Source organism: Salmo salar, chromosome 10 (assembly GCF_965601325.2).
Source record: "Salmo salar chromosome 10, fSalSal1, whole genome shotgun sequence".
Taxonomy (NCBI): domain Eukaryota; kingdom Metazoa; phylum Chordata; class Actinopteri; order Salmoniformes; family Salmonidae; genus Salmo; species Salmo salar.
The window spans coordinates 14,937,810-15,046,982 of NC_138300.1; the positions used below are offsets into that span (position 1 = coordinate 14,937,810).

Consider the following 109,173-nt stretch of genomic DNA (forward strand, 5'->3'; position numbering starts at 1 on the left):
CCATGGGAGAGGATTAATCAAGTAGACCGGTTAACCCAACTCCGAAACAAGTATCCTACAGTACAAACACTTTCTAATTGCTAAGTTGAACAATCTTGGAAACTTCTTCCCGGGCACCTTTTTTCCTGTTTTTATCTGCCTTATTGGCACTTGCAGAACATAAGAAGCACTCAGTGAAGCATTTCACAAAACCCAGGAAGCTCTACTCCAAACAAGGGTGTTTATTTTCATGCATTTTTCCTCTCTGATTGTTGTCAGATGCCTTTGTGTTCCAGGTTGTTAAAACTGCAGAGGGGAAAGCATGCAGCAAAATAAATCATATTTAAGATATTTAATAATATTATTGTCAATGTATATATGATATACGGTATGATCCATAAACGTCTTTTAACTTCAACTGCAGGAAATGATTGACCTAATGGCTCTATCTGAACCGTCGGCTGTGACATCACACATCAGCAGTGCCAGTAAAGATTCCTCGCATTCATTTCCCAAACATTGTGGCATTTAGGAGCGAGTGAAAAAGCAGCTGCCTGGACCCAAGCTCTTCAGTGCGACAGGCCTGATGCGTTTGGGACTTGGCTGGAGTCTCTTCTGAGCGAGGATGCGGAGTGAGGACAGTAATGGGGACCTGCTGCACGTGTGCTCCAGCGATTAGTAACACACACACACACACACACACACACACACACACACACACACACACACACACGGGCCTCACTTCCTTGTCCAGGCATCTGCTTCAGTGCACTACAAAATGGGTCAATTTGCCAGAGGACGCCAGAGGAAAACCATTCCATAATGAATCCATTGTGTTCCCAGAGCAACACATTTTTAAATCCCCCTGGAATCAACAGAGTTGAATCCAGCACACCATCTACAGTATATGTCTCTATTTAAAACGCAGAAGAAAATATATGTAAAACAACACTCACACAAAACATTGCCAACTCACATGTACCACCTACGTTCCAAGGGCAGAATTCTTACTCGGGATACACACAGAACTTCAACTAAAGTGCAAAACAACAATGCATCTCAAGTCCCCCAAACAGTCAGGCCAAACCTGTTGTCCACTTCTCACAAATATGAATCTGTGTAAATCAAATCAAGCCAATTATTCCTATCAGACCCACTGAAAGACAAGGACAAGAGAATCAGAGTATGAATAATGGATGTCACAAAAGAGTATGTGAGACAGCAAAACGCATAAGGTTAATAAATTCAGGTAGTGTGTCCAGTACACAACCTCCAGACCTGACACCTTACATTACAACCACCTGGTACTATATACATTTGTGTGTGTGTGTGTGTGTGTGTCCAAACACACAGAATACTGAGTCTACAACCGGCCACAGAGCCCAGAGGGCTGGCAGATACGGGCTACAATCGAGGGAGGGGGAAGTAAAGGAAAGGAAGGGCCATGAGTACCATCTGCCTCTCCAATGCTGACAGAGCCAAGACGTGCGGTCAATGGCTCTCCTAAACGGGAGATTTAAATGTGCTTGCTTACTGCCATGTGCTTTCAGAGGTTAGCGATGTCCAATGATATTGTGGGATCTGCTGTTTTACATGTCGACTTAGAATCTAGTTGTGCCTTTGTGTGCAAAGACGACAAGGGAAATGATTAGTGTCAAGGCCAATGATTGCACACAAATACTTTCATTTAAGTTGTGGCATTTCAATCTTTCCAGCATTTGCAATATGCTACTTTTTAATGGAATGGTTAATTAGTAACAAAAAAAAATGTTACAACATGGACAAGGAATCTTTCAAATGTCACAAAAACATCCAATAAAGTAGAAGCTTAGCAAGCAAACACAAACTTGACAAACTTGAGTGACCCCCCCCCCCAACAACAGATTAATGACTGGCTAGCGTGCACGACCTCTCCCTGGTTTTATTTTCCTCTGAAAACAATCGCCTGGTGCCCTTGAAGGCTATTTATACCCTGGGACCTTTAGCCATGTCTTAATGGATCATCAGGGTGGACTCATCAATTTTGGAGGGTGAAAGTTGATGGTCAAGTTGGCAGAAATATACAACTTTGGAGGAATTCCGTTTATTTCTAGATTTGTTTTTGCCTTAGTGACAAATATAAACAGGAGCCCTGTTCTCCCCTGAGGGCCCCGCAGACACTTGGAATTGTGGCCAAATGACGTCGAGGCATGACAAATGCCAAAGCGCTACATCTTCCCCAGAACAAGATATTGTGCAGTTGTGCCATTTAAAGTCGACAGGCACTACATGCTAGGCGGGGCTGTTACCCTGAGACGTGCCCGCTGCGTTGATGTCCATCTTGGCACATCATTCTGAATCAGAAAGAGTGGCGATGCGTGGCAGCCAAAGCTGTCATCCTGATGTCCTATGTCAGCCAGCAGCAACCCACGCTCTGCTCCTCTGACCTTCACTCATCCCATGGCTTGCTGGCGGCCCATGCCACCTTGTCCCCGCCCGGCTGCCCAGCAGTGAGCCCACAATCCAATCAAAACCTACTTTTAGAACATTCCATCGCCTACACACAGATGATTATGCACTGTTAAAGAGTACACATTTGATGAATAGTTTTCGAAATGATTTAAAGATTTTACAATCTAACCAATTTGACCTTACAGTGGTGGGACTTTTGCACTGGTACAAACCCTGGGAAGCGTAGGCCTATCCACAAGAGAAGGAAGATTGCTACACAATTGCAAACACTTCATTAAATTTGCATCCCAATATAAATTGGCCCACTCAGGAAGTGAAGAGGTATGACCGTCTAAGAGTTAGCCTAGAATTTAGATTTTCACACAAACCTTAGGTTATACTATCATAAAGGCCCGCACAGACTGTACAATTACGGCAGGCTTACACCACGACTTCGCAGTCCCAGACCAAATGTCCATGTTGTGGGCTAATTATTATGTCTAGGTCTGCCGATTAAGAATCACTATGTTCGGTCATATTTTTTGAAACTGCTAATTATTGTTCCCAAAACAAAGTTCAGTGCAGGCAGAACAGTGGTACTCAACTGGTTTTGCCTTGGGACCCAAATTGAACCAGGTTGTCTCAAAGAAGAATCGCCAAAATACAATCTGGAAAACTATTTTTAACGCTATATTGATAGTAAATGTAGCAATTATATGACAAGGGAACAACATTCCCACCTGTCATTGTCAATAATTATGGTCCCGTGTGGCTCAGTTGGTAGAGCATGGTGTTTGCAACGCCAGGGTTGTGGGTTCGATTCCCACGGGGGACCAGTATGGGGAAAAAAGAAATATGAAATGTATGCATTCACTACTGTAAGTCGCTCTGGATAAGAGCGTCTGCTAAATGACTAAAAATGTAAATGTCACCTGTATTCTTGATGAAGGTTAATAAACTCACTGGTTTGAGACTACCAAAATAGTGCTGCTAATAGCTTCATATTGAAAATACTGTGATTGAAGAAAACATTTACAAAGATTAAATACTGTCGTTACCAATATCTAGTGTTTATAACAGTATCATGCTGTCGTTACCCATATCTAGTGGTGTTTATACAGTATCATACTGTCGTTACCCATATCTAGTGGTGTTTATACAGTATCATACTGTCGTTACCCAAATCTAGTGGTGTTTATTACAGTATCATACTGTCGTTACCCATATCTAGTGATGTTTATAACAGTATCATGCTGTCGTTACCCATATCTAGTGGTGTTTATCACAGTATCATGCTGTCGTTACCCATATCTAGTGTTGTTTATACAGTATCATACTGTCGTTACCCATATCTAGTGTTGTTTATAACAGTATCATGCTGTCGTTACCCATATCTAGTGTTTATACAGTATCATACTGTTGTTACCCATATCTAGTGGTGTTTATACAGTATCATACTGTCGTTACCCATATCTAGTGGTGTTTATACAGTATCATACTGTCGTTACCCATATCTAGTGGTGTTTATACAGTATCATACTGTTGTTACCCATATCTAGTGGTGTTTATAATAGTATCATACTGTTGTTACCCATATCTAGTGGTGTTTATAACAGTATCATACTGTTGTTACCCATATCTAGTGGTGTTTATACAGTATCATACTGTCGTTACCCATATCTAGTGGTGTTTATACAGTATCATGCTGTCGTTACCCAAATCTAGTGGTGTTTATACAGTATCATACTGTCGTTACCCATATCTAGTGGTGTTTATACAGTATTTTTTATTTTTTTTTAAGTTAGTCCATTATCATTTCAACACACTTTATCTACCTGGTTTAAGCAGTTTAAGTTCAGACTGGAGTATCTTCATGTAATTTTATTTTCCCACAATATTTTTGCTGTTGTTGTAATTTTACTCAGACACCCGTTGTGTTAGGACACACACACGAACGCCGACAACGTTTCACTACCTTGTTTGTGGTAATATGCCAACCATAATGCAAAATATTGCTGATTACAATGCTGATTGTCACCAAAAACGGTATTAATTCACTTAGTCTCCCCCACCTGATGTTTCTCCCAGTTAAGATAATCTTTGCTCGAGACTGGAAAGTACTTTGTGCGTGAATGACGAGACGGCACACAGTATAAGAAAAGATTCCTTCTTCCATGCAAATGTTGCTGATTAGTATTCAGTTCAATAAGATAAGTCCCAAATGGAGGGTAAACAGATTGTTTTTCATCTGTAGCCTCCTGAAATCAGCCAAAACAAGCTGATTAATAACTCAATGCATGCACACACTCCTACTGAATATGCGTTGACCTGTATTGTGAATAGGCGTAGGCTACATCTTGATTTACCCAGTATATCAATAGAGATATACCGTTCAAATAAATAATTCCCATAATGTTTCTATGTAGTTAGATTGGCAAAAATGATTGTATAATTGATTCATTAATGCATACATTCAAAAATCAGACATTTCTAATGTAATGATATTGAACTCAAAAGATCTGTCTGGATTAAGTGCCATTCTGTGACTTTAGCTAATATGGAATTTTTTGCTGCGGTACCTTTTTGGTATCAAGTATCGTGATACTAAACCTGGTATCGAAGTCAAAATTCTGGTATCGTGACAACACTAGCAGCACCAGCGGTGAACAGACCTCCTTTCTAATCTTTGGGATTTTAGACAGAATCACACCCAAAGATAGAGCATTGTGGAACATTCTATAGGCTTCTGACAGCGTTCACATGCTCGTTGGATGTGGAGACTACCAATAAGGAGGTCGTAAGTCTGATATGATTGTGTTAAAGTGATTTGAAGTCAGAACAATTCTTTAACCGTTAACATTTTAGCTAGCTAGCTAATGTTGCTAATATTAAAGTTAGCTAGCAAGGTTAATATTGACAATATGGTCTAACTAGCTCCATTATCCATTTTGATAAGTTTGTAAATGTCAAAAAAAAGGATTTGTCGTCATCTTTTGGTTGAAAAGGGGTGATTCCTCATGAAACAAGAACAAAAACATTTTGGGAGATTTTCCTGAAAAACATCCATAGAAGGGTCATTTGGAGGAAGGATTGTTGACATACACTACCGGTTAAAAGTTTTAGAACATCTACTCATTCAAGTTTTTTTTTTACTGTTTTCTACATTGTAGAATAACAGTGAAGACATCAAAACTATGAACACATATGGAATCATGATGTAAACAAAAAAGTGTTAAACAAAATCAAAATATATTTTCTATTTCAGATTCTTCAAATAGCCACCCTTTGCCATGACAGCTTTGCACACTCTTGGTATTCTCTAAACCAGCTTCACCTGGAATGCTTTTCCAGCAGTCTTCAAGGAGTTCCCACATATGCTGAGCACTTGTTGGCTGCTTTTTCTTCACTCTGTGGTCCAACATCCCAAACCATCTCAATTTGGTTGAGGTCGGGGGGTTGTGGAGGCCACGTCATCTGATGCAGCACTCTATCCCTCTCCTTCTTTGTCAAATAGCCCTTACACAGCCTGGAGGTGTGTTGGGTCATTGTCTTGTTGAAAAACAAATGATAGTCCCACTAAGAGCAAACCAGATGTGATGGCGTATCGCTGCAGAATGCTGTGGTAGCCATGCTGGTTAAGTGTGCCTTGAATTCTAAATAAATCACTGACTGTCACCAGCAAAGCACCCCCACACCATAACACCTCATCCATGCTTTACGGTGGGAAATACACATGCGGAGAACATCCGTTCACCCACACTGCGTCTCACAAAGACACAGCGGTTGGAGCCAAAAATTCCAATTTGGACACATCAGACCAAAGGACAAATTTCCAACGGTCTAATGTCCATTGCTCGTGTTTCTTGGCCCAAGCAAGTCTCTTCTTTTTAGTGTCCTTTAGTAGTGGTTTCTTTGAAGCAATTCGATTATGAAGGCCTGATTCACACAGTCTCCTCTGAACAGTTGATGTTGAGATGTGTCTGCTACTTGAACTCTGTGAAGCATTTATTTGGGCTGCAATTTCTGAGGCTGGTAACTCTAATGAACTTATCCACTACAGCAGAGGTAACTGTGGGCCTTCCATTCCTGTGGCGGTCCTCGTGAGAGCTAGTTTCATCATAACTCTTGATGGTTTCTGAGACACTTGAAGAAACTTTCAAAGTTCTTGACATTTTCCGTATTGACTGACATTCATGTCTTAAAGTGATGGACTGTCTTTTCTCTTTGCTTATTTGAGCTGTCCTTGCCATAATATGGACTTGGTTTTTTACCAAATAGGTCTATCTTCTGTATAACACCCCTAGCTTGTCACAACACAACTGATTGGCTCAAACACATTAAATTCCACAAATGAACTTTAAAGAAAGCACACCTGTTAATTGAAATGCATTCCAGGTGACTACCTCATGAAGCTGGCTGAGAGAATGCCAAGAGTGTGCAAAGCTGTCATCAAGGCAAAGTGTGGCTATTTGAAGAACCTCAAATATAAAATATATATTGATTTGCTTAACACTTTTTTGGTTACTACATGATTCCATATGTGTTATTTCATAGTTTTGATGTCTTCACTATTATTTTACAATGTAGAAAATAGTAAAAACAAAGAAAAACCCTTGGATGAGTAGGTGTGTACAAACTTTTGACCAGTAGAGTATGTATCTAAAAGCAAAACTGAGAAATAATTAATTGAAGTTCCCATTCTGGAACTTTGATATGCCGTGGTCACCAACCAATCGTCAATCTCCAAGGCATTCCTAGTCGATCGCCAAATATTTCTTTAAAAAACCCAAAGCCTTGCATAATATATTGGGCCTATATCCTACTGCACAAACCTCCTTGCTACAGTACTGTTTTTAGTAGGTTAATGTTGCATAGGCTTATGTTTTTTTTAAGTCATGTTAAAAAAAAAATCTTAGCACTAGGTCTCAGCTTGCATTTTGACTCAAAGTGATCTTGACTCAGAAAAGGTTGGTTGGTGACCACTGCCTTAGAGTATATTATCTTTAACAATATATTGAAGATAAGCCAAATCAAAATGTTAATATTTTTCTATATTCATACATTTATGTAAGACAATTGTTATTGAAATCAAAATACTCATATTACAGAGCAAGCGGAAAAGCTTCATATTACACCAATATTTGCTTTGTAATTCATTATTTAATTATTTCTTAATTATGCGTTAAGATAAATGTCAAATGTATGCCCACATTCCTTCAAAAGGATAAAATGTTAAAAAATATAAAATGTTGTAGTTTTGTGAGGAATCACCCAAAGGAGAAAACACAGCCGTGTAACGTCACAAGTCAGCAATTCATTAGTCGGATTCCGTATCTTCTGTTGCAGTCAGTGGTGGTCCGTCATTCATAGGATGTTTTGAGCCCCACATCTTATTGCAACAACAACCAAAAAATTGTGCTTTTTTTTGGCATTAATACCTATTACATATCCGTTTGCAAACAATGTAATATATATATATATATATATATATATATATATATATATATATAATTGAGTTAATAAAGCCGTATACAAACATAGTCTCTTTTTTGTTTTCTTGAGTAAGGCAGCTCCAAAATGCAGGTGTTTCAGCCTAGCTCAGTGCTTTCTGTGGTGGTGGGGCGGACCAGCAGAAAATACAGAGCGTTGCGCCGGGATTGGCTCAGTGTTCTGTTACTCATGAGGACACCCCGTCACCGCCAAGTCTAAAGGTACAGCTCGAAAATTCAAGTCCCTTGGGTGCTGCCATATAGTTACATTAGAAGTGCCCATACAAGAATGCTCAAGGTCATTGGCCACAGATAAAATTACATCAAATCACGTTATATCTACAGTAGCTTTTACTTTCAAAATCTTAGCTAGCAGTCATCATCATGAATGAAGTCGACAATCTACTTGCAAATCCTTTTTAATCCTGCCATATGAAGAGAAATAATGAAGAGAACATATAGATAAAACGTATCGGTGCTCATCGGCCATTGGACATAAACATTACACAACATGTTGGAAATCGCAAATTCAACAATGAGTGGTTTGGTAGAAATCAGTGGCTAACTGCAAGCATTGCAAAGCAATCATTAGCCCGCTATTCAGTGGAGTGGCTGTGTGGTCCAAAGTCTAAGATTAAGGGTCTCTTTTTCTAGTTTAAAATGATAAACATTCAACATTGGCCATGCTGTCAATGAAGCAACTCGGAACTGCAAAATCTGACTTTAGTGAGTTCAAGACAACTGGGAACTCTGGGAAAAACGAGCTACGACTGGGAAAATACGTGTTGAACTTTTATCCAACTCAAACTTGTAAAATCGGGAACTCTGGCCTCTTTTTAGAGCTACGACCTGAAGATCACTGAAGTCATCATGATTCAACCAGTTCCCAGTTGTCTTGAATGCACCATAAATCCAGAGAATGCTGGACTTTGATGACAGAATTCGACCACGAAGGACTGCCGTGCCACCATCCTGTTCAAGTGAGCACAGCACAACAAGGTGAGTCCAAAAATGTCTTGTATGCTGCTGCATAAATGATGTAATATGCCAGGGAGATATGTATACTGTAGCTAACAAAGTAATACTAAGTGTGTATTGTGTAGTAAGCTGTTAGTGGCCCATGTGCCTCACCCTAATAATTTGGTCTATTTTCTCCACTTAATTTCGCCTACTGTTCTGACTTGGTGGTGCACATGTAGCCTATAACCTGTTTTTGAGAAATGTAATCATTTATTATTTTAAGAGCTTTCATTGTCTGCTTATATGCCCCCTTTATTTATCCTACGGTTCTGACTTGGTATACAGGGAGAACACTAAGAACGGCCCATGTTCTGAATTATGTCGCTGTACATTTCAAAAGTGCTGAACATATAGTTATATTGACTACGTCCGTCCTACCTCACTCAATGTCTTAATCAAAATTACGGATTGCCTCTTATGCGCTTGTTGTCCCCTTAAGCCATAGTTTGTACATCTCAATTGTCAGTAGAAACCACATTTGTTTAAGCAAGTCAGCCATATCATCTATGTTTTTTAAGGCAGTAAATGAGGCTGAATTAACTGTTTTGCTGCCAGACAAGGCTCCGCTGATAGCCAGGTGTAGCAGTGGTAAGGTGTTGGGACTGCTGTTGGGACTCTGCTGTTGGGACAGCTTTATGTAGGCCCTAACAGTTTGTGGCCACCGTTTGTCACCGTTATAGTTCAATTAATGTATTGGTTAGTGTTGTGGAGTGGCTTTGATGGCATGCATTCAACAAATTGCATTTTTTTGCCCCACCAAGATTTACATGCTAAAAATCGGCACTGATCTGTTACAAGTTTTGCAACAAACGTTTACGCTAGGAAACAAACAGATGCAAACAGTAAACGGAACAAAACGGGCAAGGACCTGGGTTCTATTCATTACATCTTGAAACAGAAACAGTTTACCGTTTAAAAACCAAACAGAAGCAAACAGAATTAAATGGAGAGTGAGAAACCTGCCTGAATTTGCAACAGAAACATTTTGCAAAAGAATCGGCGTAGCCTAATGAATACACCCCTGAATTTCTGAAAAAATTCTGCAAAACGTTTTCCGTTTGGAGTAAACGTTTTCCCAGACTAATAAATACACCCCAGGTAACAACATTTTCTCTTAGTTTCCAACTCGGAATTACTGGTGTTTTCAAGACAACTGGGATGAGTTCAAATTTACTACAGCTTCCTAATAGTTGATTCAGGTACGTTCCATGTGGAAAACTCTTGAGCTCATCTTTCTACGAGTTTCCAATTTGGAATTCCCGAGTTGACTTGAACGCGGCACAAGACTTGGAGGGTTGCTCAAGTCAAATTTCCCAGTTAGACGTCCAAACTTCCGACAGCATTTGAACGCCCATTACAAGGCGCCGGGTTTCTATCAATAGCAATGTTTTTTTTCTCACCCAAACTGCCCTCAACACAAGTTTAACCTATACAAATTATATTAAACTTGTGAATTGAATTGTAGCCTCCATAAATTATATTCAGAAAAAAATACGTTTTTACAGCTTTTATAGTAAGTGCCAAAGCAAACTGTAGACCTACACATGCGCTTGATATTTGAAACGCATGAATGTCGCCTAATTAAGAGTTTTACAATATAGTTAAACAAGTCTTTACCAAATGTGTCTATTGATTGGGATGAAGACAATGAGAAAATGCGATTTCAATGACTTTACCGATTTAAAAAATGCTGGGCTAGTCCCACCTGTTGGTCTACCTTGTTTGTAGCCTAGGCGTTGTCTTCGTCATCGAAGCTCATCACATTTCGCTCGCCCATTACTAACTGTTTAATATAGGCTAATCTAAAACGTTTACAATTGGTGTGTTATTTCAATGAAAATATTGGCAAAATAGCTATACAGTCGAATGTTTTAGGCCACGTACAACTACGGCGAGAAACAGAAGCTACACAGGTGGGGGGGGGGGGGGGGAAATCAGATGAACATCTAAATGTAATTAACATGATAAAATACAATTACTATAAAAATATTAGGCTATTTCTTATTTACCTTGGTAATACTGATTGGATTTAACTCGCATGTATTTCTAAAAAAAAATATTGTATAAAAATCCCTTTAATCTGAAATACATCATTATCATTCAGTATGCTGGCATCTTCTTGTGTCCATCACAATATAACTGAATTGAGCACAGGGACGGGAAGTAGGGCAAGGCGTAGGTTACTATTGGTCATAATGAAAATAATAGGACAACTTTATATCTCCTTTAATGAAGAAGGCCAATAATTATTACATCTATGCCTTTTTTTGGAGGGGGGGTGGGTGGGTTGAGGGTTGCTTATTACATTTCCCCCTTCTCACATAATGGCCCCATTGTTGTGACTGCAGATTAGTGACTGAAACTGAACTTCACAAAATACCTGCACTCCCTTGAGTCAGTGACATGAAAGCTTGCATTTATTCCTCCTACCTTTGAAATCCTCTCTCAAGGCTGCTTCAATGGTTAGTCTGACCAGGTGGCTTTCATTTACATTTAGAGGTATGGCTTATGTTCAGCAGACCAAATTAGCCTGTCCGTCTTTGTGACAATACAGTGAAATCGTCTTTTGTTACCGGACCAGTCATTGATTGTTGAAATAACTTTATTTCGTTTTTTTATTTTAAATATACATTAGAGATTGCGTTGCTTTACTAAGGTGGGTTTGTGTATTTGGTATTCAGACAATGTATAGGTGTTGAAAGGTAAGCAAGAAAACAACGTGGTGACCATAAATCACTACTTGAGAATCATTCCCCCCTTAGAACAGGGACATCCAGAATTCCACTATACTGAGTTGATGAATGGAGACATTAACTGAAAATCCCCACTAGGAGCACAACATGATATAAGGTTTTGGCTGTGGGCCTTGCCAGCGAGATTAAGTGCTGAAAGAAAAATGGGCTGTAAGTGAGGAAAAAGAGAGACTTGAGGGAGGGAGTAGTAGGACAGGGACACAAAGGACAATGTGGGGGATTGAAGGTGATCTCTCTATTTCTCGCTCATGCAAGCCCAAAATGAAGCCAAGAATTAAGCTACATAAACAGGTAATACCGGTTACTGTAAGTAATAAAGTAGTGGAGATGGGTCCTTACTTTGAAGGCCCCTCCACATAATTACTTGACATGAGAAATGCGTATTGGAGGAAGTGTGTGGCTCCACCTTGACATTTGTACATCGTTTGCATGTTTTTCAAGCGTCCCATCCCGGTGTCTCGTCTTTGGCCATGACACTGACATCTCAGTAACCCTTAGGTTGGTCTATGAGAGTGAAGTGCCAGTGCGGGTCCCTTTCCTAGGCGCAGACTCTGCATTGTTGGGAAGGGCCCGTAATTAAGCATTTCACTGATAGTCCACACCTGTTATTTACAAAGCATGTGACAAATAAAATGTTATTTGATGATTTTGATTTGACGCACACTCTAAATTATCCAGCACCCCATGGTCCGCCTGAGCAGCTCCCCTGGCCCGACCCCCAGCGCCTGGCTATCAGAAGGAAACAATGCTGCTGTGCTCCTTTCCTGTTACTGCTGTTTAGCATAATTAATTTGATCTGCCTATAGTAAGGCTCAGCGCTCCCATGCCTCCTGCCATTGCGAATCACATCGGCGTGCTAACCACTTTAGCTAGGGACTTCACGCTGCACTGGCTGGACACTGCGGCCAACCACTGTGTGCTGGAGGTAAACATAACCCAAAGATGCACTCTGATAGAAACAGGTTCTGTGCTCTGAATTGGGGTTAATGTCTTTATCCAGGCTGGTATCATTGTAATTTAGATGATCACAGAATATTCTAAGCATTGCTACGATAACATTCTACAGTAATTAGAATTCTGATCATGGGTTTATCAGTATTTTTAGCTTCAGGGTTAAGTAATTAATGAACTAATAGTGTTATCATTTTAAGAGTAAAATGTCCTATCGAATTCTTGTATGTAAGTCACAGACCTTTCTCAATAAGCAAATTACATTTTAATTTGCAGTACAATTGCATTTTGACTAATACTGAACAAAATGTTGAGGTGATTCCAGATGATTGTGGGAGATAATTTCCTCTTTAGTGTTGATGTGTATCCCCAGCCAAGCCTCATCCTCCTAACAGTGTGTTCTCCCCTTCTGAGAAGTTCCGGTTTTGGAAGGGCTTGGTTATCATATCAAAATATGAAACACCAAACAGGAAAAGTATTTTTATGCTGTGTCTTTTCTATGCGTACAATTGGAGGGACATCACTTTTTTTCATTTAGGAAACACAGAACCATGGAAACATATGTTCACCAAACCCAGCAGATGTCCTTCTCCAGGCTCCGACTTACGCCCAGTAGAGGCATGCAAGCTTCAGCAACTTCTTTGTGTTGGCCGACCATCGCCGTGGTCTCTCTTGGGCTAACATCTCTTTTTAGCTCTACCTTTTTATTGATGTCCATATTGTTTTCTTAGTTTGGAGTGGTGATTTTCACACACACAGACTCATATATATATATATATATATATATATATATACACTAGTGTGCGTGAACACGTAAACACTCAGGCACAACTCCCTCAATAGCATAAATATTCTCTGTGGAGAGTGTAGCGTGATATGGAAACGGCACAGCATTGTAGCTCTCAATGTAAATAACCAAGACAGTGTGAGTTTGGAGAAGAGCGGGCCAAAAAGAAGAAACAGAAGATGTCTCGTGGAAGTGTTGCCATCTGCAGCCTGCCTTGTGTGTTGGCAGCGTGGTCCATACCATTCCCTTTCCAGTGAGTGGAGATTAACAGACAAGCCGAGCAGTCTGGCAGTCACGCTGGCCTTGCCGGAGCCGGAGAAAGCGATGTCCCTCGAGAGGGAATTACAGAGCTCTCTGCATGCCCTGATACTGCGACTGTTACACAAAACACCTTTTCACATCCAAAACCCAGAGGATGGAATAGTCCTAATATCGCCTGGTAAGGGCCACCATTGTCCCATTTTTAGAAATGTTCGTAAAGCTTGTTCTGGCAACTCTTTCTCCTCTTTCTGCCTGATTCCGCTTCTTAATCCGATCCGCCAACATATTGTACCTCTGCATTTCATTTTTCCATTCCCTGCCGTTCATTGTCATTTTTGTCATTCACATATTTCTTCAATGTCACTGTTTTTACCCCAATGTGAATGCCAATAAGACAAATAGGAAGAGTATATGGATGAGTCAATGAGAAGAGATGAAGCCCAGACACAACAGGGTGAGGCGAAACTAGTGTGCACTGTGAATGTTCTCGTGCTGGTTGTTGGCTATATACTGTACAGTTCAGGGTCAGTGGCCTGAAAGAACCCTTGGCTCGGTCCAGGAGGCCTGGAGAGTTGCCCTAGAGCCTGGCTGACTTCTCCTGGAGGGCCCCGAGGTCTGAGGGCAGGAGGCTGGGTGGGAGGGTCGAGGGTGGTAGGTGCTGGACCAGGCCAGGGTGGGAGGATCAGAGCCAGGGTCTAATGAGGGCCAGTGCCAGCCCAAGTCCTGAAATCTGATCCTTAAGATCCTCTCTCGCCAGCCATGTTTCTGTTTACCCCATATAAACAGTGCCAGAATGCCAAATGTTAATGTGAGGGGTTGATGTCATGCCAGTGTTACAGTGGTCAGGGCAGTGCAGTGAGGATGTGTTTTCTTGGTGTGGTTGGCATACAACATTATTTGTCTATTCCAGAAGGACACACAAGGGACTGAATTGGAGTCAAGTTGCAGTAACGCCAGAGAGCAACACTGGTCTACAGCTCCTTCTCATATCAAAGAAAGAACATAGTTCAAAATGTGCAGTTGTATAATTTCTTTGGTCAATGTACTTTATTTCTTTAATACACATAATACAGCAAGTACATACAGAAATACACAAGCTAAAGTGATTGTAGATTATCATATTAAGATGTAGCTATATTAAAAACACTATCACAGAGGGTAGTTCACCCATTGACCATGTACAGTACAGCCATTGTGGCTCAAGGCTGTTCGTTGGTATGCTGTATAGACACGGCTGTTTTCATGAGAGCTGGAACCGAGCCACGAGCAGTTGTATTCAAAATGGTCCGAGCCCCTGCCTGCCCTCCAGACCGTGCTCTGTAGCTCTACGGTTAACACCCCATCCACGTCCATTCCAGGTCATGCATGTTTAAAATGTATATTAATACAGTTGGGAGTAAAACCAGGAAGGGCCTATTCAGCAGGGCACAACGTTGTGGAACATTCAGATAGTAATATATAATGTAGAACAAACATGCCTCTCTGACATGAAGAATAAGGGCTCTGTGCTTTGGTTTGCACCTCCTGCTTGGTGGGGACTCCAATATGGCCTCCTCCATGCTTAGCTGTGCTAGCTAACTGCTGCGAGAATAGGCTGTACAGGGGCTGTCCCGGCCTCTGCGACGGCAGCGCTGATTACCAGAGATTAATGGATCTGGGGACTTCCACTGTGTCACTGGAGGACACACAGTCATTAGTAAGTCCGTTTAATTACACTCATTAGCCCAAGCTTGTCCTCTCTAAGCAGTCCATATCATATCCACGCCTCTCCTTCTGTGACAACGCCTTCAAAATGAGTGGTACGTTGAGAACAAGGAAATTCAAATAATAAACTCAGTGTTACACGTCAGATATCCAACCGAAAAACATAACTCCTGATTGTTCTCGTATCCAAACCATGTAATGTGGCGTTGCAGTGCTATAAAGGCATAAATGAGGAGGGGCTTTACCGAAGGAGGAACTCTTTTTGTTCTCGGTGGCCCCCCCCTGTTGCTGGGAGGGTGTGCGCGTATGTAGACAGACAGATGCTGGGTAATAAGTGTTTAAACAAGATAATTAACGAGCGCTGTCAAGTGGAACTGCAGTAGTTTGCTCTATTAGCCTCAGCTTTGGACTGAAGCTGTCCCTCTGGTTCTACCATAGGTTTCTACAGGCCTTGGCGCTCACATTAGCATGGATCAGCACTATCAGAACTAAACTCCCCATAGCTCTCTGTAAATGGGATACATTACTGTGTTAGTGGGGTCAGCCATTTAGCTGGCCTTGAACAGTTACAGTACATTGATTGCGCACAGATATCTTCATGTCACTTGTCCAGATATATCATTGTATAACATCGATTATACTTTTTTTTTAGTTAGCTTAAAAAAAAAATCTGCGCTAAAATAACCAAAAAATTTTTTAAGTCCCCTTGGCTCTGATTTTTTTTTAAGCTACCTCAAAAAAAAAGAAGGTATAATTTATATGATACAATGATATATCTGGACAAGTGACATGAAGATATCTGTACGCAATCAATGTACTGTAACTGTTCAGGCCAGCTAAAAGGCCGACCACACTAAATCTTAGAAATTGTTGCATGATGCGTTTATATTTTTGTTTAGTGTGTGTGTGTGTGTGTGTGTGTGTGTGTGTGTGTGTGTGTGTGTGTGTGTGTGTGTGTGTGTGTGTGTGTGTGTGTGTGTGTATGTATATATGTATATATATATATTCTGAACAAAAATAAACGCATCATGCAACAATTTCTAAGATTTTACTGAGTTAGAGTTCATGTAAGAAAATCAGTCAATTGAAAGAAATGTATTATGTCCTAATCTATGGATTTCGCATGACTGGGAATACAGATATGCATCTGTTGGTCACAGATACCTATAAAAACCAAAGGTAGGGGCCGTGGATCAGAAAACCAGGCAGTATTTGGTGTGACCACCATTTGCCTCATTCAGCAAGACACATCTCCTTCGCATAGAGTTCATCAGTTGTCCTACTCCTCTTCAATGGCTGTGAGAAGTTGCGAGACACAGGCGGGAACTGGAACACGCTGTCCAGTTCTCGCCACGCTCAATGGGGAACATGTCTGGTGAATATGCAGGCCATGGAAGAACTGGGACATTTTCAGCTTCCAGGAATTGTGTACAGATCCTTGCGACATGGGGCTGTGCATTATTATGCTGAAACATGAGGTGATGGCTAAGGATGAATGGCACAACAATGGGCCTCAGGATCTCGTCATGGTATCTCGATAAAATGCAATTGTGTTCATTGTCCGTAGCAGATGCCTGCCCATACTATAACCCCACCGCCACCATGGGGCACTCTGTTCACAACATTGACATCAGCAAACTGCTCGCCCACACAACGCCATACATATGGTCCGCAGTTGTGAGGCCGGGTTGGACGTACTGCTAAATTCTCTAAAACAACATTTGAGGTGGCTTATGGTAGAGAAATTAACATTCAATTCTCTGGCAAGGTCTCTGGTGGAGATTCCTGCAGTCATCAGCATGCCAATTCCATGCTCCCTCAACTTGAGACATCTGTGGCATTGTGTTATGTGACAAAACTGCACATTTTAGAGTGGACATTTATTGTCCCCAGCACAAGGTGCACCTCTGTAATGATCATGATATTTAATCAGTTTCTTGATATGCCACACCTGTCAGGTGGATGGATTATCTTGGCAAAGGATAAATGCTCACTAACAGGGATGTAAACAAATTTATGCACAAACTTTGAGAGAAATAAGCTTTTCGTGTGAATGGAAAATAGCTGGGATCTTTTACTTCAGCTCATGAAACATGGGACCAACACTTGAAATGTTGCATTTTATATTTTTCTTCAGTGTGTGTGTGTGTGTGTGTGTGTGTGTGTGTGTGTGTGTGTGTGTGTGTACAGTGCATTTGGAAAGTATTCAGACCACTTTACTTTTTCCACATTTTGTTACATTACAGCCTTATTCTACACACAATACCCCATAATGACAAAGCGAAAACATTGATTGGATATGATTTGGAAAGGCACACACCTGTCTATGTAAGGTCCCACAGTTGACAGTGCACATCAGAGCAAAAACCAAGCCTTGAGGTTGAAGGAATTGTCCTTAGAGCTCCGAGACAGGATTATGTCAAGGCACAGATCTGGGGAAGGGTACCAAGAAAATTCTGCAGCATTGAAGGTCCCCAAGAACACAGTGGCCTCCAGCATTCTTAAATGGAAGAAGCTTGGAACCACCAAGACTCTTCCTAGAGCTGGCCGCCTGCCAAAACTGAGCAATCGGGGAAGAAGGGCTTTGGTCAAGGAGGTGGCCAAGAACCCGATGGTCACTCTGACAGAGCTCTAGAGTTCCTCTGTGGAGATGGCAGAACCTTCCAGAAGGACAACCATCTCTGCCGCACTCCACCAATCAGGCATTTATGGTAGAGTGGCCAGACGGAAGCCACTCCTCAGTAAAAGGCACGACAGCCTGCATGGAGTTTGCCAAAAAGCACCTAAAGACTCTCAGACCATGGGAAACAAGATTCTCTGGTCTGATGAAACCAAGATTGAACTCTTTGGCTTGAATGCCAAGCGTCACGTCTGGAGGAAACCTGGCACTATCCCTACGATGAAGCATGGTGGTGGCAGCATCATGCTGTGGGGATGTTTTTCAGCAGCAGGGACTGGGAGACAAGTCAGGATCGAGGGAAGATAAACAGAGCAAAGCACAGAGAGAACCTTGATGAAACCTGCTCCAGAGCGCTCAGGATCTCAGACTGGGGCGAAGGTTCACCTTCCAACAGGACAACGACCCTAAGCACACTGCCAAGACAACGCAGGAGTGGCTTCAGAACAAGTCTCTGAATGTCCTTGAGTGGCCCAGCCAGAGCCTGGACTTGAACCCGATCGAACATCTCTGGAGAGACCTGAAAATAGTTGTGCAGAGACCTTCCCCATCCAACCTGCCAAAGCTTGAGAGGATCTGCAGAGAAGAATGTGGAAACCCCCCAAATACAGGTGTGCCAAGCTTGTAGCGTCATACCCAAGAAGACTTGAGGCTGTAATCGCTGCCAAAGGCGCTTCAACAAATTACTGCGTAAAGAGTCTGAATACTTATGCAAATGTCATATTTTTGCTAAAATACATTTGCAAAAAAATTCTAAAAACGTGATTTTGCTTTGTTATTATGTGGTATTGTGTGCAGATTGATGAGAAAAACAAAACCATTTAATCCATTTGAGAATAACGCTGTAACGTAACAACATTTTGAAAAAGTCAAGGGGTCTGAATACTTTCTGAATGCATTGTGTATATGTATGTACAGTATATATAATATACACATCTCCTGTTAGGGCCTATAAATATTTCAGAATATATTGTCAATTTGTTTTGTATTATGTTTTCCCATCATATCTCAAATAGAGTAATTTGGTTTCTTATTCTTTGAGTTATTACTATAGATGAATTGCTTATTCCAATTGCTTATTTGTGGTTTTAAGCCACTCTCTCTTCAAGTGCTGTTATTCTCAGAATTCTGAAAAGGTACTTATCAGATTGGAGGACATGAGGGGTTCTACCCAGGAGTATGTTTTCTGGATGTAGAGAAAGTGAGCGTTAAAACTTATCATCCAATACTTTGTATACTTCGGTCCAGAAATGATTGATAACTGGGCAGGAATATTTTACGGGTGTATGGTTAGCCCTGCTCTCCCCACATTTATGCTAGTAACTTGGTGTGATGTCACGGTTAAACTTTGATTGTATTATAGGAGTTCAATCTTGACAGAATTTTCTAAGAGTATTCCCTCCAGAGTAGACTTGGTTGTCTTGGACATGTTTCTAGATATGTCCTCTGTACTTATTACTATTTGCAGCTCATCTTCCCAATTGGTTACTGCTATACTATTTTCATCTTTTGTTTCGCCTTCATATGTGGCCCAGCACCTTGTTGGCATTTACCTTGTTATATGACTTTGCTACATATCTTATCAAAGGATGTATGTCATTAAGCGTTTTATTAGGTCCCACTGCTTTAGTAAGAATTTCTTACTTGTGAGTAATTGTAAAACTGAGCATTCTGGAGGTTGTATTTTTTGATAGATTCTCACGTCTATCTCCTTGTCTGTGAACATCTGATGATACCCGGTCAGTCCTTTGTCAGCCCATCATTTAAATGTATAACCAATCGTACTTGGTTTACAGTCACCGTCTATTCCGATTTCTTGCAGGTAGATCAGGTCTGTTTGGATGCCTTTTCATTTTTGGGATCTTTGTCCAGACCTTTTGTAGTGTTGTTTATACAGGTATTTTCAGTCTTTTTAGTGTGTGTATCTAGTGTCTTCATAAATATACACTACTGGTCAAAAGTTTTAGAACACCTACTCATTCCAGGGTTTTTCTTTATTTTTACTATTTTCTACCTTGTAGAATAATAGTGAAGACATAAAAACTATGAAATAACACATGGAATCATGTAGTAACCTAAAAAGTGTTAAACAAATGAAAATATATTTTATATTTGACATTCTTCAAATAGCCACCCTTTGCCACGTCTCTTTCACCTGAGGCGAGGAGTGCGCAGGTGTTCGCAATGGACTTTCGGACCTTGGCCGCCGGCGCGGGATGGAATGACAGAGCCCTTATCGATCACTATCGCTGCAGTTTGCGCGAGGATGTACGTTGGGAGTTGGCCTGCAGGGACACCACCCTCACCTTTGACCAGCTGGTGGACCTGTCCATTCGGCTGGATAACCTGCTGGCTACCCGCGAATGTCCAGAGCGGGATCTGTTGGTTCCATCCCCCAGCACCACCGCTCCGATATGGAGCTGGGAGGTGCTGCACTCAGGGAAACCGCAGGAGGTTCCTTCACGTGCACCATCTGTAGCCGCAGAGGTCACACTGCCGGTCGGTGTCGGGTTGGTTACTCTGGGGGTCGAGGCAGCAGGCAGGGCACTCTGGCGTCACCCCAGGTGAGCCGGCACCCTTCTCACCCAGAGCCCTCTGTTGCACACCTGTTTTTGTATGGTACTTTTCCTGAGTTTTCCCCGCATTCCCAGCATAAGGCGTTCGTCAATTCAGGCGTGGCTGGGAATTTCATAGACAGATCATTCGCCCATAGTCATTCCCAGTTCACGCCTTAGACCGTCGACCATTAGGGTCAGGGTTGATTTGGGAGGCCACTGCTCCTCTGGGCATGGTGACGGAGGGGGGTCACAAGGAGAGAATCAGTCTCTTCCTTATTGACTCTCCTGCGTTTTCCGTGGTGCTAGGCCTACCCTGGTTAGCCTGTCATGACCCCACTGTTTCATGGCAACGGAGGGCTCTCACGGGGTGGTCGCAAGAGTGCTCGGGGAGGTGTTTAGGGGTTTCCGTTGGTGCTACTATGGTGGAAAGTCCAGACCAGGTCTCCATCGTGGGCATTCCCCCCGAATATTTCCGATTTGGCTCTCGCCTTCTCCAAAAAGAAGGCGACTCAATTACCACCCCCATCGTCGGGGGGATTGTGCGATAAATCTCCTGGTAGATGCCGCACTTCCCAGTAGTCACGTGTATCCCCTCTCACAGGTGGAGACGGCGGCTATGGAAACATGTGTCTCCGAATCCCTGTGTCAGGGGTTCATTCGGTGCTCTACTTCACCCACCTCCTCGAGTTTCTTTTTTGTGAAGAAGAAGGAGGGAGGTCTGCGCCCATGTATTGACTATCGAGGCCTTAACCAGATCACTGTGAAGTACAGTTACCCGCTACCTCTCATAGCCACAGCGATTGAGTCAATGCACGGGGCGCGCTTCTTCACCAAACTAGATCTCAGGAGCGCTTACAACCTGGTGCGTATCCAGGAGGGAGACGAGTGGAAGACGGCGTTCAGTACTACCTCAGGGCATTATGGGTACCTCGTCATGACGTGCGGGTTGATGAATGCTCCATCAGTCTTCCAAGCCTTTGTAGATGAGATTTTCAGGGACCTGCACGGGCAGGGTGTAGTGGTGTATATTGATGACATTCTGATATACTCCGCTGCACGCACCGAGCATGAGTCCCTGGTGCGCAGGGTGCTTGGTCAACTGTTGGAGCATGACCTGTACGTCAAGGCTGAGAAATGCCTGTCTTCCAGCAGTCCATCTCCTTCCTAGGGTACCGCATTTCCACCTCGGGAGGAGATGGAGAGTGACCGCATTTCAGCCGAGCGTAATTGGCCGACTCCCACCATGGTAAAGGAGGTGCAGCAGTTTCTAGGGTTTGCCAATTATTATCGGAGGTTTATCCGGGGTTTTGGTCAGGTAGCGGCTCCCATTACCTCACTGCTGAAGGGGGGCCCGGTACGTTTGCAGTGGTCGGCTGAGGCGGACAGGGCTTTTGGTCACCTGAGGGCTCTGTTTACCTCGGCTGGCTCATCGGGATCCCTCTTTGGCGTTCACAGTGGAGGTGGACGCGTCTGAGGCTGGGATAGGAGCCGTGCTCGCTCAGCGCTCGGGTACGCCACCGAAGCTCCACCCCTGTGCCTTCTTCTCGAGGAAGCTCCGCCGGTGGAGCGAAACTATGATGTGGGGGACCGGGAGCTGTTGGCTGTCGTCAAGGCTTTGAAGGTGTGGAGACATTGGCTTGAGGGGGCTAAACACCCTTTTCTCATCTGGACTGACCACCGCAATCTGGAGTGCATCTGGGCAGCGAGGAGACTGAACCCTCGCCAGGCAAGGTGGGCAATGTTTTCACCCTTTCTTACAGACCAGGTTCCCAGAACGTGAAGGCAGACGCACTGTCCCGGCTGTATGACACAGAGGAGCTGCCCATGGATCCCACCCCCATACTCCCGACCTCCTGCCTGGTGGCGCCGGTAGTGTGGGAGCTGGACGTGGACATTGAGTAGGCGTTGCGTGCAGAGCCCGCTCCCCCCCAGTGTCCCACTGGGCGTCTGTACGTTCCGTCTACCGTCCGTGACCGGTTGATCTATTGGGCCCACACGTCACCCTCCTCTGGTCATCCAGGCATCGGTCGGACGGTGCGCTGTCTGAATGGGAAGTACTGGTGGCCCACTTTGGCTAATGACGTGAGGGTTTATGTTTCCTCCTGCTCGGTGTGCGCCCAGTGTAAGGCTCCTAGGCACCTGCCCAGAGGTAAGCTACACCCCTTACCCATTCCACAACGGCCTTGGTCGCACCAGTCGGTCGATTTCCTTACCGATCTTCCTCCCTCACAGGGTAACACCACGATCCTGGTCGTTGTGGACCATTTTTCCAAGTCCAGCCGTCTCCTCCTTCTGCCCGGTCTCCCTACGGCCCTACAGACTGCGGAGGCCTTGTTTACACACGTCTTCCGGCACTACGGGGTGCCTGAGGATATAGTGTCTGATCGGGGTCCCCAGTTCACTTCGAGGGTCTGGAGGATGTTCATAGAACGTCTGCGGGTCTCGATCAGCCTTACCTTGGGTTTTCACCCCAAGAGTAACTGGCAGGTGGAGAGAGTTAACCAGGATATGGGTACGTTTCTGAGGTCTTATTGCCAGGACTGGCCGGTGGAGTGGGCGGCGTTCGTTCGCTGGGCAGAGATGGCCCAGAACTCGCTCCACCAATCCTCCACTAACCTCTCCCCCTTCCAGTGCGTACTGGGGTACCAGCCATTTCTGGCACCTTGGCATCAGAGTCAGATCGAGGCTCCTGTGGTGGACGACTGGTTCAGGCGCGCGGAGGAGACATGAAACATGTTCACCTTCAGTGGGCCGTGTTGCGCCAGAAAGCCAGTGCAGACCGTCACCGCAGTGAGGCCCCGGTGTTCGCACTGGGGGACCGGGTCTGGCTCTCGACCCTCCACCTGCCCCTCCACCTACCCTGCCGGAAGCTGGGTCCGCGGTTTGTGGGGCCATTTAAAGTCCTGAGGAGATTTAACAAGGTTAGTTACAGGTTACAGCTTCCCCCCGATTACTGTATTAACCCCTCGTTCCATGTGTCTCTCCTCAGGCCGGTGGTGGCTGGCCGGCTCCAGGAGTCTGAGGTACGGGAGGTTCCTCCAACCCCTCTGGATATCGAGGGGCCCCGGCGTATTCCGTTCGCTCCATACTGGATTTGAGGCGTCGGGCGGGGGGCCTTCAGTACCTCGTGGAGTGGGAGGGGTACGGGCCGGAGGTGAGATGCTGGGTTCCGGTGGGGGACGTGTTGGACCCTTCACTCCTGCGGGCGTTCCACCGTTGCCGTCCGGATCGCCCTGCCCCTCGCCCTCCAGGTTGTCCCCGAGGCCGGTGTCGGAGCGCTGCTAGAGCCGTGCGTCAAGGGGGGGTACTGTCACGACTCCCGCCGAAGTCGGTCCCTCTCCTTGTTCGGGCGGTGTTCGGCGGTCGACGTCACCGGTCTTCTAGCCATCGCCGCTCCACCTTTCATTTTCCATTTGTTTTGTCTTGTTTTCCCGCACACCTGGTTCACATTCCCTCACCAGACTGAATGTATATTACCCTCTGTTTCCCCCATGTCTGTGTGTGGAATTGTTTGTTGTTACGTGTATGTGCACATCAGACTGGTTTGCACCGGGTTATGTCAACCCATATTTGTTTAGTGTTCTTAGTGCCGTGTGTTTTGTTCGCCATAATAAAGGGCTCCATTTGCTATCCAATTCTGCTCTCCTGCGCCTGACTTCCCTGCAGCCAGTTACGCATACGTTACAGTATTTCAGTTTATTTTGATCCCATTTAAGTTTAAACTTAGTTTGATGTCTTGAGATATTGGTTGACCTATCGTCATTGCTTCTGATTTCCCTGTATTTAGTCTTTATCCAGACATGACACTGTTGTTTTATTTCATCCATAGTGGCGGGAACTGACAGGCATGTTTCTTAAGTAGGGAATCACATCGTCTGCGTACATTGCTAATTTCTGTCCTTCCTGATCAATCTGCAGACCTTTTTATTTTCCGATTCTTTTCTTATATCTTTGGCAAACGGTTCCATACTTAAAATTAAGATTAAGGGTGGTGGAGGATCTCCCTGTCTTTTCTTCCTTAGGAGGTCAAACAAGCATGAAAATGTACCATTTACCTTTATTCTGGCATTTGGTGTTTTGTACGTAATTTGGGTTATTGAAAATGTATTTCACAGCGGTTTAGATGGTAGAATGTCACATAAACTGAAATTAGGCGAACTATTTGAATTTGAGGAAATGGCAGAGCGATTTTTGCATATTGCACCTTTAATTCCTGGTATGTTGGCCCTTAAGAGCCAAGCGGACTTACACACTTAGTGGGGTGTTTTACGATTGACTTTAGTAAGGATGTAGTGGCTATGTTCTTTTACCTCACTTCCATACACTAAGCACAGAATATTTGTTATATTATTTATTTAATCTTTTTACCTTTATTTAACTAGGCAAGTCAGTTCAGAACAAATTCTTATTTACAATTTACAAACCCTCCCCTAACCCGGACGACGCTGGGCCAATTGTGTGCCGCCCTATGGGACTCCCGATCACGGCCGGTTGTGATACAGCCCGGGATCGAACCAGGGTCTTTAGTGATGCCTCTAGCATTGAGATGCAGTGCCTTAGATCGCTGCACCGCTCGGGATCCCCAAAATAGAATAGAACCAGAGAGGTCTGAGTTCTCCTTATTTGGTAGTGTGTGTCTGGTCATATTGCTTCTGTGTGCACATAAACACAAACCCAGGACTCCTGCACACAGTGAGCAACGGTGCACCTGCACAGGAGAGAATTCCACTTCAGATTTGCTCAGCAAGGTTGTCTTTTCAGCAAATTCTGGAAGAGAATGACTCTCAAGTTGTAACTTCCTAAAACCCTGTGAAGTCCCTGTCAAAAACAGATACATATTTTTCCTCCACATTTGGATTTTTTCACAGAAACGTTCAGAGATGGATGGCTTGAGGATTAGTGATGCAGAAGTATTTAAGCTGGTACAGTGAAGAGGCATGGGCCCCAATCTTGTGTCCTTGACCACTCTTCCCTGCTGGGCTAGACTTGGACCAAAACCCTTGCTTTGGTCATGCTTCCAGAGGGGCTTCATTTGATTGACAGATCCACGTTGGACACCAGCTCTAAAAAAGGACCCACCCCTAACAGAGCTTGAGCCATAATTCTGTGTTGGACACACACACTGCGAGTGTGTGGGTAATATTGGCAATAGTATACCTCACGTCCCGAAATTGATTCAGTGGCAGCAATATAGTATGAATTATTAAAGGAATAATAATGATGAGGGTGAATTTTCATTCCTTCCTCCCGGCAATTCATAGAACAAGGCTCTCATTTGGAAAGATAACTCTCACTTGCCTGTCTCCTAGTTTAAAAAGGACACAAGAATTCAGGAATTGTGGTAGCATTTATTTTCCTTCCATCACCCTATAGGACCAGTGGGTTACTTTGTCCCAGTAAAATACTTAAAACACCCCATGGGGCTTAAAATACTTTAACTGTTAGAAATAACTTGGGTCAGCTACTTTTAAGTAGCAAGCATGCCTTTACTCTTAACTTCAACCCACTTAATGGGTGCCTTATTACACCATAATATGTCCCATTAGTCAATGAGGGGATGGGATCATTGACTGCTGCGCATGGATGAGTCTTCACCACATGCCCTGTTTATTCTTCCCCTTTCTCTTTTCTCTGGTTGGTTTCACCTCTTTCACCCAAATGCATGCAGGTCAGGTCAGACTGCTCGTAATTCCAACATGACAACAAAAAATAACGCAACACCAAACATATGGACGGAACACTGGGGGCTTCAGGCAACGAAGAGGAAGAACCTTGAGCCAGTTGAGCTGAAAAAGGAGGTGAGGGGATGGGGGGCTGGGGGGTCTCTCCCGTGTCCCATCTCCCTCCCTCGGTGGCTCACCCTGGAGCTGTGTGGCTCACAGACAGTGCAAGGGGGGCTGGGATGGGGTGCAAGGGGGGTTCGGGTAAGGGGGGGAGGTAGTGTCTGCCAACAGCAGGTGTTGGTCCATCCTTGGGGGAGCAGGCAGCAGGCTGGGTACTGATGTGTGGCAGAGAGAGGGGACCTGGCAATCTGGTGCACAGGGGAAGCATGGTGGAGCGTCTGGACAGAGAGAAAGAAAGACAGATTGACAGAAAAGATAGACAGGTAGACAGATTAGGGGATTGAATATAATGTGTCTACTTAAGGCTCTGATTAATGGCTCTTGGTGTGTGCGTGAGCGTCTGTCTTATCAGACGTTTATCAGACCTTTTAAATTATTGATGTCCTTGGCTCAAGTAATTAAAAATGGCTGATATTTCATATTACAAAAATTAACACTTACATATGATGTCTGGGAGTCAATACCAGTACACTATACTATTATTGCATACATCTAATATGTGCACATTATATCTACAGCCTAATATACTTTCTCATTGGTTTATGCAATGATTGATATGTCTGCAATGAAAAGATGCCAATTTTGACATATAGTAGATTACAAGTAGATTATCCATAACAATCATTGTGGGTATCATATTATACGGGCACTGGTGTGAATTGGAGCACGGGTGAGATGGGTGACCCCAACTTTAGTGGGGGGTGTAGGAAGGGGGTTGCGGTGAAAGGGGACACCTCTGCGCATCATGTCAAACCCAGATGACATGGCAGGAGCTCTGAACGCCACTCAAGACGTGCGCCACGTCTTTGGCTGTGGAGTTGTTGTGACTGTTGGTCTCTCAGAAAAACATGTGCTTTGTGTGGAAGTGCCATATGACAGGGGGGAACCTGCCCAGCTTGTGTCAGCTAAGCTCCTTGCCCGTGTGTGTGTGTGTGTGTGTGTGTGTGTGTGTGTGTGTGTGTGTGTGTGTGTGTGTGTGTGTGTGTGTGGTGGTGGGGGGGGGGGGGGGGGTTGCTGGATGGGGGGCATATGCCCCCATAAAACCCCCTTCCTGTTCCATTTTTTAAATGGTGACGTGACAACAACAAACAAAATGGCTTTGAGTGAGTGTGGCCAGACAGGCTGGCAGTGGCGAGCAGTTGGCAGGGAGCTCCCTCTGTGTGAGTGTGTGCGTGTGCGTGTGTGAGTGCCCATTCACGCTCATTCATGTGTGTGCATCTCTAGCTGAGAGGGGCTGTGTTTGTGCAGTGAGATCTAGTCTCTGTCCTCCCCTGCTCACAGCCAGGTCTTCAACTGCAGCCAACAGCTCTGGATCCTCCTCAGCCTCCAATCCCCCATCCAGGCCTCGTCCGGCTCCCGCTGCATCTCAGACCCTCCTGGGCTCCCTCTGCATCTCACTGCCAGATACTGGACACTGTTTTGTGTGTGTGTGTTTGCTGTGCTTGAATGTATGCGCTCGTGTGATTTCAATATCCATATGCAGCTGCCACAAAAATACGCCCAATTATGAAATAAATAAATAAAGGTGTTTGGTCCTTTTTAAGATAACCTGCCTATTCAACTGACAAACTAACCTGCATCTTTGGCAACATCTGTGCCCAATCTCCCTGTTAGGTTCCATGTATGTATAATAGATGTGTTAGTCTTGCTAAATGCTCAGTATGTCGAGTAGTGACTCGAGCCTCAGGTGAGCACAGCAGCAGTCAGGAACAATTACCTTCGCTCTCTTCACTTCCTCCTCCCAACCTCGCAGCCACACCAGAGAGAAGAAGAAGAATAGCGAAGGCTGATGGGTAATGGTTCTGATGTTATGGATCTATTGTGGTACGTATACAGTAGAATGGCATTAGGGCTATATTTGTGGATATAGTTTTTGTGTTTTGAATAACAGCATACTGTTGTGAATATAATGAATGTTTAGATTTAACAAATATTACAACCATTTTTTATGTTTTAACTGTAAATATATTTTTTTTGATGTTTAATATTAAATTACAAAATCCATCCCATGTTTAAATCAAAAATAATGTATATATCTGAATGTAAAATGTTTCATGATTTGTTAATTGAAACCTTTTTTTAGAGTAGTCGAAATAAGCAGGAATCCTGAACAACAGTTTCGCAGTTCTGTAACCTCATCAATGGGGTACATATCAAATACATAGAGTGTAGGGTAGTTTACTATATCCTATAATGTCATAATATATGATAAAATATCATGGTTGAATCTAATGAACCCTTTTGGCATCTCATTAAACAAGATGATATGCTGGTGGGCCAAATGATTGTGTCGGATGGCAGTTCAACATTATTAAACTATTTGGAGCGTTCAAATTCTATGTCCTCGGGGATGTCGTGACCTAAATTAACTTTGGTGATGTGAGGTGGGGCAAAAAAGCACAATCAAATAAATGTAATAATTGTGATGATAAATTCTCTGCCTCTGAGTTGGAGGGTTAAAATGTATGTGGACTTATTTAATCAAATCTAAATTACAAATGCTGCGGCGACATCTCTTCTCATACATTTTAAAGTACTTACTTGGGAACAAATAATATTTTCTGTTAAATTAAGTAAGGGTCAGGGGCTTGGAATTTATACATACATATATCAAAGCTTTCTCATACTGCAGATTTCTCCACAGGAATCTGCATATGCTATTTTCATTTGTTCACGTTTGTTGAAGCTGGGAAAAATGTGCTGCTGCTGCCTTCTATATCCTCACCAGTAGGGGGAAACCAACAGTTCATTGCCAGTCTTGAAGGTATGCCGGCATGCCATCAGTATCTGAACAAAATGTAAAAGCTGTATCAATCAAATCACAATTAACCAGTTTATTTTTGCATATGATTATAATTGTGTCGATTATTCATACAGGTACTGCATCGCTTACCTGTATACTTGGATACTTAAATGTAAATTAAAATGTATACTTTTAAAATCAAACTCCCATTTAGTATGCTCACTAAATATATATAGTGAGCATACTAAATATATATATAATATTTTACCTATTATTAGTCACTGTTTTGGTCTCAACCATTTCAGTTGCTCTATATTTGCACTATTTACATGTCATGACACAGTGCATGGTACATTGTCTGTCACTGTCTAAAATATTTGCTTGACAATATTTGTCACTTTTTTTTTTGCCCTCACTGTCAACAATGCACGAGTTCAACCTCTCATCAGAAGTCAGACAAGACAAACACATGACAAAGAAGACCACAGCTCCAGGTCACACCCATACAGTATTATTCTGATAAACAGTCAACAACTAATTGATTACATTAATGAATAAGTTAGCATAAATCAAATGTTTTGTATTCTGTAGTTTAGCTAAGCCCTGAGCATATCCCTTCTCCTCTGCTTCTCTTCCTCTCCCTCCTTCCCTCTCTCTCCCTGCGTGGCCGGTCAGTCAGTCAGTCAGTCAGTCATTCGGGGCTGTCTCCGCTGTCACTTCACATCAGGCTCCGTTTCTGTGACGACAGGCGCTGATGGGCGGCGTGGGTAACCCGCGGTGATGGGAGGCCACTGTGATATGTAAAGCAGGGCGTCTGGACAATGGCCGAGCTGTCATCGGTACAGCCAGCCTTCGCTGGGAGGGAGACTGCAACGGGGGTCAACAAAAATGTATGCAAATTTGACATTTCCAAACTCATTTGCATATGTACACATGAATGTTTTTTTTTTCTTTAATTATTCTCCTCTTCTTTTTTTATCCTCCCGGTTTAGTAGAGTTAAAGGGCTCTTGGGTTTTTCAGATCGTCCCTCGTCTTTCGCCACCCGTCTGTTTTGGAGCTTATGAGAGGTGGTTTGATGTGAGGCTGTCCGGGCTTAGATCAATCTTCCCGTGATGACAGGGCGATAACGTCTCACGGCCAGGGCCCTCCTTCTGCCTACCCAGAATCCCTTGCTCTGGGTTCCTGCCTGTCCCCAGAGCATGGAGAGTAAGGCACAGCTGTGGACTATGTCACTATGGCATGACACGAGGGTTCTTCATCACGATGGCCTTTGCCACATCACCTTGTGTTACGAACAGTAGCTCCTCCATTTTAAATCCCAGTCAAACTCAATCAAAAGAGGGCATATATTTCAAACTAGACCTAATTTCCTAATGTTTTGTCTTGTACGGCATTGTGACACAATGAGATCTAATCGACACAACTGTGAAGTATGAAAATAAGTGCAGTATGAAAAATAAGTGCAGTAAACATGCACATGCTCATGACCGCTGTGCTGCTCATGTTGGTGATAAACGTATAATGTCCTTATGCCTGGTTCAGTTGTCTCTGTGAACCTTTGAGACCACAATCTGCAACAACAACAAAAATGGTTTATTCATTCCCAAATGGTTAGTTTGGAGCTATATAATTTCCAGTTTGAATTCAAATAAATGTAAATTGTGTTTTTATATTATATTATTTATTTTTATATTATATTATTTTATAAGTATTGATTGATAATGCTTGGCTATATGTACTGTAGCATTTTGAGATGAATTGTTCTCGGACTTGTCCTTTGACCAAATTTACCAAATGGCATTACAATGACACAAATGAATGAATGTTTACAGCTGATTAATACTAACTAATCTAAGTATATGAACTAATCATTCAAACCATTTAGAAAGTGTAACTCAGTGGTCTCCAAGGCATTCCTAGTCGATCACCAAACATTTCTGTAAAAAACCCAAAGATAAAGCCTTGTGCTCCTATATATATATTTTCCCGTTCCACTTGATTTAAGCAGCCCTAGCGCCACAAAGGCAAAGTATTCCCGTTTTGAACCATTTCATGTGTCTGAAGTTAGAACTCTGCTTACTTGGCAGGCCCAGAAGGTTTCCTCTGCCCTGTTTGCATATTCTCTGTAGACCCCTATAGACTGTAAAAAAAAAAGCCTCGAATGCACAGCAAAGTTGATCCTGTGAGAGAAAAAAAAGACTAAACGAATACAGCAAAGAGCTGCTGTTTCTATGAATAAATGAATGTTGAAGTTGTTATTCAGCACTGTCAACACTTTGTTCAACACTTTTATAAGTCATAAAACGCACGTTTTCCCTACTTCCACTCACGCTACAACCAGCACTTCAGCTGGAATGAAGGAGTATAGCAAAGTGTTCCGATAAGCTCGCGTTGTTATTAATAGCAGTGTGTATTTTTTTATTTTCGAGGTGTGTGTGTGTATATATAGGAGTAACAGCATGAATTGGTGCATGAGGCAGAAATAATCCAGCGCGACTTGAGTTTCGCCATCAGCTGGAAGACTGTGTCCCCTTTTCTCAGCGGTGGGAGGGAGGGAGCCCCACCTCTGCTCCGTCCCTCCCCTCAGACTGACCATCAGATGCAGGCCGTCAGTCCAGTAAAAATACAATACAATCAAATGATGATGCTCACTCAGCTGTGTCTCACAAGTAATACAACAAATTATCTATTACCAGTGGGATCATATACTGTACCTAGCTTTTAAAAAATATATAATTTCAAAATGGTCTGAGAATAACAAAGTTGGCAGAGCAATTCATGCATAGCCAATATGTAGTGGTAATGTACTGGGTCTATAGCTTACTGCACAAACCTCATTGCTACAGAACTGTTTTTAATTGGTTAAAGTTGAATAGGGTTACGTTTTTTTAAGTCATGTTTAAAAACAAATCTGAGGGGTAGATCTCGGCTTACATTTTGACTCAATGTGATCTTAACTGGTCCCGTGTGGCTCAGTTGGTAGAGCATGGTGTTTGCAACGCCAGGGTTGTGGGTTTGATTCCCACGGGGGACCAGTACGGGGGGAAAAATGTATGAAATGTATGCATTCACTACTGTAAGTTGCTCTGGATAAGAGCGTCTGCTAAATGACTAAAATTTACAAATGTAAACTCCGGAAAGGTTGGAGATCACTGGTGTCCCATAATCTAAGGCGTTACCTGTCAGGCTCTACAACCTACTTGATTTGTTTCTATTGTGTCCCATTGGTGCCCCATTTTTATTTGTGCACTTTCAGCAGTAGTCTCGTCCCAAAAATGGTAATACATAGGCTATAGACATTTAGTGTTGTCTTACTTGTCTAATGTTGTGTGTGCCACAGTGTAGCCCTAGCTATTAGTACAATAGTTGAGGCGATCACATTTCTGTCAGCCAAGATGGTTGTAATGTTATAGCAACTTTCCCAGCCAAGTTGTCATGTGCTTGCTGAGGCACTTTACAAGGTTCTGTCCCACTTTCTGTTTGTACCTACCACACATCAACATGATACACACACACATATACAACCCACAGTGGCACATTGGTGACAGAGATGCGGTGGGTCTGGAGAGCGACTTGGTCACCCAGCTTTTGGCAGGCTCCGGCCTTGGCTCTCCAACACGATCTGTGCTCATGGTCTTGGCAGGTCCCCCTGACCCACCACCACCTCCTCCCCCCTCCTTCCCCTCATCCACTAGTCCCTATCCCTTTACATACAAACCCCCTCCCCTCCCCACAATTTGGGGCCACCAGCCGCCGCTGTCCCTGGCTCAAGATTACACACCTGCACGGTTGGTGTGGAGCAGGCTGAAAGAGAGAGGAGGGAGGGAGGATAGAAGGAGTGAGCCAGCACCACTCCCCTGACTCTCCCCCTGTATTTGTGATGTCAGCTGGCTGTGAAAGGCGAAGGAGGGCTGCACAGGCAGGCTGACCGCTCACTGTGATTAAGCACCAACTGGGCCCCGGCCAGAGCACTGGAGCCCCGCCATGCTGCCCCTGTCTGGGCACACCGGCCAGCCAAGATTGTCTCTGCTGAGACTAGACCCAGCCTGCTGCTGCAGCTGAGGTGGAGCCGCTGCCCAAGTACACATGAAAACCACTGGGATGGTGGGTTGTTTGTGTGTATGGAGGGTGGGTGGTGGTGGTGGTGGTGGGGGGGGGGGGGGGGTAGAGGAGGGAGAGAGAAAGACAGTGTGTGTGAATGCATATGAGTGTCTGTGTTTGAGTGCTTCAAAGAGTATACCCTCTCTTTTTTACTTTGAATCATTACACCAACTCTCACTGCAAAACTAGAACAGAAACTAAGATCCAAAGAGGGACAAGATGTGACCTTCCTCCATCATGTCAACATTTTTCTAAATGTTTTTTTATCGTGCAAATACTGTCTCCACTGCATTCAAACTTCCTTTTAATTCTCCAGAGTTCAGACATTTAATATTCAGTTTCTTGCTTAATCAATTGTTGAGTCCCAAACAGTAGCAGTGGGCTGACATTGGCTGCTATACAGGTGTACTATCTTAATTTGACCAGTTTCTCACAGCAGGAAAATAATCCTGTAGCTACAGGAAATGTGGATTATTATGTGGATTATAATTAATGGACATTATTGTTGGGGTTGATACATTTTTTTGTTAGGATAAATCAAGTCTGAAATTTTTAAGTGGAAATTACCAACTTTAGAAACCTTGAATACACTATAATTTGCATTTCCTGCTGCACGGGAAAATTATCTGTGACAACAGAGTGATCAAATTAAGATAGCATATCTGTACAGTGAACCTCTATCACGATTCTCATGTATAATGTCCCTTCAGCCAGTCAGGCTATGCCCATTAAAAAATTTATTTAAAATCCACATCAGAGAGAGAATCCAAACTGCAACACAGTAGAGCTAGATAAGATAGAAGCTTTCCACCCTGTGGACAGTATGTGATGAAGCATAAAGCCAGGACGGTGGCCAAGTCCACTCCAGCCTGTGCTCCTAATGCAAAGCTACTGCTGCTACCGCTGCTGCTTGACTGAGTTTCGGGGGAGACACGCTAACGTGACCTAGCCGTAGCCATCGGTCAGTCCTCCTGCCTGCCTACTGCACAGCCATGTCACACCAGGTCAAAGCCCAGCGCAGAGGCAGCCACGAAACAGCCTACACCACCCTAAGCAAATTGGCATCTCCTCAGCAGGCCCGCCAGGACAACCGGAGTATAAGGAGATGTCATGTGTCTGGTTGTCACAAGCTGAAGAACTTGGCTTGACTGTGTGGGTAAATGTGTTACTGTGAAGCATTGGTTCCTAATAGCATTGATTGATCTTACCGCTCGTCAGTCCTGTTGACAGGTGAACAGCTGAAACTATGTAGTCTATTTATTTTTTTCTTTAACTTTTCTTTAACCTTTATTTAACTTGGCCAGTCAGTTAAGAACAAATTATTATTTACAATGACGGCCTACCAAAAGGCCTCCTGCGGGGATGGGGGCTGGAATTAAAAATAAAACATAGAATAACCATGTAAGGACAAAACACACATCATGACGAGAGACACCACAACACTACATAAAGAGAGACTTATGGCAGCAACACATGACAACACAGCAATACAACACGACAACAACATGGTCGCAACACAACATGGCAGCAGAACAACATGGTAGCAGCACAAAACAGGGTACAAACATGATTGGGCACAGACAACAATACATCACGTAAAGCAGCCACAACTGTCAGTAAGAGTGTCCATGATTGAGTCTTTGAATGAAGAGATGGAGATAACTGTCCAGTTTGAGTGTTCGGTTTTTTTCAGCTTGTTCCAGTCGCTAGCTGCAGCAAACTGAAAAGAGGAACGACCCAGGGATGTGTTTGCTTTGGAGACATTTAACAGAATGTGACTGGCAGAACGGGTGTTGTATGTGGAGGATGAGGGCTGCAGTAGATAGTATAGAGTGCAGTGATGTGTCCAATAAGGAGCATTGGTGGCAAATCTCTTACCTGATCTATAAATTAGGTCTCCGTATTCTAGCACGGGTAGGATGGTCATCTGAATCAGGGTTAGTTTGGCAGCTGAGGTGAAAGAGGTGTGATTACGATAGAGGAAACCAAGTCTAGATTTAACCTTAGCCTGCAGCTTTGATATGTGCTGAGAGAAGGACAGTCTAGCCATACTTCCAAGTATTTGTATGAGGTGACTACCTCAAGCTCTAAACCCTCAGGGGTAGTAAACACACCAGTGGAGGTGTTCAGAACAAGGTTAAGGGCAGAGAAAGCTTGTTGAACACTAAGAAAGCTTTGTTGTAGAGCGTTTAACACAAAGTCCGGGGAGGGGCCAGCTGAGTATAAGACTGTATCATCTGCATATAAATGTATGAGGGTGCTTCCTACTACCTAAGCTATGTTGTTGATGTAAATTGAGTAGAGCGTGGGGCCTAGGATCGAGCCTTGGGGTAGTCCCTTGGTCATAGGCAGTAGCTGAGACAGCAGATGTTCTGACTTTATACAATACATTCTTTGAAAGAGGTAGTTAGAAAACCAGGCCAAAGACACCAATACTCTATAGAATGGAATGTTCTACCATATCAAAAGCTTTGGCCCACAAGAATGGAATGGTCCACCGTATCAAAAGCTTTGGCCAAAATAGCAGCACAACATTGCTTAGAATCAAGGGCAATGGTGACATAATTGAGGACCTTTAAGGTTGCAGTGACACATCCATAACCTGAGCGAAAACCAGATTACATACCAGAGAGAATACTATAGACATCAAGAAAGCCAGTCAGTTGATTATTGACAAGTTTTTCCAACACTTTTGATAAACAGGACAAAATAGAAATAGTTAGGATCAGCTTGATCTCCCCCTTTAAATATAGGACACACCGTGGCTGCCATCCAAGCAATGGGAACCTCCCCAGAGAGGAGAGACAGGCTTGGCGATGATAGAGGCAGCAACCTTAAAGAAGAAAGGGTCATCTGACACAGATATTTCTGGGGGGTCAAGTTTAAGAAGCTCCTTTAGCACCTCCAACTCAGTGACCGCCTGCAGGGAGAAACTTCGTAGAGGGGCATTGGAAAAAGAGGGAGGAGCATCAGGGCTAGTTGCATTAGAAGGGGTGGGAGATCAGGAAATGTTGGACGGGCAAGGAGGCATGACTGAGTCAAATAGGAATCCTGACTTAATGAAGTGGTGATTAAAGAGCTCAGCCATGTGCTCCTTGTCAGTAACAACCACATCAACATTAAGGGACATGGGCCGCTGTGAGGAGGAGGGTTTATTCTCCAGGTCTTTAACCGTTTTCCAGAACTTCTTGGGGTTACACCCACAGAGAGAGAACTGCTCCATAAAAGTAACTAACTTTGGCCTTCCGGATAGCCTGAGTGTCTAGTGAGGCATTGGTAGAGGAACTAGTTATAGTATTAGTCATGCCATATGATTATCTAAACACTTTTTAGATCAAATCTCATGTTTGAGTGGAGCATCTCCATCTTACGTATTTCTATTACATGTTTTTGAAAAGAACCAAGAGGTTTGCCCTCGAGTTGCCCGCACCATAGAACCCAAGTACTTTGGCCTTACAGTTGGTAACATCCTGTACAGTATCATAGGGCACTGCCCTGTAGCAATAAGGAGACATATTGAAACCGTTCCTTGAAGAATGTGTTGATAATTGATAGTAGCGGTCTGTGACCCAGGAGCCCAGTGCGGTGGCAGTGTGGGCCCCTGAGGCTCCCCACAGCTCTGACAGAGAGCCACAGTGCCACCAGTCATCTGCTCGTGTCTCTCCGCCACAGATCCTCTCACCTTACCAAAACACTTCCATCGTCGGCCCCCCCATATACATACATACACTATTCATGAGATCTATAGCCAGGACCCCCTCTCTCATCTCATCTCCCTATCATCTCCCACAGCGAAGTGAGCATAGCTCAGGATATGATGGGTGGATATGAGGGGTTTACTATAAGGAGAATGGGGAGAAGAAGTGGTCATGCGAGAGGGGGGTTAGGAGTCATCGTGGAGAGGGAGATGGGATAGACCAGCCCCCCCCGCGGCACTGAATGCACCGCCAACCCGCTCACTCATTTCAAGTGGAAAAACAAACTAATTACGTGGAAATATGATAATGTATTGTGCTGGAGGAGTCGCCGGTCCAGCTCATTAGGACCTCAGGAGCTTATACCCCTCTCTCCTCCCTTCTTACTTCCTCTCTTCTTCCTCTCTTCTTCCTCTGCTCTCACTCATCTCCCTCTCCCCGGCACCCATGTTCATCTCTCCATTCAGCTAATGTGCCTTATTTCTCCCAGGGAGCCTTGCCCTTTCACGACTCGTGAAACATTGGTGACCAGTCTGGGGCGCTTTGCGTCAAAGCCCGCCTCATTTGCATAATCGGAGGATCAACTCCTCCTCCTCCCTCCATCCCACCACCACTGCCGCTAGTGAAGGTCAACCATTCTGTCCCATCATTCCCTGGGAGAAGATGATCACCCCTCCTTTAATCCTCCTTTATCCCTACATATACCCCTACCTGATGCCTGGGGCCATGGGTTGCAATGGGGTGGGTGCCAGACAGGGCGACTTGTCCCTCAGATCCATTTCTCTACTCGTCTCACGATCCCTCCTTCATCCATCTGTCTTCTCATGACCAGAAAGAAGGGATGTAGGGATCACGCGTCAGTGATGGTAGTTTAGTTGCTGTGACAGGTTGTAACTGTGTGATGATGCCGATTAACCTCCACAGGTGACCAACAGAGTATTACTGATATAGAAACGACGATTGACCGCCATGGCCTTTGTCACTTGACAAATGTTCTCAAGGCTCTAAACAAACGAAGACCATCCGATACGTCGAGTTTATGGTCCGTTCATTCTATTCCAATTCATTTTACTGTTTATAACTCATTCACTGAATATCCTGGACTTGACAAGAACTTCAGTTCCAGGAGATAAGTCAAGTCTGTATGTTTGTAGTATACAAAGTTTTCAAACAATCTGAACAACTTTGATGATGAATGCATGTACGAACCAATGTATTCAGGAATACGAACGCTATCCCGGATATCCCAATAAAGACACTTTGAATTCACCGTGGTACAGTGGAGGGAGATTGGGAAGGAAGAAAGATGGCACCCATGGTCCTGTGCCATGCATCTCAATCTCTGCCATCAGCCTCCCAGGCTTCATCGGCTGCCAACCTCACCCACCGGTAGCAGGATTCTCTGAAGAATTGAGCCGGATTTTGCTTTAATTTAGTGACTTTGTTCACGGCCGTGGAGCAGAACCACATTGCAAAACGGATCTTTTTCGTTGGAGGGTGTCAGTTTTATACCTGATAATTACGGAACTCGGGTGTCTTTTTTTACTGGTGCTGATAGATATGTTTTTCAACTTCGTGCCCTGATAACTAACAGCTAACTCAATCGAAAATAATATTATTTCAGTCTGAGGAGAGCATTCCAGAATTTAATCATGGGTCAACAGTGGAGAGAAATTAAGTGGAGAAGCGGTGGCCGAGCTATGACAGGCCCCTGCAGGGTCAGGTGGGCATAGGGCCAGTGTTGTGCCACCACGCTCCTAAAGTCACAACGCAAAGGGTACGAGTCAGAATTCATCAACAGTCACTGGACACTTGATTCAAATGCAATCAAAACTAGCTACAGCAACGTTTCTGGCAGTGCCTCTACTCTGCACAATGTCAAATGTAGATATTACATATAACTAGATTACAAACTTTCACTTTCTCCCAATGACTTTCTCCCATTGATCTAAAATTTACTGAGAAAAATGATCGTCAATATTTAGATTCACTTCACGCTGTTGAGTTGAGCTATCCTCAAGCAAATGCTTCCAAATAAGTTGATATTAAACACTACAAAACAGAACATTATTTGTAAAAAAAATACCAAACTTTCAATAGAATCTTATTTCACATAATCGTCCTCATGTTATTTCATAATTCTTCTTAAGAGTGCAGTGGAGATCAATGGCCAACTATGTGAAACTGCAAAAACACTACAGGGAGAGGTTCTCATCTGAATCTGAGAGGCTTTTATCTGAGGGGACCAGATTGAGAGGCTTATTTGAGCCAGCGGCTCGATCAAGGCAGAGAACAAGTGGCCGTGTTTTGTGTCAGCCCCTCATTAAACACGCCTGAACACACCCCTGATTGGACGCAGTGGCGACTTAACGACGACTGACAGGTCTGTGCCTTCAGCTCAGCCTGCGTGCAGCCTCCAAATCTGCTCGAGTAATCACTGAGCATTTAAACTGCTCATCCAGTGTGTGTATGTTTGTGTGGGGTGTGTGTGTGTGCTCTTGAAGTCCTCACAAGGATAGTAAAACAAAGAGAAAATTCAGACAAGTGGACATTTCACCAGTCCCCACAAGGAAAAAGTCTTTTTTAGGCTTGAGGGTTAGGGTTGTGTGTTGGTTCATGTGTACATGCGTACACGCTTTTGTATCTAAGCAGGTTAGGACAAAACAGTGCGTATGCAATTCGTAGTATTCAGTCAATGGGCCTACGGCAGTTATCAAGTTGAATTATCCACAGCCTACTCCATAACTCCGTAAGGTTACAGTTTTAAGGACTTCTGGAATCGGACGTTTCCGGAGCGGTCCGCAAATGGAGTTGTCATCAGTGAACCTATAGTTGAAGTAGCCCAGGTCCGGAAGCCTCTGTTTTTTTCTTTACAACATGTGTTTTATCACTCAGGGAAACTCAGGGAGTTATCTGGGATATGAATGGATGGATGCAGCTCTAACAAATTGCCGTTTCCTTTAGCTGCTGGTGTTCCATACAGAGCCCACCAAAGACCACAGGAACGAATGTACGTATAGGTTAGTCAGGGACTGTTTTAGACCGGGCACATCAGCTGGGTGTAATTCTAATGATCAGGTAGAAGAGAAAACCAGCAGGCTCCGGACTTCGTAGGGCAAGAGTTGAATACCTCTGCTGTAGACTATTCTTTTTGCTGCATTAGTTTGTGGTACAAGAGCACCCCCCCCCCCCCCCCCCCCCCTCCTCCAAGGGTTGTGTATTTCGACAGGCTTGATAACCTGTCTAGATAGTCTAGATGAGGAGAGACGATCTAAGTCAATCTAAATGGTACTTTCTAGTGTTTTCTTTGTCTAAAGATATATCCCTTACTTACAGCCCTATTCTGCCAAGAATGCTTCCCTGAGGAAATCACACCATTTCCCCTCTGCCTGTAAGCTATGGACGAATGGGAATGCCTATGTCAACAATGGCAGGTTGGGATGTCTGCACACCCTGTCCAACCTTCAGCCATCAACGGAAGTATGGATCACTGTCATAACAGGGCTAAACCTTTAGCCAACGAGTTAAGTAACGGTTTCTGTCGTAGTGTTATGAAGTAATTTGTTTATGTACTTAGCCATATGCTACGTGCTCGTTAGTTACGCTCCCTAAGTGTTAGCAATGTGTTTGTCCTCAATGCAATGCACGCCTGCAGAATCTATCTATAGGATAATGACCTGTTGAGGTGTGGGGTGAGTGGACTGCTGGTGCTGTTGATCTCTGGGCTTGGTCTGAGGGGTGTGGGGGGGTGTGCTTGCGTGTGCATGTGTGAACGAGAGAGAGAGAGAGAGATTGTGAGGGTGAAGAGGGCAACTCCTCTCCCCTCATTCAACTGAGAAAGGCAGCCCAGCAGGGGAGAGGTATGTCTTTGTCCCACAGGTCAGCCTGGGGCGTGTGTGTGTGTGTGTGTGTGTGTGTGTGTGTGTGTGTGTGTGTGTGTGTGTGTGTGTGTGTGTGTGTGTGTGTGTGTGTGTGTGTGTCCGCTCGTGCATTTAAGAGTGAAAAAGAAAGAGTTGAACAAGAACGAGGCAGAGTATTGGTGTGAGTGTAAACTGGAGAAGGAGAGAAAGTGTGTGATTCCTGAAAACCCTTTGTGTTTCTGTTCCTTTCTTTTCCTTTTCTGTGCAGCACCAGTCTCCTTCCAGGATGCCTGTGATGCCATAAAACATCAAAGCTACTGCTTCACAGCAAACAGGTTGGCTCAACAAAAACCTTTTAACTTCTAAGCTATTGGCTCTTCCCTCTTTCAGAAGAACTACAGTTTTCTCTAACCAAATCAAGGCCTCTCTTTCTCCTTTCTCGCCGTCTCTCGCTCTCCCTCTCTCTCTCTCTCTCTTTCTCCTCCGCTCACTCCCCCTCTCTCTTTCACCTTCTCCCCCTCTCTCCCCTCTCGCTCTCGCTCTCTCTCTCTCCCTGCACTCTTTGACTGCAGTGGGGTCTGAGGTTTGTCTTCTTTGGGGAATAAGAACATCTGGGATTGTGAGTGCAGGAGAGAGCGATAGAGAAGTAAAACTCTTGGAACTGCTCCGCACATTTCCTGTGTTTTTGAGGTTAAGCAGTTTTCCCCTCTCCCCCTTCCCTTTCCCCTTCTCCCTCTCTCCCTCTTTCTTTCCCTCTCTTTCACTCTCTCTGTGTGCTTCCCAACAGTCTGGCAGGAAGACGACCTCTAACAGACGTGGAGAACCCTGTGAGTGTGTGCTTTTGTTCTCACTATCTCACAGGTCTTTCCACTGTGTTTTGTCTCGGCTGTGGTCCTTTTTTTGTGTTGGGATGCCAGAGTTTTCCCAGTGACGGAGTGGTTTCAGGAGGGTTGTGAGTGTGTGTGTGTGTGGGGGTGTGTGTGAGTTGACAGGATCCCTCCTCTCTGAGCGTGTGCAGATGGTGCCGGAGAAGGGACCTTTAGGACAGCTCCAACTGCAGGTATGTGCCAACTGCTGCATGCATCACACACACACACACACACACACACACACACACGCACACGCACACGCACACACACTTCCAGCACTTTGTCGCACTATGATAAGAGCCTTACCTCCTGGCCAGTTTCGGTAAAAGTAGGAATTGCTCTCTTTTATTCTCTCTCTCTTTTTTTCTGCTTCTTTAACACTTACGACTAACAATTAGAGCAGTGGAGGTTTACTGGAAACGTTCTCTGGAGGGTTTTGCCGTCTCTTGAGCACGGAAAAGTCGTTGCACAATGCCACGCCACTCTTCATTAATGACTCTGCTCTAAGGATGTATGGTTTAGACATTAACTGCTGCAGTAACACAGACATCCACACAGGAACACAAACCTTTCCATTTCCGCTGTGCTTACATTAAGTTGTAAAATCCTGGACTTCCCCTTCAAGTTAACCAGTTGTTATTAAATGTCATGTTAATGTTAAGTGCACATAGATAGGCAGAGAAAATGATAAGTGTTGATCTACTTTATTTATTTGTCTCCCTCTCAGTAATGAAACTGGAGGAATCTACCACACACCCGATAAATTAGCCTAGGTGTCTTCTTAGAAATATCCAGATACATTTCATTTTTTCTTCCTAGAGGGCTATGAGGAGGTATGCTACATTGTTAGCTTGCCTAACAATTGTCCAACTAAACAAATATGTTTTCGATTTAGCTACAGTGACTAACTGCAGACAATAGAAACAGCTGGTGAAATGTTAACAGACCTATTCTAGCCTACCAGCAATCTTTCTACTCTTTCTCTTTACTGTGCTGATTGTCTCTGCTCAAAGTCTAGCAATTGAGTCTAGCATAGAAATAGACTCTCTAGTCATTCGAATTCTATGGTCCTAGCCTACCTTTGTCTGGCTGATAGATGAAAGGCTGCTAGCCTTCACTACGCTAACGATGTAACGTACTACGTCTGGCAGAATGGGAAGTGACACACGCGGGCTCCCCCCCTTTGATCCTCCCGCCCCCCGATGCCATTTCCAGCACCTCTCTGGGGTCACACAGATTAACCCCTTGTTTCCTGCAATGGGGGCTTGTTTTGAAGTGAAATGGAGGATGAAGGCGTTTCCGGAGCGAGTCGCCTGTAGAGTAGACTACTGGCTGCGTTTGACTGCTGGCTGATTATAGACAGACTTTGTGTTGGAGAGTTTGTTTCATCTTTTTCCTTCAGGTTTTGCTGACTATTAGATGGAGATGGAACAAGAAAGTCGGCCATTGCTGAGACAATCGTCTTAAAGGTATCTGAGACATTGAAAGACTAGAGAAACTGCCTGATTGTGCAGAGTCCATTGTGTGCCTCCTATACATCAAACCCCACCGTAAAACCAAAGATTTGTATAACTAACCCAAGATAGACTAGAGCCTGTCGTTTCCAATGGGAGCAAATGAATCATAGTGGGCAGAACAAGCAAGGAGGTGGGTAGAGCCAAGCACTAGCTAGTTAGATCCTATTGGTTCGTTCTAGAATTTATTTGCATATTTCTGTTTAGGAACGCCTACTCTGTGAAGTGCGTGTGTGCCATAACTCAATTCGCCCATGTACTCCTTCTAAACAATGTCATTTTTTGGGAACTTTGACAAAGGATAAAGTCTTAAAAACACAGTCCACTCTGTTTGTTACAGATTTTAGTTTTGGAAACAGAAAACTGTATAGAGATCAAATGTTTCATCAATGAGAAAATTTGCAGAATGTCGGCCATTGCAGTCCATCTCACTCCATCTTTCCCCACTGCCGGCCACTGGGCTTCCTCTCATTACCATATTTGGTAGTGAGTGGAAACGCCAACCGGATGCTTCACATTTATACATCCGGTGAAATATCTGTCTCATTGTTTTGTGATAAAACCCTTTCTCAGGCCTCCATCAAAACACCTGATACAGCTCTGAGTGCCTGCCACAGAAAACAAACCAACAGACATTGAGCCAAAATGGCGGTGGCCGGAGTCCATTCCTGGATGTTGTTGATCCTGATGGCTGTTCTACCACATGCCTGCGCCCAGCAGAGTCTGGTGCAGGTGAACTCAGCGGTCCAGGTTGGCCGGGGGAGGTCTGTGTTTGTGACAGACAAGGAGCTGCAGTTCAACGTGGACCAGACATCAGACTGTAAGGTGGAGGTGGTGCTCAATGAGCCGGTGACTCAGAGAGTAGGGAAACTCACTCCTCAGGTGAGAGGATCTAGTCCGTGTTACTTTTCAATGATGACAAATGTAAGCAAATCTTAAGCAAAGCGGCCATTTTGTTTCTGCTTCTTATTATAATGTGTAGCTATTTTGACAGGGTATTCTACTGTTTGGCTGTGCGTGCTCTATATCAGTGTGTTGCTGTCTAGTTATGTGAAGTGTAACGGTGTCGTGGCTGATTTTGTTGCAGGTGTTTGACTGCCATTTCCTGCCTGATGAAGTGAAGTACATCCATAATGGTAGTCCCCTGCTGGAGGAAGACACAGTCATGTTGAGAGTATACAGGTAGGACCTCACACATTCAAATTCCAACTTTATTTTTAATGCCTTTAGCACACGTCACACTTCGTTAACTGAGATGAATGGAAACAGGGCTAGAAAATAGATGTTGTTTGTGTTCAATTAGGAGTGGTAGTGCTGGGCTTAAACAAAAAAGTGAGGTCCCAGCAGGAAGGCATTGAGACACGGTGCTCTTTTAGTTTTATTCATTGCACTCCAAATTCAAAGTTTGTCATAATATGTTTTCAGATCTCAAAAGTAGTCGAGGTGAGTGTGCTCCAACTAATTTCAGGTTCACAGACTCCGACACCTTGGTGGAGATGGTGGTGTTGAGGATGATTGTGGTGGAACCTGGGAGCAGCCTGGTAGAGCTGGGCAGCACTCCCCTGGTGGTCCCCCAGTTCTACGGCCTGTCCAACGCCATCGACGGCGGCGTCCTTAGCATCCGCAGTCAGCCCGACGTGGCCTGCACCGTGCGGCTGCTCACCCCAGAGACCAGTGTACCCTCCCTGGGGCAGCTGGTGACCGAGGAGGACCCTGGGCTGAGGAAAGGTAAAGCATGGCATCTTCCATATCCCGCTACTGGTCAACACATTGGAAATGCAATGATATTGAAGGTGCTTCGTGAGTATGTTGTGTTGCTGTGAATATGAGTTTGAATCCCAGTTCCCTCGTGGCAGGGATGGACGATCCGATGCAGAATTTGGATCAGTAGGCCTATTATCAATGCAGTCTTATAGACGCAGTGTTTTAGTTATTGTATAATTATTTGGCCTAGATCCAGACTGGCATTACAGATGTAGGATCGTAATTTGATCACCGTGTTGCAGAAGCTTTCCTGCAATGCAGGACTTTTAAAACTTGTGGTGTATTTAAGGTTTAAAAAGGCAGCTGAAGGTTGTAATTTCCTAAAATGTATTAACAAAATGGCAGATTTGAAAAATGCATCAACCCCTACAAAAATATTTCCCGTTGCTGCAGGATTATTTTCCTGCTGTAGCAAACTGGCTCAAATTAAGATCCTACATCCGTATGGCATTACATCTGGGAGCTTTTGTCCTGTCAGATAATTGATACTACTGAACATGTACAGCAAAGGAATCAAACACTGTCACTCACTTTTTTGTCCCTTGTGTTGAACGTCATTTTGCAAAGCCACTCTCTTTGATTCTTCTCCGTAGTTGCTCTGTATATTTAACAAGCCTCAGGTAAACCTCCATTGATTGACATACGTCTCCCAACGATCATTCACCCAAGGCAGACAAACCGGAGACCCTTGTCCAGGAAACAAGCCCTGCCTCCATGGCACCAAGGAGGTGCGTTTCCTCAAAGCCACCTGCCACGAGTTCCTCAGCTTGGCTCTGAAGTACCAGCACCTGAGTCCCCCCTCTCCGGAGATTGACTACATCCCTATCAGAGTGGAGCTACGGGACCAGGCCTCCAGAGCACTGCTGGAGGTAAGAGACTACTGTAACTGTAACATACTGTATGGCAGGGCTCCCCAATAGTCAGCCCGTGAGCCAAATTCATCCCGCGGCTGATTTTATTTGCGAATTTTCACTGTTGGACAGAAAACACTGTAAAAATCACCAGGAAATCAGCTCCAAGCTATTTTAATTTAGGAAATCTTTTCCCAAGTATTCTCACGTTTAAATCATAATGTAATCGAGGTTTAAAATGATTATGTTTTTGTCAAATACTATATCTGTTTTGGGCTTCTTGCAGACAATTTGCAGTGTACAAATTATTTATAATTATGTTCTGTCCCCACAACCATCTCAAGAAAAAAGATTGGCCCTCAGAAACAGGCCCTGGGTCTGTTCTAACAGGACCTACAAGTTCAGCTTGCGCCTGTGACAGTGCTATCGAGTGCCACCATCTGTTCGCTAACAGATCTCATGGTTTATTTTAGGGATATAATACAATTTCTTGTGGCAATTCTTTGTGTAGTTGTATTAGAATCCATTGTTTTGGCTCATGCTTGACTAACAACAGTCACTAAGGGGGGCGGGAGATACATATATTTAGCGAATGAGTCCCGTGGTCACGTGACTTGTATCTGCTCTGTGATTGGATGATACAGACCACAATGCTGAACGGGATGAGTTGTTTCACATCTAACAACAAACTTTCCCACAACTTTAGAGAACGTTCTCTTAAGAATCTCATCAGGTCAGTAACGTGTAAGGACCGTTTCCAAGAGACCTATTCACTTAATGTCAAACAGAAATGACCCAGAACGTGATTACCATGTTCTCAGAATATTCAATATTAATGTTCTAGACATGTTTCATGGGAAGGTTGCAACAACATCCCTGTGTCCAGTTTTCTATGGGTTAGGAGAATATTCCATCAACGTCCTACCAAACATCCACAGAACACGGCTGCCATGTTCTCAGAATATAAGATATTAATGACGCTGCTCACCTCCGTTTTGTCAACAAAACAAAAACAATAACAAATGTGCCTGTGGCGACCAGTGGCACTATTTCCCCCTTCAATCCCAGCTTTAAGTAGTATCTCATTAGAAAAGAAAGGTGCATTTAACCTATTCAAGGCCGCTAACCTCTGCCTGTCCCCCAGACGGAGGCTGTGTGGCTGCCCGTGCTGATCCATGGGGCCATGCAGAACCAGCCTCCGCAGGCCGCCTTCATGGCCTCCTTCATCCTGGAGGTGGACCAGTTCATCCTCACCCCCCTGACCACGGCCGCGCTGGACGCCAAGGACGGAGAGACCCCCCAGGAGCGCCTGGTGTTCAACGTGACAAAGCCCCCCGCCCAGGGCTACATCGCCCACCTGGACGACCACACCAAAACCTGCCACTCCTTCATCTGGCAGGACCTACACGAGATGAAGATAGCCTACCAGCCGCCCAATAGTAGTCATACAGGGAGGAGGAACTATGAGGTACTGAGGTGGAGCAATAGAGCTCTTTTCACACCACTGAGCCAAGCTAAGGCAAGTCGAGCCGAGCCAAGCTTCTACTGAGCTGGCCTGCTCGTTAATGAAAAATGCTTTCCAGTGCCTTTCTCATCTTCAAAGTCACATTTAGAGAGATTGTAGCTGTAGATCAAGTGGGAAAGTAATATTAAACTAATGCTATATTTATTCTATTTCCTGCAGGTTGAGTTCCAGGCTATTGACGGTTCCTATGTAGCCAGCCCACCCATTATGGTTCACTTCTCCATCAGAGCAGCAGAGACAAACGCACCCAGAGTCTCGTGGAACATGGGTATCAAAACATCACATTGAATTGCAAAACAATTGCCATCATAAGAGATTGAATGATGCAAACCCATTGAGGAGCTTGTATTTATGTCTGGTATTGTAGGCTACTGTATGTGGTATATTCGACATATCAGTACATTGAGTCCACAGTGGGAACAAGGTGTTCATTCAGTTTATCCACTTGTGTGGCTGAATTACATTTTTTAAATGGTCAAATAAATCAAATCAATAAAATCAAAAATACACTGATAAAGACAGGATGTTGATACCAACCTATCCTGGCAGGGTTGGATCTGTTGGAGGGTCAGTCTCGGCCAATCACCTGGGAGGATCTCCAGATCGTGGACAGTGACAACATTGACGCTGTCTACCTGGTGGCCGTGGACGGACCTCTGCATGGACGACTCAGTGTCAGAGGTGAGAGGCCCGATGGGGTGGGTTCAGTTAGGTGAAACTTTCAGAACATTGCAGATAGAACTGTAACATAGAACTGTCTTGATATGACACACATGGAAAATGAGACAAGAAAACTAGACATTGTCACTATTCAAAGTAAATGACAAAATGTCACACTACAAAGTAAAAGAATGCACAACCAAAACATTTGTTGAATAGTTAATGCACTTCCTTATCACAGAGCATTCAGGAAAATAATTACACATTTTTGAACCCTTCCTTGGAATTCTGTGCTGGTATCTGGAGTGCCACCCTGAAGATTCCCAGGAACGCCTGCCCTTTTCCGCCCTTTTGCTTCCATGTGTTTCCCATCCGTTGGGGACGGCGGCGCGGCTCCTGCAGCATATGTGAGGTGGCCTGCATGTGTTTCCTAATCAGGTGTAAAATGGGCCGTCGCCACTTTCGCCAGGGGCCCTCACACACAAAGCTGTCTTCGGCGTGCCGGCGTCTGTCCTTCCACTCCAGCGCACGGGGAGACAGGCCTTTGTTTGCACAGGCCCTGAGTGAAGCAGATTGGGGAGACTTATGTCATTTCATGCCACTGTGCACAAAGAGCAGATGCGCTGTCCCAAGCGCGGACCTGTTTTTTTTTTTTAAGAGAGAGAGAAGACGACAGACAAGGCTAGGGACGTAACCTTTAATGGCTACTTTGGACAGTGAGAGAGAAGCGCAAATGCTTTGTGTGGATTTATTGAGGTTACAGTGGTGACGCGTACGACTGACTGGCTTTGGTTATTGTTTTGAACCCCTCATAAGGGACAATTTTACTCTGTCAATCTGGGCTGTGTAGAAGGCTAGTCCCTTACAGAGAGGCTGAGCTGGTCGTTTCTTTCAGTTTGGTAGTTTCCAGTTTGGACTAACTTCAGTTCCCATCGGCCACTGACTCCATCCCATTCCCTCCTGTAGGGCCATCCGATGAACAGCAGCACCTGCTCAAACAACCGTCCCACCCACACCCATCCCACTATCACTTTAATTGCTGTTTACGTTGTTGTTATTTGGATGGGGGAGGGTCGTTTTCATACTGATAGACAACCCGCCGCCCCCCCCCCCCCCCCCCCCCCCCGTGATATATAGAGAGCGAGGACAAAAAACGGAACCAAAAGTTTTGGCTCCCGTTCTCCCTTATCAGAACCTGTTTGCTAATTTTCTTCATGGCTCCACTCAGTTCAGTGAGAGTTCTGGCCCACCAATACACAGTGTCTCTGGAGGACTTGGCGGGCAGAGGGAATTGCTCACCCTTGACCTCCGACTCGGGACGTCGACGCTGGGGAGTGTCAGAGCACGTTTGGTCCAACGCCTTCAGCCAAATGGAAAGCTGCCTGACTGTTCCTTCATACTCCACACTGTCCTCCGACTTGGGAACCTGTGTTTTTTGTTTTGTTTTTGGGCCTGCTGCCCACTGCCACCTTTGGGCCCAATTACCAAGTTGTTTCTCCATTGGACTTGTAGCCGTTTCCCCCATTTCCCCCGCAGTAAAGTTGCTGCTAATGAGGTTTCGTGCGCGACCATTCATCACTCAATCTGTCTTGTGACCTTGCCCTTCTGTCTCCCTGGCAAGCAGGAGTGGGCCATCGTCGCGTTGGGCAGCCGCCACAGCACGCTAGCCTGGGAAGGACGCCATCTTTCCCTCTCTGTTTTTCAGCGACAGGGAAAAGCCTGAGCCAGCGCGTAGTGCCTTTAGGCAAAAGCAAAACTTGTTATTTCCAAATGACAATATGCATCCAACATTAAAAAAACTGCTTATTTGTGAGAAATCATTAATAAATGAAAACATGAAGTGGCTTTGGCAAGAGTTGGGGATGTCCACCTTCGGGTTTTTCCTCATAACACCATGTTAAATATCCAAGTGACCAATTTCCTAATGTACTGTATGGTTAGGCTTATTATGCTGTAGTGGGGTTAACTTACAGTACATGTCACCGGTAACACTTTCCATGACACCCAGCGTCATAACATGTTACGACACAGTCATAACCATGTCATAACAGCTGACCTAACCTGTCATAATATGGTCATAACACTGTCATGACCATGTCATAACAGCTGACATAACCTGTCATAATATGGTCATAACACTGTCATGACCATTATATTTAGACCTGTTGTGACATATATTGCATTATTTTATGACTGGTTATGACACCTACATAAGAGTGTCAAAACCCCCAGAACACTACCACACAAGCAAAACATTCCATTACACCGTAGCCTACTTGTCAACAGTATGTTTGTTATTTAACATTTTATGGAATTAACCATACTAAATGATCATTGTAATTGCGGAACAAATTGATGTCAGGCATGCATCTAGCCCAATGCTCTGTTGCTGATGACTGGGATGAATGCAGGAGCAGATTTCAGGAGCAGATTTCAGGAGCAGATATGATGGTGTCATAAAGTGTATTTTCTGCAAGTTATTTAAAATATGATGAAAAAAAACATGACTGTAAATAATGAATTACAACAACAAAGAACTTAGGAAACAAACTTTCAAATGAAAGGAAACTTCTTGGCAGGGAAAAAACACATTTGAATAAATGTGGGTTTTGACACTCTTATGTACAGTTGAAGTGGGAAGTTTACATACACTGAGGTTGGAGTTATTAAACTCGTTTTTTAACCACTCCACAAATTTCTTGTTAACAAACTATAGTTTTGGCAAGTCGGTTAGGACATCTACTTTGTGCATGACACAAGTAATTTTTCCAACAATTGTTTACATACAGTGAATTATAATTGAAATAAACTGTATCTAAATTCCAGTGCGTCAGAAATTTAAATACACTAAATTGACTGTGCCTTTAAACAGCTTGGAAAATTCCAGAAAATTATGTCATGGCTTTAGAAGCTTCCGATAAGCTAATTGACATCACTTGAGTCAATTGGAGGTGTACCTGTGGATGTATTTCAAGGCCTACCTTGAAATGCAGTGCCTCTTTGCTTGACATCATGGGAAAATCAAAAGAAATCAGCCAAGACCTCAGAAACAAAATTGTAGACCTCCACAAGTCTGATTCATCCTTGGGAGCAATTTCCAAACACCTGAAGGTAACACGCAGCCGTCATACCGCTCAGGAAGGAGACGGGTTCTGTCTCCTAGAGATGAATGTACTTTGATGCGAAAAGTGCAAATGAATCCCAGAACAACAGCAAAGGACCTTGTGAAGATGCTGGAGGAAACAGGTACAAAAGTATCTCTATCCACAGGTAAACGAGTCCTATATCAACATAACCTGAAAGGCCGCTCAGCAAGGAAGAAGCCACTGCTCCAAAACCGCCATAGTAAAGCCAGACTACGGTTTGCAACTGCACATCGGGACAAAGATCGTACTTTTTGGAGAAATGCCCTCTGGTCTGATGAAACAAAAATAGAACTGTTTGACCATAATGACCATCGTTATGTTTGGAGGAAAAAGGGGGAGGCTTGCAAGCCGATGAACACCATCCCAACCGTGAAGCACGGGGGTGGCAGCATCATGTTGTGGGGGTGCTTTGCTGCAGGAGGGACTGGTGCACTTCACAAAATAGATGGCATCATGAGGCAGGAAAATTATGGGGATATATTGAAGCAACATCTCAAGACATCAGTCAGGAAGTTAAACCTTGGTCGCAAATGGGTCTTCCAAATGGACAATGACCCCAAGCATACTTCCAAAGTTGTGGCAAAATGGCTTAAGGACAACAAAATCAAGGTATTGGACGTGGCCATCACAAAGCCCTGACCTCAATCCTATAGAAAATGTGTGGGCAGAACTGAAAAAGCATGTGCGACCAAGGAGGCCTAGAAACCTGACTCAGTTACACCCGCTCTGTCAGGAGGAATGGGCCAAAATTCACCCAACTTGTTGTGGGAAGCTTGTGGAGGACCTCCTGAAACGTTTGACCCAAGTTAAATTTAAAGGCAATGCTACCAAATACTAATTGAGTGTATGCAAACTTCTGACCCACTGGGAATGTGACGAAATAAATAAAAGCTGAAATAAATCACTCTCTACTATTATTCTGACATTTCACATTCTTAAAATAAAGTGGTGATCCTAACTGACCTAAGACAGGAATTTTTACTAAGATTAAATGTCAGGAATTGTGAAAAACTTAGTTTAAATGTATTTGGCTAATGTGTATGTAAACGGCTGACTTAAACTGGAGATGTCATAACCAGCCATAAAATAACGCAATATATGTCACCACGTGTATATATATGGGTCATGAGTGTTATGACCATATTATGACAGGTTATGACAAGTTATGTCAGCCGTTAGGAAATATTATGACATGATTATGACCATGTCATAACGTGTTGTGACACTGGGCATCAAAGAAAGTGTTACCATGAGGACATACTACACACTATAGTGACCAGAAATTTGTAATAAACATTTAAACAAGGGTTAAATACATTCCAAAATCAGTCGATTTGAATCTCACTAGCCTACATAAATGAAAAAATCCTCCAAAGAAAAGTCACCTTTCCAATTCATTCATTCGAACTCGCATCTCCTCCCAGGTGGTAAAGGCTTTATGTTCCGGATACGGGACCTACAAGAGGGTGTGGTTGTCTACCATCACTCGGACAGCGACACCACCCGCGACCACATTGTCTTCCGCATCACAGACGGGCGCCACAGCATCCGCCACAAGTTCCCCATCAACATCCTGCCCAAGGATGACACGGCACCGTTCCTTATCAACAACGTGGCACTGGAAGTGCAGGAGGGCGGCGAGTTGCTGGTGGAAGAGTACATGCTGCTGGCCTCCGACCTGGACTCGAGTGATGACTACATCCTGTACCAGCTCCTCACCTTCCCCCGCGCTGGAGAGGTGGTCAAGAAGGCCCACCCACAACAGCCAGGTAATAGGATATCATCACAAATTGTATAGAAAAGCATATTTGCTATAATTTCCTGGTAACTGATAGTCCAACCCCGTTGAATTGGCATTTAAGCAAGTTAGGTTCAACCTGTGTGTGAACTACATTGATTGTGTTTGTTGAGGTCTGATGAGACTAGCCTTAAACACGAGACGGGTAGTTAGCTCTCGTTCTGTATCTACCATCTTGCATTGAGAAAATTCTCATTCTATGCATTCGATGTCTATGTTGATGACTGGGTTGTGATTTCCTATAGGCGTGCCAGTGAAGAGTTTCCTGCAGAGGGATCTGTTCATGGGGCTGATCTATTATAGACACTCTGGAGAGGAGTGTTTTGAGGACACCTTTGACTTCACCCTCTCAGACAGCCATCAACCCCCAAACCTGTCCCACAGACACGTAAGTGTGCAAAGATCTAAACCCGATATTCCATATGGCACATTACTGTTACGTTGCAATATTTGAAATTGGGGATATTTTAACTAGAAGTCGATGGTAAGGCAGTGAATACAGTGAATACAGTGAAAGCCCAAAATATTATCTGAAAAAAAAGATTTGTTGGATCATATGTCTATATTACAACACCTTTAAATATCTATTCATCTGAAATGTTCCGTTTTCCATCAATGGTCCATATTGCATTGTGCTGTCCTCTGTGCCCTCCAATCACATCACAGACTGTGGTGATCCACGTTTTCCCAGTCAAAGACCAGCTCCCGGTGGAGGTGTCTGGCAGCGTTCGCTCGGTTACGGTGAGGGAGACTGACGTGGTCTACCTGACCCAGAGTCACATCCACTTCAGGGACACAGAGCACCCAGACACTGACCTCTCCTTCTTCATCACCACACCCTGCTTCAGCCCCACACAGCCAGGGTACAGTACTTCTCTCTCTCTCTCTCTCTCTCTCTCTCTCTCTCTCTCTCTCTCTCTCTCTCTCTCTCTCTCTCTCTCTCTCTCTCTCTCTCTCTCTCTCTCTCTCTCTCTCTCTCTCTCTCTCTCTCTCTCTCTCTCTCTCTCTCTCTCTCTCTCATAGTCACAACATGGTTGTTCACTTCATGGACTTTACTGGGGTTGTGTCACCAGCTTAGCTGAGGCCAATGCGTGCTTCATAAATATTGTTTCAGATGTATTGTTTAATGCATAAGGTTTATGACGTTTAAAGGGAAAATGCTCTTCAAAATGAAAATCATACCACTCCAGCAGGACTTGGACAAGGACAATCACGCCCCAAGCCTAAATAAATGGGAATGGTTAGCACCGTCTAACAGAGTGTGTTTGTGGCCCTGATTGCAGGCTTCCTGATGCAGGGCGACTATTCTACACAGACAGCACCCACTCCATGAAGAAAGACCCAATGGTCCCTGTGTTAAAGTCATTCACCCAGGTACGCTCACCAATATACTGCGCCAATACACTGTCATGCATGTAGTGTGCAGGCATATTCATTTTGATTACAAATGCCTATCATTACTAAACCTCACGCAGCAACATGTGTTGTGTCCGTCAGCATGCAGTTAACCACATGAAGGTGGGGTACATGCCTCCCATCGAGGACATCGGTCCAGAGCCGCTGTTTGTCCAGTTTTTGTTCTCTGTGAGTGACCACCACGGGGGAACCACCACTGACCTGCTCTTCAACGTCACCGTCACTCCTGTGGACAACCAGGCTCCTGAGGTGGGGGGGGGGGTTCTCTGGTCAAGTAAAATATTTATCAACAACACCATGTTACATGAGGAAGAAAAAAAAAGAGAAATGCTAGTCATGAAGGTGAACAGTGTCTTTTATGAACTGCTTTGGTATTGACGGAACCATGACATAGACGTTGAAACATTTCAAACGCGAAAATCCATTCCACTCGGTATCTGCACCAAACGAATCCGTTTCCATTCTCTTACTCTATCAACTCTGTTTCTATCTCCACCTCCATCGATTTCTGTCTGGTTATCCTGGACCTCCTCAGGTGTTCACCAACCTACTGAGAGTGGAGGAAGGAGGAGGGGCCTTCTTCACGGAGGAGCACCTGTTGGTGCGGGACGGGGACAGCTTGGAGGACAAGCTCAGAGTAGGGGTGCAGACTACGCCCATCCATGGGAAGCTGGAGCTGCAGGGGCGAGAGCTCCGCCAGGGTGACACCTTCATCCTCCAAGACCTGCGAGGTCTCCGAGTCAGGTGGGACATATAGTGGCACGATAAGGGGGGCTAGACAATAGAGGGAGGCAGCCCGTGGTTTCGTTTGAGGTTAATCACGGCAACCCAATCTATGTGGGTCCATTTAACCAAAAAAAAAAACTAAATGTCTCATTGCAGGTACATCCATGATGACTCTGAGACTGTGGAGGACACTGTTGGTCTAACAGTAACTGATGGTGTCAACTCTGCTCATGTGTTCTTACCAGTCCAGGTGAGTAGGCTGTATACACTACCGTTCAAAAGTTTGGGGTCACTTAGAAATGTCCTTGTTTTTGAATGTAAAGCAATTTTTTTTTTGTCTATTAAAAAAGCATCTCATTGATCGGAAATGCAGTGTCGACAATGTTAATGTTGTAAATGACTATGTAGCTGGAAACGGCAGATGTTTATGGAATATCTACATAGCCGTATTGAGGCCCATTATCAGCAGCCATCACTCCTGTGTTCCAATGGCACGTTGTGTTAGCTAATCCAAGTTTATCATTTTAAAAGGCTAATTGATCATTAGAAAACCCTTTTGCAATTATGTTAGCAGAGCTGAAAACTGTTGCCCTGATTAAAGAAGCACTAAAACTGACCTTCTTTAGACTAGTTGAGTATCTGGAGCATCAGCATTTGTGGGTTCAATTACAGGCTCAAAATGGCCAGAAACAAAGACCTTTCTTCTGAAACTCGTCAGTCTATTCTTGTTCTGAGAAATGAAGGCTATTCCATGCGAGAAATTGTCAAGAAACTGAAGAACTCGTACAACGCTGTGTACTACTCCCTTCACAGAACAGCGCAAACTGGCTGTAACCAGAATAGAAAGAGGAGTGGGAGGCCCCGATGCACAACTGAGAAAGAGCACAAGTACATTAGAGCATCTAGTTTAAGAAAAAGACGCCTCACAAGTCGTCAACTGGCAGCTTCATTAAATAGTACCCGCAAAACACCAGTCTCAACGTCAACAGTGAAGAGGCAACTCCGGGGTGCTGGCCTTCTAGGCAGAGTTACAAAGAAAAAGCCATATCTCAAACTGGCCAATAAAAATAAAAGATTAAGATGGGCAAAAGAACACAGACACTGGACAGAGGAAGATTGGAAAAAAGTGTTATGGACAGACGAATCTAAGTTTGAGGTGTTCGGATCACAAAGAAGAACATTCGTGAGATGCATAAAAGATGCTGGAGGAGTGCTTAATGCCATCTGTCAAGCATGGTGGAGGCAATGTGATGGTCTGGGGTTTTTTTGGTGGTGGTAAAGTAGAAGATGTGTACAGGGTAAAAGGGATCTTGAAGAAGGAAGGCTATCACTCCATTTTGCAACGCCATGCAATACCCTGTGGACGGCACTTAATTGGAGCCAATTTCCTCCTACAACAGGACAATGACCCAAAGCACAGCTCCAATCTATGCAATAACTATTTAGAGAAGAAGCTGTCAGCTGGTAATCTGTCTATAATGGAGTGGCCAGCACAGTCACCGGATCTCAACCCTATTGAGCTGTTGTGGGAGCAGCTTGACCGTATGGTACGTAAGAAGTGCCCATCAAGCCAATCCAACTTGTGGGAGGTGCTTCAGGAAGCATGGGGTGAAATCTCTTCAGATTACCTCAACAAATTGACAACTAGAATGCCAAAGGTCTGCAAGGCTGTAATTGTAAATGATTCTTTGACGAAAGCAAAGTTTGAAGGAAACAATTATTATTTCAATTAAAAATCATTATTTATAACCTTGTTAACGTTTTGACTATATTTCTCATTCATTTTGCAGCCAATTTCATTTTTGTTTTCATGGAAAACAAGGACATTTCTAAGTGACCCCAAACTTTTGAACGGTAGTTTAGTCTAGGTATGAAAGGAAAATGGGAAATGTAGAATGTGCGAATGCCATCATTCTCTTGCTCCATTGTGGCCTTCTCCCACCCTCCCCCTACACAGATCCTACCAGTGAATGATGAGCCCCCCCAACTAGGACCAGGGCTGCGTGGGGGGCTGACCTGTGAGGAAGGGGGCCATGTTCAGGTCACTGCTGAGTACCTGTTTGCCACGGACGCAGACAGTGATGATGCCAGGCTAATCTACATGCTGGCCCGGACCCCTGCCAGGGGGGAGTTGCAGAGAGGGGGGGTTACTGTGGACAAGTTCTCCCAACAGGACGTCCTGCAGGGGCTCGTCTACTACATACACACAGGTGAGGATTAGCTTGATCCCGAGTCTGTTTGTGCTGTTTCGCCAATGACCTTAGGACAATGACCATAGGACAATGAGCATAGGAGTCGACAAGACAGCACAAACAGATATGGGGCCAGGCTAGGTGTGGATCATTGGGGGAAACAATTGGTTAAAAATGCATATGCTTTCTCCATGAGCGCAATCCATAGGTAGCCTGGTTTGATCGTAGCATTCAGTCTGGTTTAACCAGGAAGCATATATGTAAGTGCAATGGACTCCGCTGAATTAACCTAGTGCCTTCTAACAGAAGAGAAAGAGTTTGAGAGTCAACTCAACTTTTGACTCCTAGAGGTTAGAGAGGCAAGCCAGCAACCAGAGGGTTGCAAGTTCGAATCCCAGGTCTGACAGGACAAATCTGGTGGGAAGTGAGCTGGCAGCTGGAGGGTTGCTGGTATCAAATCTTAGCACTTAACCCCCCACAACAACTGCACCACGGGCACCCAGTGTGGCAGCCCCCTGCTCCAACCTCCAACCTGCACATGTACACTTGAAGTCGGAAGTTTACATACACATTAGCCAAATACATTTAAACAACATTTTTCACAATTCCTGACATTTAATCCTAGTAAAAGTTCCCTGTCTTAGGTCAGTTAGGATCACCACTTTATTTTAAGAATGTGAAATGTCAGAATAATAGTAGAGAGAATGATTTATTTCAGCTTTTATTTCTTTCATCACATTCCCAGTGGGTCAGAAGTTTACATGCACTCAATTATTATTTGGTAGCAATGCCTTTAAATTGTTTAACTTGGATCAAACGTTTCGGGTGGCCTTCCACAAGCTTCCCACAACAAGTTTGGTGAATTTTGGCCCATTCCTCCTGACAGAGCTGGTGTAACTGAGTCAGGTTTGTAGGCCTCCTCGCTCGCACACATGTTTTCAGTTCTGCCCACACATTTTCTATAGGATTGAGGTCAGGGCTTTGTGATGGCCACTCCAATACCTTGACTTTGTTGTCCTTAAGCCATTTTGCCACAACTTTGGGAGTATGCTTGGGGTCATTGTCCATTTGGAAGACCCATTTGCGACCAAGGTTTAACTTCCTGACTGATGTCTTGAGATGTTGCTTCAATATATCCCCATAATTTTCCTGCCTCATGATGCCATCTATTTTGTGAAGTGCACCAGTCCCTCCTGCAGCAAAGCACCCCCACAACATGATGCTGCCACCCCCGTGCTTCATGGTTGGGATGGTGTTCTTCGGCTTGCAAGCCTCCCCCTTTTTCCTCCAAACATAACGATGGTCATTATGGCCAAACAGTTCTATTTTTGTTTCATCAGAGCAGAGGACATTTCTCCAAAAAGTACGATCTTTGTCCCGATGTGCAGTTGTAAACCGAAGTATGTTATTTTTATGGCGGTTTTGGAGCAGTGGCTTCTTCCTTGCTAAGCGGCCTTTCAGGTTATCTCGATATTGGACTCGTTTTACTGTGGATATACATACCTTGTACCTGTTTCCTCCAGCATCTTCACACGGTCCTTTGCTGTTGTTCTGGGATTCATTTGCACTTTTCGCACCAAAGTATGTTCATCTCTAGGGGACAGAACGCGTCTCCTTCCTGAGCGGTATGACGGCTGCGTGGTCCCATGGTGTTTATACATGCATACTATTGTTTGTACAGATGAACGTGGTACCTTCAGGCGTTTGGAAATTGCGCCCAAGGATGAACCAGACTTGTGGAGATCTACAATATTTTATCTGAGGTCTTGGCTGATTTCTTTTGATTTTCCCATGATGTCAAGCAAAGAGGCGCTGAGTTTGAAGGTAGGCCTTGAAATACATCCACAGGTACACCTCCAATTGACTCAAATGATGTCAATTAGCCTATCAGAAGCTTCTAAACCCATTACATAATTTTCTGGAATTTTCCAAGCTGTTTAAAGGCGCAGTCAACTTAGTGTATGTAAACTTCTGTCCCACTGGAATTGTGATACAGTGAATTATAAGTGAAATAATCTGTCTGTAAACAATTGTTGGAAAAATTACTTGTGTAATGCACAAAGTAGATGTCCTAACCGACTTGCCAAAACTATAGTTTGTTAACAAGAAATTTGTGGAGTGGTAGAAAAACAAGTTTTAATGACTCCAACCTAAGTGTATGTAAACTTCCGACTTCAACTGTATGTGTGTCTTTGGGAGGGGTTAAAATGAAGCAGAAGTAAAATTTTGGTGTACAATTGACAACTAAAGACATCTTAATCATCCCCTTCATGGGTCTATCAACCAGTAAACACACTGTTACATATGTTAACTTCCTGTTTTCCTCTGACCAATAGGGGGCGAGATTGGAGCCAGTCCCGTGTCTGACTCGGTCACTCTCATCGTGTCGGACGGAGAAGCAGGGGGCATGGACAGCTGTTGCCATGGAGACGCCCTGCCACCACCCGTACCTCTCCACGGGACACTTCCTGTTTACGACCTCAACGTGACGGTGCTTCCTGTCAATAACAAGACCCCAGTCATCACCATGGGTAAGCCTCCTTTCCCCACTTTCACTTCAATCTCAGAAAGGAACAATACTGGGGTATAGGTTCAAATAGATACATATATAGAGATATACAGTGCATTCAGAAAGTATTCAGACCCCTTCCCTTTTTCCACATTTTGTTACGTTACAGCCTTATTCTAAAATGGATTGAATTAAAAATGTTACTCATCAAGCTATACACATTACCCCATAATGACAAAGCAAAAACAGGTTAATAGAAAAAACGAAAATACCTTATTTACATAAGTATTCAGACCCTTTCCTATGAGACTCGAAATTGAGCTCAGGTGCATCCTGTTTCCATTGATCATCCTTGAGATGTTTCTACAACTTGATTTGACTACACCTGTGGTATATTCAATTGATTAGGCATGATTTCGAAAGGCACACACCTGTTTATATAAGGTCCCACAGTTGACAGTGCATGTCAAAAACCAAGCCATTAGGTCGAACAAATTGTCTGTAGAGCTCTGAGACAGGATTGTGTCAAGGCACAGATCTGGGAAAGGGTACCAAAAAATGTCTGCAGCATTGAAGGTCCCCAATAACACAGTGGCCTCCATCATTCTTAAATGAAAGAAGTTTGGAACCACCAAGACTCTTCCTAGAGCTGGCCGCCCGGCCTAACTGAGCAATCGAGGGAGAAGGGCCTTGGTCAGGGAGGTGACCAAGAACCCGATGGTCACTCTGAAAGAGCTCCAGATTTCCTCTGTGGAGATGGGAGAACCTTCCAGAAGGACAGCCATCTCTGCAGCACTCCATCAATCAGGAATTTAAGGTAAAGTGGCCAGATGGAAGCCACTCCTTAGTAAAAGGCACATGACAGTCAACTTGGAGTTTGCCAAAAGGCACCTAAAGGACTCTCAGACCATTAGAAACAAGATTCTCTGGTCTGATGAAACCCAGATTAAACTCTGGCCTTAAAGCCAAGCGTCATGTCTGGAGGAAACCTGTCACTATCCCTACGGTGAAGCATGGTGGTGGCAGCATCATGCTGCGGGGATGTTTTTCAGCGGCAGGGACTGGGAGACAAGTCAGGATCGAGGGAAAGATGAACAGAGCAAAGCACAGAGAGATCCTTGATGAAAACCTGCTCCAGAGCGCTCAGGACCTCAGACTAGGGCGAAGGTTCCCCTTCCAGTAGGGAAACGACCCTAAGCACACAGCCAAGACAATGCAGCAGTGGCTTCAGGACAAGTATCTGAATTTCCTTGAGTGGTCCAGCCAGAGCCCGGACTTGAACCCGATCGAACGTCTCTGGAGGGACCTGAAAATAGCTGTGCAGCAATGCTCCCCATCCAACCTGACAAAGCTTGAGAGGATCTGCAGAGAAGAATGGGAGAAACTCCTCAAATACAGGTGTGCCAAGCTTGTAGCGTCATACCCAAGAAGACTTGAGGCTGTAATCGCTGCCAAAGGTGCTTCAACAAACTACTGAGTAAAGTGTCTGAATACTTATGTAAATTATATATTTCCATTTTTTTTTATACATTTGCTACAATTTCTCAGAAACTCATAAAAAGAAGAAACGTCCTCTCACTGTCAACTGCATTTATTTTCAGCAAACTTAAAATGTGTAAATATTTGTATGAACATAACAAGATTCAACAACTGAGACATTAATTGAACAAGTTCCACAGACATGTGACTAACAGAAATTGAATAATGTGTCCCTGAACAAAGGGCGGGGTCAAAATCAAAAGTAACAGTCAGTATCTGGTGTGTCCACCAGCTGCATTAAGTACTGCAGTGCATCTCCTCCTCATGGACTGCACCAGATATTCCAGTTCTTGCTGTGAGATGTTACCCCACTCTTCCACCAAGGCACCTACAAGTTCCCGGACATTTCTGGGTGGAATGGCCCTAGCCCTCACCCTCCGATCCAACAGGTCCCAGACGTGCACAATGGGATTGAGATCCGGGCTCTTCGCTGGCCATTGCAGAACACTGACATTCCTGTCTTACAGGAAATCACGCACAGAGTGAGCAGTATGGCTGGTGGCATTGTCATGCTGGAGGGTCATGTCAGGATGAGCCTGCAGGAAGGGTACCACATGAGGGAGGAGGATGTCTTCCCTGTAACGCACAGCGTTGAGATTGCCTGCAATGACAGCAAGCTCAGTCCGATGATGCTGTGATACACCGCCCCAGACCATGACGGACTCTCCACCTCCAAATCGATCCCGCTTCAGAGTACAGGCCTCGGTGTAACGCTCATTCCTTCAACGATAAACGTGAATCCAACCATCACCCGGGTGAGACAAAACCGCGACTCATCAGTGAAGAGCACTTTTTGCCAGTCCTGTCAGGCGACGTTGTTGCCGGTGATGTCTGGTGAAGACCTGCCTTACAACAGGCCTACAAGCCCTCAGTCCAGCCTCTCTCAGCCTATTGCGGACAGTCTGAGAGCACCGATGGAGTGATTGTGCGTTCCTGGTGTAACTTGGGCAGTTGTTGATGCCATCCTGTACCTGTCCCGCAGGTGTGATGTTCGGATGTACCGATCCTGTGCAGGTGTTACACGTGGTCTGCCACTGCGAGGGCGATCAGCTGTCCGTCCTGTCTCCCTGTAGAACTGTCTTAGGTGTCTCACAGTAATGACATTGCAATTTATTGCCCTGGCCACATCTGCAGTCCTCATGCCTCCTTGCAGCATGTCTAAGACACATTCACGCAGATGAGCAAGGACCCTGGGCATCTTTCTTTAGGTGTTTTTTAAGAGTCAGTAGAAAGGCCTCTTTAGTGTCTTAAGTTTTCTTAACTGTGACCTTAATTGCCTACCATCTGTAAACTGTTAGTGTCTTAACGACCGTTCCACAGGTGCATGTTCATTAATTGTTTATGGGTCATTGAACAAGCATGGGAAACAGTGTTTAAACCCTTTACAATGAAGATCTGTGAAGTTATTTGGATTTTTATTAATTATTTTTGAAAGACAAGGTCATGAAAATGGGACGTTTCTTTTTTTGCTGAGTTTATATAGATCCACACTCTATATCGAGAGAAACATATGAGCCATATATACTTGTATAGAGAGACATATAAAGCTGTATTTAAAGACATATTAAAGAGATCCATTTATAGAAACATAGAGAGAGACATATTTAGACACACTCTATATATGGCTCTAGATCAGGGGTGTCAAACAAATTTTGCCTTGGGGGCTGCATTCGGTCCTCAACGATGTCCGGAGGGCCCCACTGAAAATTGGCTATATTTCCTCGCCATCAAAACATACAAAATATAGTCTATCCATCGTTTTCTGAATTTTCGATACTCCTTGACTGCTGGCTTTAATTTTGGTGATTATTAGCGAGCTAGAGGCCACAAGAAACTGCATAAAATGTAGTTTTCATTTGTTTTCAGTCATTTGAAAGTATATTAAGTTCCTTTTCCCCCCAAAAGACAAAAATCAACATCTTGGATTTTTTTATTTTATTATTAGTTGTATTTTTACTCCAACCACCCGCAGGCCACGTTGGAGCCTAGACACCTCTGCTCTAGGTGCAAACAAGGGAATACCAGAGATGCCTCATCTTTCTTTGTCTTGTCAATGCCGCTCTATGGGGAGCTGGGTGCATCAAATAAGACAAGATTCCCCATCACCTCAGTTCTATTGTTGTGTAAAGGTTTAACTACTTTGTGATAATCACAATCCCCTTAATGCCGGTAAACACACGCTCTGTAATTTCCCAGCCTGCCCTCTGCTTTGAAGCGGGGAGCTCGGTGGCAGGTGGTAGAACGCATTGCGCTAGCGAGAATCTCTTAATCAGCCGAGCACACACACTCTGCACTAGGAGAGGAAGCAGGGCGAGCGTTGTGTCCCCACACACACACACACACAAAACACACATGGATTCCTGGGGACGGCGAGGGAACGTCTCTCGCTAGAGCCCGAGCCAAGAAGAGGGATTGGACCGTAAAGCCCCCTGTGTGTGACCGGCAACTTTGTGGTTATCAATAGGGAACAGTGACCACTGGGAGAGAATGAGAGGACTAAGAAGGGTGTTAGGAGATGGGGAGCAGAGACTGAGGGTGGCTGTTGTGAGCATGGGGTGTGTGTGTGTGTGTGTGTGTGTGTGTGTGTGTGTGTGTGTGTGTGTGTGTGTGTGTGTGTGTGTGTGTGTGTGTGTGTGTGTGTGTGTGTGTGTGCGTGTTTGTAGGTAAAAAGGGGTTTGTTAGGGCATTTAATGGAAATCCCTTGCTGGGTGTTGTTATGAATTACTGCATGGTGTTGTGGTGTGTTCTAGCGTGCAGAGGGCACACACACAGCTGGTCGGGATTATTCTTCTGCTGTGTTGGGGAGGGGAGCTAACGTTAGCGAACCGGTGGGCGCCGAGCAGACACCAATTCCCCACGAGGGCCACCGGACAATGAAGGCCTCAGCAAACAAAAGACAGAAAGGAGCATCCCTTGCTCACAAAAGAACACACGTTAGGCCTCCCTTCCACCCTTCTTGCTGCCAAGATTATCCATCCCGGCCCGCTATACCCCATCTCCACCATCATCAGCTAATTCGCTAATCCCAGCCAAGAAAAAAATGAATATTTATTCTCAATCTTCACCGCTGCATAGCAGGCCCACAAAATCCGGAGTAGTTTGCAGGGGAAATGTAGTTGTCTAATTAATTTGCATTGAATAAAGAGACCGCATCAGAGAATTAGCGGAGCAAAACAAAGAGGAATCCGGCTTTGCCTCTTTTCTTGTTTGGTGGACAATGTTTTTTTTCTTTCTTTTTTTTATCACCTGTATCCCAGACATTTGGTCATTAACTACACACACACACACACACACCTCATCCCCCCTTGGATCAGGGTGGATCCTGATCCAAGCCTTCATCCCACCATTGCCCATTCTCCATTCATTATTTATCAGTGCTGTAAATGGGTGCAGACGCCAGCAAGCAGGGGCATGATGGCTTTATCAGCAACCAGGTGGCAGCGTGCTGGCCAAGAGCCGAGAGAGGGGGAGAGAAAGAGAGAAAGAGAGAGAATGTGAGAGAGGAGAGGGAGGGAAGATTGGCATATGTTTAGGGATGGATGGATACATTTACTGTTTTTCTCTATCATGCCTCTTAAGCTTCTGAAACCATTACTAAAAATGTGAGAGAATTGCGAGAGAGAATTCCATTGCAATTATTTCAGGTGCAATTATTTCATGTCATCATTTCATGTGTCTTTCACTGTCATTTCGCTCTGTGTGTCCCTGTCAGGTGACATGTTTGTGGTGGACGAGGGCTCCTCAGCCTGTCTATGTGGGGGAGTGCTGGGGGCCGAGGACCCCGATACGTACCCTGAAGAGCTCCTCTTCCTCCTGGAAAACCCACCCCTACAGGGCTTCCTGGAGAACACCCTGCCCTCACCAGGTTTCGAGAAGAGCAACGCAGGCCTCAGAGTGGGTCAGTGGCACACAGATCCTTAAGAGTGATAGCCAAATCTATATTTGGGGTGGAAGTCCCCAGACCTGTGTCTGAAGGCCCATAGTGACAGAATCAACAATAATCCGTTGTTTTCTTCTGCCACCTCTAGGAGTTAGCATAATTAGCATCGTCCAAATTCATGAATGTAAGCAGCGGTACCGATGTTACCAAAGCTGCATTGCTAGCAGAAACTTCCTCAAAAACACTTCAAACTAAGTTCCTTAGTTGGTGCAGGGATAATTTAAGCATGAACTATTTCCACATGTACAGTAGTCTCAAAGCCGCAACTGTTTCCGTTTGCTGTAACATGGACAATACATTTTTATTGTATTGCATTGTATTCCATTGGGCACTCGGATTGATTACCAGCTGTGAACAAACTCACCAGGCTTGATGGAACTATCAGAGCATTGGAATATTACTGCAAAAAGAACGACATTCTCGCGGGCAAGAAAACATGGACAGGGTCTTTGCGAGCATAGACGCTACCAAACAGTTTGAAGTGTTTTTGAGGAAGTTTTGGCTCGCAATATAGCTTTGCTAACATCAGTACCGCTAATACATGAATGAATTTGGAAAATGCTAATTTTATTCTAACTCCTGGCTGTGACAGAAGTAAACAATGGATTATTGTGGTTTCTGTCAATATAGGCCTTCAGACACAACTCAAGGTAAGGGGAATTTCACCCAAATATAGATTTAGCATAAACTATCCCTTTAAGCTCTTTAGTCAAAAGGTTAGCCATGGTTAGTTCAAAGTTGGCCATTAGTTATCTTGCTGATATCTACCGACACAAACTATTATGACTGTTTAAAAAATACGTTTTTTTAATTAATCCGGCTCGAAGGACAAGTAATTCAATATACGGCTCGAAGGACCAATAAGCCTTTTTAACACGTTATATCATGCTTATATGGCAGTAAAGCTTTGTGAAAAATGCGTTGAATAAGGTACTGCCTAGACCCACTCTTCTCCCGTACACGGCTGTTGTGTTCTGGGCACTCAGTCTCAGACAGTATGGACCATGCACACAGTTAACTCTAAGTCGACAAGAGTACAATGAGAAAAGATTAATTTCTACTCATACCCTGCTGTGTTGTTGTTGTGGTATGTTCAGTCTCATTCAGCCTGCTCCACCTCAGAGCGGGATACATCAACTACGTCCAGGCGGAGCACCAGGGGACTGAGCCCACCGTGGACCAGCTGGTGATCAGTGTGAGCGACGGGAGGCACAAGTCTCCCCCCATCCCCTTCTACATCATCATCCACCCCACCAACGACGAGACTCCCTCTCTGACACTTAGCAACTTCACTGTAAGTTGCCTCACATCCATCCATCTAACGCTTTTATGTCTTTGGCCATGTTTAAATACTTTGGAAAATGCACCCTGCTGTCATCCCACTGCTCTGACATGACTTGATGGGTCTAAGCTATGGAGTGGAATTTTTGCTTTCGCATATCCAACCGTGTTAGACCAGACCTCAAGGAAGGGAGTGAAGGAAGGAGGCATTTCACTGTGTTCAAACAGGTCCATGGTCTGCGACGGCGCCTTCCCTCTCTTCCTATGATGCCTCCTCCATCTCCTTTCTTTCCCTTCGGACTCATCCTCCTTTTCCTCATCCCTCTTTTTTCCCCCAGGTGATCGAGGGAGGGATAAAGGAGCTGAGTCCGGCCATTTTGAATGCATTGGACTTGGACGCCCCGGCGGACATTTTGACCTTCACAGTATTGGTTCCCCCAGCCCACGGGACCCTGCTGAACGGGATCTATGGAACGGAGTTGAGCCGCTATAAGAACATGGGCCCCAAGCTACTTCTGCAGAGCCTGATAGTACACACCTTCACCATGGAGGAGCTCAAACAAGGTGAGACACTTGATTTTGATGTATATGTCTGAAGCACCACTGTAGCCCAAAAAGTATTTGCCCTTAGGGGGACCAAGAATGATTTAAACAGAATTGATTTGAATAATCTTGTACAGTTTATCTTTGAAATATTTCCATAAACTATACAGGAGCGTATGGCTTACTGTAGGCCTGTCTTTTGTTCCATGCACCTGGAAGAATTGTTGTGCACTTTGTTAAGTGCATGTTTTTGAACTATAGTAGGGCAGCAGTTGCCTTCATGTATCACTGTGTCTTCGTTTGGTTTAGTGCCATATGTTTACTAGTGTCGTTTGTTAGTCTATGCCTTTCTGAGTTTGAGGTTGTTGGGTTGTTATTCGGGGGGGTACAGGCATTACATCCAACTACAAGGCCAGCCTGCCCCTTCCTCCCCCTCTGTTCCCCCAGCCTGGGCTGTGCCTTCCTTCCAGAGGGCTGTGCGTTGTGTTGTCGTCGTTGTCGGGGGTCAGGCCCCTGCTGAACAGATGCTCGAGACAGAGGTCGCAGAGCGCCCGTGGTGCTGCTGCTGCCTCCGCTGCACACTGTCCTTCCAACTGCTCTCTCTCTCTCGCTCTCTGCTGCTGCTGCCTGCACAATTACCTCACAGCCACTGTGCACTATGTTCAGTCACTGAGCACACACACATACATGCACACACACATGCAAGTGTGTAGACACACGTACACAAGCATGCACGTGCACATACACACACTCCTTGTAAGCAGCAGACCCATGGAAACATACAGTATCAGTCAAAATTTTGGAAACCTACTCATTCAAGGATTTTTCTACATTGTAGAATAATAGCGAAGACATGTTTAACACCAAAAAAAAACACCAAAAAAGTGTTGAACAAATCAAAATATATGTTATATTTTAGATTCTTCAAAGTAGCCACCCTTTGCCTTGATGACAGCTTAGCACACTCTTGGCATTCTTTCAACCAGCTTCACCTGGAATGCTTTTCCAACAGTCTTGAAGGAGTTCCCACATATGCTGAGCTCTTGATGGCTGCTTTTCCTTCACTCTGCGGTCCAACTCATCCCAAACCATCTCAATTGGGTTGAGGTCGGGTGATTGTGGAGGCCAGGTAATCTGATGCAGCACTCCCATCACGCTCCTTCTTGGTCAAATAGGCCTTACACAGCCCGGAGGTGTGTTTCGGATCATTGTCCTGTTGAAAAACAAATGATAGTCCCACTAAACGCAAACCAGATGGGATGGCGTATCGCTGCAGAATGCTGTGGTAGCCATGCTGGTTAAGTGTGCCTTGAATTCTAAATAAATCACTGACAGTGTCACCAGAAAAGCACCCCCACACCATCACACCTCCTCCTCCATGCTTCACGGTGGGAACCACACACGCGGAGATCATTCGTTCACCTACTCTGCGTCTCACAAAGACATGGCGGTTGGAACCAAAAATCTCAAATTTGGACTCATCAGACCAAAGGATAGATGTCCACCTGTCTAATGTCCATTGCTCTTGTTTCTTGGCCCACACAAGTCTCTTCTTCTTATTATTGGCGTCCTTTAGTAGTGGTTTCTTTGCAGCAATTCAACCATGAAGGCCTGATTCACACAGTCTCCTCTGGACAGTCAATGTTGAGATGTGTCTGTTACTTGAACTCTGTGAAGCATTTATTTGGGCTGCTATCTGAAGCTGGTAACTGTAATGAACTTATTCTCTGCAATAGAGGTAACTCTGCGTCTTCCTTTCCTGTGGCAGTCCATATGAGAGCCAGTTTCATCATAGCACTTGAAGAAACTTTCAAAGTTCTTAAAATGTTCCGTACTGACTGACCTTCATGTCTTAAAGTAATGATGGACTGTCATTTCTCTTTGCTTATTTAAGCTGTTCTTGCCATAATATGGACTTGGTCTTTTACCAAATAGGGCTATCTTCTGTATAACACCCCTAACTTGTCACAACACAACTGATTGGCTCAAACGCATTAAGAAGGAAAGAAATTCCACAAATTAACTTTTAACAAAGCACACCTGTTAATTGAAATGCATTCCAGTTGACTAACTCATGAAGCTGGTTGAGAGAATGCCAAGAGTGTGTAAAGCTGTCATCAAGGCAAAGGGTGGCTACTTTGAAGAATCTCAAATTGTCACGGTAGTCGTAATAGATGGACCAAGGCGCAGCGGGTATGTGAATGCTCATTTTTATTAATCCAAAACAAACACGAAAAAATGATAAACGGACGACAAAACAGTCTTGTAGGCTCACACAGAAATACAAGAAACAATCTCCTACAAACCCCAAAACAAACATACTCCTAATTATAGGACCTTCAATCTGAGGCAACGATAAACAGCTGCCTCCAACTGAAGGCCCCAACACCAATTAGCAAAACATCAAAATACAAACGACTAGACAGAACATAGAAATAAACTAACATAGAACAATAACCAAAAACCCCGGAATACATAAATCTAACACCCCTCTACATACACAACCACCCCGAACCATATAAAACAAATACCCCCTGCCACGTCCTGACCAAACTCAAATAACAAATAACCCCTTTACTGGTCAGGACGTGACACAAATATAAGATACATTTTGATTTAACACTCTCTCTATTATTTCATAGTCTTGATGTCTTCACTATTATTCTGAAATAGTACAAATAAAGAAAAACCCTTGAATGAGTAGGTGTGTCCAACCTTTTAACTGGTACTATAGATGTAAGCAAAGTACCAGTTCCAACTCATATAAAGCTCCCTACAAGCAGTACCGACAAGCACCAGTCAACTGAGGAGCCCCAGCCCAGTGAGAGAAGGACAAACACTGTGGGCCACAGAGACAGACACATGCAGCTAGGGCCACAGAGCCCTTAACACCCTAGCCTCCCTGAACCTAGCACGCTCAGATGAGTCCTCATCCTGAACACACGTCAACAACACCAGATCCCCTCCCTCCCCCTGCTGCCTGGCATGGAACAATGGGCCAGGCGAGCAGGAGAGACCTGTCAGAGCCATCCACCAGGGCACCGCAAACAAGGAAGTGGGCGTCTGCCAAAAAGCCACATTACTTCTGCCTATGCGGCCTTTATGGACTGCGAACCGTGCCAACGCACTGATTCAAAAAAAGTCCTGATCTAAGGAGAAATAGAGGAAAAACAGGAGGAGGAGGACAGAGGAGGACAGAGGAGGACCTATTCAAGGATGTAACCTGATTCCCAGTCACTCATTCGAGTGGGGGACACAGGGAGATTAAACATATTCCTGCACCCGCCACATGTGCTGTACAGGTTGTGTGTGTTGACCCCTGAGTCCATACCCCCCACCCTCACCACCCCCCTTCTGTCCCAATCCTCCACCTCCCCCATCCCCAACTTCCCTTCTCTCCCTCCCACCATTCCTCTGCAGCAGAGGTAATTCTGGGTCTTCCTTTCCTGTGGCGATCCTCATGAGTGACAGTTTCATCATAGCACTTGATTGTTTTTTGGACAGCACTTTAAGAAACTTTCAAAGTTCTTAAGATGTTCCGTATTGACTGACATTCATGTCTTAAAGTAATGATGGACTGTCATTTCTCTTTGCTTATTTAAGCTGTTCTAGCTATAATATGGACTTGGTCTTTTACCAAATAGGGCTATCTTCTGTATACCACCCCTAACTTGTCACAACTCAACTGATTGGCTCAAACACATTAAGAAGGAAAGAAATTCCACAAATTAACTTTTAACAAAGCACACCTGTAATTGAAATGCATTCCAGGTAACTACCTAATGAAGCTAGTTGAGAGAATGCTAAGAGTGTACAAAGCTGTCAATGGCAAAGAGTGGCTACTTTGAAGAATATATTTTGATTTGTTTAACACTTTTTTGGTTACTACATGATTCCATGTGTTATTTCATAGTTTTGATGTCTTCACTACTATTCTACAATGTAGAAAATAGTAAAGCTTAAGAAGAACCCTTGAATGAGTAGTTGTGTCCAAACTTTTGATTGACCTTGTTCACCTACAGGACCAATCTGTTTGGTTTGGCTTCTTCAAAGACCATAGCAATAGTGAAAATTGCCAGTGTGTTTGTGTGATGAGGCCAAATTGATACTGTTGTGAACACTAGTGGAATATGTGATGCGCTGAGAGCACTCCTTTTTTTGCAACAACATATTACAGTTCTTGGAAAAGCCAGTTTCTCGTTTTGACCACATTTAAGATTTTAGTAGAAATACTTCAACGTCTCTACCCTAAAAACACATATTTACACACGTTGCTACTCTGTTTACAACGTGACCGAACACCCCAGCCCAAAACCAACCAAACTGTCCTCCCGTTCACCCTCTCCCACCGTTCTCCCATCCTCTCCCTGACTCTTCCCCTCTTGGCCCCTATCTGCAGGAATGAGGATCATGTACATGCACGATGACACGGAAACCCTGAAGGACTCGTTCACTGTGCAGCTGACAGATGGCCGCCACACAATCCAGGGGACCGCTCACCTCCGTGTCCTACCAGTCAACGATGAAAAGCCCCGGCTGCTAAAGTAAGGATAAGAAGAACGCCCTGGGAGAAACACTCAGAGCCAAGAAGGGGATAAGGGAGGGATGGGTGAGAAAGGGAAGGGAGGTGGAGGAAGGGGTGGAATGAATGGTGGGAGGGAGAGAAGTGAAGTTGGGGATGGGGGAGGTGGAGGATTGGGACAGAAGGGGGGTGGTGAGGGTGGGGGGTATGGACTCAGGGGTCAACACACACAACCTGTACAGCACATGTGGCGGGTGCAGGAATATGTTTAATCTCCCTGTGTCCCCCACTCGAATGAGTGACTGGGAATCAGGTTACATCCTTGAATAGGTCCTCCTCTGTCCTCCTCTGTCCTCCTCCTCCTGTTTTTCCTCTATTTCTCCTTAGATCAGGACTTTTTTGAATCAGTGCGTTGGCACGGTTCGCAGTCCATAAAGGCCGCATAGGCAGAAGTAATGTGGCTTTTTGGCAGACGCCCACTTCCTTGTTTGCGGTGCCCTGGTGGATGGCTCTGACAGGTCTCTCCTGCTCGCCTGGCCCATTGTTCCATGCCAGGCAGCAGGGGGAGGGAGGGGATCTGGTGTTGTTGACGTGTGTTCAGGATGAGGACTCATCTGAGCGTGCTAGGTTCAGGGAGGCTAGGGTGTTAAGGGCTCTGTGGCCCTAGCTGCATGTGTCTGTCTCTGTGGCCCACAGTGTTTGTCCTTCTCTCACTGGGCTGGGGCTCCTCAGTTGACTGGTGCTTGTCGGTACTGCTTGTAGGGAGCTTTATATGAGTTGGAACTGGTACTTTGCTTACATCTATAGTAGCAGTTAAAAGGTTGGACACACCTACTCATTCAAGGGTTTTTCTTTATTTGTACTATTGCAGAACAATAGTGAAGACATCAAGACTATGAAATAATACACATGGAATCATGTAGGAACCAAAAGAGTGTTAAATCAAAATGTATCTTATATTTGAGATTTTTCAAAGTAGCCACCCTTTGCCTTGATGACAGCTTTGCACACTCTTGGCATTCTCTCAACCAGCTTCATGAGTTAGTCAACTGGAATGCATTTCAATTAACAGGTGTGTCTTGTTAAAAGTGAATTTGTGGGATTTCATTCCTTCTTAATGCGTTTGAGCCAATCAGTTGTGTTGTGACAAGTTAAGGGTGGTATACAGAAGATAGCTCTATTTGGTAAAAGACCAAGTCTATGTTATGGCAAGAACAGCTCAAATAAGCAAAGAGAAATGACAGTCCATCATTACTTTAAGACATGAAGGTCAGTCAATGTGGAACATTTCAATAAATTTGAAAGTTTCGTAAAGTGCTGTTCCAAAAACCATCAAGAGCTATGATGAAACTGGCTCTCATGAGGACCGCCACATGAAAGGGAGACCCAGAGTTACCTCTGCTGCAGAGGATAAGTTCATTAGAGTTACCAGCCTCAGAAATTGCAGCCCAAATAAATGCTTCACAGAGTTCAAGTAACAGACACATCTCAACATTAGCTGTTCAAAGGACAATGCGTGAAATCAAGCTTTCATGGTCGAATTGCTGCAAAAAAACACTACTTAAGGACATCAATAATAAGAAGAGACCTGCTTGGGCCAAGAAACACAAGCAATGGACATTAGACCGTCCGAAATCTGTCCTTTGGTCTGATTTGAGAATTTTGGTTCCAACCGCCGTGTCTTTGTGAGACGCAGAGTAGGTGAACGGATTATCTCTGCCTGTGTCTACTGTAGATGTCTTCACTATTATTCTACAATGCAAAAGAATAAAGAAAAACCCTTGAATGAGTAGGTGTATCCACATTTTTGACTGGTACTGTATACCTTCCCCTCCTTTGGTCCCCAATGTCTCTGTGGCCCTCAGTGTCTTTGCTGGGGATTGAACTCTCTAATAATGTCTCTCTTGCTTTTCTTCTCTCTTTCTCTGTCTCTGAATAGCCCCTAGTATGTTTCTTTGTGTCACTGTGGTCCTGACCATATCGTGTATCTTCTCTGTCAGAAATGCAGGAGTGGAGGTGGACTGGATGGACAGGAGGGTGATCTCCAGTGTGGTGTTGGAGGCAGAAGACCTGGACACTCCTACCAGTAAGCTCTACTACATCCTCAATGCTGGGCCCAGGTTTGGCAAGCTGCAGGTCAAGGTTAGTGCAAAGCAAAGCCCCTCTTCAAATGATACCCAGAAGATATTTATATCAAAATATGTATAACGTTATATATACAGTGGTTCTTCCTTTAAAAGGTTTGAGCTTATGCCGCAACCATTTGTGGTAGATGGTGGCATTCTGTCATTGCACCACACTACCACAAGGGTGAGTTAGAACGCTGATCTATAGGTAGTCTAAACTGTGGCAAAAATCTGTTTGTAAAATTGACAGCTATGCCATATAGATTGCAAAATAGTTGGGAAGAGATTTTCGATGTACCGATTCCATGGCACATGGTTAATGAATTGACACGCAATTTTCCGTTCCTCCGGAAAACCCTCATTTTAAAAACAGTCAAATGCTTTCTCTCCATCGCCCACACGTACTTTAAACATTTGGATAATAAAGCATTTAAAGGCTGACATTGGTTGATTTTAATACTTCTGACAGCCAAAATTGTAACTCCACCCATAACTTTTGGACTTTTAAACATTCCCAGAAGGCATGGATTATTATAACCCACTGCAGGCCTAAAACCTATGGGGGCAAACAACATTTCCATGATGGGCTATTAGCAGGACAATAGACTCTTCAACCTTTACAAAAGGATAGCTTGGCTAGGTGTGAAAAAAATCCCCCCAATTTACAATGTATTAAGTACTCTAAAGTTTTTAATTTCTAACTACAAAACATCATGCAACTGCAAAATGTTGTGTAAAGCATATACTGTACAGTATTTCGACATCAACATCTTTATGCTTCTGTTAATAAAATAATCATAAAAATACTCTTAAAATGCAGATGTTTATTTCAACTATCAGCAGCACAATAGACTCTAGCCGAGTTTAGGGACTTTAAATATATTAATGAATCCATAACGAATTACTATGGGAATAAATATCACTGAAGCATGGGGACTGGTCTTGATAAATCATTCAGATTTTTATTTGGAAATGTTAGGATTATTTTGCTCTTCACTATCACAATATTAAAAACTTTCAAATGCATTCATGAGTTAAATCGATTTAGCCGACATGTTGCGGTTCATCTGATGAAGGTGCACATAGGCCTATTTATATAATGAATATGAATTCGGAGGGCAGAAATGATTACATATTAAAGCATTAGATCTCTCACTGAAGGCGTCAGTCATACAAAATGTGTACTTAAAACCAAACAGGTTATCTAGCAAAGTAGTAAGAATGTCTCACCCCATGTTCAATAATGGCCTTTTCCCCTTTAATCAGATTACAACTGCTCACTTTCGGTTATTTGAAAACAAAATAATCTTCAAAATATATTTATTTTTAAACAAGCCAAAGAAAGTTGGTTGGAATTTCAGTTTAATCCACCAGAAAAGACAGAACAAATAATTCAACAAATATTGTGGTTAAACTCAAATATACTAATTGATAAAAAGCCTTTCTTTTTCACCCCCCCAAAAAAGAAAAAGGTGTAATCTTTGTAAACTATATCATAAATAGGACTGGTGGAGTTATGTCACACATGCAGCTAACACAAATATATGGAAATGTCCGCTCTACCCAACATTACAACCAATTCATTGCAGCATTACCACAAAAATGGAAGAGGCAAGTGGAAGGGGGAAAAGTAAGGAACTTGTCTGTCGGCCCTGGAGGCATTTTGAAAACATGTTTTCAAACTCTTGTTTTTCATAAGGACAATAGACACGATGTGGTCCCAAAAACACCTCTCTGACATAGGGTACAGCATATCTCTTGATGATGTCATTTAATGTCTCGCCAGCTTTGATCCATGCCTGGGCCTGCAGCACGCAAAGTTCGAAACTACAGAACAGTACAAAATATATATATATATATATATATACAGTTGAAGTCGGAAGTTTACATACACTTAGGTTGGAGTCATTAAAACTCATTTTTCAACCACTCCACACATTTCTTGTTAACAAACTATAGTTTTGGCAAGTCGGTTAGGACATCTACTTTGTGCATGACACAAGTCATTTTTCCAACAATTGTTTACAGACAGATTATTTCACTTATAATTCACTGTATCACAATTCCAGTGGGTCAGAAGTTTACATACACTAAGTTGACTGCGCCTTTAAACAGCTTGGAAAATTCCAGAAAATGATGTCATGGCTTTAGAAGATTCTGATCGGCTAATTGACATCATTTGAGTCAATTTGAGGTGTACCTGTGGATGTATTTCAAGGCCTACCTTCAAACTCAGTGCCTCTTTGCTTGACATCATGGGAAAATCAAAAGAAATCAGCCAAGACCTCAGAAAAAAATGGTAGACCTCCACAAGTCTGGTTCATCCTTGGGAGCAATTTCCAAACGCCTGAAGGTACCACGTTCATCTGTACAAACAATAGTACATAAGTATAAACACCATGGGACCACACAGCCGTCATACCGCTCAGGAAGGAGACGCGTTCTGTCTCCTAGAGATTAACGTACTTTGGTGCGAAAAGGGCAAATGAATCCCAGAACAACAGCAAAGGACCTTGTGAAGATGCTGGAGAAAACAGGTACAAAAGTATCTATATCCACAGTAAAACAAGTCCTATATCAACATAACCTGAAAGGCCGCTCAGCAAGGAAGAAGCCACTGCTCCAAAACCGCCATAATAAAGCCAGACTACGGTTTGCAACTGCACATCGGAACAAAGATCGTACTTTTTGGAGAAATGTCCTCTGGTCGGATGAAACAAAAATAGAACTGTTTTGCCATAATGACCATCGTTAGGTTTAGAGGAAAAAGGGGGAGGCTTGCAAGCCAAAGAACACCATCCGAACCGTGAAGCATGGGGGTGGCAGCATCATGTTGTGGGGGTGCTTTGCTGCAGGAGGGATTGGTGCACTTCACAAAATAGATGGCATCATGAGGCAGGAAAATTATGGGGATGTATTGAAGCAACATCTCAAGACATCAGTCAGGAAGTTAAACCTTGGTCGCAAATGGGTCTTCCAAATGGACAATGACCCCAAGCATACTCCCAAAGTTGTGGCAAAATGGCTTAAGGACAACAAAGTCAAGGTATTGGAGTGGCCATCACAAAGCCCTGACCTCAATCCTATAGAAAATGTGTGGGCAGAACTGAAAACATGTATGCGAGTGAGGAGGCCTACAAACCTGACTCAGTTACACCAGCTCTGTCAGGAGGAATGGGCCCAAATTCACCCAACTTATTGTGGGAAGCTTGTGGAAGGCTACCCGAAACGTTTGATTCAAGTTAAACAATGTAATGGCAATGCTACCAAATACTAATTGAGTGTATGTAAACTTCTGACCCACTGGGAATGTGATGAAAGAAATAAAATCTGAAATAAATCATTCTCTCTACTATTATTCTGACATTTCAGATTCTTAAAATAAAGTGGTGATCCGAAATGACCTAAGACAGCGAATTTTTACTAAGATTAAATGTCAGAAATTGTGAAAAACTGAGTTTTAATATATTTGGCTAAGGTGTATGTACATTTCCGACTTCAACTGTATATATATATATATATGTATATGTAAGTATGTATGTATGTATGTATGTATGTATGTATGTATGTATGTATGTATGTATGTATGTATATATGTCACGTCCTGACCAGTAAAAAGGGTAATTTGCCATAGTAGTATGGTCAGGGCGTGATATGTATATATGTCACGTCCTGACCAGTAAAAAGGGTCATTTGCCATAGTAGTATGGTCAGGGCGTGGCAGGGGGGTTGTTTTGTGTGGTTTGGGTTTTTTTTTGTTCTAGGGGAATTGGTTCTAGTTTTCTATTTCTATGTTTCGTTTTCTATGTTTGGCCGAGTATGGTTTCCAATCAGAGGCAGGTGTCTTTCGTTGTCTCTGATTGGAAGCCATACTTAGGCAGCCTGTTTTTCTTTGGGTTTTGTGGGTGGTTGCTTTCTGTTTAGTTGTTGTACCTGACGGAACTGTTGTGCGTTTTTTATTTTGTTGTTTGAAGTGCGTTCATTAAAATCTAAAGATGAGCACTATACACGCTGCGCCTTGGTCTTTTCACTACGACGCCTGTGACAATATATATATATATATATATATATATATATAAAATATCTTACCGAGCCTTTCCATAAGTCCACTTAAGTTTCTTCAACTGTCTTCTGACTGTGATTAGAGCAATGTTGTGCGGTGATGCCAGCAGATTCCAGATTGCCTTTGCCGACCACCCATCATCTTCAACCATCAGTGAGTCGATGGCTTGAATAGTCTCGCTGGAAATGGAATACAATGTAAAAATGTGCAGCATACAGTAAAGACCAGCAGTCAATTTATTTAAGCATTATTAGGCCTACTTTACAGTTTTGTAGTCTACTATACCCGTTCATTTTCCTTGGTTTTCGCGTTCGGCGTAACAGAGGCGAATAGCACTGTCCGTGAACATAATCCCCAAGTCTAACAGTATTTTACCAACATGTTTAATTATTCAAGGCTCCTTTCTCTTGTCTGTGCTGGAGTTTTTTTAAAGAATATAGAAAAAGCCATGCACTCTTGATGGGCTATCAGCAGGACAATAGATTCTTACAAAGTCCACCAAATGCATTGTTTTCTAACCACATCTGGATGGATCCATAACGAATTACTATGGGAATAAATATCACTGAATGACAGAAATATTGGAATAAAGTACGCTAATGAAGGCAACAAAGTGTTGCTTAATGGAACACTAAAAGTCATCCAATTGTTGTAATAGGATTTGAAGCAATAGACTACCCACGTGTGGTCAACTATTTCAGCACCGTTTCGCGTTGCTCTGAGACAAGCATGGGGACTGGTCTTGATAAATCAATGAGATTTTTATTTTCACTGAATCTCCGTTTGGGTATTGGTCAGCCTACAATTAGGGTGTGGAAATGTTAGGATTATTTTGCTCTTCACTCGCAGTCACTTAGTAGCCTACTCCCGGCCGGTTACATTGTACAGCACCATATTTTCCTAACGGAAACGCTGACTGTTTTGATTTTCGTTTTTCTTGGAATAGAAGCACCATAATATTAATCAAATGAGTTAAGCAAAAAATCTTAAAATGAATCCAATATACTATGTTCTTTAAAAAAATATTTTAAATTCTCTAGTACAGACAATATTAAAAACAGTCAAACGCTTCTCAAAGATGCTCTCTGGGGGTCAAACTAGCATTAATGACAACAGTGGCTGACACTTAAATAATGTGCCATAGAATTCTGCGGCAGCCCCGCAAGCTGTGCTGCAGTATGACGTGACTTGTACGACGTAACTTTTAAAGGAAGAACCACTATAGCCTCCGCAGATACATCTGATGTTACCCTCCTGACCTACATCTGACCAAGTGTAAAAGTTACATTTGAGTGTGTTTGTGTATCCTCTTCCCTTTGTGCAGACAGAAGCTGGCTGGACAGACATTGGAGCGGGTCAGAACTTCACCCAGGAGGATGTGGAGTTTAACCGCTTGTGGTACGCCCACACTACTGGCACCGGGTTCAAAGGTCATGACAGCATCCGTTTCACCCTCAGTGACCTAGACAACGAGTCCCCTCCTCAGAGCTTCTTCATCTCAGTACGCACCATCCAGAAGGGTGAGGACAGGACAGCCTCATGGGCACAGTTTTATTATTATGATTAGAGTTCTTGCTTAAATACTTTAAGACAAACAAGCACACCATTTTGTTTTCAGGAAATTTGTCTTTAACATTTTGAGGTGGACCATCTCTTCCTCTCTGGAGGAGCCTCCTCTTATCAGCATAATGTAACTACTTTATCAATCACATAACACATAGTCCGTATTGTCTATAGATCTAGCATTACGTAGTACTTGGCTGGCAAAGAAAAAGGTTAAAAAAAAATAGGTAAATTCAGTACACCTTGTTAACCCACGAAGACACAACAACAACAACCTGGGTGGAGCACGGCACGGCAGCCATTTTGTGCCTCAGCGCACCACACATGCATCAGCAACGTCCCAAAACAAACTTTCTCCAGCCGCTGCGTCTTGGCCATGTATAATTGAATAGGTGGCTTTCCCTATAGCCAGGCCAGCTTTTCCAGTTGGGTGAGCATGACATGCGAGGCGTATAGAAGCGAAGAGAGTTGAGGAGAGGGAGTGCAATCAGGGGTGCGCTTGGCCCTCTTGGCTCGGTGCCCTCTGATCCTGGAGGAGCGAAGGTGAGAAAAGCCCACACACTCGGCACCGCAGGAAGAGCCACCTCGGAACGTGAATAATTGAAGGATGTAGGGGGTGAACAGACGTAGAGTTTTGGTTGCCTCTGCGGTTCTCTTATTGTTGTGTTGTCGTCATCATTGCTCGCTCAAGTCACTGCCAGGCTATTGTTGAAAACAAACCATTCATACAGGTTTTTGGTACTGTTCATATTGTGCTAGCCTATCGAATCAAGTGCATCTAAGATAAGCTGACAGTCCCTGATATTGGGCACTAACATGCTTTATTTGATGTTTATAATACACTTTTTATCGATTTTAAACTCAGAAAGTAAAAAATGAAGCCTTGATACAAAAAGCTGCTATTGCTTGACCTAAATGACTATTCTCCTATGTCCAGGTGACATAGTGCTGGTCACCAGGCCGGTCACCCTGATGGAGGGAGAGCGGCTCATCCTGACCACAGACATCCTACTGGCTACGGACGGGGCCGCCAGACCGGGGGAGGTGCTCTACACCGTGTCCATTCCGCCCAAACACGGACACGTCCACGACGTCCAGCGTCCCGGAATGCCGTTCCTCAGCTTCTCCCAGCTGGACGTGGCGGCCCAGCGTGTGTGTTACACCCATGACAACAGTCACACGGCTGAGCAGGACTCCTTCAGGTCAGACTGACACGTTGTGGTATTTTGTTTCATTTTGTATTTTTTTTGTTGGACGTACAAGACTTGTGGGCCGATACAAACATTTCAGACTGACACGTTAGTGGAATATTGGATGATTAAATTTAAAGCTTTCTTGTTCATTCAGATTTAATTGGATGTGTGTTTGGCTCAAATTTCAGGCACAATTATGTTAACAATAAAATAATAATATCTCCTTTTGACTTGAACGATATGGCATAAAATGTCATTAATTAGTCTGTTGATATTAACTGAATAAGAAAGATTTTTAGTGCCTGCCCAAAAAGTATCACACAAATTCGGACGGAGTATTTGAGCATCAAAAGAAGCTCAGCAAAAAAATGAAAAGTGTGAAGAGATGAGAGCTCTGCTACAGTATGTTTATGTGCCTCTTCCAGCCAATTTGGCAGGAGGCTTGGGTGGAGAGAGAGATGACCGGCGTATGGCTGACCTGTCCTCTCCTCTGTCTGCTCTCCTCTCCGTCCCTGGTGTGTCTGAGGACGCTGGTTTGTCACCCAGAAGCCTGGCACACACAAACACACACACACACTCACAGAGAGAGAGCCTGGCTGTGTTTCACCTCAGGGTCAGCTGGGAGCCAGGAGCCTTTCTGCAGCCAAGCCAGCCGAGGTTGAGAGGAGATGAGAGGGGGGGAGCACTTAAGTGGGGGCACACACACTGCCAATGCTCTCTGCCAAAGAGGGAGGTGATAGCCGTCCAGCATGGGGCAGTAGTACTGGTATTTCTTAACTGACACATTGAACCCAATAGAGCAATCAGCCATGTTATCCACCCGCTTCTCAGCACTCAAATACAAACTAACCACATCCTTAGATCCAAAGCATCTGTTTAACTGTGACTATTTCTACTGGGTTCTACTTGGTTCTGGCTAAACCTATGTGTATGAGCGTATCTGACCAGCTCCACGCTGTATTGGTGTGTGATACAGAATGTTCCATTTGGAGGGGGACTGGTGGCAGTGTGTGATGGCAGCGGTTGACACCTCAGATGGGGCCACACCTGAGCACACACCTGTGCATCAGAGCAGGGGCCTGGCCCAGGCCCCAGGCAGAAGGTGTTTTCTATGCCCCCCTCTTCTGGTCACCGTGACAGCGGATGATGAATGGGCATTATTAGGAGAATGATAATGCCGGCTGGCATCGGTTGCCATGGCGGCCAGAAAGGAGTGTACAGAGTACAGACAGGCATCTCTGGGAACAATTACCTAGCAAATATGGGATGGTGGAGATGGCAGATGTTGCACCGGTTTGGCTTAGAGAGGGGGACCGGTGTGTGTGTGTGTGGTGTGGTGGCCAGTGTGTTGTTCGTGGTGGCTGGTGGAGCCTAGGGCAGTTCTCAGCTGCAGGGCTGTGTGTGTGAGAGGCAGATTGACTTGGCAGAGGGTTGAACGAGGGCTAAAATCTGTCCACACACACACACAAACCACTGTCCCCATTTCAGCTCCAGTACATTGTCACTGTAGCATGTGGTGAGCCATGGACCAGTCTGTGAGTACACAACAAGACTCACCCAGCTTGAAAATGGGAAAGGGGCCCCTATGATTGACATATTGCCTTTTTAAATTGGATCTGTAATAAAGCTAGCCTCATGGGTGAATAATGTGATGGATTTTATGTTTTTAGATCACTTTGAGATTATATTAATTTTGGTCGTTATTTTTCAATGCTTTTGCTAATTAAAAAAAAAAAAAAGTACTTTCTATCATACAGATCGTGTTTGCCAGTGGCATCATGCAAAAAATGGCCTGTTTACTTATCATTAAATTTGCACACTTTCCCCATCCCTCTTTTGCTGTTATACAAGCTGTCCACGAGTTGGCATCTGCCCTTTGAACTGTACCTCCATCTCCTGTGTTTTAATGGACACGTCACCGCAGTAGCCCACAGCAAAACCACAAAACCCAACTACGTGCCTATATAAATGTATACGCCTAACTACATGCCAATAACCAAACTTCATCCATCCACTTTTCCATTTCCTCCCCACAGCTTCGTCGTCACCAACGGCATCAGCTCCCACAGCGGCTCCCTGCACTTCACCATAGAACACAGTGACCGGATCCCGCCGTCCCTCAACCGCAATACCGGCCTCCAACTGACAGAGGGAGCGGTGAAGTCCATCACACCAGACCACCTGGAGCTCACCGACCCAGATACTGCTGTGGGGAACCTGACCTATGCCCTCACCCAGCCCCCGCAGTACGGCAAGCTGCTCCTCAAGGGGTACCCACTGACATTACCCCGTTTTACCCAGACTGATATCAACAACATGGACCTGGCTTACCAGCACTACCAGGGCAGCCTGGCCCAGATTGACAGATTTAGTCTGATGCCGTCTGATGGTACTAACAGAGGATACCTGGAGTATGGACAGTTGAAGGAGGAGCCGCTGGTCTTCACAATACAGGTGGGCTTTACTGATTTTTATACTTCACCAAATCTTGTATGCCAGGGACGTATTCTGATATTTTTTTAACTTATTGGTCTTTTGACCAATCAGATCAGCTCTGAAAAAGATCTGATTTGACTGGTCAAAAGACCAATTAGTAAAAAAAAATTTTTTAAAAGGTTGAATTGGGTTGCCTGTGTGAATATAAGCGCTGATCTCGGACCAGTTAAGCCTTTTAGATCATTATTATACAGTGCTCCCTCCCTCACTCCAGTCCCGAACTGCTTTAATCAACTCTTAATTTTCCCCTAAAATCTTCTCATTTTGATTTCCTTTTTGTCTGTGTACTGTAACTCAGCTTTTAGCTGTGAATGTGTACAAGCTGAAATAAACCTTGCTATAATATACACTGAGTGTACAAAACATTAGGAACACTTTCCATGAGATAGTCTGACCAGGTGAAAGCTACTTATTAATGTCACTTGTAAAATCCACTTCAGTCAGTGTAGATGAAGGGGAGGAGACAGGTTATAGAAGGATTTTTAAGCCGTGAGACAATTGATACATGGATTGTGTATGTGTACCATTCAGAGGGTGAATGGGCAAGACAAAACATTTAAGTGCCTTTTGAATGGGGTATGGTAGTAGGTGCCAGGCTCACCAGTTTGAGTGGGTCAAGAACTGCAAAGCTGCTGAGTTTTTCACACTCAACAGTTTCCCCTGTGTATCAAGAACGGTTCACCACCCAAAGGACATCCAGAAAACTTGACACAACTGTGCATTGGAGTCAACATGGCCAGCATTCCTGTGGAATGCTTTTTACTCCTCGTAGAGTCCATGCCCCGATGAATTGAGGCTGTTCTGAGGGCAAAAGGGGGTGCAACTCAATATTAGGAAAGTGTTCTTAGTGTTTTTGTACACTCAGTGTATATGGACATGAAGGACCTGATCCTAGATCAGCATTCCTACTCGTAGACGCGTTGGGAATATGAACCCAGGCTTCTAAGCATACAGTGTCACCAAACATACAGTACACAGATGTACTAAACGTTTGCGGCTTTCATTTGCAACGGAAATAAAGTATAAAAGGGAGAGCAAAATGTTGGGGAAATAAAGTGATGAAAAGATGAATAATATCCAAACTATCAATCATGTATTTTCTTCTTCCCACAAGCAAGGATTTCACCGTGAGCTATCTTCATAGTGGTATTCACTCAGACAGGGAGAGGGGAGAGAGTTAACCCAGGCCTCCCTACAGTATTGCATACTAAACTGTCAGCCTGCCGGGCTGTTGTGGCCAGGTGGATGAGGCTGCTGCTGTGACACTGTGTTCCTTGTGCCTCCCCTCTCCTGTGGCCCACCACGCACTCACATATTCTACAGCTGAAAACGGTCAGCCAGGCGGATAACCTACTGGCCAGCCCACCCTGCCCTGGGCCTCGGTGGGGGTGGTCATAGGCAGGCACAGGTGAGGCAGCCTGGCCAGCAAATGTCCCCTTCGGTCTAGCGGGACTCTCTGTCTGTCACTTGGCTAGAGCCGCGCTACGCCACTGTGAGCTAAACAACGTGGGTCCGCTCCTCTCAATGCTCAACCTCTGGCCCCATTAAGACTGTACTATGCATTCAGTACAGTGGCACTAGCATCATAAATAATATCTACAACAGACCTCCCAAGTGGAGGACCTCCGAGGCTATAGTACAGGTAGTGCATGATAACAACTTGTGTAAATAACTATCACTTATATCCTTAATTAATATATTAGCCCTTATTTCTCTATAATTCTTCTCTGTACGCAATCAGAGAGGACTTTATTTGGGCCAAACATGTCCATTTTTTCCGTCTGATGTTTTATAAAAAAATAACGTACCAGAATACAATACGCTTCTTTTTTGTAATTGCATCTATGAAGACTTGCTGTCTCCTACAGTGGAATTAAAATACTCAACGACCAACGTTTCTTATGTCATGAGACATAATCAGAGCACCCTCTTCTGGCCTATTGATAGAAGTGCGGGTGACAGTACATTTACTGTGGTCACTATCACTGGTCATGGAGAACCACACGGTGTGCAGGTTATTGTTCCAGCCCACCTCTAACACACTTGATTCAACTAACCAGCTGATCACCAAGACCTTGATCAGTTTAATCAGTTGTTTTTGTTAGTGCTGGGCAGGAACAAAAGCCTGCGCAACATCTAGGTCTCCAGGACCAGTATTGGCTGAAAAGATTTGGCATGGGCCCTCAGATCCTCAAAAAGTTCTACAGCTGCACCATTTAGAGCACCTTGACTGGCTGTATCACTGCTTGGTGTGGCAACTGCTCGGCATCTGACCGCAAGGAGCTACAGAGGGCAGTGTGTACGGCCCAGTACATCACCCAGTACATCCTGCCATCCAGGACCTCTATACCAGGCGTGTCAGAGGAAGGCCCTAGAAATTGTCAAAGACTCCAGCCACCCAAGTCATAGACTGTTCTCTCTGCTAATGAGCACGATCTTGTCCACCTCTAGGTGGAGCATGTAGACAGGAATCCCCCCAGCCTGGTGACCAAGAGGATCCCCAGTACAGTGGAGAACCTCTCAGGGGGACCAGGGGACAAGCAAGGCATCTACATCACGTCACGTGACCTCCAGGCCTCTGACCCCGACAGTCCCGCCCAGGAACTGGAGTTCACCATCACACGGCCGCCTCGCTTCGGCTACCTAGAGAACTCCCTCACCGGTAGCTCCTTTTCTTTGAATTGTATCAACTTTATAGATAAACAGAGGGGAAATTAGATGAATTATTTACATTTTTGGTGATAAAATGTTTTTTTTTACTTTGGGGGGTAGGTATGTTGAGTGAGAGGTGGTAGGTTTTGAGGATATTGTATGTTCAGTGAAATATCTAGATTGTACCTTCAAGAAAGGGTTATAGTACATGTTACAATCTGTGGATACAAAACAAGTCTTGGTGCCATTTGAAAGTACAGTACCTTACATGAAATGAGCTGCAGTAGTAGTGAATACATCAGGGTTATAGTAAAGTGTTCTGTAGTCCATGTGTGCACTGTGCAGTGTAGTGACAGCTTTTTCTCTGTTCTTTGCGTTTGCCTAGGGGCGTACATCAAAGGACGCTTCACCCAGAGGGATTTGGAGCAGCGCGCCGTGCTCTATGTCATCCCCACCGACATGGAGGTGACAGGGGACAGCTTTGAGTTCCGTGTCACTGACCCCGCGGGAAACACCATGCTGCCTGAAATGTAGGTTTTATTCCATTGGTACATACAGTATTACCTCAACTACCTCGCACTCCTGCACATTGACTCAGTACCGGTACTTCGTGTATATAGCCTCGTTATTTTATTGCGATATAATAAAAATAATTTAAAAAATATATATATATTTTCATACTTTTTAATTCTGCATTGTTGGGAAAGGGCTGGTAAGTAAGCAGTTCACGATCCAAAAAAGGTTGAGAGACACTGCTTTATACTACATAGATGAATTTGGAGGTGAGCACTTTCTGTGCACAGTTATAGTGGGTACAATAGACCGATTCACGCACAGCTTAGAATCTTCCCAAATGTCATGACTGATACCATATATAAAAAAATAACCTGTTCCCAGATCTGTATGTACTGCATGTCAATGGTATGACAATGATAGTCAGAGTTGGCTAAAGCACATACAGATGGGACCAGGGTAAAATAAAGAGGAGTCTAGCCACGCTTGACCTCTCATGTTCACTCTTGACCGCACCTGTGGCCTGTCTCACAGACTGCAGCTGACGTGGTCTCGGGTGGAGCTGTCGGCTACGTGTTACCGGGTGTGTGAGAACGCAGGCATGCTGCAGGTGCAGCTGACGCGCAGTGGGAAAAGCATGGACCCAGCCTACATTGCTATTCAGGTACAGTAGAGTGGTGTCCTGAACACAACTCACACCAGTCAACTGAACAGCCGAGCTGTGGACTAGAGCAGCTAGGGTCAAGGGTTAACAATCCTACTCACTCATATTGAATTGACCTTGTAAAACAATGTCTGGCGGTAAAGTTGTGTAAGTTGAATTGAATGGGACTTGAATCTAAGTCTAAGAATGTCAACCCCTCTTTCTCTGTTTTCAGGTGGAAGATGGTACTGCCAAGGTGGGGAAAGATTTCACCCACAGCACGGCCAGTCTGATCCAGTTCGATCCAGGTCTGTGATGATCCACATCAAAGGGTGGCCAACCCTGCTCGTGTGTGTGTGTGTGTGTGTGTGTGTGTGTGTGTGTGTGTGTGTGTGTGGTGGGGGGGGGGGGGGGGGGGGGGGGGGGGTAGTTGATATACCTATAATAATGTTATTAGTTGATATAGCTACCTCCTCTTCACTCTCCCTGTATGACTGATTAGGAGTCAACGTGAAAACCTGGAACATTTACCTGAAAGACGACGGCCTGGAAGAAAACCATGAGACGTTCACCGTGATTCTGAATGGCCCCAAGAACACTGTTCTGGGTCAGAGGAACTCAGCCAGTGTGGAGATAGTGGATCCTAGAGGAGGCGAGTTAAGAATGATTCAGTGATTGGTTATATAATACAGTAGGCTGAGGGCTGCGTTCTGATGCTCTGTACTCTGTCTTGCTGTAAGCCTTCCTAGGCAGCAGAGGGTGCATGTTGCCTATGGTTAATTGGAACATTTGATATACTGATGCAGAGTGATGTTTAAATGTCATACGTGTGTGATGTCTGGGTTTCGAGCGTGGGGCGTCTGCGTGCCACAAGACTTTGTGACAAGGAGGCCCTACCTGAATATGCCCAATAAGTACACACATTTGTCATTTTCTGTTTCCTCTCTCTTGTTGTACTTTACTGGACATAACCCAGGGTCATGTTCATTAAGCACCGAACGGAAGAAAGCAAACTGAAACAGGAAGGAACTACGTGGAATTGTCCAATAAGAAACGCTCATTTTTATTTTCCACTGCAAAACAGTTTGAAATGTTTTCCGTTGTGTGCCCTAATGAACATGACCCTGGTTTCGCTGTCGCTCTGTCTCGCATTCTCTCGCTACAGGAATGTGCGACCCAGAGGACCTGAGGGTTGAGGAAGATGAAAAAAGAGTACCTTCAACCGCTCACGTCCCCCAGTCCCCACAGCTAGAGGAGCACGTCACTGACATTGAAACAGACCTGCTGTGGGAGAGCCGCCCCCATCCACCAAGGGGGGACGTGCCCAACCGGAGGCCCTTCCTTGACTATGGGGATGGAGAGGGGGAGCCCCAGGACCAGGCCCAGGCTACTCAGTTTCACAGCCAGGCCACCAGACAACTCAGACTGCAGGGCAGCAGCAACAGTAATAGCAACAGTCGCACGGTGAGCCTCTGAGTTTCACCAAGTACTTGATTGGAGCCCAGCACAACAATTACTATCAACAACACAATGTTGACTTTAGCATTTATTTTTTGAGAAACTGATGTGAAACTTTGGAGGTTTTTTGATATTCAAATGATGTCTGCGGAAGAGAGTTGTCGAAGCCAGACATAAACTTGCCATTTACTATTGATTGGTTGTAGAATTTCTCCTGAAGGGAATATGTCAAATTCAACATAGTGGTTTTATGAATAGTGCCAGCATCTATACTGCATGTTAGCTATGTCTCTCCTCTGTGATTCTAGGTCCTACATTCAGGTGTCAAGAGAAAGAGTGAAGAGAAAGTCTGGACGGTAAGACTTTTCCATATACTGTAAACCTCAGAACTTTGGAAGGATAGAGGTCAGTCGACTCCTGATAAGTGTACTCGCTACCTAAGTGCAATATACCTTTCCAGTCCAAATGTCTGAACATTGATTTGATTTTCTCATGATAACGGCGTGCTCTGGTTTAGTTCTCATTGCCACAACAGGGTCAAACTGTTGCATTTATCAGGAGTTGACTGTATTTATGTGTCACATTTTATTGTGTCCCCACTCTCCACTAGTTCCATGCACTCACCCCACTGAGACTAGAGGAAATTAGGCTGCCGATTCCAGAGCCCATCCCCCAGGTGCACCCGGACCTCCAGGTGATCCCCATCTGGAGCTGGTCTGGCCACAGGGAGTTCCTCCATGAGGTGAGGGTGGGGGATGCCCCCCAGGATGATGCCCCTGTACCCTCGCACAAACAACACAGGGCTGGTCGCCAGCGCAAGGTGAGGGCATTGTTTTAACTAAAGGGGGGCTAGGGGGGTTGGGTGCAATGTTCCCTCTAAGCTGCGCGTGAGCTCGCAGTAGCCTCGAGACTGCCGTGCAGCTCCCCAGGACTGCTGCGCAGAAATATTAGCCCACAGAGAGAACCACGAGATTGAACTTCACTCAACTTTCTAGAGCAGTGGTCACCCAACCTGGTCGATCGTATTTCAAGGCATTCCTAGTCGATCGCCAAACATTTCTGTAAAAAAAACAACGATAAAGCATTGTGTTCCTATTTTTTTACAATTTTTCTCAGGCTGCTGGTGGTAGGTGCACCCGATTCAGCTGCCCTGGCCCTGCGAACCGGATATGTGAACGGTTGCCATTTTGAACCATTTAATGTGTCTGAAGGTACAAACTCTTCCTTCGCGGAGGACCCCAGAGAGCAAATCAAGTGCACTTTACGTTTACCGCTGGCCAATCGTATGGCTCAGATGACTGTGTCTGCAGTAAAGTAGCAGGCATAAAAGAAAGCTACAGCGAAGTTGATACTGTGAGATTTCAAAACGTTTAAAACCATGACTAGAGAGAGACTGTCAACAAATACAGCAATGAACTGCTGTTTTTATGATTGAGTTCATGTTTAAGTTCTTACTCAGCACTGTCAACACTTTGTATTCAACACTTTTATAAGCCATAAAATGTGCTTTCTTCCTATTTCCACTCAGCGCTGCAGCAAGCAATGCAGCAGTAGTGAATGAGTAGGAAAGTGTATCTATAGGCTTGTGTTGTTATTATTAGCGGCTTGGGTCTTTTTTTAATATCGAGGAATATTTCACTTTCTCTGTTCATGTGAGTAACGACATGAATTTGTGCATGAGCCAAAAATAATGCGGTGCGGCTCGAGTTTTGCCATCAGCTGGAAGACTGTGCCCCTTTTTGGTCAGTGTCAGTGGAGGAAAGGGAGAGCGGAGGGACGTTGAGAGGCGGACCCTCAGTCTGCTGCTCTCTCCCTCCGCTGAGACTGACCATCAGATGCAGGCACCATCAGCCCAGTAAAATAAAAAGCTAATGATTTAAATGTATGCTCACTCAGCCGTGCTTCACAAGTAATACAATAACGGATCTATTACTAGTGTAATCATATAGCCTACCTCAAATTTGAAATATATATATTGTTAAATGGCCCGAACAACAATGCATTGGCAGGGAAATTCATGTAAATCCAATGTGCGGTAATAGCGTATTGGCAGTGGTGTGTATTCATGGATGCCAAGGGAAGCCAGGCTTTCCAATTTTTTTTACCAACAATTACTTATTTTTTAACATTAAATAATTTCTTTCATCTCTCTGTTTCATCATTTTCCTTCAATTCGCAAGAGGCTGAATGTATCTCACAGGAGAAAGCATCCGAGTGAGTGAAACAGCGCCCCCTCTGTCTCTCTAAGTGTAGGCCATCTATCTGATGCTGTCTGGTCCAAATGAGTATGACATTGCTGCCGCTCCTAGCATTGAACGCAAGGGAAGCCAGTGAGCATCTGGCCTCCCTTGACAAAAAAAAGTATGCAAAATGAGCCAATCAGCATTGAGCTAAACTAAGCGAGCTCAACTGGGGAATGGTCCTGGCCCACCTAAAAAAAAGTGTCAAGGGAAGCCAGCTTGGATTTGGCGATTCTCCCATCAAATCCTATTGAGAGCATACGTCATTGACAGAAAAACTTGAATTGTTGCATCTTGTTGTAGCTATTGTCTCTTTCCTAAATTAGCCATGGATGGAGATAGGGATTTGGACTCATGGTTTTACTTAATTCTCCGTACTGGACAATGATTACAATGTCGATTCTGATCCAACCATTAATTCATACACTGAGAGGATGGAAGTTTAATATGTAGCTAGATGTAGAAGGCTAATGTTAAATAGCTAACGTTGCCTATGAATGGAAGTTAGGCTAGAGAGCAAACATTTTAACCAGGTAGCCTAGCACAACAAAAAATAAAAGTGTGTACTGTATGAGTGATAGACCATTTCATCAACATGAAAGAGAGGAGGATGGCATTGGCTTTTCTCTACAAGTAGGGTGAGTCAACATGTTTTTCTACTTGCACGAATGCGCACACACACACGCACACAGAAGTCAGAACCTGGACAGCCACATAATATTTAGCTTACGTTGATTGGACTAAATTGTTTTTGGTATCTTTTAGTTGTCACTGTATTAGACTAAGCAGAGGTGATTTGATAATGTTGAAATGGTGCTGGAATAGTGGAGGCAGCTCCTGTTGTCTTTGGGACTTGCGGTAACCCTCTGTGGTTTTAAATCAATAGCTGTTTAGGGGTCCAAACATGTCGGAAACATTAACTTGCTTGACCATTCTGTTACATGCAATATGCTTTGTGGACTTCACTGGACAGAGGTTGATATCCGGTTTTGTGATAAAACAAAGGTGTGGTTGAATGTTTTCTGCCACTGTGTCTTCTTATTGTTTCGGCCTTTAGGCCTAAATATCACGGTCGCAAAGCATATGAATTAACAGATTTTTAGAGCAAACAATGCAATTATCACAACACAGGTTGTAATATGGCTTTTTTTGGCAGGGTGGATGGCTTGGCTTCCCCAGTAATTTTACCCACGCACCACTACTGATAGATGGATAGACGGCGCCGGAGGAGATGGCTGCCGTTTTACGGGCTCCTAACCTATTGTGTGTGTTTTTCCGCGTTATTTGGAACTTATTTTGTACATAATGTTTCTGCCACCGTCTCTTATGACTGAAAAGAGCTTCTGGATGTCAGGATAGCGATTACTAACCTCGTACTGGACGAAGATTTTTTTTCTAACAAGTCGGGAAGCTAGAAATTTACTTCAGACACCCGACAAGACCCAAATCCCATCATTCGCATGAAGAAGAGATGGAGATATCGGGGACGTAGGTCGGGGTGCCCTGTAAGGATCCGACTGCGAGTGAGTAATCCCCCTCTACCATCAGTCCTATTAGCCAACGTGCAATCATTGGATAATAAAATGGATGAGTTCCGATCAAGACTATCGTACCAACCGGACATTAAAAACTGTAATATCTTATGTTTCACAGAGTCATGGCTGAACGATGACATGAATAGCATACAGCTGGCTGGGTTTTCGGTGAATCAGCAAGATAGAACAGCTGCCTCCGGTAAGACAAGGGGTGGCGGTCTGTGTCTATTTCTAAATAACAGCTGGTGCACAAAATCAAATATTAAGGAAGTCTCGAGGTAAGCTGTATCCCACAGTATCTCATGATAAGCTGTAGACCACACTATTTACTAAGAGAGTTTTCATCTATATTTTTCGTAGCTATATATATACCACCACAAACTGATGCTGGCACTAAAGCGGCACTCAACGAGCTGTATAAGGCCATATGCAAACAAGAAAATGATCATCCAGAGGCGGCACTCCTGGTGGCCGGGGACTTTAATGCAGGAAAACTTAAATCCATTTTACCTCATTTCTACCAGCATGTTAAATGTGCAACCAGAGGGGGAAAAAAACGCTAGACCACCTTTACTCCACACTCAGAGATGCGTACAAAGCTCTCCTTCACCCTCCATTTGGCAAATCTGACCATAACTCTATCCTCCTGATTCCTACTTACAAGCAAAAACTAAAGCAGGAAGTACCATTGACTTGCTCAATAAGGAAGTGGTCAGATGACGCAGGTGCTAAGCCACAGGACTGTTTTGCTAGCACAGATTGGAATATGTTCTGGGATTCTTCCGATGGCATTGAGGAGTACACCACATCAGTCACTGACTTCATCAATAAGTGCATGTCGTCCTCACAGTGACCGTACGTACATACCCCAACCAGAAGCCATGGATTACAGGCAACATCCGCACTGAGCTAAAGGGTAGAGTTGCCGATTTCAAGGAGCGAAACTCTAACCCGGACGCTTATAAGAAATCCCCTATGCCCTCCGACGAACCATCAAACAGGCAAAGCGTCAATACAGGACTAAGATTGAATCGTACTACACTGGCTCCAACGCTCGTCGGATGTGGCAGGGCTTGCAAACTATTATGGACTACAAAGGGAAGCACAGCCGCGAGCTGCCCAGTGACACGAGCGTACCAGACAAGCTAAACTACTTCTATGCTTGCTTCGAGGCAAATAACACTGAAGCATGCATGAGAGCATCAGCTGTTCCAGACGACTGTGTGATCACGCTCTCCGTAGCCAATGTGAGTAAGACCTTTAAACAGGTCAACATTCACAAGGCCGCAGAGCCAGAAGGATTACTAGGACGTGTACTCTGAGCATGCGCTTACCAACTGGCAAGTGTCTTCACTGACATTTTCAACCTCTCCCTGTCCGAGTCTGTAATACCAACATATTTCAAGCAGACCACCATAGTTCCTGTGCCCAAGAACACTAAGGTAACCTGCCTAAATGACTACCAACCCATAGCACTCACGTCTGTAGCCATGAAGTGCTTTGAAAAGCTGGTAATGGCTCACATCAACACCATTTTCCCAGAAACCCTGGACCCACTCCTATTTGCATACCGTACCAACGGATCCACAGATGATGAAATCTCTATTGCACTCCACACTGCCCTTTCCCACCTGGACAAAAGGAACACCTATGTGAGAATGCTATTCATTGACTACAGCTCAGCGTTCAACACCATAGTGCCCTAAAAGCTCATCAATAAACACCTCCCTCTGCAACTGGTTCCTGGACTTCCTGATGGGCCGCCCCCAGGTGCTATGGGTAGGTAACAACACATCTGCCACGCTGATCCTCAACACAGGGGCCCCTCAGGGGTGCATGCTCAGTCCCTTCCTGTACTCCCTGTTCACTCATGACTGCATGGCCAGGCACGACTCCAACACCATCATTAAGTTTGCCGATGACACAACAGTGGAAGGCCTTATCACCGACAACAATGAGACAGCCTACAGGGAGGAGATCAGAGACCTGACTGTGTGGTGCAAGGACAACAACCTCTCCCTCAACGTGATCAAGACAAAGAAGAGGATTGTGGACTACAGGAAAAGGAGGACCGAGCACGCCCCCATTCTCATCGATGGGCTGTAGTGGAGCAGGTTGAGAGCTTCAAGTTCCTTGGCGTCCACATCACCAACAAACTATCATGGTCCAAGCACACCAAGGCAGTTGTGAAGAGGGCACAACAAAACCTATTCCCCCTCAGGAGACTGAAAAGATTTGGCATGGGTCCTTAGATCCTCAAAGGGTTGTACAGCTGCACCATCAAGAGCATCCTGACGGGTTGCATCACTGCGTACGGCCCAGTACATCACCGGGGCCAAGCTTCCTGCCATCCAGGACCTCTATACCAGGCCATGTCAGAGGAAGGCCCTATAAATTGTCAAAGACTTCAGCCACCCAAGTCATAGACTGTTTTCACAGCAAGCCGTACCGGAGCGCCAAGTCTAAGTCCAAGAGGCTTCTAAATAGCTTCTACCCCCAAGCCATAAGACTCCTGAACAGCTAATCAAATGGCTACCCAGACTATTTGCATTGTCCCACCCCCACCCCTCTTTTATGCTGCTGCTGCTCTCTGTTATTATCTATGCATAGTCACTTTAATAACTCTACCTACATGTACATGTTACCACGACACCGGTGCCCACGCACATTGACTCTGTACCGGTACCCCCTGTATATAGCCCCGCTATTGTTATTTACTGTTGCTCTTTAATTATTTGAAATTCTTTCTCTCTTTCTTTTTTCTTTTTTTTTCTTAAAACTGCATTGTTGGTTAAGGTCTTGTAAGTAAGCATCTCACTGTAAGGTCTACTACACCTGTTGAATTCGGTGCATGTGACAAATAAAATTTGATTTGTTTTGAGATCATAGCAAGAGCTGCATGTAGCCACGTATGCAAAAAACCTCATATCCTTTGCTAGTTAGTGAGTTATTATCCCAGTTATAGATCGTTTGTAGTCAGTAATAGGGGAGTGATTGCTTTCTACAAGAGCACAAAACGTGTACATTTCTAGACAGCTTTTGAAAAGCGAGTCAGGTAAAGAGCTTTTCTTTGTCTTAAAGGGGCAGTGTAGAATTTTGAGACAGGCTTGAAAAAGCTAAGTAGCCAATAGGCAAAGGGTAGCATACTTTGTCTGATTCGCTGTAATAATGGTATGGGAATAATAATGCATTTTATTTTGTAAAGTGGTTTCTTGCATCAAACATCACAACAACATTTTCAGTAACCTTGTCTGAAGGACAAGTGGATAAACAGGTTAATATCAAGCCTACATTGAACACCACATATTGGCTGCTACTGTAGGCTGAATGATAGAACAGCTATTTCCATGTTAAAATGTTATGGGATGCATTTTCTCCATTGTTTTTGATGGTAGGCCACTCTGATAGGCCTACATAATGATCAGATAGCCACAGTTGCCTTCTTGGCCACTGATAAAACTGTAACTTAAAGCGGGTACAGCCTCAGTGTTCATAGTACACGCTCGCTGGAATTTGCACAGAATTTTCACAATTTTAAAGTTTGCACTCAGCAGACCTGAAATTTGGTCAGCGCCGAAAAAAATTGAGGGAACATTGGTTGGATGTTTTGGATGGAGACACACTACAACTGACTGGCAATCTCAAAGCCCAGAAGAGTCTTACTGTTATAATCAAATAAACTATTCCTATGTAGGTCAGTCTCGAGACATATTGAGTGTCTCGATCTTGTCTCGGTGTCTGATACATTTGTGCTTGGTCACAGACAGTGAGGATTCATCATTTCTTGCCGAGACCAGCGGATTGAAAAACTCATAATTATCAGCTTCCATTCAGTCAGTGTATAAAACCGCTTTGCCAGGCCAAATATGTACACTCCTTTCTAGAAACATTGAATATCTTAACAGCCTTTATATCTATTATAGACATGTTTGTGCAGTGGCGAACCTATTGGACCTAGGCCTTCAGTGTGTGACAGGTTTGTGTTTCTGAAAGGACAGCAACCGTAATACCAGCGCACTCATGTAGCAGTGAGCTTTTTCTAAAACACAAATGGCGATTGTGTAGGCTACTTTGCAGATGATTTCTCTATTGTACTACATAACTGATAAACCAAAAATTGGGTATACGAGTTATACCTGCGTATACCCTCCACTACAGCGGTATAGTGGAGGGTATACCCACTTTTTTTGTTTCAGTGGGCATTGCATATACTCAATTCTTAATCCATACTGATGCGTATAAAAGTAGTGTAGTGGATGTATTACAATTTATCAATTATGTAGTACAATAGAGAATGTTAACCCTAAGCCAACAAAAACTGAAGAGATTAAATCAGAACATCATTGAAAATAACAATGTAGTTATCATAATTTGTATATTATTATAAGAATTATTGTATAAATCCTTAGCCCTTCTCTGAAGGCTAGAAAGCCTATTGTTCCCCACTGTGTTTGGGTTAGTAATCATTTGTAGAGTGGCTCTATTTACCCTCAGTATGCATTTTTTCACTATTCTGAATGTCTAAAGAATCCATATGTTGTTCTGAAATATGAACACAGAAATACTGGACATTTTGAACTCTTATTACGGTGGTGATTTGGCAAAATTGCAATCATGGTCTTGAATTGGACACATTTTTCTTGACTCGGTCTTGGACCCCTTGTCGACCTCCCGGTCTCTGTCTTGACTCGGTCTCTCCCCCACCTCCGGCCTTGACTCAGACTTGCTTTGCTCTGGTCTTGAATCGGTCTCGAACACAACACTGTTTAGAACATCCATCCATTCATTAATTCTCTCTTTCCTTCCCTGAATGGCCCAGGCTGGGAGGTCAGTGAGCACTTCCTGCCCCACGGGTTGGAGCCACTACAGGAGGCACTGCTACGTCCTGAGCCCTGGCGTGGCCAGCTGGAGCAGTGCTCAACGGGCTTGCACCTTACTGTAAGGAGAGCTGCATTACTACTTATAGGCCCAGGTCAAAAGTAGTAAGCTACTGCTATATAAGGAATATCTTTAGTAGCCTCTAGCTATTCTGTTGGTTCTGGAGGATAGGTGATCCGCCTGTGCATTAACTAGTAATGTTCTGTTTTTAATGCTCTTTCTAAGGTTTGACAGCAATCTAACAGGTGTCCAGTCAAAAAAAGACATGGCTTGGTTATGGAAATTTGCTGGGAAACAGGCCTTTTGGATCGGTAAGGGGAACATTGCCATATTCTCTGTTCGCAAATTATCTTAAAGCAGAACACAGAGTTGTATTTTTCCTGAATACTTGTTTCATATGTTTACAGGCCTGTCAGGCAGCCCGGGACATTGGACCTGGACGGACGGCAGATCCCTGTCATTCTCCAGACTCAAGAGAGACCGAGCCCAAGAGCAGCAGCCCGAGAGTGCTGCCTCTAGATCCACATGTGTGTTAGCCCAAAGCCAGAAAACATGGACACCCATGACCTGCACCACGGCACCAGAACGCAGATACATTTGCTCATCGCCAGCACAGAATCACTGAAGAGGAATGTGGATTACCACACTTAAAGGGCAATACCAACACAAATATTGGCAATATTTTATTTGGGGTAGTGTGCTATAGATGTTTAACTACAGTAACTAAGCACAAGCTGAATCATTGATAGCGTCAGCTGGTTTTCCAGGGTGGTTGAAGGATACATGGCAAACCTACTAGTTATTGCATGTCGACAGAGAGTTTATTCATCATCTGAGAATCAAAAATATCACCTGTAAAGGACTATCCAAATAAAGTGAGACCCAAATATACTATGGAGTTATTTTATGGAGGAAAATGTCAATATAACTACATTACCCTTCAGACAAAAGATAAGCCATAAGTGGGTGCTATTCTAGGGGGTGGGTGGGGTTAGGAACTCAATTACTGCAGTACTACATTGTACTACGTTGTACTTCAGTTCAAACACCGAAAGGTTTCAGTTCTAAAAAAAAGATGGTCTCTGACATTATTTACAGTTTACCTTGAAGCTGCTCTGTAAATTTGTTCATAATAAAAACCTTGAATCTTCTAAAATGTGTTTTCACCATTGCTACTATTCTAACATACTCTGTGCATTCATGTGCATTACTGTTGCATTCCAAGCTTGTTTTGATGCATTCCAAACTGATTTCGAAATGAATGCAAATGTTTTAGAAGACTGTTGTGTTGTGATTTGGAACATTTATGGATTTAATTAAAATGCTTAAACCACTTGATTAACAAAAAAAGACAAACATTTAGGCATATCCATATAGTTATATGGACCTTTCTCATTTACTGTTTGACACACACAGAACAGGTCCTCGGAACGATTAAGTTGATAGTGTTTCTTCACGGCGCTTTATTTATGTGCGACAACGAGGGAAATATGGCGGCGGCCATGGTGCAAATGTCTTGTTTGTACCGTGGCATGCTAGCGGTCAGGGCAACTGGAATACGACCGTTCATCCCAGGTCTGGTGCCTTCGCATTTTAGAGCATTTTCTGTGAAGAAAGAGCCGGAACTGGAAGACAATCCATATTATAATAAATATCAGGAAAAGATAAAGAAACTACGAAAGTAAGCGCAAAGTCAAACGCTAGCAAAGATTAGTTAGCACCAGGCTAATATGCTAGCTAGTTTGGTGTACAACTCCAACTGATGTTTGTCACTGGATAATGAACAGGGAAATGAAATACCCAGGTGTAACAACCATGGGTAAGACCTGGTGACCGCTAAGTATTGCCTACTGTGTTAACTAGCTATATATATATATATATATGTAATGTAACGGTATGTATGTACAGTTGAAGTCGGAAGTTTACATACACCTTAGCCAAATACATTTAAACTCAGTTTTTCACAATTCATGACATTTAATCCTAGTAAGAATTCAGTTAGGAATCACTTTATTTTAAGAATGTGAAATGTCAGAATAATAGTAGAGAGAATTATTTATTTCAGCTTTTATTTCTTTCGTCACATTCCCAGTGGGTCAGAAGTTTACATACACTCAATTAGTATTTGGTAGCATTGACCCAAGTTAAACAATTTTAAAGGCAAACGTTTCAGGTAGTCTTCCAAAATCTTCCCACAATAAGTTGGGTGAATTTTGGCCCATTCCTCCTGACAGAGCTGGTGTAACTGAGTCAGGTTTATAGGTTTATAGCCTCCTTGCTCACACACGCCTTTTCAGTTCTGCCCACAAATGTTCTATGGGATTGAGGTCAGAGCTTTGTGATGGCCACTCCAGTACCTTGACTTTGTTGTCCTTAAGCCATTTTGCCACAACTTTAGAAGTATGCTTGGGGTCATTGTCCATTTGGAAGACCCATTTGAGATCAAGCTTTAACTTCCTGACTGATGTCTTGAGATGTTGCTTCAATATATTCCTGCCTCATGATGCCATCTATTTTGTGAAATGCACCAGTCCCTCCTGCATTAAAGAACCCCCACAACATGATGCTGCCACCCCCATGCTTCACGGTTGGGATGGTGTTCATCGGCTTGCAAGCATCCCCCTTTTTCCTCCAAACATAACGATGGTCATTATGGTCAAACAGTTCTATTTTTGTTTCATCAGACCAGAGGACATTTCTCCAAAAAGTACGATCTTTGTCCCCATGTGCAGTTGCAAACCGTGGTCTGGCTTTTTTTATGGCGGTTTTGGAGCAGTGGCTTCTTCCTTGCTGAGCGGCCTTTCAGGTTGTGTCGATATAGGACTCATTTTACTGTGGATATAGATACTTTTGTACCTGTTTCCTCCAGCATCTTCACAAGGTCCTTTGCTGTTGTTCTGGGATTGATTTGCACTTTTCGCACCAAAGTACGTTCATCTCTAGGAGACAGAACACGTCTCCTTCCTGAGCGGTATGACGGCTGCGTGGTCCCATGGTGTTTATACTTGCGTACTATTTTTTTGTACAGATGAACGTGGTACCTTCGGCATTTGGAAGTTGCTCCCAAGGATGAACCAGACTTGTGGAGGTCTACAATTTTTTTTCTGAGGTCTTGGCTGATTTCTTTTGATTTTCCCATGATGTCAAGCAAAGAGACACTGAGTTTGAAGGTCGGCCTTGAAATACAACCACAAGTACACCCCCAATTGACTCAAATGATGTCAATTAGCCTATCAGAAACTTCTAAAGCCATGACATCATTTTCTGGAGTTTTCCAAGCTGTTTAAAGGCACAGTCAACTTAGTGTATGTAAACTTCTGACCCACTGGAATTGTGATACAGTGAATTATAAGTGAAATAATTGCTGGCCAATCAGATTGCTCAGATGACCGAGTCTGCAGTAACGTAGCAGGCATAAAAGAAAGCTACGGCAAAATGTATACTGTGAGATTTCAAATCCATGACTAGAGAGAGACTGTCCACGAATACATCAAAGAGCTGCTGTTTTTATTAGTGAGTTCATGTTTAAGTTCTTACTCCGCACTGTCAACACTGTATGAAATGTGCTTTCTTCCTATTTCCACTCAGCGCTGCAGCAAACAGTGCAGCAGTAGTGAATGAGTAGGAAAGTGTATCTATAGGCTTGTGTTGTTATTATTAGCGGCTTGGGTCTTTTTTTAATATCGAGGAATATTTCACTTTCTCTGTTCATGTGAGTAACGACATGAATTTGTGCATGAGGCAGAAATAATGCGGTGCGACTCGAGTTTTGCCATCAGCTGGAAGACTGTGTCCCTTTTTGGTCAGTGTCAGTGGAGGAAAGGGAGAGCGGAGGGACGTTGAGAGACGGACCCTCAGTCTGCTGCTCTCCCTCCGCTGAGACTGACCATCAGATGCAGGCACCATCAGCCCAGTAAAATAAAAAGCAAATGATTTAAATGTATGCTCACTCAGCCGTGCTTCACAAGTAATACAATAACGGATCTATTACTAGTGTAATCATATAGCCTACCTCAAATTTTGAAATATATATTTTTTAAATGTCCCGAACAACAATGCATTGGCAGGTAAATTCAAGCAAAGCCAGTATGCGGTGATAATGTGTTGGGCCTATAGCTTACTGCACAAACCTCATTGCTACAGTACTGTTTTTAATTGGTTAATGTTGCATAGGCTAACATTTTTTAAGCCATGTTAATAAAAAATCAGGGCGGTAGATCTCGGCATGCATTTTGACTCCGAAAGTGATCTTGACTCAGAAAAGGTTGGTGACCACTGCTCTAGGCTGACCTTTAGCTCTCAAACTCTAGGTGGCATTTTGCCGCCCTACAGTTTAACCATTAGCTTCGCCCACGACAACCTCATGTGAACTATAATCCCGACGCTGTATTTTTCAATTATCATTGCTCGCAAACGCATGGCCCTTATCTTTGATTAGAAAGAAAGAATCCTTCAAAGAAACAAATATACACTTGATGTAGCCGTTTTCCACAGATCCATCCAGCTACGGCCTTCACCGTCCAAACCCGGACGACGCTGGGCCAATTGTGCGCCGCCCTATGTGACTCCCAATCACGGCCGGTTGTGATACAGCCTGGAATCGAACCAAGGTGTCTGTAGTAACGCCTAAAGCACCGAGATGCAGTTCCTTAGACCGCTGCACCACTCGGGAGCCCTTGCCTCCAAACTACACTTCCGCTACACTTCCTGAGTTAGGCTTGTACACAGGTGTTCGGAGCATGATAGATAGTGACTGAGCACAGGTGGTCGCATCTTGTCTTATGTAAACAAGCGCTGTTACATGAAGATCGATATAAGCGTGTGGGAACTCTAACCCTTACCCTATCAACGTGTGTATCAATTTAACTTTTTTGTTTTTTGAAAATGTATTTCCAACTGACATGAAAGATAAGGTCCTTATTGCTTCCAAAACCGTACCGCAACCATGCGTGTCAATGTTCAGATTGAGCGTCTGGGCTCTTAACAAAACACCCCCGTACAGAAGACTCCTTCGTTCAATGACTCTTATGAGTAATGGATCTGCGTCATGATCACGGGCTAGGCTGACCTGTACCTTAGTTCAGAATTTAAACATTTCCTAACCAGAAGTTATTTCATATTTTTTTTTTAGTGCCAAACCTCAGGAGTTCAATGCTCGGCTCGAGAAGCGGATTGAAGTCAAGAGGGAGCCTCTTGGACACTCTAAACAAGGAGACTTTGTCAAAGTCATGGAGCAGGAGGTAAGTTAACACAACATTTTGTTGGGTGTAATCATAATGCTTAAACATGGTCTGTTAGGCTACCCACCGTTGCTTTGGGGTGCGTGCATCCTCTCCCCTGTTGTAGGAATCTTTACGCTGAAAGACTGCGAGCCCATAGATGTAGCTTTGACAGCCTTCGTGCCAATATGCACTACACCAATGGAGGGAAACACTGTTTGATTGTCTCCAATTTGATATGCAACAAATCTTACCTTATTTGCAGTTGGAGAAGCGTGACAAGCAGGCTGATGGTTCAGGCAGATTCACTAAAGACAAGGTGAAAATGAACATGCTGTCCTCGATAGCGTTGTAAATTGCTGAAGAGAATGTGGAACGGCATTGATTGATACTATTGACATTATTGGATTGCATTTGTATACATCTTTTCACAAGGTTTACGAGCCCATTACTTGTTACCCATGTATGAGGGTAACTCACCCCGTACACCTGGGTGATCCCATTTACTTCTTTTTTGTTTTTGCACAGACCCTAGGATCTATCCTCAACTTGGACTTGATCCGGGATAATTCAGGAGAAGAAATTGCAGAGGTACATATTTTACATATTTGGAGATTAAATGTCATATCTAGGTAAAGAACCGTGTTATTTTTCATGTTGTCATAAGAGGAATGAAACATGTTTAACTTTCATTCTCTGTTTTCAGCTGTGGAGGCAGTATTATGCCACAAAAGACACCATCAGTGCTGTCATACCAGTAAGTTTGCTATTTTGTCAGAAAACACTTTTGCCAGTAATTTGACTTGCTTGGCTTAACTAATGTTTTCTGATAATTGCATAATTATTCCTACATTTTAGGCTCACATTTTTGAAGTCATTTTCAACCGAGCTAAGTCGAACCCTGCGGTAAGAATCTCACTGCTCAGTGTCTATTACAACTGTGCTGTAATATGTCAAAATATTTGATGATAATAAAGTGTGTTTGCAATGACATTGCGAACAAATAAATTCTTTGCCAATTTGTCTGGCGTAATGACTAAAGTCAGAGCAGATGTGATTGTAACATGTAATAAAGACCACTTGGTGGGAGTATTGCTCTACTAAAGAATGGTACGCTCCAGCTTCAACTAGTTCAGTGCTTCATGCTAACCACAACCTGAATGATGTATGACTAATAGAACAACAGTGAATTGAGATATGATTGAGTCCCTGCATTTTATAATTTTTTAGATGTTATACTCTTGAGTACAATTGGAACTCTTGTTGGTTGATGGTCGCAAAGCAGAATGATGGTAATTTAATGTCAGATAGTTTAGTAAAGAAACAGTTGAAAATAGACAGCAGTGATGATGATTACAATCTGTGACTCCCCTGTCTCCAGTTCCTGTATGCGTTACCCCAGAAGGAGGGCTATGAGTTCTTCCTGGGCCAGTGGTCGGACCACGAGCTCCATTTCACCTCCCTCATCAATGTCCAGGTATTATTCCCATAAAAGTTCAATGATCAATCCATCATCACTTATCCAAACGAAACCATAGATAAAATACATAGCAGATGATAAAAACCTATCTAAAATATAGGGATGGGCACAATTATTAGAATATTCAAATATCCAAATGGATGTTAATATTCAATTACTTGGGAGAGTATTCATTTCTGAGAAATAAATGTGCGTATTTTTTTGTGGGGGGGGGAAATGCTTTGTCTAAAATGTAATAAAAGTATTTTTCTGACTTTGCTACATAGCCTACAAGGATAAACCATTACATGACTATGTTTATAAAACAGTTGTGACCGTATTTATGAGCATACAGAAGACGCACTGGCATCCTACAACCGAGGTAAAGTTGGTTTTACATTCAACAGACATTCGCCAAAAGCCATTACAAATGTAAAAATCAATAACTAATTCAATGTTTTTCACAGAATCATCAAACTAGGTATGATTTATTCTATAAATGTCTAGCATACTTTTAGAACATTTGTTTTGAATACAAATTCCGGTTTTGATTTTATAGAAATACATCCAATCTATAAAATGCCTATTAAAGCGGTATAAATCAATAACTAATTCACCGTTTGTCACAGAAACTTCAAACTACAGTTGAAGTCGGAAGTTTACATACACTTAGGTTGGAGTCATTAAAACATGTTTTTCAACTACTCCACAAATTTCTTCTTAACAAACTATAGTTTTGGCAAGTCGGTTAGGACACAAGTAATTTTTTCAACAATTGTTTACAGACAGATTATTTCACTTATAATTCACTGTATCACAATTCCAGTGGGTCAGAAGTTTACATACACTAAGTTGACTGTGCCTTTAAACAGCTTGGAAAATTCCAGAAAGTGATGTCATGGCTTTAGAAGCTTCTGATAGGCTAATTGACATAATTTGAGTCAATTGGGGGTGTACTTGTGGATGTATTTCAAGGCCTACCTTCAAACTCAGTGCCTCTTTGCTTGACATCATGGGAAAATCAAAAAGAAATCAGCCAAGACCCCAGAAAACAATTGTAGACCTCCACAAGTCTGGTTCATCCTTGGGAGCAACTTCCAAACGCCGAAGGTACCACGTTCATCTGTACAAACAATAGTACGCAAGTATAAACACCATGGGACCACGCAGCCGTCATACCGCTCAGGAAGGAGACGTCTCCTAGAGATGAACGTACTTTGGTGCGAAAAGTGCAAATCAACCTTGTGAAGATGCTGGAGGAAACAGGTACAAAAGTATCTGTATCCACAGTAAAACGAGTCCTATATCGACATAACCTGAAAGGCCACTCAGCACGGAAGAAACCACAGCTCCAAAACCGCCATAAAAAAGCCAGACTACGATTTGCAACTGCACATGGGGACAAAGATCGTACTTTTTGGACAAATGTCCTCTGGTCTGATGAAACGAATAGAACTGTTTGGCCATAATGACCATCATTATGTTTGGAGGAAAAAGGGGGAGGCTTGCAAGCCAAAGAACACCATCCCAACCGTGAAGCAGCATCATGTTGTGGGAGTGCTTTGCTGCAGGAGGGACTGGTGCACTTCACAAAATACATGGCATCATAAGGAAGGAAAATTATGTGGATATATTTAAGCAACATCTCAAGACATCAGTCAGGAAGTTAAAGCTTGGTCGCAAATGGATCTTCCAAATGGACAATGACCCCCAAGCATACTTCCAAAGTTGTAGAAAAATGGCTTAAGGACAACAAAGTCAAGGTATTGGAGGGCCATCACAAAGCCCTGACCTCAATCCTATAGAAAATGTGTGGGCAGAACTGAAAAAGCATGTGCGAGCAAGGAGGACTACAAACCTGACTCAGTTACACCAGCTCTGTCGGGAGGAATGGGTCAAAATTCACCAAACTTATTGTGGAAGGCTACCCAAAACGTTTGACCCAAGTTAAACAATTTAAAGGCAATGCTACCAAATACTAATTGAGCGTATGTAAACTTCTGACCCACTGGGAATGTGATGAAAGAAATAAAAGCTGAAATAAATCATTCTCTCTACTATTATTCTGACAAAAAAAACATGAAACTAGGACATTAAAACACTGGCAGAATTTTCATCCACATCCATTCACTTAAAATATGTATTTTAAAGTATAAATACCCTTCTAAGACCACTGTCTTTCTGGACATTTTAAATAGGTTTGCAAATAGTTCTTTCTGCAAGTGAATTGAAAGGGATGCGTTAATATCTATGTAGGTGATGTAGTTTCCGCACTGGTATAATGTGTGGTAGTTGCACACCTCCCTGCTGAATTATGTAGAGCTGATTTGGGCCAGTTTATTTTTTTTTTTCATGATCTTTTGTGAAAAACTAAATGTTCACATAGGCTTTGTGCTAGCAGTTTAAGAGAGAAAGAGAGCAAATAGCATAGGGACAGCCTAGTTGAAGTCCTAGTTTTTAATGGTTAGTGCCAGTAGATTGCAGAGGGGTTCCCATACAGTTCAGAGACAAATCATAATGTATACATTAAGCCCAGATACAAAACATGTACCGCCCACTTCTTGTGTTATTGTTAGCCACCCTCTGGGATCTTTCAAAACCCATGCTATATATATAGCATGGGTTTTGAAAGATCCCAGAGGGTGGCTAACAATAACACAAGTGGACGGTACATGTTTTGTATCTGGGCTAAAAACACACAGTATATACACAGTATATACGTACACTACCGTTTTAAAGGTTTGGGGTCACTTAGAAATGTCCTTGTTTTTGAAAGAAAAGCAATTTTTTGGTCCATCAAAATAACATCGAATTGATCAGAAATACACTGTAGACATTAATGTTGTAAATGACTATTGTAGCTGGAAACGGCTGATTTTTAATGGAATATCTACATAGGCGTACAGAGGCCCATTATCAGCAACCATCACTCCTGTGTTCCAATGGCATGTTGTTAGCTAATCCAAGTTTATAATTTTAAAAGGCTAATTGATCATTAGAAACCCCCCTGGAATTTTCACTCAAAATAAAAGTTGTAAAAGTATGCTGGACTTTTATAGAATAAATCATACGAAGTTTGATGTTTCTGTGACAAACAGTGAATTAGTTATTGATTTATACTGCTTTAAATGGCATCTTATAGATTCTGTATTTATATCTAATCTAAACTAGAATCTTTATTCAAAACAAAGGTTGTATAAGTATGCTAGACATTTATAGAATAAACCATATCTATGTTTATGTTTCTGTGACAATCGATGAATTAGTTATTGATTTTTACCATTTTAAATGGCTTCTGGCGAATGTCTGAATGTGTGAATATAAAACCAACTTTACCTCGGTTAACCTACACACGGTTCACCCTTGTTGTTATTGTCAGTCAATCAAAGCTTTAAAACACATGTATTTTGACTATCCGGATATCCGAAAGTAATAAAAATCATGATATTCAAATAGATAGTATAGATCAGGACTCTCAACCCTGTTCCTGGAGAGCTACCGTCTTGTAGGTTTTCACTCCAACCCTAATCTAACACACCTGATTCTAATAATTAGCTGGTTGATAAGCTGAACCTGGTTAGTTACAACTGGGGTTGGAGTTAAAACCTACAGGATGGTAGCTCTCCAGCGACTGGGTTGGAGACCCCTGATATTGATGATATACTACTATATTGTATAACACATGATGTTTTCCTGACCCTCTCCACAGACCATGGGAGAGCACGCCCCCAGTCAGTTGATCCTCTACCACTACTCAGACTTGCAGAAGGATAAGGGTGTAGTGCTCATGACTGCTGAGATGGATCCTAAGTTTATGGTAAGTTGGTTTTTAATAAGCCATCGTACATGATGCAATACAGTTCCACTTGATCATAAAGATGTTGAAGTCAGTGTTTGAAATCAGCAGCAGAAGAATCCAATTATGCATATGCTTCACATGCAACTTAACCGTTACCCATACAGTCTAGTCAGATGTGTATACAAACAGCACATGAATAAATTATACCAACAACTGTGCTGGGTGAGATGGTAATTGGTCAAGTATTTGGACTGTCGATTCCAATGTCATTTTACCTATGGTATTTTGTTTGCTTATTACACAGTAGTCATCATATATAGCTTAGCTATTTGTTGTGGTCTAAGTAGAGGAAAGCTTTTAACGAAACACTATTTTTCAGACCGTACATCTGGCTCAGTGCTTGGCCAATCAGGTGCAGCTGTTCTACGGAACCCAGCGGCAGGAGACCTTCCGATTGGTGGAGACCTTTAACCACAAACCAGCCGACTTCAAACACATGGCAGTGATCGCTGAGTTGGAACAGAGCGGCATCAGTCCTGCACTCACCTCTGGAAACTAGATCTAAGAGTTGTCGGATGGTAAAATGACGCTCCAATTCACCACAGGATTGGAATCGCCAGGGGACGTGGTCATTCATTTGGAGCCTCTTCTTGCGTTTGCAGGGGATAATGGATGAAGTCTGTTGCTTGGGACTTATGACCTGGTTGAGCAGATTCATCAGTCAAAATGTATGCTAAATTCCTGGGCATAGATGATGTAATGAATCAATGTTGTTTAATCTTATCAAAGCCTTAAATGTTCTTCCTCACTGTGCCCCTGTCAATCTTACAGTTGCACTTGACAGTAGTCTCATCTTCCATTTTTAGAGCCTGGGTTACGTCCCAAAGGGCACCCTATTCCCTAAAGAGTGCATTGCATTTGACCAGAGCCCTATGAGCCCAGGTCAAGGGTAGTGCACTAAAAAACAGATTAGGGTGCCATTTGGGATGCTATCCCAGTGTTTTGTGTTTTCCCATGATATATGCTTGATATTTTTGTGTACAATAACTGCAGGAATTTTGCTTTCAAAACATAAGGAAGTGTACAATGAGATTGTGTACATAGTTATCTAGCTTTGTGGTTGATGGATGAACTGTGTAATACAGTAAAAAAAACAATTTGCCTCCTTTCTTTTATTATACTGGTACTACATGGTTACATAGTTGTTACTTGAGCGATCACATGTTATTCACCTGTTGCGCTCTTTATACCTTGTAATAAATTAGAGGTATTGACAATGCCATACTGTTCAAGCGGGGTATTCATAACATGATTTTCTGGTTGTGTGTACTTTGCACAATCAACCTAAACAACATTGTGAAGTGATTTACTGCAACTCAGACCAGTATAAATGTATAGCTATATTTTCACTGGTAGTCTGCCTATTTCATGGATGAGTCATGTAGGCTAATATAATCAACACTGCAAATTCCTGTATTGCCGTTCTGTGGTCTGATAGGCGTCTGTTCCTACAGAGGAGTGCCGGTCTACACATTTGCTCCATTCCATTCACAGGAGTTTCTTTACGTTGACTTTTTCTTTACATAAGGAGGTACCGACACTAATGCTAACTGTCCTCCCTCTGCAGAATGACTGCCGACAATGGTTATGGTTGTGTAGTGTAGAGCAGGGTTCTTCACTGGCGGTGGT

General features: G+C 43.8%; 2 protein-coding genes across 2 annotated transcripts; both read left to right on the top strand.

The window, feature by feature from the left end:
- Positions 1-41,436: 41,436 nt before the first annotated feature.
- frem1b (Fras1 related extracellular matrix 1b) lies at positions 41,437-98,163 on the top strand. Its single transcript, XM_045687368.2, has 37 exons — positions 41,437-41,912; positions 43,124-43,190; positions 43,809-44,117; positions 44,323-44,417; positions 44,704-44,963; positions 45,669-45,868; positions 46,995-47,318; positions 47,535-47,643; positions 47,925-48,056; positions 52,606-52,950; positions 53,225-53,367; positions 53,646-53,842; positions 54,263-54,353; positions 54,477-54,644; positions 54,931-55,139; positions 55,278-55,371; positions 57,079-57,331; positions 59,650-59,844; positions 65,074-65,259; positions 66,399-66,595; positions 66,921-67,146; positions 71,525-71,669; positions 73,648-73,789; positions 79,161-79,356; positions 80,337-80,601; positions 82,629-83,046; positions 85,540-85,750; positions 86,126-86,270; positions 86,788-86,917; positions 87,132-87,204; positions 87,399-87,548; positions 88,062-88,360; positions 88,663-88,710; positions 88,965-89,174; positions 96,949-97,067; positions 97,233-97,318; positions 97,415-98,163. The coding sequence occupies exons 3-37, from the start codon at positions 43,881-43,883 to the stop codon at positions 97,630-97,632; spliced, it is 6,516 nt and encodes a 2,171-aa protein (XP_045543324.2). The 5' UTR covers positions 41,437-41,912; positions 43,124-43,190; positions 43,809-43,880; the 3' UTR covers positions 97,633-98,163.
- Positions 98,164-98,462: 299 nt separating this feature from the next.
- atpaf1 (ATP synthase mitochondrial F1 complex assembly factor 1) lies at positions 98,463-108,641 on the top strand. The gene is made up of 9 exons (XM_014215963.3): positions 98,463-98,688; positions 102,139-102,247; positions 102,492-102,545; positions 102,755-102,817; positions 102,933-102,983; positions 103,085-103,132; positions 103,608-103,703; positions 107,395-107,502; positions 107,864-108,641. The coding sequence occupies exons 1-9, from the start codon at positions 98,477-98,479 to the stop codon at positions 108,041-108,043; spliced, it is 921 nt and encodes a 306-aa protein (XP_014071438.1). The 5' UTR covers positions 98,463-98,476; the 3' UTR covers positions 108,044-108,641.
- Positions 108,642-109,173: the final 532 nt, after the last annotated feature.

Bases quoted from the DNA above. Each gene is read 5' to 3' on its own strand.
- frem1b (XM_045687368.2), top strand. From the start codon at position 43,881: ATGGCGGTGGCCGGAGTCCATTCCTGGATGTTGTTGATCCTGATGGCT. The intron at 53,843-54,262 runs GTACAGTACTTC...CCCTGATTGCAG, and splicing joins TTCAGCCCCACACAGCCAGG to GCTTCCTGATGCAGGGCGAC. The intron at 97,319-97,414 runs GTAAGGGGAACA...ATATGTTTACAG, and splicing joins GAAACAGGCCTTTTGGATCG to GCCTGTCAGGCAGCCCGGGA.
- atpaf1 (XM_014215963.3), top strand. From the start codon at position 98,477: ATGTGCGACAACGAGGGAAATATGGCGGCGGCCATGGTGCAAATGTCT. The intron at 98,689-102,138 runs GTAAGCGCAAAG...TTTTTTTTTTAG, and splicing joins AAGATAAAGAAACTACGAAA to TGCCAAACCTCAGGAGTTCA. The intron at 103,704-107,394 runs GTATTATTCCCA...CCCTCTCCACAG, and splicing joins CCTCCCTCATCAATGTCCAG to ACCATGGGAGAGCACGCCCC.